At 36.5% G+C, this 144,179-nt stretch overlaps 9 protein-coding genes and 1 pseudogene across 14 annotated transcripts; 8 read left to right on the plus strand and 2 right to left on the minus strand.

Annotated features, from left to right (window-relative positions):
* Nucleotides 1-1,136: 1,136 nt before the first annotated feature.
* Nucleotides 1,137-3,186, plus strand: eslec (eosinophil lineage-specific marker). The gene is made up of 6 exons (XM_079422053.1): nt 1,137-1,341; nt 1,432-1,504; nt 1,680-1,780; nt 2,141-2,275; nt 2,589-2,700; nt 2,881-3,186. Exons 1-6 carry the CDS (start codon nt 1,276-1,278, stop codon nt 2,958-2,960), a joined length of 567 nt encoding a protein of 188 aa, XP_079278179.1. The 5' UTR covers nt 1,137-1,275; the 3' UTR covers nt 2,961-3,186.
* A 2,438-nt stretch (nt 3,187-5,624) lies between these two features.
* On the plus strand, nt 5,625-21,206 carry LOC306873029 (tripartite motif-containing protein 2-like). Of its 2 annotated transcripts, XM_079422021.1 has the most exons (13): nt 5,635-5,783; nt 10,972-11,124; nt 11,481-11,528; nt 11,967-12,127; nt 13,415-13,566; nt 13,940-14,120; nt 15,140-15,902; nt 17,134-17,237; nt 17,322-17,489; nt 17,605-17,773; nt 17,928-17,998; nt 18,144-18,284; nt 18,652-21,206. In XM_079422021.1, exons 3-13 carry the CDS (start codon nt 11,489-11,491, stop codon nt 18,802-18,804), a joined length of 2,103 nt encoding a protein of 700 aa, XP_079278147.1. In that variant the 5' UTR covers nt 5,635-5,783; nt 10,972-11,124; nt 11,481-11,488; the 3' UTR covers nt 18,805-21,206. The 2 variants fall into 2 exon arrangements, with proteins under 2 accessions (XP_079278148.1, XP_079278147.1); XM_079422022.1 differs by lacking the exon at nt 11,481-11,528 and having other exon boundaries at nt 5,625-5,783.
* On the minus strand, nt 21,004-31,657 carry LOC306873037 (RING finger protein 175-like). 3 transcript variants are annotated; one of them, XM_079422034.1, is made up of 9 exons: nt 30,337-30,495; nt 28,054-28,091; nt 27,487-27,628; nt 27,239-27,393; nt 26,045-26,152; nt 25,599-25,719; nt 23,353-23,486; nt 23,016-23,117; nt 21,004-22,064 (listed from the first exon to the last, which is right to left on the minus strand). In XM_079422034.1, the coding sequence occupies exons 1-9, from the start codon at nt 30,355-30,357 to the stop codon at nt 21,944-21,946; spliced, it is 942 nt and encodes a 313-aa protein (XP_079278160.1). In that variant the 5' UTR covers nt 30,358-30,495; the 3' UTR covers nt 21,004-21,943. The 3 variants fall into 3 exon arrangements, with proteins under 3 accessions (XP_079278160.1, XP_079278162.1, XP_079278161.1); XM_079422036.1 differs by lacking the exon at nt 30,337-30,495 and adding an exon at nt 31,616-31,657 and having other exon boundaries at nt 21,824-22,064; XM_079422035.1 differs by lacking the exon at nt 30,337-30,495 and adding an exon at nt 31,506-31,641 and having other exon boundaries at nt 21,824-22,064.
* A 3,554-nt stretch (nt 31,658-35,211) lies between these two features.
* LOC306873052 (fibrinogen beta chain-like) lies at nt 35,212-39,287 on the plus strand (annotated as a pseudogene). The gene is made up of 7 exons (XR_013785834.1): nt 35,212-35,340; nt 35,562-35,766; nt 36,105-36,288; nt 36,574-36,915; nt 37,791-37,913; nt 38,303-38,588; nt 38,703-39,287. The product of XR_013785834.1 is annotated as a fibrinogen beta chain-like (transcript).
* Nucleotides 39,288-41,851: 2,564 nt separating this feature from the next.
* Nucleotides 41,852-45,054, minus strand: LOC306873028 (fibrinogen alpha chain-like). Its single transcript, XM_079422020.1, has 6 exons — nt 44,900-45,054; nt 44,667-44,777; nt 44,357-44,540; nt 44,086-44,231; nt 42,968-43,877; nt 41,852-42,694 (listed from the first exon to the last, which is right to left on the minus strand). Exons 1-6 carry the CDS (start codon nt 44,951-44,953, stop codon nt 41,997-41,999), a joined length of 2,103 nt encoding a protein of 700 aa, XP_079278146.1. The 5' UTR covers nt 44,954-45,054; the 3' UTR covers nt 41,852-41,996.
* Nucleotides 45,055-46,544: 1,490 nt separating this feature from the next.
* LOC306873030 (uncharacterized protein) lies at nt 46,545-64,119 on the plus strand. Of its 2 annotated transcripts, XM_079422024.1 has the most exons (21): nt 46,545-46,917; nt 47,708-47,808; nt 47,987-48,053; nt 48,737-48,867; nt 49,691-49,779; nt 49,896-49,995; nt 52,292-52,335; nt 52,809-52,886; nt 53,879-54,075; nt 54,584-54,648; nt 54,782-54,888; nt 55,118-55,220; nt 55,335-55,434; nt 55,565-55,604; nt 57,937-57,988; nt 58,304-58,424; nt 61,508-61,591; nt 62,105-62,228; nt 62,716-62,806; nt 63,152-63,254; nt 63,998-64,119. In XM_079422024.1, exons 1-20 carry the CDS (start codon nt 46,665-46,667, stop codon nt 63,224-63,226), a joined length of 2,022 nt encoding a protein of 673 aa, XP_079278150.1. In that variant the 5' UTR covers nt 46,545-46,664; the 3' UTR covers nt 63,227-63,254; nt 63,998-64,119. The 2 variants fall into 2 exon arrangements, with proteins under 2 accessions (XP_079278150.1, XP_079278149.1); XM_079422023.1 differs by lacking the exon at nt 63,998-64,119 and having other exon boundaries at nt 63,152-63,726.
* A 2,375-nt stretch (nt 64,120-66,494) lies between these two features.
* Nucleotides 66,495-68,665, plus strand: LOC306873046 (lecithin retinol acyltransferase-like). Its single transcript, XM_079422048.1, has 2 exons — nt 66,495-67,068; nt 68,144-68,665. The coding sequence occupies exons 1-2, from the start codon at nt 66,541-66,543 to the stop codon at nt 68,294-68,296; spliced, it is 681 nt and encodes a 226-aa protein (XP_079278174.1). The 5' UTR covers nt 66,495-66,540; the 3' UTR covers nt 68,297-68,665.
* Nucleotides 68,666-69,242: 577 nt separating this feature from the next.
* LOC306873047 (lecithin retinol acyltransferase-like) lies at nt 69,243-71,792 on the plus strand. Its single transcript, XM_079422049.1, has 2 exons — nt 69,243-69,842; nt 71,256-71,792. Exons 1-2 carry the CDS (start codon nt 69,336-69,338, stop codon nt 71,409-71,411), a joined length of 663 nt encoding a protein of 220 aa, XP_079278175.1. The 5' UTR covers nt 69,243-69,335; the 3' UTR covers nt 71,412-71,792.
* A 150-nt stretch (nt 71,793-71,942) lies between these two features.
* Nucleotides 71,943-79,097, plus strand: LOC306873034 (putative RNA-binding protein 46). The gene is made up of 6 exons (XM_079422030.1): nt 71,943-72,064; nt 72,585-72,739; nt 73,540-73,877; nt 74,069-74,198; nt 75,273-76,073; nt 76,556-79,097. Exons 2-6 carry the CDS (start codon nt 72,607-72,609, stop codon nt 76,747-76,749), a joined length of 1,596 nt encoding a protein of 531 aa, XP_079278156.1. The 5' UTR covers nt 71,943-72,064; nt 72,585-72,606; the 3' UTR covers nt 76,750-79,097.
* A 48,201-nt stretch (nt 79,098-127,298) lies between these two features.
* LOC306873035 (neuropeptide Y receptor type 2-like) lies at nt 127,299-135,702 on the plus strand. The gene is made up of 5 exons (XM_079422031.1): nt 127,299-127,535; nt 130,135-130,828; nt 131,302-131,458; nt 132,457-132,787; nt 132,959-135,702. The coding sequence occupies exons 2-4, from the start codon at nt 130,194-130,196 to the stop codon at nt 132,784-132,786; spliced, it is 1,122 nt and encodes a 373-aa protein (XP_079278157.1). The 5' UTR covers nt 127,299-127,535; nt 130,135-130,193; the 3' UTR covers nt 132,787; nt 132,959-135,702.
* The last annotated feature ends 8,477 nt before the right edge of the window (nt 135,703-144,179 follow it).

Below are 144,179 nucleotides of genomic sequence, written 5' to 3' on the forward strand. Positions count from 1 at the left end.
AGTTTCAAGTACTCCATATGCGTCTATGGCTGGGGACTACTTTCAGGCGCTGCGTAATATCATTGCGCCTGCTGCACCCATGGTACGGCAGCAAAATTCCTTGATTATATTTTTGATATTATTTTTTATGCTATTTAAGGTAACGTAGCCCTATAATATGAAATGTATATGTACATGTTATATTACCAATCCAGTCAGCATCAATGCTCCCTGTTGTGCAATGGATTGTAGAATGGATTTGTGCCAAAAAACAACAAAAATGGTTGCAACTTCTATTTCATCACAAATTTAATTAACTGATATTCACCCTGTTGTTTTTGAGGTTGTGAAACACCCTCTTAACTTGTAATAAACGAAACTTTGCTAACATGTTTCAAGTTCACATATAGTCCTGGGTGTGTCTTAAAGATAATGGTGAAAATGCAAAATCATCATGATATTTTAACTTTTAAACTTTGCAAATGTTGTAATATTTCCTCCTTTTCTTGCAGCCTCTGTACTATAAATGTACTCAATTAACGTATGGCTACTTTTTCAATAATTCATACATATAACTTACCCAGACTTAATTATATATAAAAAATAGATATTATTTTCATATTTTTAGTGGTGGAGAATGTGAAGAAATTTATTTCTTCAATAATTAACTAGAGTGAAATGACTTATCATATGCAAAAAATGTAAAAGCTTTGACATTTCTACTGTTATCTAAAAGTTCAATGCCTTTGAATTCAAATCCATGTTTTATGGGCTGTTGTGGTTACTATCATACAAAACATTATTATGGCTGTGAGATCCTGAGCCAACTTTAACACTCATTATTAATATGACTGAACATTTGAATCTTTCAAATGCACAATATTATTAAATATTATTTAGTTAAAATATCTAGTTGATTAGAAATAAGCTGATCAACATATTTCAGTACAAAAGCATTTTTTTTCTATGTTGCACATAGACATTTCACATCACATTTCAGCAGGTAAAATGAAAACCTCACTGTTTTATTTGCCATTAAATTGGTGACCATCTTGTAAAATATGATATCCGATCAGATAAATTGGTATTTACATGTTAAAATGAAAACCTACAGCTTCAGTTAGTCAAATAAGAATATTGCACTGAAATTCAAATGCAACACAATAACAACATAAATGAGGATGTTAAGGATCGGGTCTTGTTAACCAAATAAGGACTGATAGATTAACAGAAGTTTTCATTGGTGTTGAACCAGATTTTGTGACTGAGCAACTGGGTATAAGTGAAGCTGATTTCATGCAATGGCCAGATAAATACACCACGGGGTATTACAGCTTGCTTAGTCGAATTTTGATTCACTTGGTATGACATTTGTATTTCCATTCATAGTGTTTTAAAACATGTTAATGCTTTTATTCATTACATTATTTATAATAATGTTGATATTAATAGGATTTTGTCAGAATGTGGATTTCTGCAGCATTCCTTCTTTTTGCATTGACTGTAAATGGAGTCAAGTCTGAAGGTAAATGAACAAAATAGACTGAGTTCATCTAATTTTTTATTATTATTTTTCTGTATCTCTTTAAACTGCAGATGATTATGAGGTTTGCAATTTCTGCTTTTTTGATGAACATTCTTACATTCTGTTCATATCGGTAAGGACTAATACGTTGTTTTAACTCAATCTTTTTTTGTAGGTTCTTTCAACATTGGTCGAAAATGCCCCACTGGCTGGGAGAAATTTGGAACACAATGTTTTAAATTTTTCAGTGACTTGAAACCATGGGCTGAGGCAGAGGTAAGTTTGTGTTCTCTGTAGATGCTACATGACCAGGAGCATGTCATAACGTACTTAACCATGCATTTAACACTATTGTAAAGCTAAAAATATAGACAGGTTCAAGTTGTAAAGAAAAAAAAAAAACCTTGTGTTTATGTTCATTTCATTCTTGAATTCTACAAAAATTGTTTAGTTTTTACATGGTCAAGGGTGTTTTGTTTTATAAAGTTTCCAAGTGTTTAATGATCAAACAAAATCCTGTCTGTTTGCTATGCCATGCATTTGTCAAAGATTATGAAAGATTCAAGAATTTCAGCCTTTTTCAGACTTCATTATGAATTAATTGCATTACACCTAAATAACTCTTTATCCTCACAGAAACAATGCTTGAACCTCGGAGGAAACCTTGCATCTGTCCACAATGAACTCACTCAAAGTTTCCTAAAGACCTTTCTGAAAAAACATGCTAATAGCAACTCCCGAACCTGGATTGGTGCTCATGATGCAACTAAGGTAACTGATTTTTCATTTCCATTAATATAAATCCAACCAGTGTCAGATTAATGTAAAACAAAGTATAAGTGAAAATTAACAGTAAATGTTGTTGAAAGTAAATATTGTTGTCTTTTGTCAGATGTATTGCTTGTGCATTTTCACATTTTGTAAAAACTGGTTTGCACTGCCCCAACAAACACCAGTAGAAGTTTCACAATCAAAATGAAGTTTAATTTATACTTAACCGAGTTAGATAAAAGGTAAATAAAATGAGAAGCATCAACAGGTGGAAACAGCAACACGTTCAGTAATGTCAATGTAATGCTCTTAGAATTATGTCTGGCTTTGGAGTGATGGATCAAAGTTTGAGTACAGTAACTGGCATACTGGTGAGCCAAATAATGGAGGAGGAAATGAAAATTGCGTGGAGATGAACTACGGAGGTAATATATGCATGTTGTCCATATATTTAAAGCTATTTAACAACATTTTTATTTAGCATAAAACATGTAAAGGTTTCAAACCTTGCACGTTTTGTTACACATTTATACTTATGGCTTCCTGTTTGCACCAAAGCATATTTGACAATTAATTTCCTGAAAAACATAACTGAATTTCCACAGATGAGCAACGCTGGAATGATGCACACTGTGATAGTTTTCTCAGTTTCATCTGTTACAGAACGGCTAGAATCGATTTCTAATCCTAATTTTGATTGCTAAAATAATATCTCATGTCTGTCCATCACAGATGTCTAAAGTCTCCAAATTTCTGATTAACAGACATGCTTTGATTTTGAATTTTAATGTCAATCTTTGCAAAAATAAAAGGAAATAAACTTTAAGATGTGAATGTACATCTGTTTTTATTTGTTGCCCTGAATCACTCTCTTTCTGAGTTTTAAAGAAATCATGTTTTTAATCCTGCTGAAAAAATAAAAATAAAAATCTAAAACCTATGATGGTTGGCTGGTCTCAGTTGACCAAAACCCCTTTAAAACCAGCTTGCAAACACCAGCTAAAACCAGTCAGCCAGTAGTTTTTGTTTTGTTTTTTTCTCAGCAGGGACATGTAGGTATCTGGTGTTTTTAATATGCTTTGTAGCATTATATTTAAGCGAGCCATAATTTCCACTATCAAATATGTAAAATGTGAAAAACTATTAAGCATGTAATTTCGATTATATGTGTTTTAAGGGATAAAGTGACTGCAGGGGGTCTTTAATGAACAAAACAAACCTCGATGGTGTAGTTACGACATCTACCAGGACAGGGTACGTCTAACCTGCCAGTACTGTCTGACTTGACCAGTCGAACCTTGAATGACTCCTTGATATTGACTTTAATATCTTATCTCAGGGGTCTCAGAGCTACTTTTAAAACAATGAATGTGGCTGAGAGCTACCCATAGTATACAATACTTAAATTTCTTAAATAGCGTATCGAACCAAACTGTTATAGCCTACATGGTAGTGTTAAAATGTGCTGGAAATGTTCAAAAAGTAGGTACTGATACACACTGAAATCATTTTACCAAGTTTTATGCTGAAACCCAACAAATAAAATTAGCAGCACTATTTAACATTGAAATAAAAACATTAAAAACAATTGGCAGATTTTAAATAACAAAAAAATATTCATAACATGTTATACTGACATGTAGCCTACTATATGTTTAAAAAAGTATTTAACAAACAAAAAAAGACTTATAAAATGATAAACCTCACATTTCAGCCATTTAAGCCTTTAAATCAGTCAATTAATGAGCTGTTTAAGGGGGAATTAATTTTTTATTGTTTTTAACAGTGTTTTGAGTTCTTCTTCTGAAATGTAGCACTGCATCTTGGCCAGGTCACTTCTGTAAAAGAGTTTTACCTAAAGGGGGAAAAAATCAGCCTTTTTATGAAAAGGATGAGTCAGCATGCTAAATGATATTTTATTTGTTCCTTAAACAGTTCTACATAATATGCATTCTAAAACTCTGAACACTTCAGATAACATGATAGACTATTTTCCATCCACCGGTTAAGATTTTCAACAAATATTTGGTCCGATATTCACATAGGTTTGAACAAAAAAGGTGTAATGAAAATGTACATCCACTGTCTGGCAGCAGGTGGCGCTTAAGTAACAGCAGAAATAGAGCTGCTTTCACACAAAAAAATGCAGCCTACTCTGCGATTTGCACCTGCTTGAGACTCTATTGAACGGGATAATTGGTAATTTTTATAATTTGATAATTTATAATTTTCATTGGTGGTGGTGGTGGGGGCTCTATATTAGCTCACTCTGATTGGATGAAAAGTACGTCTTGGCGAGCTAACTCCAATCAGAACACCAGCTCATGAGCGACGTGTTGAAGACCCCTGACTTAGCTAAGCTAAATAAATCATTAGGATTGTGAAGGATGGTTTAGAAGTAAATCAGAATTTGTCACTGGTTGTTTTATACTGCAGTGCTTACTAAGCTCAGTGTCTTATTGTTCATGCTGTGAATGATCAAACAAAATCAGATTAAAGGTCTTAACATCATGCACTGTTATGCACATTATGTGTGTTTTTGTGACCTCAGAATCTTTTGTTTAGTTTTATTCACTTGGGTGTGTGTTTTTGTGTGTGTATCTGCATTGTGCCTTGTCCAGCAGTTGTAATAACACTGGGATGTGTTCAGTGCGAGTACCAGGCTGTCCCACTCATATCTTCCAACTTGGACAGCATTCAAAAGTGCCTCAATGCTCTCTTTGGTTTGACTGGAAAAATCAAATGTGTTTACCAAGACACTGTCAACAAGTATGCCACTACCAAAACATATTCGGTCAAAAACTGAATTACCACAATTACAAAAATTGAACTACCATTTTAATTTCTACTTATATCTAATTATATCTACTTATCATTCATGCAAACAGGCAATACGTGATTTTCCTGTCTTCCATGCATTGGATTTTAAATACTTTGCTCTACATTTAACTTAAATAAAATTAAAAGTTAAATATATTTTTTTCAAATATTTTATATAGAAATGGGAATAAATATTGTCTACTTGTATCATCAAATCCCCTGAAGATACAAAATTTTAAAGAATACATTTAATTGAAACACATTATAATACATTCTTTTCACCAAATAATTAAATAATAATAATAATAATAATAAACGTTGTTGTCTGCTTTGAATACCAGAGGGTTAATCGTCTTTTTGGTGTGAGAGGAGGCAGACACAGAAAGAATAAATAAAAATCAAGGTAGAGGGAGAGCACGGAGATTATTTGCTTCAGTCGGTCATGGCTTCCTGTCCTGTGATTGGCTACTGAGTGGCAGCCCGCGCCTGGCTCCTCCCCTACGGTATGCTGGTATGAGTTGCTTATGTCGCTGTAGAGCAGAGAGAGGGGGAGTGAACAGAAACGAAACGAGACTGTGCAAAACAGCCCCCACCCCTCCTCTACGGGAAATGGGTCTCAGGCTGATGAGTAAGGCAAGAAGCTCCTGTAGCGCTGGTGCATCTGAAGCTACGCAGCGATGGATGAAAGGTAAGACCCAAAATACAGACAGATACATAGAGAACAGCACAGAAAGGGAGGCTGGTTGTTTAGCAATCAGGGAATAATGCAGCAGCATCTGCGATACACCAACGCACCATGTTTCCATGGGAAGCAAGAACGGGGGTGGGGTGGAGTGGAGGAGAGGAGATGGATGCTCACATATACACTGTGATGGAAGATAGTACTGTTGCGTTCGCAGGCTTGTTTCTTTAGATGAAGTGGTTTTGGTGCATGTAATGCATGAAGTCTGAACTTAACCTTCACTGTTCTATTGAAGACAGCATATGACTCATGCAATATCAGGTATTTTTTAGAATGAAAGTGAATGTTGCATCTTTCTGATAGGCCTCATGTACAGCAAAACTGCTATTTATTTATTTAGCTCTGCATCAAACCTAATAGTCTGTTGATTTCATTTGTCAGGCCTTCACGTATGCTTAAATTTTTTTTGCTGGTAGCTTCTAATCAACTGAATTAGCATGATACCAATATGCTGTGCTCTTTGACCTAAATACAATGAATCTGACAAAAAAAAAATCCAATTCAAATCAATTTGTCTTTGCACTGAAATTTGCTTCACAATCTGTAATACATATTATTTTGTAATGGCATACTTACTTAGAAACATACAGTAAATAAAGTAGAAATATGCCGTATGTGTGTGTGTGTGTATATATATATATATATATATATATATATATACTTTACACTATATACTTTATTCTATACACACATATATATATATATATATATATATATATATATATACACACACATACATATATATATGTATGTATGTATGTGTATATATATATATATATATATATATGTGTATAGAATAAAGTATATAGTGTAAAGTATATAGAAATATATATATATATAGAGAGAGAGAGAGAGAATATATTTATTTAAAATTGATATGCTGTGAAATATATCATGCTTATACAAATTAATCAGTTTTATGTGTATGAAATTATGCTTCTGACTCTTAGAAAAGTAAAGTTTCAATATGTGATTGAAGTAGGAAGCACTCTCTATAATTAGGGAACACTGAGATTTTTGTTTTAAGCAATAGAGGCACAAATCCAATTTGTAGATAGAATGTTAGATAAACTATTTCCTAAAATTACCTTTCTAGACAATATTGCTCTGTCTGTGTATAGATAGATAGATACATATTTTAATTTATTGTTTAATGTTTTTGCGGAAGCGCAGACCAGGGTTTTAAACTGTGTAATGGAAGTGCATGCTCTTCATGTCAGCTACTGCTCTGCAGCCAGGCTGATTGCATCACTTTTCCCTTTTCCAAGAGTAGGAACCATTTCTTAAAATGTACAGTCTCCTTGTCAGAGACTGGTTCTTGTTCATAGTCTTCTTTGGCAGCTTCAGTGCTGTTTGGCAGAACCAGGATACAAAGCATGGATCAGAGAACACGTTTCGACATTTGGGCACCTTCAGCATAAACACTGTATCTGTCTGAGGGCATTTGGCTTTTCTTCTGGAGGCTTTTTTGTTTTTTTTATATGACCACATAAGAACTGATGGCCTTCCTACATTGTTCTTTAAGACTTACTGCAGTGAACCAGTTTCCTGCTGCAGTAGTTCATGTAAATTATCCTCCTTTTTCAGGATGTTTCATCTAAGTGAATCAACCCACCAGCAAATCAATACAAAAGTATAGTGGTGGACCTCTTCCTACCTTTACAATCTTCAGATGAAAGCAAACTGACAGTGAAGTGGGTGTTTCTTAATTATACTTCCAGGCATTTTCCCAATCCTAGGTCATTTGTTTTCACATTTAAGTGATTCCAGACCAGGATGCAGTATTGGAATTGTAATTAAATACCATCTCGGAGCGTTGTGACTTTTTTTTTTTCATTCATAATCTTTAATCTTAATCTGTTACCCTTATAATCTTTAATGAAAAACATTAATTTACCCTCCCCCTCATCACAACGTCTCTTCTATGATGACGTGTACATGCACTGGCATGAGCAAACAATCCAGTCAATTTCAATTTACTATTTCATGCTGACTTCAAATAAAAGTTTGTTGTTTGTCAAATTAATTTTCATCCAGGCCAAGATTTCCATAACTATAATTAGAGTTATGAAAAGAGTTGATGAAAAGATGATAGTTACTGCTAAATGAATACATGTAAATGTAAGTTACTCAATCATTAAATTGAAAAGAAATTATAAAAAAAAGCCTATCAAAATAAAATGCATACTAAATCAATATTTTAAGTTGTTTTGCTGACAAAAAGTTTGGGAATCACAGTTATAATCAAAATAGCAGTTTTGCTTATTGTTTGTAGCAATGGCAGCTACCTGGCTAATCGGCTAGCAGTATTTTAAGCTTGCAAGTTATTAAGTTAGCAGTGTGCTAAGATAGCTGACTAATCAAAGTTAAGATAATAAGATAAATGGTTAGTAGACTAAATAGCTAGTTTGCTAAATGGTTAGCTTGATAGTATTTTTAAAGGATTCTCAGGTTGACTATCTACGTTTTCTGAAAGTTTAGCACCTATATTCACTGACCACTATTTTTGAGGCCTAATTTTATACCGAAATTTTCTTTTTCTTTTCTTTTTTTTTTATTTATAGATTTGCAACGTAATGCTGGCTGTGAAAGCTCATGGTTATGACAGGTTAGTGCTTGTGCCATCATGAGAATGACATGTCCTATTTGTTCTGCGAGCAGACAGGAAAACTATCGGGTGCTTTTGGATCTTCTGTCCAGAATGCATGAGTGGTTTTACCCTGGGGAGATTCTGCTTCAGTAACTCTAAATAGTCCTTCACAAAATCGCTTGCTTGCCTTTGCCAGGATCCTTATGGTTAACGTTCCTTGTCCTGTGTCATTATGATCTCTGAGATGGAAAGAGGGGCTCTGGTTCTAACACTGAGAGCTTTTTGTGATAGAAATGGCATTGTCTGAAGAGTAATGACATATGGCTGCTCAATATTCCATCTCCTTGTATTACATCATTCATCAGTTCCCCCGTGACCTCATTCCCATTCAAGTTTAAATTCCCAAGTAACTTACTTTATCAGTATTCATGAGTAGTTGTGCGTTTCTAATAATTTTCTAGTGATTATGTGGGGTTCTATCACAACATATTACTTCCTTTGAATATGAGTGCTTGTAGTTACAGATTCAAAGGTCAGAAAACAAAGTTTTGACCCTATTTCAGTTTACTTTTCAATGAAAACTAAAAACGTTGTGGGAAATAAATGACTGGACCAGCTGTAATCCAAAGCAAATAGAGTCATTATTGTAATGTTTAGTCGTTTAATCATGTTCTGCCTAAATTTTCATTAGTCTGAGTGCTTTTAATCCATTCACATGACAACATGGGAAACATCCATTTATTTCAGTCAAAATTCACTCTGTTTTTACAGTGGGCATGAATGGAAGCTGTTAAAGGATTAGTTCACTTCCAGTATGAACATTTCCTTATAATTTACTCACCCCCAAGTCATCCAAGATGTTCATGTCTTTCTTTCTTCAGTCGCAAAGAAATTAAGTTTTTTTGAAGAAAACATTCCAGGATTTTTCTCCATATAATGGACTTCAATGGTGGCCAATGGTTTGAAGGTCCAAATTGCTGTTTCAATGCAGCTTCAAAGGCCTCTACACGATCCCAGCCGAGGAATAAGGGTCTTATCTAGCAAAACCAACATTAATTTTCTCCAAAAAATTCTAATTTATGCAATCCATGTGTGTCTTCACACATGGAAAGGTCACGCATGGTTAGTTCTTCGTCTGTGTACTTTGGTTCAAAAAGGAGGGTAGGGTGAAAAACTCCATCTCATTTTCTCCTCCAACTACAAAATCATCCGACATCATTGTTTTACCCTTTTTTTGTAAAGGGCGTTTGACTTTCTTTGCACGTTCGCTTTATAAACACTGAGTTGGTACTTCCGCCTACGTCACGCGTGACCTTTCCAACATGACTATGTAATGCGTGAAGTCAAGCTATTGTGTAAGACAAGCCTTTGTGGTTAAAAAGTATATAAATTGTATTTTTTCTTAGAAAATGACAGATCATTTCGCTAGATAAAACCCTTATTCCTCGGCTGGGATCATATAGAGCCCTTTGAAGCTGCACTTAAACTGAAATTTGGACCTTCAGTTCGCTGATCCCCGTTGAAGCCCACTATATGGAGAAAAATCCTGGAATGTTTTCCTCAAAAACCTTAATTTATTTTCAACTGAAGAAAGAGAGACCCCATCTGTTGGGAAAATACACATCTGAAATCAGTACCAAAGATCACGGTAAACCTCAAAAAAAAAAAAAAAGAGAAAGGACTTGTGTGTTTGTTCTCTGCCCTGTGTCTGGGTCAGAATATTACAGATTTCTGTAAATTATTAATTAAGTTAATGTGGTGAAGAGTAGTATTTCATTATATTTAAACTTACATATTTAATTCTTCACAGCAGCTGGACTAGATAACAACAAAGTGACAGTGAACAAAGTGAACTTCACACACATTTTTAACACTGTGCTCATATTTTGTGATGGATTGTGGTATTATACACTACTGTTTAAAAGTTTGGGGTTGGTAAGATTTTTGATTCCTTTGATTGAAGTTTCTTAAGGCTGTATTTATTTGATGGAAAATGAAAAAATGTATGAAAAATTATTAGAATTTAAAATAACCATTTTCTGTATATATATTGAAATCTAGTTTATTCCTGTGATGTCAAAGCTCAACTTTCAACATCATTACTCCAGTCTTCAATGATGCTCAGGAAACATTTCTTATTATTATCACAGTTGAAGACATAAAAAGCATCCTGTTAAAATGTGTTCAGAAATACTTCAGCTTTGAGACTGTGCTCATTAACGTGCTTTAAGAACATAAATTGCAGAATGAGAAAATATTTATGTGACTGCAGCACTTGTGATTTGCCAATTTAGGTTACCATAGTAACCTGTAGGTCTCTGTCAGTTTGGTGTAACCCAGTGAGATTATTTTTAACTCTCATTCAAGTTTCATGTAAATTCATTTACCATGGTATCATGGCAATACCATGTGTTTTTGGACACATACAGATACATGGTTGTGTATCTTATTTTTCCTGCTTTTCTACATTCTACAGGATTTTTGTGAGTATGTTTTTCAGTGTTTATGTGTGCGTTTTCATCTCTGATCCCTCTTTTTCCATAGGGCCCAGTGTCAATTGAGGGGAGACTGTAATTGGCCCCTGCAACCTGTGGTCTGTTTGTGTCTCCAGTGGATCACATTCTTCCCTTAATATCCCTGCATTATATAAGAATACACACATTTATATGCACAACGCCTGAGCTTCATCTCTCTAAGGTGAGAGAACTTCTATGCTATGAAGTCTTACGTTAGGCCAGATTTCTTCATCTGTTATATGCTTATGTTAAATACTTAACCTGACTTCCACTAACTTTGTGACTTTTATGCTGTATTTCTTATGGAAAATATTCCCAGTAGTGCAAAATGGCAAATTGGTTTCCCCTTTTTCCCGTGTCTGTATTTAATATTAGCATCATTTTCCTGTGTCTTTGCAGATATTAATATTATAATGGTTTCTGTTTAAATTGGTATCGAGACACTAGGAAACTAATGGAACATATTTTGGCATGATTTTTTGAAATTAACATCAGTCTTAGATGTTCAGTACTGTTTCTCCACCTTTTTTGGCATAGGCTTCACTATGGAAGCCCGTTTCCACCACAGAGTAAAAAATATGAAAGGTAATATAGCTTAAAATATGAAGTAAAATCACACTTGTGAAATATAGTCACAGTTATGAAACTTAAAGCAACTGTATGTACGTTTTACCTTTAAATATCAATTTCAAAATTAATTTAATGCTACACTGACTTCTAAGGAGAATGATTTCTGTTTCTTTCTCATGCTCCCCCCAAACTGTCTTTTCTGAGAGTATGTAAGTTTGGTAAACGGGTATGAAATTCCACAAAAAGGATGATTTCTTTACGGCAGCAACAAATGCACATGTACAGCCATCCATGCAACTATGGGGCTTCAAAGTCGCAAAAACACAGAAAACAACATACAGTTGCTTTTAAAGTTTAAATTGATAATAATCAATCAAACTACTTTCCTCAAAAATAATGTACTATTAAAACTCTCAGTTAAGGATGCCCCATATCGTTTTTACCCTGTTTTAGGTTTGTGCTTTCTGCATCCTTGTATTGTGGGTGCAGTTACATCTTCCAACCGCATGGAGACGCAGCAGGCTTCTCCTGACAGCAGCAGTGAGGAATGTACTGTACTAGAGGCTCTGCCTGGCAAGGGAACAGCGTTAATTTGCTCTCAACACAAAGGAAAAGTGAGACCTATTTTAATACATTCACATAAACACACACTCACCATAAAATGATTGCACAGATGGGTGAAATATCTATCACAGGCAGTGTTTTCCCATGAGCATAAGCTTTCTGTCCCAGAAAAACAAGTGTACCCTGATCTCAGCTGGTTCCTCTATAGATCTCATAAGTCGAATATAAAATGAAGCTAATAGGTTAGGGAACAGTTAGGATGACTGTTCCTACAGAAAGTATTTCTCACAATTTTTATAATGTTTTTTAATTGCTTATTATATTATATTATGTCTTGTAGCACCTGAAATGCATCCTACTTAGTCCCAGAAAAGATAATGAGCTTATTTTCAAGCATCACAAGTTGACTACAAGACAAAGGTATCTTGAAGGAGGGATCAATGAAAAGGCCATCACAGTAAATAGAATAGTAATATATTAATAGTGGTTCACTCATATGGCCTTTTTCAGCAACCAATTCTGATTCAGATAACATGCAGTAGCCTTATTTAAGCAATATCATATTGAAATAGTTCCAAAAGATGCCTCCACTGTGCATGTTTTTGTACAGCATATGTATTATAATATACAGGGAAAAAAAATAAAAAATTGCTGCATCTGAAATCGAATGCTTCCCTACTGTATATTATGCAAAAAACTGTATGGCAAAAGTAGTACGTCCGAATTCACAGTAGGCGAAAAATACCAGATTCTGAAGCACGCATTACTTCCCCATGAAGCCACCGGAGAGGATTTGTGAATCGCAGGGAAGTGGCACAGCTGACAATGACAACATTGTGAATGTAGTATTTCCTAATTATTCTTTTTATTTTTTTTCATATAACCTTTTGCATTCGTGAAGTAGGTTCAAATTTAAATGTCGTACCTACTCCGACAGTATGCAATTTTGGCTGCACCGATTTACTTTACATAATGGGGAATTTTAATAGAAATGATTTTAGAAAAAAAAGATAGAATAGATAAGAAGTATAGAAATATATTTAGAAAACAATGTAAAAGAAAGATTTCGAATATAATTTTTTTTATAGAAATAATTTTTGTAACAATTTAAATGGAACATAGAAGAGAGAACGAAATGTGTTTACAAAAAAAATACATTTTTACAAATTTGCAAAAGCTATTTTAACAGTTTTCAGAATTGTTTTAATATAAATAAATTTAGTAAAAAATATTTAAATGGGCAATAAAAAAAAAACACATTTTACAAAATAGAAAATCTATTGAAATGTTTTTGTACATTTTAAAATTTCTCTGTTATTTTTCTGTGCTGTATTCAGGAGTCTGCATTGTACTGTTTGGCCTGTGAGAATTCAGTATGTGAGGACTGTGTGAATGGAGAACATGCTGAGCACCCCACTGATTCACTGGAAAATATAGTGGACCAACAGCTAGCGGCATTGCAGGACAGAGTGGATTCAGCCAAGAACAGGTGCTCCCATGATGCACATCATGTCATTCTCAGTACTGTAAAATAAATAGGCTTACAAATAAGAAGGCCCACATAGAATATACATACAAGTGTCACCTCTTGTGACATTTTCATCTGCCAGTAAGATCAGTTTTGCCACACATTTTACCATTTTTAAATCCATTCTACAGATTTGGCCTTACCATCAGTACAGAAAAAAGAACAAGTCTGCAGATTACATGTACGCCTCAGACTAAGAAAAAAAATCTCTCTCCTAATTGCTTAATTCATTAAGTGATTGCTTAATGATTTAGTGTTTATGTCTTCAATAATGGTAGATGGATGAATAGACAGATGAATGCATGTTTAACGGACCTGTTTATCTAACTCGCAGGCTTCCTCAGATAAGAGAGGCGGTTCAGAGTTTGAGAGATATTCTGCAGCAGTTGAACTCTCAGCGGAGCTCCATAGAGGAAGACATCCACTCCTCCTTCAGCGAGCTCTACAAAACCCTCGATACACGCAAGAGCGTCTTGCTCATGGAGCTGGAAGTCACTTATGGACTGAAGCAGAAGGTATGTGCACAGAAGATTCAACTCACAATCGATGATACATGATACAATAATAAGCTTTAAAATACATGATCACAAAAATATTGGCACGCACAAATTAGTCTGATATTAGATTAAATATGCATACTTTTTGGTATTTAATAAATTAACTATATATATATTTCACATGTATTTAGTATACGCTACCTTTCAAACGATTGGGGTCTGTAAATTTTTTTTATGTTTTGAAATACGTCTCTTATGCTCATTAAGGCTTAGTGTTATTAGTATCATTGATATATTATAGCTTTTGTTAATATTTTGAATTAGATTTTATTTAATATTTTTGTTTTAATTTTCATTTTAATTAGTTTTAGTAATTTCTAATTGTTTTATTATTTTTATTAGTGTTTTTTAAATGTCTATATAGCTTTTATTGAGTTTTAGTTTATTTTTATTTTTAATTATTTTAGTACTTTTGTACAACCTAAACTAAACAAAATTCAAAGCTGTTGTTTTGGCAACTAGCTGTAAATAATATACATTTTAGTTTTTTTATATATTTTATTTCACATCAGTTAATGCTTATTTTCCAGTAATGAATTTGAATTGAAATAATTAATCTAAAATAATGAATTTGTTTTGGTTTTAGTTTCAGTTAATGATAATAACCCTGTCAAGGCTGCATTTATTTGATCAAAAATACAGTAAAAACTGTAATATTGTGATTATGTTTTCTATTTAAATGTTCTTATATGCTGTTTTTTTTTTTTTTATTATTATTATTTTGAAAATTATTTTGTGAGAACCTTTTTTCAGGATTCTTTGATGATAAAAGTTTAAACTTCTTTAAAAAAAAACAAACAAAACAAAACCCAAATGTTTACGTTATGTATATTTTTTTTTAAATTAACATTTATAAAAAAATATATTAGCATGTTAACTGAATAAAAATAAATAAAATAAAGATAAAACTTGGGAATTTTAATTAAGCTGCTAATCTTTTGAAACATTGCTCATGCTTAATTTTGTGTATCCTAAAGGCATTGCAGGCTCAGTTGGACACTCTTCTGCAGGAGGAAGCTGCAATCAACTATAACTGCAGTCTGACCGGTGAAGCCCTGGACGGGGAAAACAAGGCTGTCATACTGCAGACCCATAAAGACGTAGGAGAGAGACTCAGTGACCTGGCCAGCCAGGGCCTTCCTCTTCAGCCTGAGGAAAATGACCAGCTGGATCTCATGATGGAGATCGAAGGACTTCGCAAGTCCATCCACAACCTGGGGACTATCGTCACCACCAATGCCGTGGCCAGTCAGACCGAGGTGTCGGGGGAGGGTCTGGAACAGTGCGTCGTGGGCCATCCTGCAACTGTTATCATAACCACAAAGGACAAGTCTGGAGGACTGTGTAAGACGGGTAACGCTATCATCTCAGCTGAAGTCTGCACGCCGGATGGCAGCGTTGCAGACGGCGAAATTGTGGACCATAAAAATGGAACATATGAATTCCAATACACGGTGAAGAAAGAGGGAAATTTTAGTCTAGCGCTTAGACTTTATGATCAGCATATTAAAGGAAGCCCCTTCCAGTTAAAGGTCACCAGCTCTCCGGATGATTCTCCAACCACCACCACCACAGCCAATGCTGCATCCACGGGTTCCAGCGATGGTGGGGCGCGGAAACGAAGCGCTAAGTCCCCGGGGAGCCGAAGCCGACAGAAGGGCGTCAGACGGGGAGGAAGCTTGTTCAGCACCCCAAAAAAGAGAGTGAACCCGATCGAGGATGACCTCATTTTTAGAATAGGTACATGTAGTGAAAGACTAATGAATGTGGTTTAATAAATCATGAGCTGCTTTTTCCCTGATGAAAATGCCAAAAGCCTCACTAGTTTTGCTGCCTCTTCCATCTAGACTTGCACCAAACCATTGTCATATTACATTTACATTTAGTCATTTAGCAGACGCTTTTATCTAAAGCGACTTACAAATGAGTATCATTGATATAGCTTTTGGTAATAATAGTGTTTCTTTCTAAATATGAAGAGTTCCCATGCAAAAGCCATCTTGGTCAAAAATGAGATAATGATACTGAGTGAATGCTCTCCAAACATAGTATATGTTCATCAAATATTTTCACTTCAAATGCGCTAAATCCCAGCCTCAAACCATTCAGAAGTACCAGTACTTCCATAGAAACCTATATATAGTAGCCAGAAAGAAATGCTAATTTTAAAGAAAAACGTCAGCTGTACTTAGAGGCTTTTGTATCTGAACTATTCATATGTCTTTTTAAATGTATTAGTTTTAGTTAAGGTAATTTCAGTTGTTTTAGTACTACATTAAACTAAATGAAAATGAGAAATGTTGCAACTAACTGAAATATTGAAAGGTTTTTTATATATTTTATTTCAGTTAAAGTTTGTCAAATAACTTTTTTTCTTTAACAATTATAACCCTTTCACAGGTTTGGGGTTGGTAAGATTTTTTTTTATTTGATATATATACAAAAATACAGTAAAAACAGTAAAATTGCTAATTGGGTGGTGGTGATGGCGCAGTGGATAAGACACATGCCTTTGGTGTGAGAGACCTGGGTTCGAATCCACTGTGAGACACCAATGTGTCCCTGAGCAAGACATTTAACCCCTAGTTGCTCCAGAGGCGTGCGACCTCTGACATATATAGCAATTGTAAGTCGCTTTGGATAAAAGTGTCAGCTAAATGAATAAATGTAAATATTATTACGATTTACAGTAACTGTTTTCTATTTGCATATATTTTAAACTTTTGAACAGTAGTATAACTACCATAAACCAGCCTAGACCAACATGGAAATGCATATTAACATGCATATTTGTACCTCAGCTAAAACATATAATAACCCTGAATAAATCCAGAAGAACATCTTTAGGTTGCATGACCTAAAATAAAATAAATCCCTAGCATAACCACTTAGCAACACTCTTGAAGCTTCACAAAATACTTCAGATGTTCTTCATCTCAAGTCTTTTAAACAACATCTGTTTGTTTTATAGGAACAAAGGGGAGGAATAAAGGAGAGTTCACTAACCTCCAAGGAGTAGCAGCTTGTTCAGAAGGAAAAATCTTAATTGCAGACAGTAACAATCAGTGCGTGCAGGTAAGAACCCCCCTGTCATGCAAACTGAATACAGTATATCTTCATGCAGAATCTGATAACTGAACCCAATCCTTTGTTGATCAGATATTTTCAAATGCGGGAGAGTTTCAGAGCCGGTTCGGAGTGCGTGGCCGTTCACCGGGGCAGCTGCAGCGGCCCACTGGAGTAGCTGTGCATCCAAACGGGGACATCATCATTGCCGACTATGACAATAAGTGGGTTAGCATCTTCTCTAGTGAGGGCAAATACAAGGTCAGTTATATTTAGTTACTACTCACAAGCAAATTTCAGAATTAGTGTGCAACTGCTTCATTACGAATTGAAAATAAACTTTATTTTTATTAACAATATTCTGACTTTTCTGAAGGCTAAGCTGGGCTCAGGAAGGCTGATGGGCCCAAAAGGTGTATCTGTGGATCAGAACGGTCACGTTATCGTTGTGGACAACAAGGCCTGTACGGTTTTCATCTTCCATCCCAGCGGGAAACTCGTCACTAAGTTTGGTAGCAGGGGAAACGGTGACAGACAGTTTGCAGGTAGGTACAGGTCTATAGCATCTGATGAAGGGCTGCAGACTGCACTGTAACATACAGATGCCAATGATATAAAACATTTGAGTTGATACAATTATGTGATCTAATCATTCATTGGTTCTGTATGAATTTAACCTAGCCCTTCCTTTCCGTATAGGCCCACACTTTGCAGCAGTCAACAACAACAATGAAATAATCATCACAGACTTTCATAACCACTCTGTTAAGGTAAGTTTTCTAACCATGTCATCACAAATATTTCCATGGTGTTACATGAACAATAGTGTGTATTTTTTATCTTTTATTCCTAATGTATAATATTCTGTAATCTTTCTAATGTCCCTATATATTATTACTCTAAACTCTCTAATAGGTATTTAAAGCAGATGGAGAATTCTTGCTGAAATTTGGCTCAAATGGCGAAGGGAACGGACAGTTCAATGCTCCCACGGGGGTTGCTGTGGATGTCAATGGGAACATTATTGTGGCAGACTGGGGAAACAGTCGAATACAAGTAATGAGTCCTTGTGAAGTCTGGTATTAACTTAGACAGACAGACAGACAGTTTCTGTCTAGAAAGGGTTTGTCAATCAGGATTCTTTGATGTATAGGCATTTTAAAAAAACAGCATTTTATTAGAAACAGAAATCTTCTGTAACATTCTTTACTGTCAATTTACTGATGGTTTAATGAATCCTGCTGAAGAGAAGTATTCAGTTCTTTCAAAAAGAAAAATCTTACTGAGCTTAAACTTTTTGAACAGTAGTATATAGTTGTCTCTACACATTTAAACTGTGTATTTTAACATGATATATATATATATGCAAACTTACAACCCAGAACATTATAAAATGTACTTCAGGAATCATTCTCATTCTCAGGTGTTTGACGGAAGTGGATCGTTCCTGTCCTACATCAATACAGCGGCAGACCCTCTCTACGGGCCACAGGGTCTCGCTCTGACCTCAGATGGCCATGTTGTGGTGGCTGATTCTGGGAACCACTGCTTTAAAGTGTACCGCTACCTGCAATGACTTCAGAGAGACTGATCTAAGACGGAAAGAGAATCAAAGTCATACTGTATGTGTCCAAATCTTGCACTTAATGTAATGTAATGGTATTCTTCCTCAGTGGTTTTCACATATTTTTGTATTTGTTACTATTGTCGGATGACCTTCTAAGACTACAGCTTGTAAACACTGTTTATGGGATGCCTTGGAATGCCTTTGCCAAACCTCCACACTCTACACTGTGGAAATACTGAGACATCAGAATGCATTGGTGAGTGAACTACTACCTAAGCTGAAACTCTGCTCCTGTGTGCTGCATGTGTGGACCATGCATGCGCCACCAACGTTTGGACACATCCAACCCCCATCTGACTTCTAGGATGCTGTTAGAACACTAACTCAACACTTTTATGAAACTTTTGATAGGGATATGTTATAGAGATACTCGTATCTCTACATCCAAGAGAGCAGACAGCGATATCTCACGTCTTTAAGCTTTAGCATTCCCTCCTTGACCTGTTCGTATCTTACAGTTGACTAATAAACTAATGGTCAAAAGTTTGGAATAACTATGATTTCTTTAATGTAATAAAGTATTTTAAGCTCATCAAGGCTGCATTCATGTGATCAAAGATACCGTAAAACAGTGTGAATATTATTACAGTTTAAAATAACTGTTTTCTATTTAAATATATTTAAAAATATAATTTATTCCTGTTATGGTAAAACTGAATTTTCAGCATCATCACTCCAGCCTTCAGCGTCACATGATCCTACAGAAATAATTCTGATTTGCTGCTCAAGAAACATTTCTTAACATTAACAAGGTTGAACAATTGTGCTGCTTAATAATTTAGTGGAAACCAAGATACACTACTAATCAAAACTTTGAGATAAGGAAGATTAAAAGAAAAGAAAATCATTCTTTTATTCAGCAAGGATGCATTCGGTTATTTAAAAGTGACAGTAAAGACTTTTTAAAATATTACAAAAGATTTCTATTTCAATTAAATGCTGTTAATCAAGGAATCCTCAAATAAGTGTATCAAAGTTTCCACGAACATACAATAATTCCACAACAGCAATAATAGTTTTCAACATTGCTAATAATAAGAACCATTATTAATAACTGAGCACCACATCAGCATATTAGATTGATTTCAGAAGGTGATTTCAATGTGATTTCCGTGAAAGAATGATTTCTTGATGTGACACTGAAGACAACTAATGATGCTGAAAATTCAGCTTTGCCATCACGGGAATAAATTAAATTTAAAAATATATTCAAATGGAAAACAGTTATTTTAAATTGTAATAATATTTAACTTTATCAAATATATGCAACATTGGTGATCATAAAAGACTTGACAACACTCAATAACATTTAAAAATAAATAAAAAATAATCCAAATTATTCGAAGTTTTTGACTGGTAGTGCTGGCCTGATTATAGTTTCACAAACTCTGATCATATTCCACTTGTGTCTGTTTAATTCATAATTTTCAGTCCAATCAGTGCAACTGCAATAAGCAAAATTACAGTGTGATATTGAAACATCACCAATAACATTTGAATTATTTGTTGTGTGTAATGACATACTGTGTGTACGTGTGTAAGAGACTAACAGTAGATTACACAACGCACTGTTGCCTTGCATACTTAGAATGAAACTAGCAGCATTAAGGTTCTTTATTTAGAAAATATTAGGTCTCTCTATTTTCCTTACAATTACTATTAAAAACTGGAAATATCTATATATTTGTGCATTTATCGTAAATAATGTTTCAAAGAAAAGATGTTTGGGTTTCAATTGCAAACGTAGTTAAACGCCAAACATTTTCAAAGAACTGATTTTGATTTGTCGATCATTCTCTTGTGTATCCCAGGATTCTTAGAGGCATGATTCACATACTGTAGTAGTAATGATGTCATACAAATTCAATCAAAACTGAATGGCAATAGTATTTCATCATCATTACAATGCAAAGGTCATTTTGTGTTCTTGCTTTTATATTCAAATTCCAGAATGTGTTTATTTTGTTTTGGTACAGTTAGTCTGTACTATAAATTGTTTTCATATGCATAATGTGCCGATTTGCTTTATTTTCTGTATATAAGGATTGTATGTAAAGAATGTTTTGTATGCTCATCAGAAAATAATTTTACTTGAATGTTATTGTTTTATGTCTGTACAAAAAAGATCAGCCTTAACATTTACATCTTGCAACACTTATGATTGTTTTCACTTTATTGATAAATTGTTTCAGTGGAATATTTTATTTGATTTAGTTTATCTAGTTGATGTGTGGCTGTTTACGACTTCGGACAATAATCCTGCTTGGACTGTGTTGATTTTGTTTATTAATATCGCCATCACGTCATATCATTATCATGCTAACCTACAACACATTAAAAAGTGACTTTGGAAAAGCTTGTTGTCATGTATTGTATTAATTAGTATAAATGTAAATGCTTTTTGTTTTGCAACAATTTTATATTGTAACTTTAAAACACATGATCAGAAATCATTGCAATATGCTGATTTGCTACTTAAACATTACTTATCATCAATGTGATGTTTAATATATTTGTATAACTAGTGAGATATTTCAGTTTGCTATCAAGTCAAATCTAAATTCAGCCTAAAATTTGAAAATAAATAACACAAACCCAAAGTTCTTCATTTTTTGCCAGCTTTTTCTACTCATGACAGACAAAAATATTTTCCACAGAGCGGGTCACTTCCTGGGTTTTTACAATTTGGCCAGCTCAACATAAAACGAAACAAAAAAATACCGATTTGGCGAGCACTCCTCATCATTTTACCCTAATGAAAACATAACCACTTAATATCCATACCAACATAAAATACACCACAACAATGCTAAACTGTTAAACAGACAGAGAGACAAAATGAGGCACAGTTTTGATTAGGAGTGATAGACAGCAGCTTTAGAGGGGCTTCTGTATGTCTCTGATGTATCAGCGTAGGTCACTTCTGAGAGAGTTGTGTGTGTCTGAATGAGTATGTTTCTAATAAATTAAAATGTAAAAGCGGCTGTTTTATTTATATTATAAAGTGTACAATTTGTCAAATTTACAAATAAATATTCAAAATGTCAACACATGCACAGTTTTAAACTGAGTCAAATACTGTAGCGGTTTATTCAAGTCCAAGTGAAAAATTTATTCCGTGCACGACTCCAATTATGATGGGTTGCCAGGCGACCAGGTACCTCAACCAATCCAAAAGTTGTCCATATAAAACATGCGTTCTCTCCCAGCTGATGTTCAGATTCAAGGCGTAAATAATACAAACAGCAATCTGATAACATTTCAAAACATTCTCAGTATATATCTATAAGTGTGTGTGTGAGAACACCAGGGGTTTTTCCCCAGATAATATTTCAAATTTTTTTCTTTAAAGTTTAGAAACAGGGTAACTTGCAAGGCAATCTTCATATTATGGGGTCCTTCACATTAAAATGTTTAAAACCCAAGATATACATATATTATTCATAAGTAATTAATGGTTTTAAGAAATAACTTTACTCAGCAAGGATGCTGTTAATTGATCAAAATATATTAAAAAAAAATATTGAAAACATGTATTACAGTTTCCACAAAAGTATTAAGCAGAACCAGCATTTTCAACATTAATATAATAAATTAGATATTAAAATTAGTGCTGTCAAATGATTAATCGCGATTTATTGCATCCAAAATAAAGGTTTTTGTTTATGTAGTATGTGTGTATGTACTGTGTATATTTAAGTATATATATAAATACACACACCTATAAAGTTGAGAAAAATGTTACATTTATATAAATATATTTATATGTAATATAAATGTTATGAATATAAATATATACATGTAAATATTTTCAAAATATATGTATGTGTGTATTTATATATACTTAATAAATATACACAGTACACACATCTATTATGTAAACAAAAACCTATATTTTGGATGCATTAATTAAAATACAACACAATGCAATAGAAAACATTTATCTTAAATTGTAATAACATTTCATAATATTACTGTTTTACTGTGTTTTTGACCAAATAAATACAGCCTTCGTGAGCATAAAAAAAAAAAAAAAAATTTTTAAATCTTACCGACCCCAAATGTTTGGATGGCAGTGTAGGTGTTCTGGAAACCCAGTAATTATTTAACTGAATGTCTTGCATGTAAATTATGACCAATTGAACAAAATTCAAGGATACGGGTTATTCATCATCCTTTTGAGGTCCACCTTCTCATTGCAGTATGGACACGTCTGCTTTTTTCCCACGATGCACCAGCCACGAATACAGAATTCATGAAATCTGTTAATCATAGGTAGTTAAGAATAAACAGAATAATTGGACTAATTTTACAAACTAACAATTGCTTACAGAAACTTCTACCTGCTTCCCCATACAATAAACAGAAAGTCATTTAAAAAAAATCAAGTCAAACACATCAATTAAATTAGCTAAGCAATTCCATATAACAATAACAACTTCTTGTTTCCTGTTAAGAAAAACATAACAGACGAGGTTTAGGGGAAATGAAGGATACATGTGGTTACAGGAGAGCTGGTAGGTGTCCTCAATGACGCCTTCCTCATCTACATCCACAAAAATCTTCTGACCACACACGGCACACACATCATTACTGAGGTTTCGGGATGGCATACCACCCATGTTATAATACTGAAGAAGGCAGACAGAAAATAAACATTTACAAGAACTTAATTTTTTTATCTTTATATATACACACCCACAAAAGTTATGCAGAATGTTTTGTTCATCAGAACAGATTTTCTGAAATTTAGCTTTACATCACTTGCAGTGAATGGGTGCCATCAGAATGAGAATTCAAAGGATGCTAAATTTCTCCAAATCTGTTCCCATGAACAAACAAACTCGTCTACATCTTGGATGGTCTGAGGGCTTAGGGGAAGTTGTGGCCTAATGGTTAGAGAGTCAGACTCGTAATCCAAAGGTTGCGGGTTCGAGTCTTGGGCCGGCAGGGTTTGTAGGTGGGGGGAGTGAATGTCCAGCGCTCTCTCCACCCTCAATACCACGACTGAGGTGCCTTGAGCAAGGCACCGAACCCCCAACTGCTCCCCGGGCGCCGCAACATAAATGGCTGCCCACTGCTCCGGGTGTGTGTTCACAGTGTGTGTTCACTGCTGTGTGTGTGCACGTTGGATGGTTTAAATGCAGAGCACAAATTCCGAGTATGGGTCACCATACTTGGCAGTATGTCACTTCACTTCACTTCACTTCACTTCACTTAAAGGTGCCATAGAATGAAAAACTGTCTTTACCCTGGCATATTTAAATAATAACAGTTCTGTACATGGAAATGACATACAGTGAGCCTCAAACACCATAGTTTCCTCCTTCATATGTAAATCTCGTGATTAAAAAAGACCACTGAAAAACAGGCGAATCAGAACATAACACCGACTGTGACGCAACAGTCGGGATCACTACGCCCCCAACATTTGCATAAACCCACCCTTGTTCTAAGCCGGCCGAACCATCAGAAGCTCTGCAGGTATTGTAAATAAACAAGCGCGGACAACAGCGAAAATAACAAAATAAATGTTATGTTCCAGGCCGTGCAGGGGGTGTGAAGTGCAGGGATGGGTTGGTGTCTGTATTCAGAAAGGTACAGAAAGCAAATAACGCGAGCCACTAAAGGGACATGGTTAGCTCCTTGCTAGCGGTAGCCTGTTACAGTACATACGATTTCACTCTCAGTAAGGAGAGATGAGGATGATGGCGAATGACTTACAGATCCTGAGCACCACTGACAAGCATCTGATCTTGTGAAATGTGTGGTAAGTACTGTTGCTCCATAATGTAAACATAGTTTGTGTGATCGCGTCTCTTGAAAGTGAAACTATAACGCGATCGATGGATCGTTCAAAAGCAGTTTCAATGCCTCGCATATTAATAACGGCTCCCTGATGCCCGCGTTTTATAATACAGTATAATTACCCGACGATATAACTGCGAGAGAAAGTATTTAAATATATATTTTCCTCCCTGTGCTTCCTTCTTGCTGATGAGCCGTACTGTGAAACAGCCAATCAGAGCAGAGCTCAACATTGAGCAGCACTGTGAAACAGCCAATCAGAGCAGAGCTCATTATTATTCATGACCCTGCCAAATAAGCCAATAACAGACCGTTTCATTCTAGGGAGAAATCCTAGGGTTGTAAATGGACATGTAAAATCGTTTCTGGAGATTTTTTGCCCTTACCTAAGCCACATACCTTCTGTGTAGATATCAGAGAACAATTTAAAAATACTGTATCAATGCATTCTATGTATGAAGGATTGACACCTAAAGGTTGAACTAAGTATTGCAGTCCAAATACAAAATATTGGAAAGGGTTTTTTTTCACCCGGCCCCTCCTCCTCAGACTTGACCCACACACGTCTTGCCAGATTAATGACACCAACAGGAACGAGAGCACATGATGATGAATGACATGAAATACGCTGTGTTTTCTGCCAACTGGCAACCTGGGGGCCGAAATACGGACTGGCAGTGGGCGGGTTTCACAAACTAAAACAAACACAGACATTCCGGGCCGGAACGCACATTTTCAAAGGAGAATAACTTGACTGCAGCATTGTTTTTCAGATAAACAAGTATGTTAACTTAGCATGTTTCTTAAATATCTGCAAACATATTATGGTATTTTTATGCTTTAGTGGAGTCAAAAACTTACATACAGCACCTTTTAGAATTATATTAATATGAGAATGTTTGGATGTTGTCATATAAAGTGATACATATATTTACCCCTATTGTGGATGCCATGTAGTCTGAGCAGATTTCAGCAAAGTCACGTCCCATTACCCCATAGTACAGACCGTAGAAAAGCATAATCACACCCACATCCATTGAGTCCTCTGCTTTAATTCTGAAGAACAGGGAAAGAATAAAGAACAGGGTTGAGGACCTGGGGTCTGTACAATTGTTCTTTAAACAATCAATGCACATCCTCTGAAACATACGTTATACCAGAAGTATAAATCTATTTCTTTTCAGACTTGCAATGTTACCAAGGGAGTAATTCCTTCCAATTAGCATGCCATTGTGTCAGCATTACCATGGAAACTACTGCCTCACTAACTCAGACGCAGCCAAATTCTGTTTAGGATTTTAGAATCAGAATAAAGGCACCGTTTCACTTCTAAGCAAATACGTCAAACAGCATGTTTCCGATGTCAGTCAAGTTCACACACCTGAAAAAAACGTTGAATCCAAACATGGTAAACATGATGGCAAGATATCCAATCACACCCACAGCGTAGCTCAGCTTGTAAATGAGGAGGAACCACTTATACACCATCCTGCAGAAGTGAAATAGGCTTTATTTTAGAATGTATGCTATTTAACACTGCTAATGCAACACATTCGGCAAGGGGCCTTACACATCTTATAATGCACTCATAAAACTAACCTACACATGTGCTGTTTTTATATGCTTCAGTTATATTTAAAGCTTTAAAACTTTTTTGAAGGCCCCCCTATTGTCCAAGACAATATAGTATTTAAAGCCTACACACCAGTAAAAGCCTATGAAAGATATTTTTGGTATTTCTGCTAATGACAAAGCTGTTTGTTTTCAAAATTCTTGCTGATATATTTAATGAATTAAACTTGTTCATTCCGGAACTGTATTTTTCTTCAATTAAAATAATAGTTATTGAAGGACAAAATTAAGTTTTTGATTTTTGTTTTCAGATTTTGATGTATGTATTTAATTTAGATCAGTGTAAGATTATTTTAATGGATTAAAAATAATTTATTCATTTAAATACTAAGTTGTTTATTCATTGATATATTTAATTCTGCGGAAAGTTTTCTAAAGCCCCCTGGTTGAGAACCCATGCTTTAAAGGAAAAAACAAACGAAACAAAAACGAAAATTCAATATTGAAAGAATCATCAAGTTTGCTAATTTCGGTCAAAATCAAAACTTTCTTTATGCTGTAGAACACAAAAGAAGGCATTTCTAAGAATGTTAAGGCGATTGTACACTGAGTCCGAATTCGTCATCCGAAATTTTCGCACATTGAAAAATAAATACGACCTCAAAGTGTGTCAATCACATTTACACACTGCCTCCGAAACTTTCGTCCGTCATAAAAAAATTAAGACCAGGTTCGATTTTCTGCGTTTTCGCATCGGTAGCAAGCATTTTGATAGGAAAGGATAACGAATACGAAACCCCCCCACAGAAAAACGCATACGAAAATTTCGGACTCAGTGTGCAAGGTCAAACCAAAGATGACTTTTATGGTGGACATTTGCTCTTTTTAGCTTGTTCACGTTTGATACAATACAATACAGAGCGTTTTAGGACAACATATAGGTGAGGAAATGCTGACAGAATTGCAACTTTCTCTCAAAAAACTAAGCATTTCCGTGCATTACCGTGGCGTTCTGCAGGAAAGCGGCTTGCGTGTGGCTCTGAATATGACATAGCTGGTGATGACAGAGAACATGCCCCATGTGGACAGGAAGCGCCACCAGTAAAGCTTAATGGTAAAGTAAAGAGGAACCACCCACATCTGCAATAGTGTGACCATCTACAAGAGAAACAACATCAAAAATATTCATTAACTTCTTTATATTAAAGCATAGTGATGTTAAGAGTCCTAAATGTATAATATGGCACTCACATTGTAGGATCTGCAATGTCTTAGTTTCCACTGAACCAGGACAATCTGTGCGACCACCAGCGTGGCAATGAGAATCAGAACCATCTCGGCATGCATGGCCTCATGACCTCTGTGCTTCACATGCAACCTCTCGTGCTGCATCCTGGAGTTACACACACGCAAGTGTAGACAAAAGTCAGAAACAGTCAGAGAATGTTTATGCCATGAAATCAAAGCTAAAACAGAGATAAACAATCTCAAATGCACAAATCGAGAAGCTAATGATACAGAAAAACAGGCCAGGAAATTGTGAAAAAGCTGTTCATTTTGCAGGATCATACATGAGGCCAGACCTACCGAGGCCACCTGCAAGACACTGACAGTGTTCATTTATAATAATGACACACATATGCTCTAGAAACTATTTTTATACAGAAGGTGACAATCAAAAGGTACTAAAAAGACAGGTTGTGACAGTTTGGAAAAGCTGAACACCCTTCTACAAACCACTTTTACCTTTCTAAACATCTAAAAAAACATTATTATATGCAACAATCACATAAAAAGTTTGATCATGAGAGTACTTACTTCCAAGTTTCTCTGTGGGACATTTTTAAAGGATCGTCCTGTGAAGACAAAGAAAATTAACAACCCACATGCAATTATTTTACATTTATTTTGCTTGTAGTTTGTATGACCATATGTGACCATGGACCAAAAAAAACAGTCATAAGGGTCACTTTTTTTAAATTAAGATTTACATATCATCTTAAAACTGAATAAATAAGCTTCCCAATGATGTGTGGTTTGTTAGGACTGTACAATATTCGGCCAAGATACAACTTTTGAAAATCTGGAATCTGAGGGTGCAAAAAAAAATCTAAATATTGAGAAAATCGCCTTTAAAGTTGTCAAAATGAAGTCCTTATAAATGCATATTACTAATCAAAAATTAAGTTTTGATATATTTACAGTAAGAAACTGACAAAATATCTTCATAGAACATGATCTTTACTTAATATCCTAATGATTTTTGGCATAAAAGAAAAATGGAAAATTCTGACCCATATTGCTGGCTATTGCTACAAATATACCCATGCTACTTAAGATTGGTTTTGTGCTCCAGTGTCACATATAAGGTTATATGTTATACAAACCCTTCAGGTTTTTACAAAACTTCTGATCTGGATTTATTTTGTCATCCCAACACATATTGATTTCCCATGGAAAACGGTCATTATTGACCACTACTGACCAGTCAGAATCCAGTTTTCCAGTGAGTCCCATAATTGAGTGCAGCTGGGTCCAACAAGTAAAAATTCTATTCATTTTCTCAATTGAAGAACAGATTTTAATGACGACTCATAAGACATTCAAACCAGACCTACTTTGAGCTATGAGGTTGTTAATGCTGTCAAACACAAAAGACAACATTATTTTCATAATTTTATCAAAATTAGTTTTGTTGATGCCATCAGCATGTTATTTCAACTTAATGTAATTATTTTTAACAGTACTCTCCTGGTGATAAACTACATTACCCATAATCCTGCAGGGAAATGACCAATCAGACGATCCAGACAAGCAAATCACACCAGAAAAACACTCCTATGAAGTACTGCGAGTCAATTTCCCTATGCTACTACTACTTAAATATTTAAAACAGGCATATTTTGCAATAAACCTTTGTTTGCAATAAAATAATATATACCTTTGAATCTTTAAATCAAACATTTTATATTACATTTAGTCATTTAGCAGATGCTTTTATACAAAACGACTTACAAATGAGGACAATGGAAGCAATCAAAATATGTAATCAACAATATGCAAGTCATATGACAAGTCTCAGCCTAACACAATACACATAGCAAGGTTTTTTTTATTATATAATAAATAAAAAGAAAACAGATAGAATAGAAAAAGAATAGAGCAAGCTAGTGGGATGGAGGCCTTTTTATATTTATCTGTCTTTTTAATTATGCCATTTGCAATATTTTATGGGGCTTGTACATTTTTGTCTTGATTTTCAAATGTTTTTACATAAAATCAAATTTTGTTATGATGCGATTCACCTCGCAGCTGGTTGGTTGTAACTCCTAAAAGAAGGCCTTATGTAAAATTCTTATGGGAAAAATGAATGGGAGAAAGCAGTTCAGGAGATGTATTTTTTATTATTACTACGAAACTATTTAAGTGAACTACAAAAAGAAAGGGGTGATTAAACAAGGTGGATATCCCTTATACATTTATGCACATTTGAGCCTATAACCCTGCTGACATCTTCCTTATGTCACAAGAGTGTGAGATAAACATGGCCATGCTTGTCCTCTCATTGAAGCTTCAGCTAGAAGAGAGCTTGTGTGGCCCTTTATACAGGAGGATATCTTTCAAACTTGTCATACACAGTATATATGAAAAAGGTCAGATATGCATTTATTCATAAATAAATATGCACATACAATTGCATTGCATTGCCCAAAGATTCACATTTAATAAAACAGACAGGCTATGCTTTTCTAATTACTATATCACCCAGATCACCCCATATGTTATGATAGTAATCTGCAAATACAAGTATTGTATTTGCAGTGTTCCTGCCACGTTAAAAGGCGTTTTACTTGTAGCCAGCTTTCACAACAAACTAAACTAAACTAAACTAAAGTAGCCGTCCTCATTATAATCAACGGATCTGTCTATCTGTGTGTCGATTAAAGAGCGGTGTAAACAGACTAACTGTTAGTTCATTATTATAATGGCAGCATACTAGCTAACGTTTGCTGCTATTACATAGACCACAAAATTAGGGCCAAACATCAAATGTTTTAATTGTCTCGGGACTGTCTATCGATAAAATACTGAATCGAGTACCTGGGGTTGCAAGCCAGCCATTATTAATATCGGTCATCTATTAATGGCTCTGTTTCTACCGGCAGGTCGTGTTTCATCGCTACCTGATTCGTGAACGAATCATTCTCGTGAGTCAAATCTTTTCAATGAATCTTTTTAAACTGTCCATGGCATAGACATAATCTCTATTATGTCTATGGTCCATGGGACTAAAAAAGGTTCACTTGCAAATCAGAAAGGGTCCGAGCGGTTTTCGAGTCATTAACCAGCCGACTGATTTATATAAACTCGACTCGAGCCGAGAACTAATGAGTCCCTTTGAATGAGTCACGTTATGACGTGAAAGAATCATTGAATCGTCTTTACTCGGATCTTTGAAGTGAACAGTTCAAAAGAACCGACGGATTTCCTGTAATGTGTTCATGACGGTCTGTTGGCACGCGTCTGCGCAGGAGCAGCACTCACTCACATCTACACAGGCTACACTGATACAATGTCAGTAGATTTCTATTTCTGTTTTTCACAGAATTAAATAGCTGCTGACATACATTCAATTAGGCTACAGTTTGAGATCCAACATTTTAAAAAAACGAATCCAACACAAATCAAAAGTTAATTTATTATTAGTAATTCAGTAAGATCTGACTGAGAATTAATTACAGGTAAACCCTGTAAACTTGGCATAAATAATACTGAGATATTATGTTTTTGGAAACGTTTTTTTAACGTTATTACAAAATATAATAAACAATATATATATATATTTTTTTAAAGTTTGCATATGCAAAAATGTTTATATGGCCAAAAAATTAGATGAAATCACTGTTTTGAAATATTACTAACAATACAAAAGTTATTCTTACATACTTTAAAAAAAAGATTTCACAGCAAAAAGACATATGCACTAAACAGTCAGTATGTCAGATGACAAAATGCATGTAGTAGATTATGTACAACAGGTTTTTATGAAAATATTGATAATGTTGATAATTTAGAGGCCTTAGAATTTTCCATATTAAATATGGTAGGTTTTACAGGGTAAATACAAAGCTATAATTTTACAATGATAGGTGTGTAATATATCTGTTTCTGTTTAGTTTCCTTTCTGCCCATATTTGGTTTTTCCTGTTTTAGTTCATGACCCAGTTTTGTTAATTAGTTATATTCATCACCTGTGTTCTATTAATTACCTTGTTTCCTCGTTTGTTCCACTCCCTTTATAAGTCCTCAGTTCTCCCTCTGTGTTTGTCGGATCTTAAGTTGTAAATGGTTTGATGTGTGTTGATGCTATTAAATTTACCTTTTTGTTATCCTTTGTGTGGGCGCCGATTACTACAACCACCGACCGTGACAGAAGATCCGACCGCAAAAGAAAACGAGATCACCGCTCGGGATGATCGAGCTGGTTCCCGTAGTTTGCGGGGGCTCACGCCGCCGTTCGCGGCTCGCCCCTGCTCGTGCTGCGTGGGATGTCAGGCTGCCTGGCGCGGCTTACGGAGGCCACCCGTTTTGGGGAGAACGGGTCGCCATTCGCCGCTCGCCCTTACCCCCCGCCCAAGAGAAATTCGCTCCGCCTGAGACGGCGATGAATGTTCCGCCCGCGGCGAAGAGGATTCCGCCGCGAAGGGCGATGAACGTTGCGCCGTCCGCGACGAAGAGGATTCCGCCGTACACGGCGATGAATGTTCCGCCCACGGCGAGGAGGATTCCGCTGCAAGGGGCGATGAACGTTGCGCCGTCCGCGCTGGAGAGGACCCCGCCGCCTATAACGGTTCACCCTGAACCACCGAGGAAGGAAAAGCAGGTGCCGGTAGGGATTTTAATTGAGTTTGAGGGCATGACATTCCCTCCAGTGCCTGATCCTCGCCAGTGCCATCCAGTGCCTGCTCCTCGCCAGTGCCATCCAGTGCCTGCTCCTCGCCAGTGCCATCCAGTACCTGCTCCTCGCCGGCGCCCTCCAGTGCCAGCTCCTCGCCAGTGCCTTCCTGTGCCTGCTCCTCGTCTGAGCCCACCAATTCCGGCACCTCGCAAGTGCCCACCTGAGTTCCCGCTGGTCCCGTCCAGCCGTCCTGAGTTCCCGCTGGTCCCGTCCAGCCGTCCTGAGTTCCCGCTGGTCCCGTCCAGCCGTCCTGAGTTCCCGCTGGTCCCGTCCAGCCGTCCTGAGTTCCCGCTGGTCCCGTCCAGCCGTCCTGAGTTCCCGCTGGTCCCGTCCAGCCGTCCTGAGTTCCCGCTGGTCCCGTCCAGCCGTCCTGAGTTCCCGCTGGTCCCGTCCAGCCGTCCTGAGTTCCCGCTGGTCCCGTCCAGCCCACCTGAGTTCCCGCTGGTCCCGTCCAGCCCACCTGAGTTCCCGCTGGTCCCGTCCAGCCCACCTGAGTTCCCGCTGGTCCCGTCCAGCCCACCTGAGTTCCCGCTGGTCCCGTCCAGCCCACCTGAGTTCCCGCTGGTCCCGTCCAGCCCACCTGAGTTCCCGCTGGTCCCGTCCAGCCCACCTGAGTTCCCGCTGGTCCCGTCCAGCCCACCTGAGTTCCCGCTGGTCCCGTCCAGCCCACCTGAGTTCCCGCTGGTCCCGTCCAGCCCACCTGAGTTCCCGCTGGTCCCGTCCAGCCCACCTGAGTTCCCGCTGGTCCCGTCCAGCCCACCTGAGTTCCCGCTGGTCCCGTCCAGCCCACCTGAGTTCCCGCTGGTCCCGTCCAGCCCCGCGCCTCCAGAGCGCCCTCTAATGTCCGCGCTACAAGAGCGCCCCTTTGAATCTGCGCTGCAAGAGCGCCCTCAAGTGTCCGCGCTGCAAGAGCGCCCTCAAGTGTCCGCGCTGCAAGAGCGCCCTCAAGAGTCCGCGCTGCAAGAGCGCCCTCCTGCGTCTCCGCTGGTCCCGTCCAGCTCTCCTTCGTCTCCGCTGGTTCTATCCAGCTTCGCGCCTCCCGTGCGCCCTCAAGTGTCTGCGCTGCAAGAGCGCCCTCAAGTGTCTGCGCTGCAAGAGCGCCCTCAAGTGTCTGCGCTGCAAGAGCGCCCTCAGGAGTCCGCGCTGCAAGAGCGCCCTCCTGCATCTACGCTGGTCCCGTCCAGCGCTCCTTCGTCTCCGCTGGTTCTATCCAGCTCCGCGCCTCCCGTGCGCCCTCAAGTGCCCGCTCCTCCAGAGCGCCCTCAAGTGCCCGCTCCTCCAGAGCGCCCTCTAGTGCCCGCTCCTCCAGAGCGCCCCCAGGAGTCCGCCCCTCCAGAGCGCCCCCAAGAGTCCGTTCCTCCAGAGCGCCCTCAAGAACCCTCTCCTCCAATGTGGCCCCCAGAGGGGAACTTTCCCAAAGAAATTTTGGGGGGGGGCCATATAGTCTCAGTCTGTGTGGCCAGGCCAAGGGCCAAGGCCACGGAGCACCCCGATCCGCCAAGGCCGCCCAAGGACCCCGATCCGCCAAGGCCGCCCGAGGACCCCGATCCGCCAAGGCCACCCAAGGACCCAGATCCATCATGGCCTCCCGAGGACCCCGATCCACCATGGCCGTCCGAGGATCCCGATCCGCCAAGACCGCCCGAGGCTCCGGATCCACCATGGCCTCCCGAATCTCCAGGCCTGCCATGGCCTCCCAAGGCTCCGGATCCGCCATGGTCTCCCGAATCTCCAGTCCTGCCATGGCCTCCCAAGGCTCCGGATCCGCCATGGTCTCCCGAATCCCCAGTCCTGCCATGGCCTCCCAAGGCTCCAGATCCGCCATGGCCTCCCGAATCTCCAGTCCTGCCATGGTCTCCCAAGGCTCCTGATCCGTCCTGGAGGCTCCCCTGTCCTATCCTGGTCCTGCTCCAGCCTCCAGGACGCCCGCCCCCCCTCCCCGATGTTACTGTTACGGTGCGGGACGCACCTTCCGGGAGGGGGAGATACTGTAATATATCTGTTTCTGTTTAGTTTCCTTTCTGCCCATATTTGGTTTTTCCTGTTTTAGTTCATGACCCAGTTTTGTTAATTAGTTATATTCATCACCTGTGTTCTATTAATTACCTTGTTTCCTCGTTTGTTCCACTCCCTTTATAAGTCCTCAGTTCTCCCTCTGTGTTTGTCGGATCTTAAGTTGTAAATGGTTTGATGTGTGTTGATGCTATTAAATTTACCTTTTTGTTATCCTTTGTGTGGGCGCCGATTACTACAACCACCGACCGTGACAAGGTGAGAGTGATTGAGAGCATTAGTGTTTTAATATAAATATTTCACAACACATTGAGTACAAAGTGTCTGTTTGTCATAGTCATGTCTGTTAACTCTGAGTCAAAGATATCAGTGGTTGAAGATATGGCACAATAGATCACACTGGCCAAACAAACAGCAACAGTTTACTTGCTGAGTAATGCAAATTTAACAGAACATCGACAGAGTGTTTCTCAATTGGTCATCCTTTTGTGCTTAATGTTAATCTCAACATCAAAACCTTAACTGTGCTTCATGGAATTAGGAATTAATCATTGTACTAAAAATGCAATTTTTTTAACACAATTTTCACCAGAGCACTGGAATTCTTTTCTTTATTCATAAATGTATTTATTTATTCTTCTGTTAGCAGCAGCAGTGGCAATTTAATTCAAATGCTGCCAGAAGTCAGGATGTCTGTTCCAAAATCTTAAAAAATTACATTCAGTATTAACAGCCATAGATAATATACAGACAGTTTATTGGTATAATTTGTTTGTTATATTGAAATATGCATTTTAATAGACATATACATTGATTGCTTCATGATTATTTCTCATTGCTTTGTTCATATCATTTCTTCATTTCCCAAAAATGATGCCGACCCTGAGCTGATTATCAAAAGCGACATCTCAAGAATTAAAGATTAACCAACACTGCAGTCCCTCCTGTTCCAGTGCGGGGGCTCATCTGGTATAAATTCTGGGAGAGCAGCACTGAATTATCTACAGCTGAAACCCTCACACTTTTACTGGAACTGAAGTGTGAGCTCCACAAAAATGAAGCTTCGCTTTTTACTTTGCCTGTGTATTGTAGGAGCTCTTGCACAGAACGACTATGATGAAGAGGATGGAGCGGTAAATAGTATTTATTATAATATTGTCTATAATTATATTTTTACTTTTTGATAATATAATGTTTACTGTTTGCTTTTTTTTCCCCACTTTTTTCCTTTAGGAAGACAAAAAAGATGTAAGTCTTTATATATATGACCTCAAATCATTTGAATATTTTCAAACAATTTCATTAAAAAATGTGGTAATGTAACATTTTGAATTGGATTTTGTATTGCTTTTAGCCTAAAGAAATCCTAGATCCCAGGGGTCATCGTCCCGTCAGTAGAGGTCGTGAGACGTACTCCTCAGGCCCAGCTGCCCCACCCCCCCATCAGTGGAGGAAGCCGTTACCGGGGAAGACCAACTGCAGCACCAGTGGGAAAACTTGTGCAGGAGAAGGAAGAGCCGCAAGATGCTGGTGGATGTACCCACATGTCTGAGAAAATGGTCAGAGTGCCAAAGTGTTTTGATTTTACTTGTGCAATATGTGTTTAGATGGGAAACATAACTTATACAGGAATTAATTTCTGATATTTTAAAATTAGATGACAAATATTGTAAGTGTGGCAAAGAGGAAATCTTAATAACAATATAGAACTAAAAATCAATGACATAACTAAATGTTCAATATTGGGGAGAACAAATGTTCAGCATTAATAATCTCACACTGAAAACCCACTTTGTCAACCATTAATCTGAATATTGGTGTTTGGTGGTTACGGCACTAATTCAAGTTCATTAATTCAACACAATTCAAATTAGTTTTTTTTTTTCTCTCTCTTCAGGGTGTGTTGTGTCCCACAGGTTGTGATCTAAAGAAAACCATCCAGAAGCAAGAACGTAACGTGAGGCCAACTGTAGATCAGCTGAAAAGATCTGTGGATGAGCTGACCCAGTCCACCAATTCTGTCTATGGCTACGTCTTGGATATGACCACAGAAGTAGCACAAAGACAAAGAGTCAACGAGGGTAACTATACTTCCTAAGAGAGCATAGAAACTTTTGTAGATCTGCAGGTAATAGTCTATCAGACAAGAATAATCCTTGATTAGTGTTCCTATAGCTCAACTGGTAATGCTGAGGACATGGGTTTGATTCCCAGGAACTATATAATCTAATCAAATATATACATTGAGTAAGTCAATAAGATAAAAAAAAGATCTGCAAAAAAATGAATAGCTGTAGCCTTTGTCAACCCATTTTTCGTTAATTAGACATTCTGAATTATTAAACACTGTTTGTGTTCGTTCATAGGCAATGGTTTGCTGGTTGGTCAGTACACAGACAGCCTAGAGACCCAGCATGCTTATATTAAGGACGCTGTGGACATCACCTTCCCCCAGAACATCAAAATCCTGCAGGGTGTGCTTGACAAGATCCGGGATAAGATTCAGCGTTTGGAGAAAGCCATCACTACTCAGAGGGCCAAGTGCCAAGTGCCTTGTAAAGTCAGCTGCCCGATTCCTGTGGTTTCCGGCAAGGAGTGCGAAGAGATCATTCGCAAAGGAGGAGAGGAATCTCAGATGTACCTCGTACGGCCTGATCCACTCAGCATGCCTTACAAGGTCTTCTGCGATCAGGCGAGTAATAAAGGAGGTATGTCCACTTTTGTCCTTTAAACAAACCCCTAACCCTAACGTAACTCAGGATCTCAAAATCATGTGGCCTGTTGAGGAAAGTTATGAGAAACATCCAATTTAGGCTTTTCTGCAAAGTGATACTACGTTTTGTGATACTTTCAAATTGAAATGTCCAGTGAGTGGCACTGAAAGTGCATTTAGTTTTATCCAAAACAGATGAATGTGAATCTGGCACCATTTTTTTTTCATTGGCAGTTGTATGTGCTGCAGTTAATACATGAAATGTCCACTGAAAAAAATAATAGAGCAACTACAAAAAACCCTACCCTAAACCTAGCCAAAAATGCCATCAAAAACTAATGTAAGATAAAAAGCTAATTTGCTGAAGCAACATTTTAGCTAGATTCTACAAGTCTTCGAGCTCTTTTGTTGCACCTCATGTTTCTCAAGACTCATACCCGAGTGCTCCACACTCACAAGTGCAGTGCTGTACCGGGTGAGCTACCAAGCAAGTTTACTGATGTAAACAGCAAGTTTTTTTTTGTCAGAAAAGCCATATGTGATTGCAAACTAATTAACATCATCAATAAATCATAAATCATCAATCATGCTTTGAGGTCAAGTTTTTTGAGGTCGTAAAATAGTATTATACAAGGAACCTTGCACAAATAACTCTCTGTTAATCGATAATCTGCCCTGTAATCATAATTTGTGTGAAAAGCAATAGAAGTTATTGGTGTTTTACTGCCAGTAGTGTTTATTTCAGTCAGAAACTACAGTTAATTGTATGTATAGGTATGTTTTTAGAATTTTGGAGCAAAAATGTGTGTAGTAGAGGCACATTTTACCATTGACGCAACCATCATTAAAAACTTCTCTACTATTCCAAAGGTTGGGTGCTCATCCAGAACCGTATGGATGGCAGTGTTGATTTTGGCAGGCGTTGGGATGACTACCGAAGAGGCTTTGGAAACATTGCATTTGATGTGGGCAAAGGCCACTGCCAGACTCCTGGTGAGCTACAGCTAACAAATGATGTGTGGTGATTCTGCATTTGGGAGTTTTACTGATGTAACCTGAAGTATCTAGACAAGAACTTAAAATGTAGCCTAGTAGTGCATATTATGTGGTTAAACCCTGCAAAAAAGACAAATATATGTTGTGTTTTGGATGCTGGTGTGCTGATTTCCTCAACTAGGCTTCTTAACAAGCTACAACAAGCTTCCATGGTCAACCAGTATTACCAGAAATCTGGTGAACAGCATTTATATAAAGACCCACCAGCACCAAACCAGTATAATCCAGCCTAGACCAGCATAGAAGTTTTAAAAGCTGGTCTTTTCAGCAGGGTCTCAATCTGCTCAAATTCAATTCTCTAATGTACTTGTTGTGGACTGTTTTAGGGGAGTACTGGTTGGGCAACGACCGTATTAGTCAGCTTACAAAGATGGGTCCCACTGAGCTTCTGGTTGAAATGGAAGACTGGTCCGGTTCAAAGGTCTATGCTCAGTATGAGCAGTTCACTGTGCAGGGTGAAGCCACAAACTACATCCTAGCAGCTGGTCGTTACTCAGGAACAGCTGGAAACACATTCTTGGATGGTGCAACAGAACTGCTTGGAGAGAACCGTACCATGACCATTCATAACGGCATGATGTTCAGCACCTACGACAGAGATAATGACAAATGGTGCGTATGGTCCTAAGAGTCTGTCCTAATGGTGGCCAAATTGAAAACTGCATGGATAAGTTGTGCAGTATCTAATATGTTATTTCTCTTTGCAATTGTTTGCATCTCAAACAGGATACCTGGAGATCCTTCTAAGCAGTGTTCAAGAGAAGATGGAGGAGGATGGTGGTACAACCGATGCCACTCTTGTAATCCTAATGGGCGGTACTACTGGGGAGGATCTTATACAAAATATATGGCCAAGCATGGGACAGATGATGGCATTGTTTGGATGAACTGGAAGGGCTCGTGGTATTCGCTCAAATCTATCAGCATGAAGATCAGACCTTTCTTCAAACAATAGAAAACTTCAAGTAAATTGAAATGAGATGCAGTAGATTTGTCCATTCTTGAGCTCATTCCCATTCAGTAGCATTCATTTCGTTTAGGCTTTTTTGAGAATAGGAGGATAATAAAACCTGAACCTAAACATTTCAAGAGACACTGTTCATATATGCAAAAAAAGTGTGAATTAACTTGAAAAATTTGAAACTGTGTTATTGAAAATGTATTTAAAAAAAACATAGGGATAAAATGCAAAACGATGTAAAACAAGATGTAACACAAGGACTGTAACAAGGATTGTAAGGAATGTAACACAATCTGCCTACTTCTCATTAAAGGTCACCTATAAAAAAATTAAACGTCTTTTTTTATTTATGCAATGTTTTCTTTTTTGGGAGCATTTGGGCACTTTTGGGGACTTCATGATTGTGTCTGACCTTGTCAGCTTTTAGTAAATATACTTTCTTAAAACACTTTTCACATCTCTCACAAGTTTATATACATGCATCACAGAAGAATTCTTCTTTGTCATGAAAATTTTCAGCACATTTCAAATTGTGCTTCCATTCTCAAGAAAATGACATTTGTAAAAATAAATAAATAAATAAAATTAATTTGTATTTGCATTTGTAGCTATATTGTATACATCCTAAACAATTAAATAATAATTTCATATTTAATTTTACAAAATTATATCTTGGTTGGAATTGACACCAATAAAAATGTTCTGCTCACAGGTGATATTTACCTTGATTTTTCTTGGTAAACAAGTATACTAAAAAAAAAAACTTTATTGAGGGCAGAATAGTTTGTTGTGGTGGAAACAGTGTAGTTTTAATGTGAACTTCATATATTTAACTAAAAAAAAATATATATATTATTAAAATCATTCCCTGACACATGGAAGTAGCCAAAGATACATCTAAACATAAATATTCATAACCATATTCATATTAAAATTTCAGATAATAAGATAATAATATTTATTTGACACTTACTACATAGTTTTACAAAAATGTTTTTCACAGTTTTTAGATATTTTATTGAGGTATTTAATACATTGTGTGTGAAATGGCATTTGTACAGTCTCTCATACACATTTCCGTCTGCATTGCAAGTAAGACAGAGCCTATGTTTTTTGTTGTTGTTTTTTTACACTTTTTACTGCTGTAAAAATAGTGATATTTGTATCTTCTAACACTATACATGAACTATTTCACGTAAGTTAAATGTACACTGAAAAAAAGAGAAACTGAATCTGTAAACATGATGTTGGCAAAATAAATGGCACAGCGGTCAAATAAATATGTATTAAATGGATAAAAAACAAAGTCACAAGAAATAAGTACAGCATTTGTCAGTATATTACTCATATATTACTAAACCATACAGAATGTCAGACAAAAATAATCATATTTCTAATCTAGGCATAAATCTGATTAAATATCTTCTAGGAGTTCATCTAAAATCACCTGATGCTGCTCAATGTCTTCAAACTTTGTAAGCAGCTCAGTGCGAACAATGGGAATTTTCCGGTAAGAGGGGGACACACTAGGCCGATCAACAGACTGAAGTTTTAGTTTTTTGTTTTTGGAGAATGATTTTTGCATCTTTGAGATAATGCTGAACTGCTCCATTTTGTTTTCCATAGCTTTGAAGGCTTCGTTATCAACGGCATGGTCAAAGGTTTGCTTGCATGATCCTTTGCACGCACGGATTTTGATGTCAATGTCCACCTTCACTCCAAAAATTAAACAAAAACAACTCTGTATCAGGACAAAAGTTACATTTCAACTTCAAGCAAATAATGAAATCCCTGACTCAAACGTTTTGGCAGAACATCTGATCAAATATATTGATTATGTGAACCTGAATTTACTGACTTTCCAGTCAATAAAATAAACAACAGTGGTTCTCGACCAAGGGGCTATAATAAGCTTCTAATGATGCAGAAAATACAGTTTTCAGAGATATTTAGTCATGCTATTTAGGGGGCTTCAAATACTGACTTTGAAGAAGGTTAAGAGCCAATAATAAAAAGTATTTTGGCACATGCAATGATTTCACTTACCTCAATTCGACGGATTTCATTTATCTGATCGCAGATCAACGGATGATGTAAGTCTTTTGCAAGTTCTGCAGACCTCTTGTGCAGGAATGTTAAGTTTCTGTGAAGGTCTTCAGCAAACTTAGCATATCTGATCTCCTATGGAATAAGTTTAATAATTTAAATTAATAGTTTAATTTAATTAAATTTTATTTTCCTGTGCTAGAATTAATCATTATGTTTTCTTATATAATTATTATATTTATCAGTGAATGTAATTTTTTATTATTATTTTACTTACTAGTTTATTTAAAACCACTTTTTGGAAGACAAGTGATCTCTTCTCATCAGAGCACAAAGGGTATGTTGGCCGTGCTGGACAGTGTCCAAATCTGGTGTAACCATAGTGATTATGTTGTACACTATCAGTAAGAAAATGTACAAAAATTGTACTTAAAGGTATAACAGCTTGTCATTGGCACAATATACTACCTTATTTACTCTAAAGGTGCATATTCGTACCTCGGTGATATGTACTCTCAAGGTACAACTATGAGCCTTTTGGGGCCAAATAAGGTAGAACAAGCTGTTGTACCCCTAAAGGTATGTTTTTTGCACTTTTTTTCTGAGACAGACTAAAATTTATTAAAAAGTTAAAGAAAGCAAAATGATCTAAGCACAATTTTTTTTTTGGTGGTTATGAATTAGCTGTAGGATCCCAGACAACAACATAGTTTTGGCCCAGATCCAACCCACGTCTGGCCCGTCTGAAATCCATGCAGGCCAGATGTGGGCCGGACCTGGGCCGACACTGCTTGCTGTCTGGGATGTCTATTTCCAGAAAATTATTTTGAAAGCAGATACTTTTAAATAAAAACACACACTACAAAACTTGAAGTGAACACATTTTTATTGGAAACATGTGGTAAGCTGGTTGTGTGAAAGTGTACATGGCAACATGACGTCTTCACATTATGACAAGCAGATCATTCAAAACAATGGCTATCTGTCCTTTTCCCCATCCCCTCTTTTCATTTTTAGACAGGTCTGATCTTCATTCTCACTACTTTGAGGGAGTAATCAGCTGGTTTGAAAGGCAGCCACACGACACCATTCTCAATCTCATAAGGGACTGTGGTGCCAGGGTCGTACTGGCCTCCTTTATAGTAAATCCCATTAAGGTTGGCCGACTGGCAGTTATTGTACCACCACCCTCCACCATATATCTCCGCACAGTTCTCCTCCCACTTATCGCTGTCCCTATCAAAGGTGCTAAACTTCATGCCAGCATGTGAAAGGAAGGATCCGAGGTTAGGCTGACCTTGCACTAATGCATCACCTGCATCACCCACGTAATCCGACACGGTCAGTGGAAAGCCCTCGGCCTCCGAGCCAACTCTAACGCTGTACTCGGCATAGGCCTCGTTCCCATCCCAGTCCTGCAGCTCCACTCTCAGAAGACTCTCTTTCTGAGTGAGAAGGTGTAGGAATTTGTTGCCAATCCAGATCTCGCCCTTACCCTGCTGGTCTAACTGGCCAAAACCATTTCGATACTCCTTCCAAGTGCGATTGAAGTTAACAGACCCATACTCCCTCTGCTGAACTAGAGCCCAGCCTCCCAACCCAGTGCCCTGGTCACAGTAAACCTCTACTACCTCCTCTGACCCAGCCAGCTTTATTTTGAACAGTCCGCTCTGACCGCCATTCGCATGCTTCTGCAGGATTTCAGCGCAATCTGAAAGAAGATTACACACCTGCTGATTAGAGCAAAGCTGCATTCGTTCCAGAGATCCATATGATTCATTTCAGAACTAATTACGTGGATTTGTTTCTGGATGAGCAATTAAATGTGACATGTTATTGGAAATTACTTGGATATTAGTTCAGTCCATTACACCACGTTTCCAAGAAGATCTAACAAACTCTTGCTAGTGTTATCAAGAAGATTACGTTTGCTAATGGTTCACTTGTGTATGCTGCTTGAGTTAAGAGTTTCACTCTTGTGTACCTCCACCAACAAAGCCAGCCTTGCGTTCGTCGCGTGATTTCACGCTTCGTGCGTGGATGTCTGGTAGATCCTCTTCCACGTCGCCATGAATAAACGCCCCAAGGTCATCCCCAAAAATTGGGTCGCTAGAGAGTGTGGTCTTCGAGTAACTCTTGCTTCCATCTGACACGACTGTTTTCGTGGAGGATGACGATGAGGATGACGATGAGGATGATGATGACGATAACCTTTGCTTATCAGTGCCAAAACCTGTGAAGAAACCTCCATCGAACTCACCTAGGCCGTCGGTGCCGTGAGAGAGAGAAGTAATGGGTTTTTCATTCCCCTTGCTCACAGTTATTCTGACTCCGTCACGGTTCAGATCTTTCCCTTCTTTGGCTGCCGTCAAAAACTCTGTATCTGAAATTCCCATTTTTTCTAAATCTTCACACCCGGGACCGCTAGCTGAAACCTCAATCTTCTCCACGGGGCCATCTTTGGTGTGTGTTACCACCTTGCGCACTGACTTGGTGCACTGCTTGACGGTGGAGGTGGAGGTGGAGATATGTGATGTAGAGGATGAAGTTGAGCCTGTACCTGATGTGGGGAACTTGCTAACAGTGGCGGCAGATTCGGCAGTGGAACCCTCCACCTCCAGAGTAAGCTGCATCTGACCCACATCTCCAAAGAGGAGCTGCTTCTGCTCGGCTTTGCCCGTTCCGCTCTTATATATGGAGGGTAACACCACGTCCTTCAACGGCCTGCTCTTCATGATTCCCAGAGAACTAACGGTCTGCACGCTCTGCACACGCAAAGTGTTGAGATGGTCCATTTGCTTGTCCAGAGCCGCATAGCTCTCCCTGTCCACTGAGAACTCACTGTAGCTGGCGCAAGAGCCCTTACATGTACGTAGTTTGATGTCAATGTCAACCTGCGTCAAGAGGTAATATTGTGAGAAAGTGCTTCAATAGTAAGTTATGTCACGAAATCAATGTAGTGAAAAATTAATTGTGACTTATGCAATTAAGGCTAAAATAATTTTCAACTTTCCCTTATACTTATCTTTTTTATTTTTATTTTGAAAGAGCTATCATAAATTTCAGAATTTTAATAAATTTTTATACAAATATTTTGCTCACCTCAAGTCGCTGAATTACAACAACTTGATCTTTGACCTGCGACCTCAGAGTGTTCAGTAACCGGAGCTGACGATCAATTTTAATCTTGATATCAGTAATCCTCTGTCTCAGCTGTTCGGCCAAGGTGGCGTACCTGTTATCATTACCTGAAAGAAAGGAGGAAACGTTCTATAGTGTCTTACATCTGTGAACTTCCACAAATTAACTTTATGCTTGGCATGAATAATCAAAATTTCCAAAAATCAAAGATTGAATCGAAGCAATTTCTTACCAGAGCTAGAGGTCAGTCGCTCTCTTAGGTAAGTGTAAGTGTTTTTGGTCACTTGATCAGTGGAGCGATACAGTTTCCGGCCCTCATCCAGAAGACGACGAATCTTCTCAATCTTCTTGAGGATATCGTGGTCAGCTTTGTCCATGAGGCCTTGAACTCGGCAGCCAGATGGACATTTGCTTCCCTGAAGAATTTAAATGGGCATTTGCTATCTTTAGTCAACTGGTTGGTAGGCATTACTACATTTTCAGTGCTTAATGAAAACCTTGACTCAATATTTATGACTTAATAAAGAAATAATGGCACGTACCCAGTCGTCATCTGTACACATAGGCCATTCTTTTGTCTTACAGGTGTCTTGTGCCTTGTAGCCGTGTTCAATAGGACGCGCACCTCTAGGGTTCACAACTGTGTCGTCTGACTGAAAAATAAAATAAATAAATATTTAATTAGTGGTAATTCTTTAAGAATTCAAATGGGTTCAAGTAAAGATTGAATAAAGGAAATATATTGTTTGTTAGTGATTAATGATAAGAGACTCACCAAGGCAGAGGACACGACCACGAACAGGCAGAGGAGTGAATGTGTGAGCTTCATCTCTGGCCTCTCAGTGCAGAATACAGACTGTCACTGCTCGCACATCCCATATGAACCTTTCTGATTGATCAACAGATTGACTCACTATTGACCATGGACACTCAGTCCCCAGCCCCCGCCGTCTGGAACACAGTATAGAGTTTGGACAAAAAAAAACCTAAAAACGGAGATGGAGAGAGAGAGATACAAATTACACAACTTCCAACCGTTATCAGCTGGTTTACGGGAATGACAACCTATGTGCTTGTACAAGAACTAGCACTGCAGTATGAGATTTGACTTTCCTTATGAAGCTAAGAGAATAATAGTGGAATATATCTTCATAGCTCATTATTGTATCATTGAAAAAAAAATAATTGGGGAGTTTGGGGATTGGAGAAAGATTTTTTTGAAACTAATACTTCTGGGTGCATAAAATTGATCAAAAGTAAAAGTAAAACAATACATTTAAATAAATGCTGTTCTTTTGAAACTTTCAGTTTAAATCAAAGAATGCTAACATTTATGACGGTTTTCACATTAATATTAAACAGCACAACTGTTTTTAACATTATTAATAATAATAAGTGTTTATTGAGCAGCAAATCGATATTTTAAACTGTAAAAATATTTCATAATATTACTGATTTGACTGTATTTGTGATCAAATAAATATAGCATTGGTGAGCATTAGAGATGTCTTTCAAAAACATTTTACTGAATAGGTGTTTATTATAGGACAGCAGATTGTTTAACATTTGAACTTTATTTTGCCCTTAGGGATGTGGATAAATCACTGGTTAAGCACAGATTCATTACATTGCATTTGTGCAAACAGGTTGAATCATTATTATAGTCTATGATTTGCAAATTCAAATCAACAATTTGCAAGAAAGATGCACAGGAAGAGGTGGGAGTTTGCGCCCATGAGGATCATTTCTGGGACTGTCTTTTCAGTTACACAACCAGCGTTTGTTTTAAGTTGTTTTATGTGCACATAACTCACATTGCACAATACAGATCAGATCACATCTCTTCTGTTAATGAAAGAAAGCTCAGCACTGATGCTCTTCATCACTATGCTTTGTGTACATTTACAATAAAATCAAAAGTAGATAAAGCAGATGTAAGGCTACAATGACGAAATTATGATTTTGGAAGAATAACAATTTTGGCTGCCAAACTTTAATCCAAGCTACCAAAATAATATATATAGATACCACCATTACTTTAGCAATGGCTAGCACCTTTGAACAGCCATAATCCTAAAGTGACATTTTCCTCTTACTATATATAGCCTTATAAACTATAATCCCAGACCTTTATGAATACTTTCAGATATTGTTTTATATCACTTGTAATATAGGCAAATATAATTTCTAATTAAACCTTTTAACGTGGTAAATATGGTGATAAATTTCATTTAGTATAAATGACAACTTTTCACCTAACCATACATACGTAAGTTAGTGAACAAACAAATATATTTTAATTATATATTTTTTTCAAATAAACAATTTCAGCTATTCTAATAGAATAATCTGTGGTGCATTAAATGCTGGGATTGTCATTTAGCCGTTAGTAGGAACCATGATAACACGACTTTGTCTTTACACGGATGAGATTGTTTGTGGTACGAGATTGTACTTTTGACTATCCAGTTTTGTAGTAGCCAAAGTGCACAACAGGCTGTTCACAGAAAGTTAAAAAATAAATTAATTCAACAAGAAACATGCAGAATCTCGCGCGCATATCCGGGAGTTTGCATCGACTGACCGTGAGAGTTTGTTCAGCCTCACCGCTGCCTTTCTGCAGGAATAATGTGTTATACTCACACAGTTTCAGTGAATGTGCAGCTGCTGTCAGATGTTTTAAAAGAGGCTCGCGTTACAGAAGCAGTGCCAGACATTGCGCCTCCTCATCAGCATATAAAACTGTTCGTGTCGGGTGTGCGTCAGGGTTTTGGGGTGATACTGCAACGTCAGGTATTTGAATAAAATTACTTTATATGATTTGACATTGACTATAAGTGATTATTCCTATGCATAACAGTTCTTGACTGACAAACGAACTATAAGCCTTTCAATGTGTAGTTCTTTAAATGACCACTAGATGTCACCAAAGCATAAAGTCACGCCTTTTCACTATTTCTAACCTCTCTGACCCCACAAATATTTGGAGTCTTAAAAACCACATTTGTTGTGTGAATGTGGTTGTGGCTAGAAGGGATACAGCTCCGACCGGAAATGAACAATGACATTAATTTTCTACCTATTAGATTGTGTTTTATTAACGTCTACACCTACCCCAACCCTAAACCTACCCCTTACAATAATGAAAAAATAGTAATTATTGTTGTACAGTGTGACAAAAATGTCTCTGTATTGATCTGCGCATGCCCAGTAGCGCCATACGTATCCCTTCTAGCCTTTACCTGTGAATGTCACAACATTCGATAAAAACACATCAAATGACACTAGAAATTTCTCCCAACTGCTCTTAAGCTCATTTTAGTGGATGTTTGTTCATAAAACATGTTGTACATTTAACATTTACTTTAAACGGCTATGTTTTGTCCTAAAAAGCTAATTGTGAAATATTTTGCTTGGGAAAGTATGCTAATGGAATAAATGCCACTTGATTTGATAATTAGTTTTTTATTCAGTCATACATTTCAAATTGTGGCTTACATGACCAATTGTTTGGGTCAGTATATATCTTGATGAAATTGTGTAAAAAATAACAATCGAACCTTGCAAAATCTCTTCCATGCAGTTCCTCAGCTCATATATGGTGGGAAATTGGATTTCCTTGTATTTGATTATCTGTCTGAAATCACCATGTCTCTGCTCTCAGCAGCCAAGGCTAAAGCACCTGTAAGATATTCCTCCATCCTAAACATTACCTTAAAGAGTTATTTATACCTGCTTTTGTAATAATAATGATAATAAATTCAGGGTGATTCTGTGATATTTAAACCTATTTTTGACTTTTAATTATATGCTTATTATAATATACACTTGGATTGACTCTAAGAATGTTCTTTTCTTTCAGAATATGGGATATGCTCCTGATTTTGTCCTTTCCCTTTCTCCATTTATTAAAGATATCAGCAAAAAAGGTAAACCTTAAAGTAATGATATAAGACTGTGACTCTTTTATGCAGACACATTTTATTGAGTAATGTTTAAATATTAAGTAATGTTTTTTCTAGGCTGTTTTATGTAATCTAATCTAACCTAATATAATATAATATAATTAGTGCTGTCAAACAATTAATTGCGATTAATCACATCCAAAATAAAAGTTTTTATTTACATAATATATGTATGTGTACTGTGTTTATTTATTATGTATATATAAATACGCACACATTCAGTATATATTTTGAAAATATTTACATTTATATACATTAACATGTTTATATTATTATATTATATATATTTAATATATAAACATACCATATTTTTCTTAAATGTATACATGCATGTGTTGTATTTATATATACATAATAAATATAGGCCCTACATAGCCTATGAAAACAAAAACTTTTATTTTGGATGTGATTAATCACGATTAATCGTTTGACAGCACTAAATATAATATAATATAATTTCATATAATTATTACGTTTTACAAGTACATTTTTCATTGCAGTATTTTATGGAGACACATTTTCTATTTTGCTTTTAATCCCTATATTTTATGGAAATATTATTAGATTTAGATTTTTTTTAATATCGTGAATCATGTTCATCGTCAGTCATTTCAGACACATTGAAGATGTGCTGTTGTGTCCTGCAGGTATTCGTGTGGTCAGTAACGCTGGAGGTGTCAATCCTCTTGCCTGTGGAGCGGCTCTAAAGGAAGTAGTTAAAAAGGCGGGACTTGACTTGAAGGTAGCCGTGGTGACTGGTGATGACCTGATGCCACAGGTAACTGAACTCAATTTATCATGTAATTCATGGGCATTTACTTGTCTCATGGGAGCTGACATGTTGACATCACATGACCAGGTGAATACTACTCATTTCATCTCAGTAAATAACCACCCTCTTACTGGACACTTTCACTTTTACTTTTAAGATTATTTAGCATGATGCTGCAGCCACATCACTAGGTGTCAGTGTAATCCAAGATGAAAATCATATCAGATACATACAGCACAACAAACAAAAAACTTGAATATTTATTGTCTTAGCATCTGAATTCAGTGCATATTGACCGATAGTTACTAAAGTTTTACAATATAAATACTACTATGCTAATTCTACTGTTCACATTAAATTTATCAAAATTGACAGTAAAGACATTTATAAAGGTTTCTATTTCAAATGAATTCAGTTTTTTTTTTACTTTCTATTCATCAAAAAATAAAGAAATAAAATTCTGAAAAATAAAATGTATCAAAGTTTCCACAAGAATATTAAGCAGCACAACTGTTTTCAAGATTTATAATAATAATAAATGTTTTTTCAGCACCAAATCAGTATATTAGTATGATTTCTGATGGATCATGTGACTGAATACTAGAGTATTGATGCAGAAAATTTAGCTTTGCGGGTAGTCTATAGTTAATAGTTCGATACTACTTTTTTGCAGTAATTGTTAGGGGTTTGTTCAAATTCCTAAACTAGGTATGAGTGATAGTAGCAGTGATGACTAGCCATAGCACTCATTATAGTATATCCTTACTGGGAAATGTTCAGACAGTGTTGAAATCTTCCATGTGATCTTCTGGTTTGTTGTGTATCCTAGAAAGACTCTTTGACTGAACTCAGGATGACTGATTCAGAGGGAAAGAAACCACTTCCAAAGACCGTCCACAGCATGAATGCGTATTTGGGGTATGAACTACAAGTTAATTACAGCGTGTCATTGGTTCAGTCTGTTATTCATGCCTGGAGGCGGACTGGTGGTTTGAGCATATGAGATTCAGCTTTCTTGTGTCTGTATGTCACAGCGCCCTCCCTATTAAACGGTGCCTGGACCTCGGGGCTGATATTGTAGTAACGGGACGTTGCGTGGACAGCGCTGTGGTTCTTGGACCGCTGATGCATTCAGTACGGTTTGTCACGCAAGAACTTTCTTTCTCTTGTGCAACAGCTGTTGTGCCTCATTCCTCCTCTGTGATGATGTGTTGGTAATTTTAACCTCCTTCATCGGCACAAAACAAAAAACAGAAGCAAGTAACGCACCAGCAGCATGTCTTTTAAGAAAGACCCAAGTTTACTTTAGCTTATAAAGGGAGATTTATAGACTTAATCCAAGAGGAAATTTACATTCAAATTCAAATCAGCTACCTTCGTTTTCTTGTTAAGTCTCTGTTGTTGCGATGGTTTTTAATAGTATTTCTGTATGTATATTTGTATATATATATATTTGTGCATATATATTTGATTTGTGTGTATGTGTGTGTATATGTGGAGATCAAAGTGGCGATCACACAGTGGAGATCAAAATTAGAAAACAAATTATAAACATTTTTCAGAAATAATATAATCTTCATTGTTAAAAATTTGAAGGAATTTCAGTTGGCTATACCATGTTAGTAGAACAGTGTTTTAACCAAGACACTTCAACAAAAACCCTTTATTTTGTGGAAAACACAGTGATCAAATCTGATGTACTCTTGGTCCACTCTCTTTCCTCAGTTTGGTGACTGTAGTGGGTTTCTTAGCCATAACTTTGTCACCAAAGATTTTCCAGAGATTTTCAATTGAATTTAGATCAGGACTCTGGCCCGGGCCTTTTCATTATTTCAGTGTTCTCAGCCTCAAGGAACTGCTTTACTCGTTTTGCAGTGTGACGGCAGAATTCTCCTGCATTAAAATTGCAGGCTGATTGGGAGATGAACTCAGTGAAGGAACTACATGTTGCTGCAGGAGGTTCTGATAAACATTTGCATTCACTCCACTCACACATGTAGCTGCATAAGAGGGCCCAGCTCCTGCTGTAGAAAACATCCTCCACACCATGACACTTCCTCCTCCACCTTTCACTGACTTAGAGAGAGATCATTACCCTGTTCAGTGAAGAACTGGCAAGCAATTCCAGCTGCAGTGTTGAACCGATATCCCACTGAGAGCCTCCACATTATCCTGTCCTCTCCTGCATTTGTCTTTTATGGATGACCAGCCTTTTTGGGGGACTTGAAGGAGTTAGTGACATTGTAAAGGTGCAATATTCTGGAAATTACAGATTTGGAATGACCAACTTCTCTTGCTACAGTATGGCTGCTATCGGCCTTCATCTGAACAACCTGCTGTCGGAGGGTTTCAGTCACTTTAGAACGGCTCACCTTCTTGCAAAGTCAGTGAAAATGGGAAAGTTAGGCTGCCAGTTAAATAGGGTTTGTCAAATAATTAAGGATCCAGGTGCCAGATTAACACCAATAACTGGGAGGTATCTGAAAGTGTTCTCTATTTTTGATCAGTGTTCTTTTTCAAATATCTCATTTTTATACTGTGTGTCAAGATATATAACTAACTCATGAAATATGCACTTTTACTCCTGTTAGCATAACTTCAAATAGGAGTAAGTGAAATTTAGGAAATTGTTGGTTGCTCTATAATTTTGATCTCCACTGTATATATATATATATATATATATATATATATATATATATACACACACGCATTTATCAAAAACATAAAATGTGTGAGTGTATGTGTATTTACATATATATATATGTGTGTGTGTGTGTGTGTGTGTGTGTGTACAGTGGTGGCCACGTCTCCAAGACGCTTGAAGAGACCTACCTGCAAAGCTACCTGAAAAACTATGCGCAAGTGCACCTAGGGCAAATCTGCTTTAAACGCAAAGGATGGTCACACTAAATATTGATTCAATTTAGTTAGAAGTTAATTGATTAAGAAAATCTATTTATGACATTATTTTTGACAGCATCCTCATTTTACAGCATTTTTACACAAGTGGCTAAAACTTTTAACAGTACTGTAGCTTTGCAGGTAGTTTCTTCAAGTCTGTCTCAGTTTCTTCATGTGATTCCAGACAGACTGGATGATGATCAGATCAGATCTCTGTGTGGAGCCCTGCCTGTTGTCAGACTCCTTGTGCAAACAAAAATCTCACTGGATTATTACAATTAATGGCAAAATGAATGTTTAGAAATGTTAACTGATATTTCCTTCTGGCACACTACAGCAAAAGACAGAAATAACTGACCATTTTTTAGCTGTTCTACTAATTTTGGCCACCATTGTATATACACACATACTGTATATACACACACTTTATTGCTTACAAAATAAATCTAGTGAATGTTTAAATCATTTATATAACTTTATTCAATGTGAAAAAAAGTATTATAACATTTTTGTTTGCTTTTTTGGACAGTTTGCATGGGACTGCAAAAACTATGACCTGTTGGCTGCTGGAAGGTACTGTAAACTCTATGAGCTCTTGAAACGTATGCACACACACACACACACACACACAAAGTGGGGACATTCCATAGGTGTAATGGTTTTTATACTTTACAAACTGAATGTGTTGTTGCCCTGCACCAACCTTACACCTAAACTTAGCCCTCACAGGAAATTGTGCATTTTTACGTTCTCAAAAAAAAAAAACTCACTTTGTATGATTTATAAGCGTTTTGAAGTCCTCATAAGTCACCTTATCCTTGTAATACCTGTGTCATACCCATGTCATTATACAAATTGATTACGAAAACGCGCACACACACACACACACACACACTGGTGCAATGTATCAGACAAGTTTGTCTGCTGAAAACACAGATCAGCTGAGGATTCAGCATAAGAATATTTGTGGTTAACCACATTTATGTTGTTCTGTTCCTGTTTTGATTGCTGTGAAATTTCATTAAGCTGATTTTTTTCTGTTGCAGCCTTGCTGGTCATCTGATTGAGTGTGGCGCACAGGCCACAGGAGGGATTTTCACAGACTGGCATATGGTTCCTGACTGGTAAACACTTAAAATCTGATATATTCATGACACATTTCACACACACACACACACATATATATGGTGCAAAACTGATTTTTTTTAGCATCATTACTTCAGTCTTCAGTTTGTTCTTGTGAAGTGTGGGGACATTCGATAGGTGTAATGGTTTTTATACTGTGCAACTGTATTTTCTATCGCCCTACACCTAAACCTACCCCTTATAGGAAACTTTGTGTATTTTTACTTTCTCAGAAAAACTCACTCAAGCCTTTGAAATATGAGTACTTGGCAAAATGTCCTCATAAGTCACCTTCTCCTTGTAATACCTATGTCATACCCTTGTCATTATACAAATGTGTGTCCTCATATGTCATTAAAACACACACACACACACACACATATATATATATATATATATATATATATATATATATATACACATATGGTGCAAAACCGAATTTTTTTAGCATCATTACTTCAGTCTTCAGTGTCAGATGATCCTTCAGAAATCGTTTGCTGCTCAAGAAACTTTTCTTATTATTATCAATGCTGAAAACAGTTTTGCTGCTTAATATTTTATCCTAAATTGTGATGTTTTTTTCAGGGTTCTTTGATGAACAGAAACTTCAAAAGAACATATTTATTTAAAACATTTTTAAACGATTATTTATAAATACTTTAATTTAAATATTTCATTGTTTTAATTCACAGTAATGAAAATGTATTATTGTGTTTATGTGCTTAATTGTCATGAAAATAATGTGCAAAAATCCTAATGGTCTTGAAAATAGGCTTCCTTCTCTTTAAGCAAGTGTTGAAATCTGTGTCATATTTCACCCCAAAATCAAATTAATCAGAAACCATCTGATGACACAGACATTTTCTTGACTTCTTGACACTTTAGATGTCTTGTATCCTTGAGTCTAAGATCACTTCTTTTTCTCTTCTTTGTTTTACTTTTACTTAATTGACTTCATATACATTCTTGCCTTATTTCATTTGATTTTCAGGGATAACATGGGCTTCCCAGTGGTGGAATGTTCTGCTGATGGTTCATTTACACTGTCCAAACCTCCAGAAACTGGTGGGCTGGTTTCATTTGGAACAGTGGCAGAGCAATTAGTGTATGAGATCGGAGACCCACAGCGTTACCTCCTGCCTGATGTCACATGTGACTTTTCCAATGTCACCATTACTGAGATACCAGGTCAGTCGACTTTTACTGGATTGTACATGTATGATTATTTCTGATATTCATGCGGTGGCATATTTATAGATATAATAATAGTAATATCTTCAAAATTGTGGAGAGATAACTTTAAGCAAGCCAAAGCTGTTTGATGACATTACTTATCTCCAGTAGAAAGTCCTCATGCAGTGATCAGATGGTTGCTTGTTTATTATCTCTAAATGTCTGACTCAGAGACGCAGCCCATTGACTTTACACCAGTTGTCTAGTCTGGCTACCTAATAGCTGGTTCTAGCTATCTGCTAAAACCTTTGCAACCTCTTTCATTTAACTAATGTTATTTTCTTTGTCACAAAACAAATGTTTTCTTTGTCCCCTAAACTTCCATCTCATTGTCTGTGTAATCAATAAGCTAATGTATGTACACTAGCTTGATTTGATCTGAAGTAAAACTGTTGAACATTCAAAACTCTCGGGCAAAGCTAATACCTTATAAATTCTCTGACTGGGCTTTATATGTATTTAGATGTGGATGGTGGAGCAGTGAAAGTAGATGGTGCCAAAGGATCACCTCCGTCAGCTGACTACAAGGTTGGCCAACATTTGGTTGATTTAAGTCAGTCATTTCAATTTAAGTTTAATTGTCCTTTTTTATGCAGTAATCGCAAATGAATAAATCAGCTGCTTTTGAAAATGGTTATTGTTTATATTTTGTCGTCTTAAGGTTTGTGCCACATATATGGATGGGTTCAGGGCAATGGCAGTTTGTCCTGTTGGTGGTCCGAGAGCTGTGGAAAAATCCAGAAGAACAGCAGAAAGCATTATTAAAAGGTCTGAGTGATTTTATAGGTGAAATAGTTGATATGTAATTTGTTGTTTTGAAAACAACACATTTTTGCCATTGGAATCAGCAATACAAGTTTGTATAAGGTCGATTACAATAACTAAGATTAAATATTCTAAATAAAGGTTGTTAAATACAGTGTTTAAAAAGTATTTCAACCCCACTAGAGCTTTAATGGCTACTAAAATTGTGCTATATTGTGAAATGTATCTGTAGGACCCAGCGAATTTTCAAACAGCTGGGTTTGGAGGACTATGCTGAAGTCAACATTCAAGTTCTGGGTGCTGAGGACACATATGGACCACATGCGGTCGATACAGTAGGCTGTCTGTTTCTGTTTTGTGTTGAAAATTGCATTTAACAATTAGTAATCTGTCCGTGCACAATTAGAACAAATAACCTGTAGCTTTTGAGACTGTTCTTTATTGTGCAGAGTCCTCGTGAGGCTGTGGTTTGGATGGCCGTCCATCACAAGCAGAAGAAAGCGTTGGAGTTTTTTTCCAGAGAGGTGGCACCAGCGGGAACAGGCATGGGTGAGCAAAAACCTCAACTCAGTTTTGTCCTACTCTGTTTCCAAACCACTTAAGTTAAGCTCCTCGTTCATTTAAAGCCAAAGACCATTTGAACAACTTAGGCCAATGTATAATTTCTTTCTTTCTTCAGCTCCAGGACTCACAGCTATTGTGGGAGGGCGACCAAGAATGTAAGTGTTAGTTAGCAGTTCTTTGAGTACAAAAACAGTTTAAACTTCACATAAAAGTGTACCACCAAATGATGCATGTCGGTCAAAGGCGAAAAGGGGTTTTCAAGCATCAAAACAACAAGAGCTTTATTTTGTCTTCATACATTAGAATGTGTCCTGTTTATTTTCATTTATTTTTTTGAAGGAACAAATAATGACTATCATACATTTTTACCAAGACTTTCAGTGTAACAGTAGTTTATTTACCAAAAAACCATGGCAGGCATATTTCGAGCATGAATCATTGATGATGACATTCAAAGTCTGTATTTAAGGATCATAGTGCAGCCCACAAAATCAAGTTAATTGTAATTTTAAATCTTTGCAGATCTTTGCCACTATACTTCAGACTACACACGTGATCAGAATTGTTGGTACCCTTGGTAAATATGATCAAAGGCTGTGGAAATAAATCTGCATTGTTAACCCTTTTGATGTATTATTTAAAAAAAATCACAAAAATCTAACCATTCAATGGAGAATAAGAATTTAAAATGGGGGGAAATATCATTATGAAATAAATGTTTTTCTCTTATACACATTGGATACAATTAACGGTACCCTTTTATTCAATACTTTTTGAAACCTCCATTTGCCAAAATGGTATAGGAGTTTTCTCCTGTAATGCCTGATGAGGTTAGAGAACACCTGACAAGAGATCAGAGACCATTCCTTCATCCAGAATCACTCCAGACCCTTTAGATTCCCAGCTCCATGTTGGTGCTTCTCTTCAGTTCACCTCACTCATTTTCTGTAGGGTTCAGGTCAGGGAACTGAAATGGTCTTAGCAGTAGCTAAAAAAAGCACCCATTTTTGTGTTGTTTTTAAGGTTTGTTTATGGATTATTGTACGGTTGGAAGATCCAAACATGGCCCATTGTAAGATTTCTAACAGAGTCAGTCACTTATTGATTTTTTATCTGTTGGTATTTGATAGAATCCATGATGCCATGTGTCTAAACAAGATGTCCAGGACCTCCAGCAGAAATATAGGCCCACAACATTAAATAGACAGCAGTATATTTCATTGTACACATGGGGTACTTTTGTGTTCACCAAACCCATCTTGAGTGTTTGCTGCTAAAAAGCTCATTTTTTAGTTTCATCTGACCATAGAAGCCAGTCCCATTTGAAGTTCTAGTCGTGTCTGATAACTGAACACGATGGAGATTATTTTTTGGTGAAAGCATTTTCTTTTCTTGATTTTTTTTTCTTGAAACCCTCCCAAACAACATGTGGTGATACAGGAGCTGTTTGTTTTTTCTGACCCCGAAAATCAACCTTTTTCTGCAATTCTCCAGCTGTGGTCCTTGGAGAGTCTTTGGACACTCAAACTCTCCTCCTCACCGTGCATTAGGACGATATAGACACACGTCCTCTTCCAGGCAGTTTCGTAACATTTTATGTTGATTGGAAATTCTTAATTATTGCACTGATGGTGGAAATGGGAATTTTTACTGTGCTCTAGCTCTTTTCTTAAAGCCACTTCACTAATTTGTGAAGCTCAATTATCTTTTTCTGCACGTCAGAAATATATTCTTTGGTTTTTCTCATTGTGGTGGGTGATTAATTTGGAATTAGTTTAAATTAATTAGTTTTCCCTCCTATTTATATTTCTGTGAAACAGGAAGCCATGGCTGGATAATTTCATGTTCATAATCGCGCTGATGTGCTCAAAATTAGTATAAATGGGAATATACTTCAGATATATTTTACTCATAAGAATTTCTAGAGGTACCAGTAATTGTGTCCAAAATGTATTTTAGAAAAAAAAAAACATTTATTTCATAAAGATATCCCCCCCCCCCATTTTAAATTCTTACCCTCCATTGAAAGGTTAGATTTTTGTGATTTTTTTAAAAAAATTGATAAAAAGGATTAATAATGCACATTTATTTTCACAGCCTTCTTTGATCATATTTACCAAGGGTACCAACAATTCTGACCACGTGTGCTAGGTTTTACCTATTTATCATCAGTAAGTTTTTAATGATTTAAAATATTTAAAAATTTAGTATGATCACCTTTTCTTTTATATATTTTAATAAGTACAGATCAGAATAAGTAGGATGTTTCATTTTTACATAGATATATATTTTACACTGAATGATTTTGTGCATTATTTCACCCATTTTTTTTTTTTTGAAACATTAAAGAAGACACTTTACTTGCTTTAAATATTCTTTCTATGTATATAAAATCACTTTTGTAAATTTAATTTAATGTGGACACCAGAATGGGACATATCATGTTTGGCCCATGTGTATTATTTAATATAAATTTTCTCTTTCTAGATCAACAGTGCTGAAACCTTTCTTTTTCCTGCACCCCAAAGCAGATCTGGAGGTATTGCTATTATTATTTTTTATGAGCGCTACGATAAAACCATATTTTATGAATATGGTAATACAGTGTCATAGCACGTGGTGAAATCATGTAAACTGACTCACATTTCTTATTGAGATGAATGAAAAAAAGTGGCCTGATTATCCTGAATTCACGCTTTATCAAAGTCCATCACTGTATACAACAAAATCTAAAAATTCATTAACTTAACAGGTCACTCTAAGTGAATTGGAGAGAATATGGAAATAGCCCAATTAAAGTATTCATGTGGATCATTGAATGAATGAATGAATGGGCCTTAATTGGTGTTTTCAGGTGCACATTCATGTGAATGGGGAGCTTATGGAGACACACAGAGAGGCAGTATCAGAGCCTTCATTAGCTGAAGGACAAGACCCCTCCCTCCACTCAGAGGAACACAGCCCAACACCCACAGGTACCCTGACAATTGTATGTAGACTACAAAATGTGTCAAAGTGTTCATGGAATACATAGGAAACTTAGTAGGGTAAAAAATTAATACTTTTATTCAGCAAAGATGCATTGATTAAATTGATCAAAAATGACAGTAAAGATATTTATAATGATAGAAAAGATTTCTATTTCAAATAAATGCTGCTGCTATTTAACTTTCTATTCATCAGAGAATCCTGAAAAAAGTATTGTGGTTGCCACAGAAATATAAAGCATTGACAATATTAAAAAACGTTTCTTGAGCACAAAATCAGCATATTAGAGCATGTGGCACTGCTGAAAATTTTGCTTTGCCATTACAGGAATAAATTGCATTTGAAAATATATTAAGTTATTTAAATTGTAATATTTCACAATATTGCTTTTTTTCACTATATTTTGGATCATACTGTATAAATGCAGCTTTGATAAGCATAGGGAACTTGTTTCAAAAACATTAGACAGTAGTGTACACAAGCATGTGGTCACCTTTAAGTTGAAACCTTGTATGAAGACAAAAAATAGGTTGTCTAAGCACAATGAAAAATGGTGGCAGCCCTGACTGTCAAGCTTCAGAAGCATGCACCACTTTAAAATTTAATGACAATAAATAATCCCTTGTAAAAAAAATAAATAACGTTCCCATTCATTTACATTGTAGCCAATGAATCCTACAGAAATTAGATTTCGGTAACACTTTAGCACAGGGACCAATTCTCACTATTAACTTGCTTATTAGCATGCCTATTTTTAATATGACAATATTCTACATTCCTAATCCTACCCAATGCCTAAACTTAATAACTACCTTACTAACTATTAATAAGCAAAAAATTAGGAGTTTATTGAGGCAAAAGTCGTAATAAATGGTTTGATAATACATTTACATTTAGTCATTTAGCAGATGTTTTTATCCAAAGCAACTGACATATGAGGACAATAGAAGCAATCAAAACCAACAAAAGAGCAATAAAAGGCAAGTGCTAAGACAAGTCTCGGTTAGCCCAATGCAGTAGCAAGCTTTTTTTTATATACATACATATGTATATATATATATATATATATATATATATATATATATATATATATATATATATACACACACACACACACACACACACACACACATGCACAAAGACAACAAGTGGGTAGAATAGCAGTCACAAAACATAGCGAGAATTGAACCTTAAAATAAAGTGTGACCTACATTTCTTACTTAATTCTATAGTACTTTGTTCAAAAAAATTTGACAAGGATAATATTGAATTTCTTTCCTTTCAAAGATGAGTTGTTCTCTTTTTCACAGAGAATATTTCATGCTTTGTACACTTTCCAGCGCTAATTTTTCCCAGATCAGCACGTAATGTGATTTTATGAATGTCAGACACTTTTGTGTATCAAAACAATTTTTTCCACACAGAGACAATCATTCAATGTTTGATATGACCTTCTTCAAGGTAGAGGTGGATGGAATATTTGAGCAACAAATTCAGCTGAGAGAACTGGGCTTAAGCCTTGTTTTAAGGCCCAATGTGATTGTTCTACCAAGAGGTGCTTTTATAAGTTGCCTTGCACTGGAATCCAAGGCTGCTTGTTTTCCCAGAGTCCTTTGCTTTAGGTTCTCTCAAAGGCACAACCTTTGTAGTGTACTGGCAGTGTTTGCTCAAGTCTTTTTTATCTATCTGCCACTTCTCAGTTGCACTAAACAAGCAGCTAAACCCTTTAAAAAATCAGGGACATCCTTTCATCGGATCTAGTGTTTGAACGCACGCAAGCGCGGACTGTTACGCACACACTCACATTCATTCACAAATACTTAAGGGCCATGCACGCAAACACAGGAGGTCTTAAATACAAATGAACACAATACAAAGCAACTCTGCACTTTTTCTTTTCACTCTGTTTCACTTTACTTCCCTCTCAAATCTGCACAGACACAAACAGACAGAAGAACCTGGAGCCACGGTCATTAGAGCATCACAGAGGGCTGATTGTAAGAGAGGCTTCTAATGTTTCCGCAGTCCAAGGGCTTTTTCTGAGACAGAAAAACTGATTATATGCAATGTAGCTAGTGATAACCAGATAAAAATTAGATTGACAGTGAGCTGTGTTGAACTTCAAATGAACAGAGCATCACTATTATTATTGGTAGTTCACCAAAAAATTACATTCTTTCAAAATTTACTCACTATCATGTGGTTCTAAACTCGTATGGCTTTCTTTTTTCTGTGGAACATGAAAACACTCATTTTGAAGAATGTTCGTGCTGCAATAAAGGTGCTTAACACCAAAAGCTCCAAAAAAGCACTATATTTTAGACAATAAGACAATAAGCAACCTTCAACACACCCTAAGAACTGCATTGCAACACCCTGGTAACTCCTAAAACACACTAGTGTCATGGTAGCTTCTTTCATTTTTTTTCAGTAAAACATACACCACTGGTTAAAACTTTGGGGTCAGTAAGACTTTTTAATGTTTTTAAAAGAGGTCTCTTGTGCTCACCAAGGCTGCATTTATTTGATCAAAAATACAGTAAAACAGCAGTGTTGCAAAATATCATTACAATTTAATGATATTTTAAATTTTTGTTTTCTATTTTAATATATCTATTTAAAAATTTAATTTAATCCTGTGCTGCCAAAATTTAATTTTCAGCAGCAATATTGAAAACAGTTGTGCTGCTAAATATTTTTGTTGAAACCGTGATACCATGTTTTTTTCAGAATCTTTCGGTGCATAGAAAATTCAGCAGAACAGCATTTATTTAAAATAAAATTGAATTATAAATGTCTCTACTGTCATTTTTTAAAATCATTTTAATGCATCCTTGCTGAATAAAAGCATACATTTCTATTAAAACCTTACTGACCCTAAACCTTTGCATGATAGTGAAAATGCTTATTTTTATTTGCTTATTCCAATTTAAATGATCAACTCGATCAAGCAGTCTGTAAGTTGACTGAGAGCAAAACTCTCTTTGAATAGGTTCAGATACTTGCTGTTAGTTCTACCTGCCAACTGCTGAATTTAATTACGCTGAGAACAAAATTGTCTCTCTCTCAGATCTGCCCTCTGGCCCGCATACCTTCAGACTGGAGGAGATAGCATACACGCGCAGTGGAGACAAAGGGGACTCCTCAAACATCGGTAAGTGTCTTCCCATGTGCTTTCACACGCAGTGAATATTTCAACGATGAGACAATTTGCTTACTGCATGTCAGTGTCATAACAAAAAAGCCATTTTGGCAGTAAATGCTGGGAAAAAACTGGGTCAGACCATGTTCACAACACTCTCTTGTGATGTGGCAACCTGCTCTAGTCTTAACTTCATCTGGACGGGTGGTTATGTGTTGCCCACAGTAGACTGGCAGTCTCTGTGTTTTTCAAATTAAACTACTGAAATATCAATAGGTCAAATCTATCTATCTATCTATCTATCTATCTATCTATCTATCTATCTATCTATCTATCTATCTATCTATCTAGCTATCTATCTAGCTATCTATCTAGCTATCTAGCTATCTATCGTTCCATCGATCCATCTATTATTCAGCATGATGGTATGAATCAAATATTAATGGTAGATGTCCCACATTTCTCAATGAATCAGTCTGTTGATCCATATGTCTTTAAATCTATGTGTGTAACTTCTGTTTTTAGGGGTTATTGCCAGACATCCACTGTATTTCCCCTACCTGAAAAAGTGTTTAACTGCTGAAGTTGTAGAGCAGTATTTCCAACATTTGATCAGAAAGGATCAGACTGATCTACCCTCCGTCATACGGTAAGAATAAAAAAATGTACTAGTAGACAATGTCCAGTGGTGAAAGATGTTAATGGTTTAATAAAAAAAAGCAAAGAGGTCCAATCTTGAAAAAAATATCATCATAAAACACATACTTTCTTAGTAGCTTACTTTTAAGAAAATCATTGCTAGATAAAGTCTTAAGCTCTACAGAAGTGAAAGTCACCCAAAATAAACATTGTAACACCTTTATATTTAGCTACTCCACATCTGTAGCCTGTGTGGCTTTTTAAAGACCTGCGTGTTTGTTTGAGGGAGAGAGAGCGCATGGATGCAAGCCTCTTGTTTTATGGGTTGGGGAAAACTCCTTTGGTGCCACTAATGAGGACCACCTCATGCTGAGGACCGACATGTCTAGGTGCCTGTCTGCGTGAGAGTGTGGTGTGAGCTAATGCACAGATGTGTGAAAACCAGGAGGTGATCTCAATTAAAATAATGTATTTCACATGTTTGTGGTGGCTTCCAGGTACGAACTGCCCGGCATTCATGGTCTGAACTTCATTCTTCCAAACTCACTTGGAGGGGGAGGGGTGGCATCACTGCGCAGCGACCCTCAGGTAATACATACACACATATTCATTCATACAGACTTGCATGAGCGTAGACACAGTCACTTCAGTGTGGGTCATTTTGAAGGTAAAAAAAACGATAATAAAACTAGGGTAAACACCTAAGTAATTTTAATGATTAAAAACATGCAGTCAAGGTACTCAGGGTACAAAGTTAAGACTTCTTACAAAAACATTTAAAAATTTTACCGACCCCAAATTTTGAATGATAGCATTAAAATTAACATTTAGAAAAAGACCTTTGAAATTTACCAGATATTTAAATCCCTCACAACATAGTTTTATGTCATGTTTTTAGTATTACTAAAAATGTGTTATTGTGTGTTTCTGCAGGGAAAAGCCTACGGACAAATGCTACTTGACTACAAACTGAGAGGCCTTCCTGATTTGAAATCACTGGTCGATTAAAATAGGAGAAGGACTGAATGATGTCAGGGTGTGTTCAGACTTTTCAGACATGTAAAAGTGCTATAAATAGATAATGTCAGTAATGTTTGAAAATGCCCAGATGGATTATATTATGAACTTTGCATGATGTAAACAGTGTGTTCCGTTTTAGTTTACGTCTACTAACAGTTCCCAAACTGTTCAAGCTATTCCAATGAATTAAAATGTGAACTTTTGTAACTTATATAATGGTGCCTTTTATCAGTTTTTACATTTTATTATGTAATTAACACTCATATGAAAAATTAGTAGTACGAATGAGCATTAAAAAATAGTATTTTATCAGAGAAAACTAAATAAAGAGCTAATTGAAGCTGAATGTCAGTTTTGGTGGGTTGTTGTTGTACATGCAAGCACTTTGATATGTAGTGAGGACATTAGAGAACGACGTCCTTTACTAGTTGTGTTGAGTTGGCCACGTCTAATAGGCGACGGCAAAACAATAAACCCTTGAAGTCCAGAGGCACAGCGTCCTCTCATTACCTCTGACCCCTATCGACACAGGAAGTCAGAGAGCAAAAGGTTTTTCCTCTTCTGATGACTGTGTTTATGTTTACTGTTGAGGATACATGTGTGTATTCTAAGAAAGAAGAAGAATTAGTTGTAATGCTGCAGGGAACAAAAGTACTTGATGATCAGTGAAGTAATGTTTTGAATGATGGTCGAAAATGTTCCAAACTCAACTACCTCATGCATTTTATTCACCGTGACGTTAACACATTCTTTTATCAGGTTTTGACCCGCATTAGCATGTGCTAACAGCATGACCTCAGCGGCGCAGAGTGATCAATGGCAAGTGGAAGGCGAGACGTGAAGAATCAGAATCAGAATCAGAATGAGCTTTATTGGCCAGGTATGTTTACACATACAAGGAATTTGTTGTAGTGACAGAAGCTCCACAGTGCAACAGAAAGACATCAACAGGACAGGACACAGATAATAAAAGAATAATATACAAATATCCAAATAGGCAATGTACAAAGCAGTAAAAACACAATATATAATATAGACAACTATGTAAAAGTTGTCTGAAGAGTTGTATGAAGAGTTCATTTGTCAACGGCCGACAGACAGATCCAGCAGTTCCTCATTGTGTGCATGCAGAGCTTCTTGGCTTCATCTCAATGCACCAGAGTGTCATTCACAACAAACACATATACGCTGACATAAACCGAAATCACTCTCTCTCAAAACTCGCACATTTTTCACAAGCGCATTCAGCTGTCACACACAGACGCTGGGATGCTTGGGGACAAAACAGGGAAGGAAGATAAATGGCTTGTCATTTATCACCCGGTATCTTTCAGCGCTCCACTGCTGTTCAAACAAGCAACAGCCTCGAGAGAGAACCGAATAATCACTAATCACTCAACATTCAGCTTTTGCCCTCACTGGGACACCTTTGTTACCACTGTGACACTGATTTCTCCTCCTGTCCATCATCGCTCTCCCACTAAACTGAACCACAGGGGGAGGGCGGCTTTTTGGGGCAGCTTTAATCCTTTGCTTTATCTCTTGAGTTAAGACTGTTTTGCATTGTTTTGCAAACACTTTACCACTTAAAGTCCTCTAAAGCTCAATGTGGGTTTTATAAACTTTGCATTATGGATTGTATGGAGCTGGAGTATTTGCAAGACAATCAGTTGTTTTCATTCCATTGACACACTCTGAGTTAAGACCATTAGTGCTATTGGTATTCATTAGTAGTGCCGCTGAACTCGTGGTGAATTCAGCCCATTTCTGTTTTGGAAATGTGATGGCTGTATTTCTGGGGACTTTTAATAAAGTGCTGAAATGTGCCGTGTCTGCACGTCCTGCAAACTGGTCTGTTGGTAAAATGAGCTCTTGTTTGGTGCGGTCGGGGTGAATGTATTGAGGACTTTAATTATTGCCACATGGCACGAACCAGCTCTCAACTTCAAACCACCGTTAGCCAAATGTTCTGCTCTCACTTTTTCCACATTCATCTACCCTGCATGTACATACATCAGAGAAAGTCCAGACACCCCTGGAGCTATGAGACCTTCGGTTTAACTAGTTTAGTTGTTCGTTTTCCAGCAATAGCCCTATGAATAAAATAAACAGATTTGCAGAACTAAGTATGAGTTCAGAAATATATTATTAAAAGATAAGTCAATAAACAAATTACACAAATATAAAAAGGTTGTAAATAAAAATATTTTTGTATCAATTATTGAATTATTAATTATATTGTTGGAGTAGGTTTTAAATAATATAATTTCAGTCTTTCTACTTGAAAATTTCATGTTAATTTAATTTATTGGTACTTTCCATTTCTTTGTAATTATTTGTAAAATTTACTAGCAATTTCTGAGTGAAAATTGTTTGGGTAAATGTGGGTAAGTTTTCATTCATACAATACACAATACTCCAATTGCGAGAATGCTTGGAGTGTGTTTTTAATCAACTATTTTTTTTTAACACTGCTGTATTTACCAGAGCTTTTGTTTAAAAATAAAACAGTATAAGCATTACAGAATAGCATATTGCATGGCATATTAAAATGCTATGCATTTTCATTTATTTAATAGATTTATTTGATACATACATTCTAAAATAAAAGTAAAATGTTTAAAATAAAAATTTAATACAAATTTTATTTATACAGAAATAAATACTATACTAAATACATATTTTTACATATCAGCTGGAAAAAGTGTAGACTGGAGCCTTAGCTTAATTTACCTTCCTTTTTTTCATAATAAGCATCACTTCCACTCCTAAATGTAATCTATACAAAAAAAAAAAAAACATTTCAGGCTATGTGTCTAAATTATAGGTTATATTTTACCGTATACGATTAGGTAACATACTGTTATTGTGCATTATTATATTATTTTCTTATGCCTTAAACAACATATACAGAACAATACAACAGACAATATAAAGCCAGGGAAATAAAGGAGAAAAAATAAAGAAATAAAATAGAAATACAATCAAAAACATGAAATATTTTGAAGACAGAACACAAAGGGACAGTTTTGATTGCCTTTCTATTAGTGCTTCTTTGAATAGTACAAAAATAGCTTCCCAGTTCTTTATAAAACACTGTGAAACAGGGTTTTCTGTTCGAAAATGTACACTTATGAATGTGAACCCATTATTAGCCTATATTCTTTTTCTTCTCTGTTGTTTGCATTTTTTTGCATCAGCAGCGGCCAGTAGTCTTTCCGCCAGCGCCGTGACGTCACGAGGGACCGCTGCTTCTTAGAATAAAAAGAAGCAGGGAAGTGACTCCTGAGCAGCACTGCAAAATGTTAGATTCTCTTGCATTGCTTTTGGAGAAAACCTTTCTTCTTGCACATTTTAACTTTTTCAGCCCAACTGCATCTAAGCAAGAAAGATGCGCAAAGCGCCGCGAGGACAGCGCTTATTTCCAGCGCGGGGATCTGCTGGAGGTTCCTCGCACTTTGTTCACTCACTTTGGCATTTATCTCGGTGACAACAGAGTCGCGCACCTTATGCCTGACATACTGCCGGTTCTGACGAGCAACAGATCTCAGATCCAGAAAGTTGTGACGAACATGAGATTGCTCCTCGGTGTGCTCTACAAATACGCCTCTATACGGGTCGACACGGTGGAGGATTTTGCCTACGGATCTCCTATTTTGCTCAACACAATGGATACTACCCTGAGAAGACAGCCTCTGGCCGCTGAGGAGGTCGCCAGGAGAGCTGAAAAACTTATCGGTCATTTTCCCTACAGTCTTCTGTGGAATAACTGCGAACATTTCGTCACGTTGTGCCGCTACGGGACAGCGGTCAGTCTGCAGACAGAGCAGGTAACTCTTAAACGACCCGTGCATACTCCAGATTGTTGATTGAAAGTGAATCATTAAATGTGACCAATTTATTGGCTTTCTGCTTTGGATGTTACGCACAGATATACATTAGCAAGATTCGTATAAAAATAGGTGTAGCCAGATTAATTTAAAGTTTGCACAGGGACGATTGCAAAAAGTTTTCGCACAAACGTAATTTAAATTAGTATAATAAGTTAATAATTAATATAAATTATAGATCTATAGCTTAAATAAAAAAGGAGATTGTTAAAAACGAAAAAGAATGTTCTTAGAAATGTGTTTAAAACTAAAAGAAAAACATACAAAAATATTATTTTTCAAAATGTCGAAAATATTATTATCTTATGTTATCATTTATTTATTTATTTTATTTAACTATTACGACCCCCCCCCCCCCCCACACACACACACACACACATTTTTTTTTAGGTTTATTACCGTATTATTGTCCATTTGACTTCAACAAAATATGCCTTTTTTATATAAAAGTTTAAAATAAGTTTTTTTTAATTGGGTCTAATTATAGCGTAGGCAGTCCTGAGGATCTAAAAGAGTCTTCTCTGTTGTCACGTGACAACAAAATGGCTTCCTGCATTTTTGTTTTCGCCACCGAGTTTAAATTTGGCGAATTAACGTTTTTAATAATATTATCACAGCTACCATCTATTGTTTACATTACAAACACAAATGTACAAACGAATGTCTGTAGGCTATATATATAATACATAGGCCTATATATTATATTTTCAGCTCTTTTTGTATAAAGTGCTACTAAAAGTTACTACTGAAACCTCCCTAAAATGATTTATGGGTGTTCCCCTTTCCACCTCTCTTTAATTTCTTACTCCCATCTCCAGTGACAACGTATTTTTTCGGAAAGCTTCGTAGCTTTTCGGAAAATCTGGGTAATTTTAGCGCAAAAAAGGAACAGAATATTTTAGTGGCAAGTGGGTTTGGAGAGATACGCGCCCAGAAAAACACAGCGAATGACAGATTGTTTTTTGTTTGTTTTAGCGCTCTGAATCTCATCTGTTCCATCTCTTTCCCTCAACAGTTCTGTGAAAGTTTAAAATCAGTAATTCGGGACCAGAGGAGTGTTCTTCTGACCACTTTCATCGGAATACTTTCCATGTTTTTTCTTGGAATAGCGCCGTCCACCGCACTTCCAACCTTTATCATTCCTTTCATCCTGTGGATGGCTGGATAACAGACACATATGAACTATTTAACCTATCAAAAGTTTGTATTTTTGGCTTTATTATAGAATTGCTAACTTAATCTTTTTCATTGTTTTACCGTCATATAGCCTATTAACATTTTACTTTGTTGTACATTTTTATGACACCCTTTTTTTTAAAACATACTGTACAGTTTTAGCAAGTAAATAAATGTAAATTCATATGACAAAATGACGTTTTATATTGCTTTTGCCTAATTATAGCACAAATACAGGCTAAAATAGAATTTAATTTCTTTTTTAATTTCACAGGGTTCCATGAAGAACCTTTAACATCAATGGAACCAGTTATTTAGATTATTAAAATGTTCTTCAGACTATAAGAACAAAATCTTTCTTAAAAAAAAAAAAAAAACTGTTCACTGAAAGGTTCTTTGAGGAACCCAAAATGGTTCTTCTATGGCACCGCTGTGAAACCCCCTTTTGGAACTTTATTTTTATGTCCACATGAATAAAACTTTTTAATTAATATTAATTAATTAAAAAAAATTATAATTCATATCTATATTTGTTTATGTTGTCAGTTGTTTACCAAAGACAATAAATATTATTGATATTTATTATATATAAATATATAATTAACTCTTTTTTTTTTCAATGTTAACAAGTAGTTTTTAAAAATGTTAATTTACTGTATGTCTGATCAGGCATAAGAGTTGATTTTATTTAAATTAGAATCTTGAAAAGTTCTCTAATATCTATAATTAATGTATAATTAATTTGAAGGAATTATATATCGTCATTGCTGCAACATTTGTTCATTATACAATGATCATTGCCTTTCTTTGTTACATAAGTAGAAAATGTTAGGTAATTTAATCCACAAAGGGCGAGAAAGTCATTGGGTAACTATGAATTGTTTGTTTCATTAGGCATGTGATGTACTTATTATGGAGTTTTTTTTTTCTGAAAATAGCTCTGGGTTTATAATCCTCAAGCCCCTCCTTAGTCTGCCTCAAGATAAAGCCAGCAGGTGCCAGAGCATCTAGAAACTCACCACATCTCCAGGATGTTTCCGCTACAGTTCCTCTACAACTTCTTTTACATCGCTGTGGTCACAGACTTTGAAGAAAAGAAGAAGAAAGCAGTCCAGTATGACATCTCCATGTACAAAAGAGGAGATCTGCTAGAGGTCCCTCGAACTCTCTTTACGCATTTCGGAATCTATCTGGGGAACAACCGCGTGGCTCATCTCATTCCTGATATCCTGCCCGTCTTGACCACCGATGAGAAGGCCATTGAGAAAATGGTGACTAACAACCGGCTGATTTTGGGTGTGATAGCAAAAAAAGCAAGTGTCCGGGTGGACTCCTTGGAGGACTTTGCGTATGGAGCAGAAATTCTGGTCAACCACATGGACAAGGTGTGCAGTCGGTCTCCATTCGAGGGTGAGGAGGTGGCTCGGAGAGCCGAGAAGCTCTTGGGCTCCGTGGTTTACAGTCTGCTGTGGTACAACTGCGAACATTATGTCATGTACTGCAGATATGGCACCAGCATGAGCTTTCAGACCTACCAGGTGAGATTTTTCAGCAGAGAAAGGGAGCAAAATCAGCAGTCTGTGATTATATCCAAAATAAATATGCTTACAAACAATAAATAAATGAATCAAAGAAGTTATCGAAATGATTTTCCTGAAATAATTAATCTGAAGCTCTTTGGTACTTGCAAATATCTTTCAATATTATCAACAACTTTAATATTCTGTACTAAATTACACGTTCTTAGGTTGCTTTTGTTAGACAAAAACAGCTAAGGACTAAGGGAAGTAGTCTTAAAATTCATTAAGCATCGATAGTTCTTTGCTACTTTCAATCAGTTAATACATGACATGATCGAGGATACATTTTCAGCAACATTGCATTGACTATTTATCTTGACATTTGGATGAAAATGATTAATTTGCATTGTAATGCTGACCAGCTATTGCTGGTGAACTAGGTTAAGGATGTGAGGCAATAGCAATAATTCCTTTTCAAATGGGATTACACGCAAAAATCAGGTTAAGAAATGTACTGCGATTGAGAAATAAACCGCTTTTATGTAAGGCTGGTGAATAACTGTGCTGGTTGAAGTACAGCAAAAGTGAACTGGAATAAATTAGTTTGGAAAAATCTAATATATCTGTTTATATAGTGTAGACTCAGGTCTATGTATTAAAGCTGTTTAAACCACAAAAGGTTCAGTTCACAAACAGGTCAAACAAAAACCTCTATGAGCTGGTATCAGTATTTAAGTTAATATGTTAATTAAACAATGTTCATTTAATGTTTTGAAATAAATAAAGTCACTGTATAACGACCATCACGAGGAAGAGGACAGACAGGACATCACACATGTGTTTAAATTATATGATCGTTGACCTTTGTGGTGTTTTATTCATTTATATTTTTATTCAGTTGCTCCAGTTGGTTTTGAGCAAGAATGTTAATCTGCAGATTCCAGGGAACAGGCTGTAATCTCTTTGAAACTCTTTCAAAACACACACACACACACACATCTCATCTCGCTTTCTTTTTTCAGTCTAAATAATGGTGGTATTCTAATAGCATGTATGATAAAACTAACCACTCTCCAGCTGTGGTCGAAACATGATTTTGCCACAAAAATCTAAAATATAGGCTCATCAAAGGACAACTATTCTGTTTTTATTTTGTTAGACTGTCCAAATGATCTGTTTTCCATTAAATTAAAATTAACCATGGAAATCAAGAAATCTGCGGTATACTTTCGAAAAATTGTGCATTTATACATTTGGGAAAATTCCACCAATGCAGCACCAAAGAAACTTTACTGTCACCTAGTGTTAAAAAAGACTTAAGCTCCCCAGCTGACCTTTCTCATTTTTATCTTTATACTTTTTAGAAAGATTCTTCAGAATGCAAATGCAAAATTCTAACGTTGTATTTCTTTCTTGTTTTCTCCTCAACAGTTCTGCAAAGTCGTGCGCAAGATTGTGTGCAGCAAAACAAGTTCTCTTTTAAGCTTTCTGTTATGCTTGTTCATCGTGATTTATATGGGGTCTGTGTCTATCTTTGGGATTTTACCCACGCTTATCATCCCCTTCACTATTTGGATGGCGTCCTGAATTATTTTAATTTTTTTTATTTTGTTCATCAATGAGTTCAAAATAGTGGTTTATTACCCTGGGACACCTATTGGGCCATTGTAAAAAAATAAAATAAAATAGATTAAAAAAGCATTTAAGAATAGGATCTTTCCAGTACTGTCATGCTAAGATACATCAGATACTTTATTTTCTTACTGTTTGTTGTGAAGTAAAATAATGCCATATCAATATTAAAGAAAATGTATATTTTTGTCTGTATAAATGTATATGTGTGAAAGCTAATGATTATCATGTACTGTACAATACTCAAAGGTTCTTTAAATAATTCCATAGACCATATATTTTGTAAAAGCATGGTTTTTCAGTCAGTCTAAAAATAAATAAATAAAAATGCCAGATAACATTTTTGTTCTCTCTTCTCACTGGACAATGCACAAGTTAAAAGTGAAAAAAAGAAGAAAATAAAAATCATAATTTTGATGACTATTTCCATGCACATGTAAAGTGCGGATTAAATGAAGCCCTTCAGCGGAAACGCTCTGATTGGTTGAAACTCGACGGTCAGGTAAATAGTGTTTGACGGAACAACATCGAACCGTCGATTATCGAGTGTCACACAAAGTTATCTCCATATTTTACGTTTCTTAATACATTTATTGAGAGGCCCAAAGGTAAGAGAAGCGGTTTAAATGCATTCATATCAGTTTGGAGATTAGGTTTTTCTTTTTCACGAGAGTTGAGAGAAGTGTCTCACACATTAACTTAAATTACTTAGATTATAATATTCGTCTCACGCAGCTTGGTATATAAAATATATTCGACTAAAAACACTTGGTTGGGTCGACTTTACAGTTTCCCGCTATTTTAAATGGGTTGGCTGTTCTTCTGTCGTCGAATGTGACGAACGTTTTTAATTCAATATCTTGACAGATTTTTGTCACGACTATCGACGTTTTTATAAAATAGTGATTAATTTAATAAGTTATTGTTATTTTTATAGGTACATATACATTAAATGCGTATAAGACCGTATATTTTGTTACTTGGCAGCTCGATAGTTGTGATGCTAGTTAATTGTGTTTGCTAGCTGAGCTGCACCTAACGTCATTTTAAGTAACGTTATCCAATAAATAAAAGGCCTCAAGTGTGATACATTTAAGAGAAACCTGACACAAAGGCTTTCTTTGGTAGCACTGTGTTTTCTGAAGTGGTTATGGACGAAGGCAGCACTGATAATAGCAAGATGGACAGCTCTAAAGAAGCTGCTCTTCTGGCCCTGATGGACAGGACAGGCTACAGCATGGTTCAGGAAAACGGACAGAGAAAGTTTGGTGGTCCACCTCCAGGTAAACTAGGAAATCTTACTGTACATTTAATCATATTAGCTAGATTCTGTGTAATATGTTTATATTCACGTTCATAATGTAACGTAAATATTTGTATGTACAAATAACAACGTACACACACACACACACACACACACACACACACAATAGTATAAATGTATATAAAAATAACACAATGTGCGCAAACTCACACATGCATATATGTATGTATATGTAATAAACAAAACACGTTTTTCATTATGGCTGACATGGGCAAGGAAAATAATAAAAAGTGGATAATTCACCACAAAAAAAAAAAAAAGTCATTTACTTTGAGACATGAGTGTAAATGATGACAGAATTTTCATTTTTGGGTGAACTTTGCCTGCAACCAGTAGCTAAAGAGCTATTTAGGTATTATTTTAGGGTACTTTTGTTGATAAATTAGCCTTTCTAAAATCTCTGAATCCTAAATGTTTACAGCTGTCTGCAAACTCACAATGAGCTTTTTCATATCCCTTTTTCATGATATCCCTTTTCACAATCCAACCAATTTAAGATAGAATAGATAGAATCAAACGTCAGACCCTTTTCTTGCATAATACAATTACATTATGGTAGTAAAATGACCTGCAAATGCAATTTCATATTGAATCTACAGTTTACTGTTAGATTAATTTATAAGTATTGAAAGTTTGTAAAGCTGTAAAACATTACTGTAATAAAAATGTGTACATTCATGCTAAGTATAGTACAAACCTTATTTTTTTTACATAGCAAGATAGTGCTGTTCATAATAATTAACTAAATTAATTTCTTAGGTTGGGAGGGCCCTCCTCCTCCAAGAGGTTGTGAGGTGTTTGTGGGTAAAATCCCAAGAGACATGTATGAAGACGAGCTGGTACCTGTATTTGAGCGGGCCGGTCGCATCTACGAGTTCCGTCTGATGATGGAGTTTAGCGGGGAGAACCGTGGCTACGCCTTCGTCATGTACACCACCCGAGAGGGAGCCCAACGAGCTATTCAGCTCCTGGACAACTACGAAATCCGCCCTGGGAAGTTCATAGGGGTATGTGTGAGTCTGGACAACTGTCGCCTTTTTATAGGCTCCATCCCGAAAGACAAGAAAAAGGAGGAGATCCAAGAAGAAATGATGAAGGTCAGAATATGACACAACTGCACACATTAGAAACTACACAGAACTAAAACAATATGAAAGACATTGCGTGACACCATCAAGTGAACAAAAAATTGCCAAAGACATTTTTTTAATATATTACAGAAACCATAATAAAACAGTCAGTTATGAAATAATATCTAGTTGCTTTTGTATTGCAATTCTAAATACAGGTTACTGAAGGGGTCGTGGATGTGATTGTGTATCCCAGTGCAGTGGACAGGATGAAGAATCGTGGCTTTGCCTTTGTTGAGTATGAATCCCACAAAGCAGCTGCCATGGCTCGCAGGAAACTCATACCAGGTGCAAAAGCACAACATTTAAAAATATTTATTTGTGTTTTTTGATATGCCACGCATCACTGTTTTATTGCTTATATTTTAAGGCTGTATTTATCAAAGCACTGAAAAAAGGATAATAGTTTCCACAAAAATATTTATTTGTGTTTTTTGATATGCCATGCATCACTATTTTATTGCTTATATTTTAAGGGTGTATTTATCAAAGCACTGAAAACCTGTAACATTTCTTTGCAAAATGTTTTAATGTATTTTATTATTTTTATTAATTCACTAATGGCAATATACTCGTAGGCATACCATGTATAGGGTGACCACCTGGCAATAGATCTGTTGTGAGACAGCAGATGTGATTTTGTGGGACAATGCGGGACATGTATGAGACAGACACATTTACTACAGTTATGCTATGTAAATACTGATTTACATCCGTTGTCATATTTGCTTATTTGATGAGGTCCGCATGTCCTTTGTGCGAAAACTAGACTGCAAAAAGAATAAATAAAAAGCTTTCTTAAAAAGACAAAAGAGAGTATGTACGTTCTCTTAATATGACAATTAAAAATCAACGGACTGATGAAAATGCGGGACATTTTCTCAATATGCGACGTGTGGGACAAGGGGTGAAAATGCTGTGAGGTAGGCCTACAACGCAAAGCTGGACAGGTGGTCACCCTAACCATGTATCAACTCACAAACACCCTGCAATTCCCTCACGAACCACCACGGGTTCGCGAACCCCAATTTGGGAAAAATTATAGATTATAGAAGTAAAACAAGTTATCTTTGCTGGGAAATCCATTGACAATTTCATCTCTGCACATGCTACCCATTTCCATTGTATATCTGGTGTTTCTGTTTTTTTTTTTAACTTAACGTACAATAATTTTACCCCTTTTTCTTCTGAACAGAAAACACATTTACTGAATTCTCTAGAAAGCAAACAAGCAGCACTATTTATGCTTGTTTTTTAGGGAAAATCTATGAGGGCCTGACAATGACATATAAACATTGCACCTGTTACAAGTTTTCATAAATATGCAACTTGCTGTGTGTCAATGTCAACTTAATGTTTCAGGAACATTTCAACTGTGGGGTCACACCATTCAAGTTGACTGGGCCGAACCAGAAAAGGAATTAGATGAGGAAACCATGCAGCGAGTGCGAGTCCTCTATGTTCGTAATCTCATGCTGAGCACCACAGAGGAGACACTTCGCTCTGAGTTCTCGTGCCTGCAGCCTGGCTCTGTGGAACGTGTTAAGAAGCTGACAGATTATGCCTTCATCCACTTCTATAACCGTGAGGATGCCCTAAACGCTCTTGAGTCCATGAATGGGAAAGTTATTGATGGTTCGGCCATTGAGGTGACTCTTGCCAAGCCTGTCAGTAAAGATGGGAACAAAAGATCCGGATCGCGGAGTAGCTATGGTGGAGTGGCACCTGCTGGAAATTACGGTGATTCCAACTTCTTGTTCCAGAGCAGAGATGATGTGACCATTGGCTTGGGAACTGGAGCAATAAGTGATGGTTTAAACACGCGCCCCCTTAACCTCCCGCCTCATTTGGGCAGCCCGTATGCAGTAGATCGCTGTGTGTATCCGTTCCTACCCGGATCCACTTTGGTCCCGGTCAGCCTGAACACCCTGAAGCCCAGCCAGTTGAGCTCAGCTGTATCATTGCTTGATTACTACTGCCACAAGAATGACTGGTCTCTGCCAGAGTATCATCTCTACTCCCTAGCCGGACAAGAGGGAAAAATGCTGCTCATCTACAAAGTGGTCATCAACAGCACCAGGAGCAGCTTCATGCCTGATAAAGCCTGCACCATACTGGAGGACGCCAAGGAGCTTGCTGCTCAGAATGCGCTCTGGAACCTGGGTTAGTTTATCTCAGTTGCTCTCTGGTTTCTGTAGTTTTCATTTCTGTAAAGCATTTAAAGGAATACTGGGTTACACACAACTTGAAATTATGAGTGCACTGATATTAAAATTATGTCAAATGCATACAGTTTTTACAGAAATTACTTTTATGTTCTGGCTTATAATGGATAAAGGAATAACACTTATCTTACAATAGAAAATGGTTATTTAATTTCTAATAATATTTCACAATATTTCTGTTTTACGGTATAAAATAATATGAATAAATGAAGCCTTTGTGAGTGTAAGGGGCTTCCTTTAAAATGTCCTTTAAAAAGTCTTACTGAAAAAGTCTCTAATATTGTTCAATAGCAATATGTTGTGCATCACTGCTTGAAATGTAAGTGGAGCTTCACATTTCTGCTTTTAGACCTTTGGGTATGATTGGAACTGTAAACCCTTTTTTTACTATGTGTGTTTGTGTGTGTTTTCATGTAACAGATTGCTCTATCAGTTCCCCTGGCTCCCCTGTGAATGTTTCACCTCCTGCACCTTCTGGCTCTGGTTTCCTGTCCTTTGGATGTAGGTCTCTGCCTTACCCAGCATACCCCATGGCCTCCATCTCACCTCCCCTGTCCATCTCCTGCTCTTCTGCCCAAAGACTCTTCATCCCCAACCAGTCATCCTACCTGTAGTCAAGTCATTCAGTATCTGTGAACTCTCTTTACTTACAATGTGTTTCTTAAATGTTCATATGAAACGTTTTTATTGTTTCACTGACTTTTTGTTTAGTGCTGTTTCAGTTGAATGACTAGCAGCAGTGGCAGGATTTTTCCTCCATTCACATACTTTCCATTCAAGCCACTGTTGTTGTTTCTTTACCTGAGTATTTTGTGTATTCTGTTTGGGTGTTTATTTCCCTTTTTAAGAAGTAAGTTATTTACTTGTGTTAAATACACAGTGTTTGAGTAGAAACAAAAGACATAAACTGTTACGCTATTAAAACGGATACATATTCTTAATTAATAATGCAATAGTGGGTAGGTGATGTTGCACGTTCAACTTTGTGTTACATTTCCCTGGCAGATTAAATCTCATAATTCCATTTTGATTGTTTATTTTTTATGCATTTAAAAAGGACATTTTAATAATGCTATAACAATGCTCAGATATTATAACCACAATTACACTTTATTTTAAGGTGTCCTTGTCATTGTTATACTTTTAAGTAGGGGTGTGCCTGACTAAGGATTTTCATAGTCGAATCAGAATTTTCGAATCTTGCAGATGTTCGACTGATAGTCGAATCATATGTTTGGGGGCGTGGTCAAAATACATTACCAAGAGTCGAGTCAGACACAGTCATAATTACTGACATTAACACACAGGGAAAATGTGTAATGGACGACTCGCAGATACAAGCGAGGTAAATAATGTTTTATGTTTTGATTAAAAGATAGTTAACATTAAACGTCAGCCAAACCCTAAGAGTTATGTATATGACAGTTATTAATGTTCTGCATTTCTGTTTTGAGCTGCGCGTGCTTGACCAGTAGAATGAAGCTTTTATATCTCATATAAAATACGCTTCGTTATTTATACACCATAATGTTTTAGGCTATCTGCTCAAAATGCCCCGAATGCATAAGTCAACGTGTCTGCGCGGCTCTGAATGAACTCCTTTTGCGGACGTGTTCTTCAATAACGTGCAGAAACATGGCAGATAAACTCTAAAACTTCACAGCGTTTTATTATAATAGTGTTCTCGTTGTAATGTTATGTATATGAAAGTCCCAGTCATAATTATTAATATTCTGCATTCATTGTTGTTTGTCCTGCTGAAGAGATAATCACCCTATACTGCAATGAAGCGCTTTACTGCAGCATAACTCAAGTTGTACCCTACCTGATCGAAAAAATCCAGTCTTTCACATGCCTGTGTCAATTTGAGTCTTGTTAAAGATTTAAATCCCTGCTGCCAAGATCCTCTGTCAGTCACAGATTATGGAAAGTGAAACTTAAATCTATAGGGGTGGTTGGATTTATTCACGCAGGTTAAAATATTTATTTGAAGTTTCTTTCTTTTTTAATAGGCTGTATATTAACTTATTGGGAGAAAACTGGTAACTCATAAATGTGAACTCAAAGATTTCAGCACCCCCCATTTAGCCAAAATGGCATGATCACAACACCTGTGAATATTCGACTGAGATTGGGAGTCGAATCAGGCTCTTCCTATCGAAGCATAGAATCGTCGACTATTCGGGGTCACCCCTACATTTAAGTAATGTTAATTAACTACTAGAAGTAACTACTACTTATATGGTTAGGGTTAGGATTAGGGGTTGTTTTAGGGTTGCTTGCATGTAATTATGCATAATTTATTGTTATTATAATAGTAAATACATTTAACGTTTAACAAGGCAATCTTAAAATAAAGTGTTACCATAACCACTTAGTCAAACATATCATCTCATTAAGTTAGACTATTAAAATTGCACTTTTGATTTGTTATTTTGAGATAGATGGCAACATGAATGCAGTGTCATGCAAAAGCAAAACTCTTCCATTATCTCAACATGTCTGCCTTCATGATGCTACATGCTCAATGTAAGAAGTTTTTTTATTAGGCTTTTATAATTTTAAATATTTTTTAACATTTCATTGTGTTATACTTTTATGTACTTTTATGCAAGACATTTTAAGTGTATTTAACAATTATTTATGACACAGATATTATTAAATTATGACAATTTAACCAAATAAATATTCAAACAGTATAAAATAATAAATAATACATCTTTATTAATCTGCGAGGGCAATTAGGTTTTGAGAATGCAAAATTAATTTCTGATATTAGGATACAGGCAAAATCAATATATGGCTATGTTTGCATATTTTGCATTTAAGTAAGTATATCCAATGACTTAGGGGAAAAAAAGGTCAAATTCAAGTGTGCAAATTATATACACGTGATTAGAATTGTTGGTACCCATGGTAAATATGATCAACTAAGGTTGAAAATAAATCTGCATTGTTAATCCTTTCGATCTTTTATTTAAAAAAAAAATCACAAAAATCTAACCTTTTATTGGAGAATAAGAATTTAAAATGGGAAATATCATTATGAAATAAATGTTTTTCTCTAATACACATTGGACACAATTAAACAGTACCCTTTTGATTCAATACTTTTTGAAACCTCCATTTGCCAAAATAACAGCTCTGAGTGTTCTCCTATAATGCCTGATGAGGTTAGAGAACACCTGACAAGAGATCAGAGACCATTCCTTCATCCAGAATCACTCCAGATTCTTCAGATTCCCAGCTCCATGACGGTGCTTTTCCTCTTCAGTTCACCTCGCTCATTTTCTACAGGGTTCAAGTCAGAGGACTGGAATGGCCTTAGCAGAAGCTTGGTTTTGTGCTCAGTGACCCATTTTTGTGTTGTTTTTAAGGTTTGTTTTTGTGGAAGATCCAAACATGGCCCACTATAAGCTTTCTGACAGAGTCAGTCACTTATTATTTTTTATCTGTTGGTATTTGATAGAATCAGGACCTCCAGCAGAAATATAGGCCCACAACATTAATAATACAGCCTTATATTTCATTGTACACATGGGGTACTTTTATACTTTGTATACATGGGGTACATGGGGTTTACCAGACCCATCTTGAGTGTTTGCTGCTAAAAAGCTTTTTTTTTTTTTGTTACATCTGACCATAGAAGCCAGTCCCATTTGAAGTTCCAGTCGTGTCTGATAACTGAATCCTTGGAGAGTATTGCACTCAAACTCTCCTTCTCACCGCATTAGGACGATATAGACACACGTCCTCTTCCAGGCAGTTTCATAACATTTTCTGTTGATTGGAAATTCTTAATTATTGCCCTGATGGTGGAAATGGGAATTTTCACTGCGCTAGCTCTTTTCTTAAAGTCACTTTCTAATTTGTGAAGCTCAATTATATTGTGCTGCACATCAGAAATATATTCTTTAGTTTTTCTCGTGATGGATGATTAAGGGAATTTGGCCTTTGTTTTCCCTCCTATTTATATTTCTGTGAAACAGGAAGCCATGGCTGGACAATTTCATGATCATAATCAGAATCTGATGATTGACAGTGTCAAAAGCAGCAGAAAGATCCAGCAGAATGAGGACTGACGATTTGGAATCAGCCTTTGCAGTTCCCAGGGTTTCAGTGACTGAGAGTAGCGCAGTCTCTGTTGAATGGCCACTCCTGAAACCTGACTATTTAGCATCCAGTTTGTTGTACTGTGAAAGAAACCGCGAGAGCTGGTTGAAGACAACTCGTTTGAGTGTTTTCCCTACGAATGGAAGGAGAGAGACAGGTCTGTAGTTATCTAAAAGAGAAGCGTTTAATGTAGGTTTTTTGATCAGTGGGGTTACCCGAGCCTGCTTGAATGCTGTGGGGAAGATGCCTGTGAGGAGAGATGTGTTGATAATGTGTGTGAGTGCCGGTAAGAGTGTAGGAGAGATTGTTTGGAGAAGGTGTGAGGGGATTGGGTCGAGAGGACATGTTGTAGGATGGCTGGAGAGGAGAAGTTTGGATACTTCTGCCTCGGTGAGGGGACAGAAGGAGAAGATGGGAGTTAGAGCAGTGGATGTGGTTGATGGGAGGTCCTGTGGGGTTGAGAACTGGTTACTGATTGTTCTAGTTTTGTCTGTGAAAAAAGAGGCAAAGTCGTCAGCGGTTATCAAAGTGCTGGGAGGTGGAGGAGGGGGACAGAGGAGAGAATTAAATGTTCTGAAGAGATTACGCATGTCTGGAGCGCTGGTGATCTTGTTGTGGAAATGTGAGGATTTGGCAGTGTGGACTTCAGTAGAGAAAGATGAAAGCAAAGACTGATACCTACTCAGGTCCGACGGATTGTTTGATTTGCGCCATTTTCTCTCTGCCACTCTGAGTTTGGTCCGATTCTCACGAAGAACATCGGATAACCAGGGGTTAGAGGGAGCAGCCCGTGCTGGCCTGGAGGAGAGAGGACAGATGTCGTCTAGACAAGAGGTTAAGGTAGAGCATAAAGTGTCAGTGGCTGCATTTACATCCAGAGAAGAGAAATGGGTAGGCGAGGGAAGAGAGGAGGATACTACAGAGGAAAGAAGGGAGGGGTAAAGGGAGCGTAGGTTGCGTCTGAAAGTAACCGGTAAGGGAGATGGTGGCACCTGGGTAGCAAAATGTAAAGTAAATGTAATGAAGAAATGGTCAGAGATATGTAGTGGTTGTACCAGAATGTTATCTGTAGAACAATTGCGTGTGTAAATTAAGTCGAGTTGGTTAACTGATTTGTGCGTGCTAGTAGTGGTGAGGCGTTTGAGATCAAATGAAGCTAGGAGTGACTGGAAGTCTGTAGCATAAGGCCTGTCTAGGTGAATGTTGAAATCGCCGAAGACTAAGAGTGTAGTGCCATCCTCCATGAAAGAGGACAGCAGTCCGTCCAGCTCATCTAGGAAGGTTGGTGGTATTTGACCCGGTGGACGATAGATTACCACAATCTGGAGTCTTATAGGAGCTGTCACAGTAACGGCATGCGATTCAAATGAGTTGAGATTGCCTAGAGGAGAGTGGGTAGAGTACTTCCAATTGTTAGAAATGAGCAAACCAGTGCCCCCACCCCGGCCAACTTGCCTAGGGGTGTGAGAGAAAGAGAAAGATAAATACTTCACAGATATTTTACTCATAAGAATTTCTAAGGGTACCAATAATTGTGTCCAACGTGTATTTGAGAAAAACATTTATTTCACAATGAGATTCTCCCCTATTTTCAATTATTTTAGTTCAATGAAAGGTTAGATTTTTGTGACTTAATATAGATCAAAAGGATTAATAATGCATGTTTATTTTCACAGCCTTCTTTGATCATATTTACCAAGGGTACCACCAATTCTGACCACATGTGTAAATAACTTATAAAGGTTGTGTAAATTGTAGTATAACAATTTAGTATAATTGTGTCAAGCTCTTGGGTTGACTCTGTGCTGTCCACTCCTTAGTTGTTTTTCAGTAATTGGATAGCCTCTGCTATGCTCCAATTTTAGATCACCTTAGTCAGGAATTTTAAAGAAGTAGCTTAAATTGGTTCTAGAAATGCCGTCTGTCGTGCTGTGCTGGGCCTTTCTCCCAGGCTTGCTGTTAACAGAATGAGCTGAAGCATACGTAGTAGGACCACTCCAGTGATTTTTGATGAGATTTTTGAAGCACTGAAAGCGGTTTATGTTCATAGCAGTGAGAGATGTTAACCAGTATGGAGGATGAAATGGAGAAACACACAATGCTCTAAAAATAGGAGCTGTTGAAGGTTTGTTTTTAGTGTACCAAATGAGATGTTTCTTCACAAAGTATAGCTATTAGTGTACTGTTTGTTTGTTTTTCTATCCATTTATTATACAGGAGAGTGAAGAGAGAAAGGAAAGTGGTGGGATCTGGAAGAGTGGACTCAACCTGAACCTTCATAGCAGAAATTGTGAATTTAGTTGAGTGTGCATTTGCAATATTTAATCATAATTGGATTTTACTTCAGTCTTACAGAGAATGTGTAGTACATATTCCCTTAACATTACTATTTGAATCCTCAGCCTCTGTTTTTATTGATGCCCATAAAGGGCCAGAGGGACTGGCATCCATGAAATGCACCAGAGAAGCAGATGTTTGAAGAAGCTCAGGGGACATCTTTGACTTCAAATCAGACACGTGGCTACAAGTCTTCCAAAAAAAAAATTTCAGTCCACTTGGGACAACATTGATTTATTAAAGCATTTTTATTATTTCCCTTTTAGGAAAGACAGAACAGAGTTTGTCTAACAAAAATAGCACCTTGTTTCATCATTACTTCTTTTCGGATGGTCCTCATTCTCGTCATCAGGTGTATAGTAACAGTGCAATAGGTGCTTTTTGTGAAGCTTCACAAAAGTTGTGATTTAAATAGGCTAAGAGTACAGGCACTAAAACTGATAGTCTAGTGATTACTTTTTCGCAGCTGTTAACTTTGTAGATTAACCTGTCCGCTCTGGGACAAGTGCTTTCAGCTCAGGAGCTCTTTTTAGCATTTCAGACTGTGAGACACTTCACCTGTTTGGCATTACTGTGGCACTCATTTACATCACATATACTTCATTTGATTCAAAGGAAGTACTCCAGCTTTGAAAATACTGAAGGGAACACAGTGAAGGAGGGCTTTTTAACACAACGTCTTCAGAAAGCCTACAGTAACCTTGGAAACCACAACCAAAAGCTGTGTTGCCAGAGAAATAAAACATTTTATCCCTTCTCAAAAGATGAGGGCAACCAGTTTACTGGAAGGAAATCTTTGCCCGCACCGGTGATGTTTAGGATTAACTGAGAATTATGATGTATTTAAGACTTATTTCGGTCTACCAAAAATGGTCTCTTGCAAAAAATATCCTATACAAACATACAGGAAAAACTCTTATGCAACTTTCCCTTGCAGGTGATATCTTTAAAAGCTCATTATCATTTTATTGCATTTGCTATTTGAACAAATATTCAATATTTCTTGAACCCTTTTATTTGAAAGTGGGACCCGAACCCATGCAGACCTGAGAAATGCCTTAAATGTACTACCCGGACCCGACCATTATTCGAAAGTTGGACCCGAACCCGGCTGGGAAGACATCTGGGTCTCAGGTCCTCTGTGAAGACCTCTACTTCAAAGGGCTCTAAAATTGGCTTTTTCTAAACAAAAAATAACAACTTTATTCAACAATTCTTCTATGTCACCCTGGCACCATTTTTGAGACTTTTCTGATAAAACTGTTACACTTGTGTCCACTTATCATCTTTTAGCTAATATGATGTTTGTCGAAGACCTATTTAAGTAAATCTTGAGGATGAACTGCTGTACAGTGCTTAGATGCTGCAAACCCCAATATGAGCATTCTAAATGAATTATGTTTGTCCCAAAAAAAAAGCATTACTGGCTTAGGAAATATTTCACTGTGGATCATGGGACTATAAAAGTACTATCTTTATCACTAGGAGGCAGTGCAACACTGTGGCTCCAAAAAGGTCCAGTTCCACAATTCAGTTCAATAGGTTTTATGCTGTTCATAAATGTGGAGATCTGTTCATTACAGTCCCTCTTCTTTAGTACTTCACATATATAATGTTTTACTCCATGATCATATATCATTTTGATTCCAATTACATTGTGCACTTTATGTGATTAAGAATGAATGATAAGGTGGGTAGTTGTCTGAATGCATCTTTGTGTAGCTCTTTGCTTGTGGTTTCATCATAAAGTGAGTGGCAGAAGTCATGTGTTGGTAATACTGTTACAAAAGAAAAGACTAGCCTCCTACAAAATGATCTGTACAGGTCTTTACCTGTACTATACAGTCCTGTCAAGTTAAAGCAAGAAAAATTAATATACATTCATTTCATATTTCAGCAGGATCTTAGTGCTTACATTTTTAAGATTCTTTTTCTGGTTAGGGATGAAGCTATTTGTGCAATGAGAGTGGCCAAAGCAATGCATCATTTTAAGAGCTAGTTGCCAAGCGGTTTAAATTAGGAGTAAATCTAAAGTCGAAGGCCTCTCAGTTCTTGGTTATGTGTTATAGATACAGTCCAATAAAACAAGCACACACAGATACACACAAACATGCACTCTCGTGCATGAAAAATGGAGAAGTTAGACAGATGAGGTCAAGCAGCAGTCTCAAGGTGCTGCAAGAATGGGTTTATGTGGCAGAGCCCATATGTCAGAAGGAAGACGAGGAAAAATGAAATAAATTCCTATAAATAAATAGCCTCATGAAATCTGTACACACGGGACACATTGTTACTTATGAGGGTATCAAAAGATAGTGGGCCCCACAGGATAAAATGATCCCAGAATATTTTTTCTCAGCCTTGATATATCTAAGACTGGATTGTGACTGACGGCATGCAGAACAACTGATTGTTCTGCATGAAAAAAAAAAAATGTTTTTCTCCTTGTCAGCGAGCTCTTAAATGTATAACAATGAAATTTTTAAATGAAATTCGAGCTCAAATCGGAAATATAAATGCTACGGATCACTGATCCTGGATCAGTAAGTGCCGCCACAGACACTAAAGCTCGTAACGCTCCTCAAACTGTCAGTCAAACCTCATTACTCCTCCCGCCTCTCTCGTCAATGAGGTGCAAGTCTGAAGATAAATAAAAAACTGTTGGTTGAACAAGTACAGGGGTTTCTTTACTCAAAAATAAATAAATAAAAGCTTTGTATTTGAATTTGATTTTGGTGAAATGTTTATATTAGTATCTAGTGACACATGCAACGATGCAAATCTGTAGGCCTATACATCTATATGGTAACACTACACAATACGATTTCATTCATGTTAGCTAATGTGTTATCTTACATGAGCATACAATGTATAAAATACATTCATTACAGTATTACATTAAAATACATTTATTACAGTATTTATTAATCTTTGTTAATGTTAGTTAATGAAAATACAGTCGTTCATTGGTAGTTCATGTCACAGTGCATTAACAAATGTTAAGAAACGACTTTTGATTTTAATAATGCATTAGTAAATGTTGAAATTAACATTAAGATAAATGCTGCAGAAGTATGTTCATTCATGTTAACTACACTAGTTAACTAATGTTAATTAATGGACCTTATTGTGAAGTGTTACCATTTATATAAATGTATCTGTATACAGTAAAGCCACAATAGCAACTACAATTGGAGGTTTCCGGCCAACAGCAAAAATTTATTTAGCCTATGTCACAATTTGAGGTCAATCCGGCCCTGTATTTGATACTGATTATGTTGCCATTGGTTTGGAACAGTTGCTGAATAAACAATTATACTGAACATGCCTGTCTATCTGCTTGACTGACAGTTTTATTGATCACTGAGAGAGCATTGACTTGGTATGATGTTGGTTCAATAGATTTTTTTTGTTTTTTTAAATAGCTTAGATGTAGTAAACTACTTTTGCCATGTTGCTGTAGCTTGCTACATTTCCCAAGGCTGTAGCTTTAGTGTAATGAAGCTTCATTTAAAGAAGAGTAACTGTTAGCTTTGTTCACCACATTTTCCAAGTAGCTTGCCCAACATTGGCAATAGCGTGCATTGTAGACAATAGACCATGCAAGAGGAGTACAGTCAAAGCAATGCAAATATGCATGCATTTAATATATGAGGACTGTAGAGAGCAAAACAAAGCCTAGTTTAGGGAATTTAGAAATCTCAACCAGGACACGTATGGGAAGAGGAGGACATATGGTCATCCAACTTCTAGAATATTGAGATTATCATTGTGAAATATGGGGCATGAAGTTGTTAAATTGCAAACACAGAGTAGATGTTAACCAGCCATTTGCACAAATGAAAGTAAACGCCCACTTCTGTGATTGGCTATATTCATTGGATCGTATCCATGGCCTCTTGTAAAGCATGTTGTGTGTTTTGATACTCGAGATGGCTGTGATAGAGCAGTATGTTTGAGCCTGAGTCAGGCAGAAGAAATTGAAACAACTAACCACATGGATTGCAATAGCCTGTTTCAGCGTGATAACACTTTTCCATATTCTGGTCTGATGCAAGATGTACGGTGACATATGAACTGTTGTTGATAACATAACAGCCAATATAATTAAAGGAATAGTTCACCCAAAAATGAAAATTCTGCCAGTATTACTCATTAATTACCCTTATGTTGTTCCAAACCTGTAAGACCTTCAGAACACAAATTAAGATATTTTTGATGAAATCCAAGAGCTTTCTAACCTCCATAGACAGCAAGGGTACTACCATGATCAAGGCACAGAAACGTGAACATTGTTAAAATAGTCCATGTGACATCAGTGGTTCAACTGTAATTTGACGAAGCTAAGAGGATACTTTTTGTGCCCAAAGAAAACAAAATAACGATTTTATTCAACAATTCTTCTCCTCCGAGAGTCTGCGTCACCCTGGTGCCATTTTGGAGAGTATCATGACACATATACGTGCTCCTCTCTGAACGTAAACAAGGCACAGCGCATGCGTGTTCTACATCAGCAGCACCATGCACATGCAGTTCAAAGCATGCGCATATGTCGCGATACTCTCAAAAATGGTGCCAGGATGACATAGAAGAATTGTTGAATAAAGTTGTTATTTTTTGTTTAGAAAAAGCCAATTTTAGAGCCCTTTTTGAAGTAGAGGTCTTCACGGAGGACCTGAGACCCGGATGTCTTCCCAGCCTGGTTCGGGTCCAACTTTCGAATAATGGTCGGGTCCGCGTCGGGTCCGAGTAGTACATTTAAGGTATTTCTCGCGTCTGCACAGGTTTGGGTCCCACTTTCAAATAAAATATGGGTCTGGGTCAGTTCCGTGCAGCACATTTACGGGTGTCTTCGGTATTGGGTATGAATTGGACCCGTGAAGACCTCTACTTTGAAGCTGTATTGAAACTACTTTCAAATCGTTGGCCACCATTGAAGTCCACTATATGGACAAAAATCTTGTAATATTTTCCTCAAAAATCTTAATTTCTTTGAAGAAAGAAAGACATGAACATCTTGGATGACATGGGTGTGAGTAAATAATCAGGAATTTCTTTTTTTCTGGAAGTGAACATACTTTAATTGACAGAATTTTCATTTTGGGGTGAACCATCCCTTTAAGGTAATTTTATGTAATTTTAAAATATTTATCTCAACACTCTAAAAAAATGGTGCTATATAGCACTAAAAGTGGTTCTTTGGCTCGTAGTCATTGGGGATCCACTTTTGGTGCTGTATAGCACCAAATCTTGGTGCTTCAGTGGTTCTTATGTGGTTCTTCACCGGTTATTTGGCATGACTGAGGAGCTATATAGCACCGCTACCATATACAGAACCTGTTAAGCCCCTTTAAAGTTTAGCACCATTTTTATTGAAGAAATACAATGGAATATGGCACCTCTTATAGTTCTACACAGCACCATTTGACAAAGGTGCTGTGTAGCATCTTTAAAGATATGGTGCTATATAGCACCAATTTTTTTTAGAGTGAAGTTTCTGATCTGTGTATCTACAAATTTTACTAGCAACACTCAAGCAATATGCTTGGTGTCTTAATAATCTTAAATGCTTGTGGGAATATCAATAACATTTTGATTCTCCATTTCATGACCCCTTTAAAATGATAAACATTCTATGTAGTCCTTCAGTTAAGACAAGGTCATATAAAGTGCATAATAAATATAGTTGTTGATGGAGTATAGCATTTTACACTGCAGGACACTTCTCTCACACTGCAGGACATTTCAAGCTTTTATGCTGTTTTGAGAAATTGCTGCTAACATTTAGCCTTTCAATTTCCACAGAAATCTTCTTATGTTTTTGTTTATTGCGGTTCATGATGAATACTGTCACGACACAAGCAATTTGCTTAAAAACAAAACACAATTTGAATGGATTGTTATATTTTTATAGACAAAGCTTTCCAGGCAAATTATGAACATTTAAGACAAACAAAAATGATTGGCCCCCTTTTTTTAGATTAAAATTACATGGCAAGTCAACTGCCCACACATAAGTCTGGCTAATTATAAAAGCCACTTGAGAAACCTAGATAACCATTCGCCTTTCTGGGAATTTCATAAGCATGCTGGGAACGTATCTCTCATTTAGGCTTTATGTTCTTGGCTCTGACCGGCACTTTGCACCTGCTGCTTGACTGTGAAATACTGTTCGCCAAAGGTCAATATGTAGCCAGATGTCAAATAGGCCACCTCCTGTGACAGATGATGACGAACTTTCCCAACCTCTGTGCTCACGCACAAGCCAATCTGGTGAACAGCGGGAGCTATAGTCACATATCTAGTAGCAGACCTTAATCATCTGGACAAGAGCACTGTAATCTAGCTGTCTAGCCTCATTGCAATGATATAGTTTGACCTTTGGCCATTGTGAGCTAGAATATTGACACAGGAGACACCTATTCTATATATTAGATTCCCTGTGCTCTTTACGCTCAGAGGGTCATTTTCAATTTATGTTCATTTGTGCCAGACTTTAATTATAAAATATAATGCACAGCTACTTTACGGTTTGACATATTGCTTTATTGGACATTAATCAGGTGAAATGAGACTGGGTTATACCTGTGCTATATGAATATTGATAGCACAGCACATCCTTTCATTCTTTTTTTTACATTTCTCTATCAATCTTTTGCTCTCACTTTCTTGTATAGCTCCATGATTCACCACCTTGTCTTTTATATTTGATCGGAGCTGCTGAATAAAGCTAGATGTTATATAATGTGATGTTTTAGTCACAAAGGCAGCGTTATTAAGATAAAATGTGTATTTTAAACAACTTTAGCTGAATCGGTTAGTATTGGAGTCCACTGTTCAGTAACTGAAACTGAAAATTATTTGGCTGATCAGCCTCTGTCAATGAAAAGAGACAACGTGTTCCTGACAGTACAATGATTGAGAAAGATAGCTTGAAGAAAGGTGTGATATTACTTTTCTAAGCAATTTGGCTTGCGATTTTCACCTGATGGGCAATAGATCTCCCATTAAATACCTATAGACTTACAGGAGAAACCTGAGCCATATCTAGGGACAAGAACATCACACAGCAAAGAATTAATGCATAGTTTTGCTTTGTTTTCCAGTAGAAACAGAGACATTTACGTGAGAAGCAGAATTGTGGAACATATTAAGCCTTATTTTCAGAAAATATGTCTTGAATCAAGTTTATTTTTCTCACCCACTTTTTTTCCCCCTGGTTTTAAGCATAAATTAAGTTTTTACCCCTTTAACAGGAAATAAATGTAAATACATATGCATACACACACACACACACACACACACACAAATGACTAAAACTTCAACTAAAATTAAAACAGAGAATATATAAATGAACGCTAAAATGTAATTTAAAATAGTAACATACAATCTATATAAGTTAAAATAACAACATAACTATGTACTGTACTGTTTTTTTTTGGTTTCCACTGTTATAATGAGAAAGAGAAGAAAATTTGTGCACCTGTCTTTTAAACATACAATCCCTCCATTGCTTTTCAAAATAAGGTGTCCTATAATAAGACTTTTTTATTTTTTATTATTAGATGTTTGCTTAAAATGGACAAAACAAACATGCCAAAGAGAATAAGAAAAAATCCTATCACCTCTGAGACTTGACCTGACCCCAAAAGTACTTGGGGCATCCTGGTGGTGACCTTTAAGCAGCAATTTCTTCAGAAAATTAAAGATTCTTTTTTTGTTTAATGTTCAAACACTGTTGCCCATTTGTGCTCCTGTTTATCATGATCAAATACTGGAAGCCAACAAAAGAATCTAAAAAAGCATGTCAAGAAACAGCTGGGTGAAATGGGGTCATGAAAACATTTAACACACCGCTTGGCGTGCCACGCTGAAAGCAAAGAAAAAGCAAATAACTACAGGGGAGAGTAGGATGACTAAATCTGCCCTCATTTCAGTTTCAATCAAGCACTTTATTAGCAGGCAGATGGAAGTGAATAAATCTCAGCGTTTGGTCTGCAGCATATTTAAATATTACAATACAACAAGCTATAAACCATTCAGCAGCACAATGAAACATAATTGACTTATTAGAGACGGCCTACAAAGCTTTTGCAAGGAAAAGATAGCAATTTTCATGAGAATTACTGAAATACCTCTATGGGTTTTACTATTTAACACCCAAACCCTCCTGAGATTTATGCTCAGCTCAGACTAAATCCCTGACGTGCCGCTGACGTTGAAACCTAAATCCCTGGTATTTGTCATCGTTCATAGCTAAAAGTGCTGTGGACAGTTCAAGGCCCAGTGTGAAGTGGAAATAGCAGGGGAGCTCTTGAGCTCAGTGGACTAATGATGTTCATCTGTCCTTGCTGCTAAAAGCTGTTTCAAAAGATAAAATGAAGTGCTATGTGCCCAAGTCCTCTATTAGAGACTCTCTTTGTCTCTTTACTTTTTCTCTCAGTTTCAGCACTCAACCTTTAGGGTTTAAATGCTGTTATCAAAACTTGTATCACTTTCCCTTTCAAAGGTACTTTTTTAAAAGCTATGCATAAAATGCTGACAGATCGATATCACTAAAATCACTCCTGCCTCTTTGACAGTCCTAAAGAAAAAAGGGAAAAAAAGACATCAGCCTGTAATTATTTTGGGCAATCAGAAATGCCCTCTGACTGTCAATAATTTTTTTGCCTTCAGGTTCATTGAAAAGTCTTTGGAGTTAGCAGAACAGAGCTTTTGAGGGCTTATCTGTGCTGTTTTTTATTCATGTAGGCTCACATTAAAACACACATTGGGCCTCATTCATGAAACATGAGCAGAATAAACTGTGTAAATCATTCTCAAATGCATTCAAATGGAAATGGTTGCATTTGTTATGGAAATGTAATTTATTGCAAAAATTATATATGAATGGTTTTATGAACAATTTGCAAAGAAATTTTCACGAATGAGGCCCTTTGAATTTATACAAAATGTTATTTTCAATATTTCCAATGTCAAAAATCACCTCTGAAAAATGTATCAGCACTGAGGGCATAAGTAAAAAAACCTGTATAAACATAACCAGTGCAATGTTAAATTCAAGATGTTGTCACAGTTTTGAAAATCTTTCAGTGGCTTTGTTAATTAGTAGCCTGTTTCCTTTCATCTCTGTTGAATTTGCAGATCTCATATTGTTTTTTTATATTATATACTGATTTGGTTTTCACTGTTTCTCAGACTCTTGCAAACTGCAGCACTAATTAACAAACATCGTCTGGGACATTTAATCCCATAAAAGACTAGTAGAGTTCACTAGAGTTCATATTAAACCTGCGGGCAATGTGAGCGATTTTAATGTAAGTATGGTGTTCAGAAAGTGTTGTACTCCTCTGAAATGGTTCCAGCACTTTGCTTTTGTGTGTGGATTTGTATGCCTGGTTGCAGTTGTATTTTAATCCTTTAAGTGTTTATTGATGGTAAGGAGGCACTTGTGTGTGTTTGGATCATTTAAATGCTTCAAGAAAATGTAGAAATGTCGCACTGTGATCCACATAACATGATTTTTTTAATGAGTGCTTTAGTATTGTCTGTTTCATAACAATGGTTGTTTTATCCTCTGTTGATGTCTCTGAAAGTTTAAAGATCTTAACATTAGTTGTTCTTGCATAAGTGAATAACATTGACATTTTCTGTTGTTTCTTCCTGTTCAACTTACAGAGCAGGGTTTTGCAGAATTGATTCCATTTCAGTTTTTGAAGGAACTGGAATTGGAATGACAGCAGACACAATTAACTGTTTAACAATAACCTATAATAAACATTTAACCTAATTTTTAGACTCTATAATTGAAGACATAAGGAGAAATTAGAGCATAAAAGTCATTTAATAAAATTAATGAAACATAAAATGAATACAAATGCATATAATAATTGATCAAATTAAATATAAATTATCCAGTTTTTCTGAAAATAGCTCATATTTTGTGTGCATGATAATGTTTACAAATACTGAAAATTTAAATATATTATTAAAACCACACATCACAGTCATTAGAATTTCATTCCATTTTAATATTGCTTCTTTAAATTTTATTACAAATTATTTTATATAATTCTGCACCCTCTTTGCTGCCTCAGTTCAAATTCAAGTTTATTAACTGAATTAAAATTCAAAAGGCATATCGGTTCAATTCAGAATCATGCCAAGGTCATGGATTTGATTCCCAGGGTACAAACAAACAAAAAAACATTTTTTTCTTTCAATTCATGTAAACTCACATTTAAATACACAGTTGGCCTCATTCATGAAACATGAGCAGAGCAAACTAAGCAAATCGTTATCAAATCCATTCAAATGGAAATTGTTGCATTTGTTATGGAAATGAAATGTATTTCAAAAATTATATAACAGTGGTTCCATGAACAGTTTGCACAGACATTTGCTGCTTGTGTTTCATGAATGAGGCCCTTTGCACTAATATATTTTCACTCAGGTATATCTGTGAACAGAAAACGTAGCAATATAGGGCAAATAAGGCAGGCAATTGCCTAGGGCCCTGCATTTTAAGGGCTGATCATTTAAATAATCAGAAATGTTAATATTAACGGGGTGCCTATTTACACTAAGTGCAAATAGCCCACCTTGTTGGCAGAGGCTACATATACTAACTCCGCCCACCATTGTCTGGTTGGGATAGACAAAATTACAAAAGACACACATTGGCCACATACACACTACAAGTTTCAGGAGTGACAACTGCATTTAAATGCGGGAGTGAGTCCCTTAAATTATTGTTCCATGTGTGTACGGAACAGCAGTCACTCCCGCATTTGTTACCATAGCAACATTTTGGCTTCTTGCAGGAGTAAAGAAGAATTTAGCCGTTTGGTATCTGCCATTTTTTGGCTAAAGACTCTTTTTCTCCGTTGATTTTAACTGAACTACCGCTGATATGTTTTGTTTCTGCTTGGAAGGCTGCTTTAGAGAGCGCTGTCTTGCAGTGTTGCCATGTCCTCATAATTACAAGCGATTTTAGGCATGTTGTTTGGTCTTAGCTCATAAAGCTAGGCACTTTATGGAGTTAGTAAAGTGGTCTGTTGCAGATATGAGATATAAGATTTTTTTTTTTTGGTGTTATAATTTGGGTGTTTTTGTGCTTGTCCTTGTTTGTTGTTTTTCTTTCTGTGAAGATCTGGCGATACTGACACTTTACCGCAGGGCTCATGAGCACAGCTAGCCCCGTGCTAAGTTAAGACTTCTTTCACTGTTATTTTCTTGCATCTCACATACAGATGAAGACACTGATGCACGTTCAAATGCGTCATTAACAACTAGTTGTGCAGTTCGGTTCCATACACACTGTGTAGAATTTCTGTTAATGTGGTTGTGGAATGCGGTTGTGACTCCCTTATTTTAGTGAATTATGTGTGTACAGAATGCGATTAAGGAGTAAAAGGTGAACTGACAACCGAATTTAGCTGTAGTGTGTACGTGGCCAATAAAACAGAAGCGTAAGCCTTAAGGATCTAACTTTTTGGTGAAAACTTTTGATGAAATTGACTCAAGTTCAAATCCACCTTTTGCTGAACTGATTCTTCTCTCTTCTCTCATCAAATATAAGATTGGAAACCTGTTTATTTTCAAAAAAATAAAATAAAGAAATATTCGAAAAGTGTAAATTAAGTATCTCACGGATATTTAATAAGAAAGTGTTTATCGGTTTGGGTTGGGGTAGATGTAGGGAGGTCTTTATTGTCCCAATAAGGCTGCATCCATTTAATAATTTTAATAAATATGATAATTTACACTCATTATGTTACTATACTGTTTTATAATGTACCACAATACTAAGCTGCAAATGTCTGCCTCTATTTGCATATAAATAGTATAAACTATTTACACTTGATTACAAAATAATTGTGGAATTTTTATTAATAATTAATAACATTAAATATTAATCATACAGAGTTTCTGAAAATACCTTATATTTTATGTGCATGATACATTTATGAATAATTCATACTAAAAATCAATTAAATAGATTATTAAAAACCACACTTACATCATAGAGTCATTGGAATTTCATTCTTCAGTCCAAATTCAAGTTCATCAACTGAATTGAAATTGAAAAGGCATACTCAGTTCAATTCTGAATCATGCCAAGGTTATGGATTTGATTCCCAGGGAACAAACAGACAGATAAAATTCATAGCTCGAATGCACATGAAACACTATCATATAATAAATGATTAATTGAAAATGCACATGTAATTTCTTTTTTCTTTCTTTCTTTTTCTTCTTTCTTTCTTTCTTTCTTTCTTGCTTTCTTGCTTTCTTTCTTTCTTTCTTTCTTTCTTTCTTTCTTTCTTTCTTTCTTATATTCCTTCCATTTCTGCATTGAAAAGAGGAAAATGCCTTAGGTCGGTCATGATTTTTTAACACCCATTCTCGCCGCCTCAGCTGCAGGTGCCATTGTAATGACGGTCTTTGAAATCTCTACACCACACTAGTGAGAGGAGGTGTGATGTTCAGCTGGTTGCTATGGTTCTCCTCTCATGCCAGTGAGATCACAGAGGCTAATGGAACACATTTCCTAACATTTAGGAGTGAACATATCTGGGTCATTTCATCCCCCTCACTTCCTATAGGAAACAAGCTAACAAACAAGCCGAGCGCTATAAATGTGCATCAGCCTGTGTGTGATATCTGCATTGTCTGCAGCACCTTACAATCTGATGCGCAGGCAATCACGTGTGGGGTACTGCGATAATTTCACGAATGTCAGAGAAATGAGAGGTTAGATCGCCACATGTGGCACAGCATTTGCCTGTTCATGTGCACTTTTGTGAAAAACACTCAAGCATGTACTATGTAATCTTTCTACATTATCTCCAAGATATATTCGGCTTGTTTCATAATGCATGTTGAAATGTGTTTGAAGTGGGAAAGAAGAATTCAGTGAGGGCTTTTGTGCGTGATAAATGAACTTGAATTAAGAGGTAAGGAGCTTTTGTTGTTGTTTTGTTCTCCTTTTTCATTTAGCATCCCTGGGTCTCGCTGTACTTGGGTGTTAAGGTTGTTTATTGAGTTCATAGCTCATTTTGCTGCAACATGTTCATCTGGTCCTTACAACCTTCATCAGTTCATCTTGTAAATTGTTCAGGCTGTTTTGATGCCGTACCATTTCAAGTGATTTTTATGATGCTGTCATGACTTATGCTGTTGTAATGGGTTTTTAAAGACTCCCTGTTCAGAGGAAACAGATGTTTCAGTGGGCATGGAACCAAGTTAGGCCTAAATCATGTGCATTTTTTGATTTAAAACGATTTATGAGGTGATGCGTTTGACTTTGTGAGAGTGGAGTGATATAAAAGGTCATAGTCATACGATCAGATTTATTTTTCTGTGTGCATGTGAGTATGTGTGTTGTCTTTAAAGAGATCATATCATAAAAAAATCTAATTTTCTTTTATTTTGAAGTTAAACTGTTCGAAGACATGCATTTAAAGATCTTTCCTTCCCAGTCAAAAAGATAATTTATCATTAAATAAGCTATTAAAATGGGTTGTTCTGTAATCTCTTACATTCTGCAGGATGAATGCATTAACATGACAACCGCATTTATGCATACAATTCCTATTCTGAAACTTCTGCATATTAATGGAGAATTTAGGATGGATACTATTTTCTAAACACACTCCTAAACTGAAGCCTTAAGATGTATTTCAATTGCATAAAAAATTAGTTCAAATGGATTACAGATGTAACATAAACTGAATGTAATACATATTTGTCAGTCATGCATAAATGAAATAAGATGTAATAGATAAATCTTCCATTTACCCCAAAATATTTTTAAGGTACTAGATAAAAAAAGACTATTGCTGTTTTGTGTAAGAGTAGGTTGTGGGGAAAGCATACTAAATGTGTTTATTGCTACAAGTATTATAAATGAGTGAATGAGTGTCATTTATATTTGACAAGGTCCCTGATCAGTTTTTGAAGCACATTTAAGATTTGTAATGTAAATGAAACTGTTGAATTTGAGAGAAGATTCTGCAGAATGAATGAAAATATATTAAGCAGAGAGTACTATGTTTTAAAAGTATCCAAATATTTAATAAATAAACCAAGGAAGGGAATGTTTAGAACTTTGCCAGTGATGCTGATCTGATTCTCCAGAAATCTGCTAAATATTCTGCAAGTGCAAATTCGATATGAGCTTGGCTATTAATAAGCACTGTTAAAGCTAAATAAGAACTACTGTGGCTCAAACACAATCACAACCAATCAGGAATTATTTGATGTTTAATGAACAGTTATGAAGAGTGGGATTTTGGACCAATGAGCACACAGTGGGCGGGGCTATGCAGTGCTGCAGAAATAGAAACCTAGCAAGCAACAAAACACCCAGTATCTCATTACTTGTCACAGCTGGTTAGGGGAAGAAAAAAATACATATTTACATGGAAGTTCAAAGAATAGCTGGACAATGGTCATGCAAATCTGAATTGTGACTTTAAGTTCAAAGAAATGATGACTAACATTGTAAATCAAAAATTGTTAAAAAAAGTGACATGACCGCTTTATTGTTGCACCTGATTACTCAACCTTGTTTGTTTTCCTTTGTCAGTTGTTTTCTCCCCTTCTTTGGCTTCTTTCATTCCACATTTCCTGCTATCCAGGGACTGGTTATCTCTTGTGTCTCGCTCTCATGTAAGCATTGGAGCACAAACCTTCCTCCTGCCTCGGCTCTGCTCGTCCACATTACTTTTTCACAGCTTGTCATTTCTCATTGCTGGTCACCATGACCTTCAGAGTAAATGCTCAGTGTTCAGATTTGTACCTTGTCTGTCTCCCATTCTCTGCCTTTTTTTTCATGTATCTTTAAGTCCGACCTGTATATTGAGGATTGATGTCTGTTGTTCTGTTCCTTTAGTCACTGACTCTCTTTCTATTGAATAACTGGATCACGCTCCTGCAGCATGTAAAGACTTTATCATCTCTGATGCCCTTTTTCCCTATGAATATCCATCCACATTCCCTGTTATTTCTTCTCATCTGCCTGTGAGTGAGAATGCATTGCTGTCGACCACTTGAGAAGCGTGCAGACGGCTAACAGCTGGTATCATGTTTATTTTAGTCCTGTTTGTTGAGACTGTCCATCTAATGACCGTTAGAATGACTGTAATGGCTTCAAATTAGATCTGATAAGAGTGATGATGGGGTTGATGGAACTGCAAATTTACCTCTGACAGCTTATGATGGTTGAGAGCTGTGTAAAACCTGACAGAGATGAAATAATTATGACTATTACTGGAATGTTATTTAAGTGGAGCAGAGACAGAAGCTGTCTTTTTTTAAAAAGAGAACATCTTTAATTTCCTTTGTGTTTCTGCCTTTCTTGCCCTGTTTTTCTAAACTGTGTTGAAATGGTGGTGCTTTTGAAGTATATATTTGAACTTCCATTTCTCTGGAAAAACAGCAGAAGGGAATATTTTCAGCAGATGGTGTGCCGTGATGTTATGGAAACCTTGAGTGGTCGATCAAGACTGTCCTATTGTCCTTTTCCCCTACAAAATCAAAAGAAAAAAGACACTACATTTGCTTACAGAAAGTGAAACCTATTTTTCAGACCATTAGGATTTTTGCATTGTGACAAATACTTGTTCTTATTACTGTAATGCAATGAATTTGTCCTGTTTGGACAAACTTTATTCACACTATTGTTATTAAAATAAGCATAATTTAAATTTAGTACAACAAATAGTACCATTATGCATTCTTAAAATGTCTCTGCAAATGTTTCCTTGGCAACTGACTGAAATAAAATAAGTTAAAGTTCTAAAATAAATTAATAAATTAATTAAAAATAAATTAAAGCCAAATAGAATTTAAAAAATCAAAAACAAAAGCTAATAGTAAGTACATAACCAACTGACTAAAACGTTATAGTTAAAATGAACTAAAAAGAAAAACTAATTCAAAATATTAATAAATACTGTAATTCTCACACTTTGGTGATTAATAAAAAGAACGAAAAAGAAGATGATCAAGTCAAATAATCTTTAATTAATCCACAAGAGGGTAAATCCACAGCAGGCAGGCAGGTGACAAACGTAGGGAACATTCACAACGTTAACACTGGACGAACTGGACAAATTTAACAGACTAGAACTTAAATAGAGAGGCACATAAGGATAATTAACCAGTAACAGCTGAACATAATGACAAAATCAAAAGGGAGACAGAAACTAGGTCACACAGGGAAGACTAAAGCCCTATTCGGACGGTAATTGTTTCTCGGGGTCGTAAGTGATTTTCACCATTTACAGGGGGTAGTTGGAGATTTTAATGCCGTTCAAATCCAAGATGTTGGTGTTTTTCTCTCACCACCCCCGTAAAAATCCTCAGCCAAATTACCTACTGTTTTTTGACAAACACCAAGGTCGTGTAGTAATTTAATTGCCATCCGAATCCACATCTCTGAGTTTATGAGAAAAAAATTGATTCAAAATTTAGTGTTTAAACCCTTTTTGAGTACTCCCGAACACCGTAATGTTGTACTTCGGTGTAATTTGCAGACATATTTATATCTGAAATGCTGGAAAGTATTTAAAAGAACAATACTTCATAATTGCTTCACCACAGTGAGTGAGAGCAGAAAGAGAAGAAAAGCACATCAACATTCGAAATGTGTCTTTATTATGTCTGCAGCAGGTATGCAATACAATTTTAAAATGTGTATTATAAACATATATATCGCGTATAATTATATACAAGTATAGCACATCTATTTTCCTAGTTTTAAACAGATTTAAATAATCAAATAATAAATAGTATTATATATTATAAAATATGCTTGGAATAATAATACATTTTACAAAAGTATTTTTAAATGCATTTTACACAATAATAAGAATGCATTTGTAAATAAAATTATTTTTATAAATAAAATTATTTTTATTTACAGCAGACAATCCTCCACTGTGAATAAATCACCATCCGAATCCATGCGTTTTATCACTGAGGTGATATGTAAATGTATTTTTGCAGACATCCATATGAGAAACAATTACCATCCGAATCGGGCTTAAGACAATAATAATGACAAGACTGTGACAATGGTGTGACAGATCTCCCCCTTCCGGAGGGTGCAACCTTGTGCTGTAAAGACAAAGTGAGGGACAGACAGGGACTTAGGAGGAGGACAAAAGGAGTGGAGAAGGGATGGGAACAGGGGATGACGAAGGGCTGGCAGGAAGGCAGGCGGACAACACTGGTGGAGGTTCGGGCAGAGGACAGACTTCCCGGAGGAGGACGACAGACAAGGAGACGATGGAGAGAGGAGCCATGGAGGAAGAAGGGCTTATGACTCCAGGGGGCCAACCGATGGTGTTGGAGCAGGTGGAAGCAGAGCATGAGGCAGAGATGGAGAGCTGATGAGCCAGGGCGATGAGGAGGATCCAGATGGCCAAGGTGGAACAGATGGCGACCGAGGAGGAGTTAGGGATCCAGAAGGCCGCGGTGGAGCCGGAGCGACAGAGGACCAAGGTGGGGACGGAGGGATGAGGCGCAGCCGGAGGAGTGGAGTCCCGAGGTGGCGGCTGGTCAACGACTGACCAAGGCGGAGCCGGAGGGACGAGGGAGCCCGGCGGAGCCGGTGGACTGACTGGCCACGGTGGAGAGGAGGGAGCTAGGAGTCATGATGGAGCCGCTGGGTTGACGGCCCGAGGCGGAGTCCAGGACTCAGAGGCCAGAGGCGGAGACAAGGGATCCTCCAGCCACGACGCCGGTGGAGACTGGCAGACCTGCGGCAATTCCACCACATGGATGGTGGGCTGAGGGTGAGCAGAGGGGCTGACAGGAAGCAGCAGTGGCGGAGCCGAAGCAGGGAAGACAGGAAGATGATGGCGGGTGAAGACAAGGCATATCTACATAAATATCAAAGTCCTCGGAGCACAACCTCAGCGCACCCCTAGAAGTGGTGCAGTGGGCGGGGCTTTCCTCCGTGCCCTCGCTCTTGCTCTCTGTCAGCGGTGGGCTCGAACTGTGGCTCCGCGTATCAGGGTGGTGGTGGGCTGGGCTCTGCCCAGGTGAAAAACAAGTGTACTTCCATAATGTACTTAAAATGCTCTATTTTTGCGCACTAATTTTGTACTTAATATATTAAAAATGATCCTTTAGTGCTTCTTAAGATAAACTTAAGGTCATCGAAGTGTACTCAACTGTGCTTTTTTGAGACACCATGAATATGAACTAAAATGCGCTTTTAACATACTATCTTTGTATTTAAAAATGTATTTAGTTACCACTTTTAGTACACTTGAACCCATCTTTCATTCACTAGTACACTCAAGTGTACAACAAGTGGTGGTAGTTTTATAAACTCATTTATAAAAATATAAATTTATAAACTCGTTTATAAAAATACCCGTGTACGTGTGGACATGGCCTAACACTGGACGAAGACAAACTGAACAGACTAGAACTTAAATAGGAAGGCACATGAGGATAATTAACTAGACACAGCTGAACATAATGACGAAATCAAAGCACACAGGGAAGACTAAAGGTCATTGCACACTGAAGGTCCTTGCACACTGAAAGTCTGACATTTTCATATGCATTTTTTTCCAGTTTTTTTTTTCATATTCGTCATCCTTTCCTATCAAAATGCTTGCTACGGATGCAAAAAAATCGAACCTCATCTGAATTTTTTATGATGGACGAAAGTTTCGGAGGCAGTGTGTAAACGTGATTGACACAACGTGAGGTTGTATTTATTTTTTAACGTGCAAAAAATTAGGACGACAATTTCGGACTCAGTGTGCAATGACCTTAAGACAATAATAATGACACAGACTGTGACAATGGTGTGACAGTAATAATATAAATAAAACAAATATGTATGTCCTCATTTAATGTGACTGCATGAACAAAAGCAACCAGTACATCCTTCAAAATTTCTCCTTTTGTGTTAAGAAAGTCCATGTGACCATGGACCACAAAACCAGTCATAAGGGTACAATTTTTAAAATTGAAATTTATACATCAGCTGAATTAATAAGCTGAACAAATAAGCTTCCCATTGATGTATGGATTGCTAGGATAGGACAATATTTGGCTGAGATACAACTATTTGAAAATCTGGAATATGAGGGTGAAAAAAAAAAATTAATACTGAGAAAATCGCCTTTAAAGTTGTCCAAATGAATATCTTAGCAATGCATATTACTACTCAAAAATTAAGTTTTGATATATTTACGGTAGGAAATTTTAAAAATATCTTCATGGAACATGATCTTTACTTAATATCTTAATGATTTTTGGCATAAAATAAAAATCGATAATTTTGACCCATACAATATATTTTATACCTGTGCTATTCATGACTGGTTTTGTTGTCCAGGGTCACATATGGTTTTGGAGTGACATATAAGTGAATACATTTTTATTGTATATTTTTTCCATTTTTGGAGTGAACCATTCCTTTTACCATTTGAAATATTAATATGCATATCAAAACATTTTTTAACTTGCATAATATGTTCTGTCACCCTCACTGCAACATATGTTAAGAGTTTTTACATTCCACATCAAGTCTTTAAAATTCAAGATTTGTCTAGATGCTAAGTTCAACATCAGGCTCATAATTTATAAATGTGCCAACTAAATGTCCTAAAACAACCCTTGTCCTCTGTCTGTGTTGTTTGTCTACTGAAGCACATGATCTGAATTTCTGTGTACTGTATTGGACAGTTTGACAGTAGGGTTCCTTGCACAATTCCTTTTGTATTCTTGGTAAGTTGTATTGTCTGATGGTGCATGAGCTCAGACTTGGGAAATTTACATATTTAGGTAGGTTTAGGTTTGTTCATTCTAGCTGATGTTTTGCCTGATGATGTCAGTGATATTCATTACAGTTAATAATTTACAGGCACATGTAAGCATTTATATTGAGAAACCAACAGTGTAATGGCAGTTCTTTACTGAGAGCAATGCATTGGTTACATTACACACATTTTCACTCTAACGTTTTAATTTTTCAGTCTGCAATTGTGATATTCATTCGAAACTACATTCAAATGTACTGATCCTTATCCAAAATCCATTCAAATTTAACATTGTGCTAACATTGTGCTATTTTGTATATTGGGGTACAAAATAGGGTAATTAGGATATATACATAATGGGGTAAAAATGGCCTTTTTTAAACCAGATACCGAAGCAGTATTTTGTTCTCAGGTGAATGAAGCTATAGAAACACTGGACCCCAATGATTGCCATTCTAGTGACAAAAAACGCAGACACATTTTTCAAAATGCCTTTTGTTTTTTCACTGAAGAAATTAAGTCATACAGGTTTGGAATGACATGAGGATGAGTAAATGATGACACAATCTACACTCTTAAATGCCATTTGAGTTCATGTGTATTCAAATGTGGCATATATTCAAAAAGAACAGTGTCTTCAAAATATCCCCTTAAGTCATTGGTGAGGGTAAGTAAATTAAGTCAAAATAATTGTTTGTGTTTACTTTTTTTTCAGTAACTTAATATGACATTTCAATAATATATGCAAGACGTTTGTCAAGTGTTTGGAAAAAACTGTCCCTGTTGTACTTGTGGAAAGTTTGTTGCAGTTTGAATAAGACCAGACATAGACATCTACAGGGAAATAGATTTTTGGCTTTAGTTGAAAAGTCTCTTCATTGCTATTGATTGCTTGACTGTGATGCTCAGTAACTAAAGTGCAGGTCAATCAGCACACTCTCTGTGGACCTGCACTGTACACCTTCTTCCATTAGTATTCATACAGGCCAATGGGCTGCTAATCTATAAGGCCTCCAATATCTACCCACTGGGATAGTTGTATAATTACATGGCATTAATATTCATAACACAAGCCAAAGGAGATGCATCTCTGAAGACTGTGCTTTACTGAGGTTATCTCAGGTGTAGAAACATGCTGCAACTTGTATTCATACAAAACCTCAAAAAGCATTATGGATTCAGTTGATTTAAATTGGGGTCAACATGCTGTTCTACAAACCAAAGACATACAATAGCAAAATAGTTAGCAGTCAATGCAAAAATTTAAAAGAAAATATGACTACTTTGATTGTATTTGGAGTTTTGCTAATGCAAGCCGCTGTCCTTTGGGACCTGGTGATTCCGGTTATTGGCGCTCTCTCATTTCCTCATACATATGTGGGCGTCGGACAAATTGAATAAATAATGCTGAAATGAAAGATAAAACACTGCTTGTCCCCTTCGGTCCATTTCCTTTTATGCAAGGTGCATCGTATTGTGTATTGTGCTCACGCCTGAGAAAGTTCTTTCTAATAAGACCAGACAACCTGCTGAAATATCTTCGTCTCATAACACAAAAGCATATGCACCGTTGTTTATCTAATGGTCGGCCTTGTATTATGACAGATTCAGCTACCACTCAGAAATAAATTTGATTATATTTAAAATAGCCTGTGTAAATTGTTTTAAAATGCAGCTAAAACAAATATTGAAATAATTATGTTCACAGAAGCTGCATTTATTTGATTAAATATACAGTAAAAACAGCAGTTATTAATATTATTGCAATACAGTAAAAAAATATTATTTTCTATTTTAATATATTTTAACAAATTATTTATTTCTGTGATGGCAAAGCTGAATTTTCAGCATCATTACTCCAGTCTTCAGTGTCACATGATCCTTCAGAAATCATTCTAATATGCTATTTATACCAACACAAACTATTATTGCTGTCCCTTCAAGGTTTGTGCACAATGTTTTGTGAACAATTTTAGCAAAATGCAATTTTCTTTTCTTTGCAGAAAATAAAGTGGGTTACTTTGCCAGATCTATCCCAAGAGGCTTGATTACATTCACACCCGAGTCTCCTGTCCCAGTGGAGTGTGCAGACTGAGCCCCAGTGCACATGTGTGTAGAAAACTAAAGCCTTTGCTGTCTGCCCAGGGAACGCAAGACACTGCAATTCTAATCTGGCTGTGATGTAGAAAGTAGGGCACTCAAGAAATAGTACTTGCTTTAACCCTGATAGAGAAAAGGGACACTAGTGCTATACTCACATTAAGATCTTTAAGAAGCTACTGTGATGTTTAGGAAATAAAGTTATCAAAACAAGTCAAACTAAAAAGTTTAATGTTTAATGAAATAGCCTATTGTTGTGCATTGTTAATGAATATTAAAGGAGTAGTTCACCCAAAAATTTAAATTTGCTGAAAATGTACTTACCTCAGGCCATCCAAGATGTAGTTGATTTTGTTTCTTCATCAGAACAGAAACAAAATTTATCATTACATCACTTGCTCACCAATGGGTCCTCTGCAGTGAATGGATCATCATCATCATCCACAAGTAATGCACACCAGTCTAGTCCAACAATTAACATCTTGTAAAGTGAAAAGCCACTTGTTTTTAATGAAGAAATCCATTATTATTGTACCTCAAACAAAATCCTCTGTCTATATTATTGCTGTCTCAAGTGAAAATGCTGTCTTTTGTGAATCAGGAGAGAAATATGCACAGATCAAACACAGTTTACAAGCAAAAACTGTTCTAAACTAATTTGTTGCTGTATTTTGATGTGAGAGTGCAGGAGATGGATGGTGAGAATTTTTTTTTTTAATCGTCACATACACAATTATACAGAGTATAACCAGCAGTGAAATGTAAGTGGATGGTCCTTTTCACTGGAGGAAGTGTTATTATGGACTAATGTAGGCCTGGCAGACATGTTCACAAGTCTCTGAGGTCCAAGTCAAGTCTCAAGTCTTTGAAGTCAAGTGTAGGTCAAGTCTCAAGTCTTTAAAGTGGAGTCCAAGTCAAGTCTTAAGTCTTTGAGGTGGAGTCCAAGTCACGTCTCAAGTCTTTGTTCTAATTATTAGCAACAGTTCAGCTAGATATTGAGGCTAAATCAGTTTTGAAATACTGATTTCGCAATACGATTTTCTCAACAACAACAAAAAAAACCTTTAACAAAATGTAAGACAAATTAGAAATGAAAAGGTGTCCATTTATTAATTGTCAGATAAAATGCTGCACATTTAAAAATTGAAATATGTCAAACAACAAAACTAAATTTTAAAACAAACCACAATTAATCAAATGAATTACACAAATGAAATAAATCTCATATAAACAAACAGTGCACAATTTTCCACACCACAATCTGTCAAGCACATCATACCAGCAAACATACACTCGTTCACATCCTTCTCTTCACTCTCTGAGGCAGAAGTCTCCAAACGCATCCTTTCTAATCATCTTACCGCTTGATCCTATTCCATCTCATCTCCCTCAAGCCATTTGTCCTGCAGTTGTACCTGTGCTCATTCACATCAACACACCCCTTCGCACTGGTGTTTTTCCTCAGCATTTAGACAGGTTCGTATAACCCCACTACTTAAGAAACCCACCCTTAACCCATCTCTTTTAGAGAACTACAAACTACGGCTTCATTTCTTCCTTTCATTGCAAAAACACTTGAACGAGCTGTGTTCAATCAAGTCTGCCTTTCTCACACAGAACATCCTCCTTAACAGCAACCAGTCTGGTTTCAGAAGTGGACATTCAACCGAGACTGCCTTGCTCTCAGTTGTTGAAGCTCTTAGACTGGCAAGAGTGAATTCCAAATCTTTAATACTTATCTTGCTGGATCTGTCCGCTGCTTTTGACAAGGTTAACCACCAGATCCTCCTGTCAACCCTATCGGCAAAGGGCATCTCAGGAACCGCACTCAAATGGTTTGAGTCTTACCTCTCAGTTAGGTCCTTCAAGGTATCTTGGAGAGTTGAGGTGTCCATGTCGCAACATCTAACTATTGGGGTGCCTCAGGGCTCAGTTCTTGTACCGCTTCTCTTCTCTGTCTACATGGCATCACTGTCATTCAGAAACATGGCTTTTCATATCACTGCTATGCTGATGGCACTCAGCTCTACCTTTCATTCCATCCTGATGATCCAACGATAGCTTCTTGCATCTCAGCTTGTCTAACAGACATTTCTTGCTGGATGAAGGACCATCACCTTCAACTCAACCTTGCCAAAACAGAACTGCTTGTGGTTCCAGCAAACCAATCGTTTCATCACAATTTCACCATCCAATTAGGCACATCAACCATAACTCCTTCAAAAACAGCCAGAAACCTTGGAGTTGTGATTGATGATCAGGTGACTTTCTCAGACCATATTGCTAAAACTGCCCGGTCCTGCAGATTTGCTTTATTCAGATTTGCTTTATTGCTTTATTTCCTTCAAAACTCCTTGTTCAAGCTCTTGTTCTGTCCAGGCTGGACTATTGCAATGCTCTCTTGGCAGGTCTTCCAGCCAGTTCTATTAAACCTTTACAATTAATCCAGAATGCGGCAGCAAGATTAATTGCCGAAAGAATGCAAGTCACACCTCTGTTTATCAATTTGCACTGGCTACCAATAGCTGCTTGCATTAAATTCAAGGCACTGATGTTTGCACTGCACCCCTTTACCTAAATTTATTACTTCAGACTTATCTGCCCTCTTGAAGCTTGTGTTCTGCAAGTGAACGTTGCTTTATTGTGCCATCCCAAAGAGGCACAAAATCACTTTCATGGACTTTTAAATTAAATGTTCCCTGCTGGTGGAATGACCTTCCCAACTCAATCCGAGCAGCTGAATCCTTAGCCATCTTCAAGAATCGGCTAAAAACACATCTCTTCCATCTTTATTTGACCCTCTATTCTAATTCTATTCTTAAAAAAAAAAACTTGCCCCTTTTAGACTTGCACTCTATTCATTTACTAACTGCTTTTAACCTGAAAACAATAACAACAACAACAAAACACTAACACTTGCTTCTCTATTCTATTTGTATTCTATCTATCTATCTATTTCTTTTCTTTTTATTTATTATACAATTATTTATTATACAATTAAGCAAAAAAGGCCCCTAACGCTAGCTTGCTTCATTCTTTTTCTATTCTATCTGTTTTATTTTTATTTATTATATAGTTAAAAAAAACCTTGCTATGCGTATATTAAGATAACTGAGACTTGTTAGCACTTGCGTATCATTGCTCTTTTGTTGATTTTGATTGCTTCCATTGTTCTCATTTGTAAGTCGTAAATGTAGTAAATGTAAATGTAATTGATGGACTGGATTGGTGTGGATTATTTGTGGATTACTGTGATGTTTTTATCAGTTGTTTATACTCTCATTCTGACAGAGACTGCAGAGGATCCATTGGTGAGCAAGTGGTGTAAATATCTCCTAAATAAAACTCATCTACATCTTGGATGGCCTGAGAGTGAATACATTTAAGCAGATGTAAAATTTTGGGTGAGCTATATTTCTTTAAGAAAGATGCATAGGCTGAGTAAGGGGTTTTCAACAATTTTTGATACCCTTTACCTTCTTTATGTGTTTGATGGACCAAGTAGAGCTTATAGAGCTTATTTTAAATATTATAAATCAAATTATTTATATGCTGTCACATTAACTAAACATTTCCTGCTGACTAAGTTATTATTCTTTTCAATAACTTAGCCTCAGGCTCATATTTCTCACATGCAGAGGATAAGTGTATGGAATTTAAATGATACAAACCTTGACATGTGGTGATCTGACACCTCCAAGTATAAGTCCCTGGTTCCCTGGTGTTGTTGTTAACATTTATTTGTCACTTTGAAGCGGTATCTTAGGTCTGTTTGTTTGATAGGAATATTGTTCCAGTGCTAGCAAGGATCCATTTCCAGGAACATGTTTCACATTTGTCTGGGGAATATGTAGTGTACAAATGTGGAAAGAAGCATCATGTTTTTGTATTTTGTACCCAGCTTTATGGGGAACCCATTAGTCATTCTGTTGATAGCAAATCAATTGGAAGCATGTTTTAAAACCACACTAAGAAAAGTTTACTACAAAGACAAAAATGGAAATGTTGCTCTATGGCTTCACCATTTTATACTATTTAGCACTCTTTTAGGTTTTTTTCTTAAAACTGTCATTTCTTCTTTGCCTGTGAGATTTTTGGAGCTGTTCTTAATACTCATGTTCTGTAATATATTTGAGCAGACAACAAAGTGACTCCTCAAGAGCTATCATTATAATTGTCGTCATCTCTCTATTTTACTCTCTCTCACTCTCATTTACTTCCACCATAATGAGAAAAGAAATGAAGTCTCAAGACAAATTCATCTCTGATAATGTCCCAGAACCATTAGAGGGAAGAAACGTCCACTTTAGGATCACATGATATAATATAGAAGCCAAAATTGGAGGAAGAATGAGTGCACATGACTATAAAAGCTCAATAAGGTTCTCAGTACAATGAATAGTGATGTTTTTAATGTCTCTTAAGGATTCTTTTGGTTTGCATTGCTGTTGCATTGTATTTGAATTATAGAAATATTTGCTATTAATGTTTAGAGAAACTAGGAACATTTTACGATACATAAATGTAAAAAGGCTTATGCAGTGTTCAAAGTTTATCTACATTCTTAGTTCAAATGGACATGCTTGCACCATCAGTTATAAAAATGTCAAATATGCAGTGTGTAGACGTATTTCGGGTGCCCTTCTCACCTTGCTGCTGCTAGATATCATGCAAAATAGATGACTTCTTTAAATTTAATTAGAAAACAAAATGCATTGAGTAATGTGCATAATTTGAAGATGAACTACTGTGACTGATTGTTTATTTTACAGTTTGCTCAGTCACAGTCACTTCTCTCTGTTTTTTCACTAGGTAAATAAAAAAAAAGCTTGTGCCCAAATATTAAAGACCATTATGAATCAGTCGAAGGGTAAACTCAAAGTAATTATTTGAAATGAAATACAGTTACTAGAGCTGAATTATATTAGATTTGATTGTTATAATTACACTGAGCCACTCAGAGAAAAAAAAAAAAAAACCTTTCTCTTATCAATGCAGTGTATATGTCACAAATAGAGCCGGAAACAACAGGTAAGTAACACAATGGAATATTTATTGACTTGAATGCGGATAGTGAGGAGCAGGTGAGTATCTTGTGATTTGTCTCGATCTGGAGATCTGTGCGAGAGCTGATATCCTTATCATTCACAGGGGAGTGGAATCCGTCGACGCTGGAGTAACAGGAGTCCTGGAACATACGCTGGAGATTCTATGAGGCCCGTAAACACAGGTAAGTGCATACAGAGTCAGGTACCGTTCACTATGGTGAACCATAGATCAGACAATGAGTGTCAGAGAGAGTGTGGAGTTTATAGGAGTGCTGATGAGGGTCCGCAGGTGCAGGTAATCAAAACTCTGGTGATTGCTGATGACGGCAGTGATTGTGGCTGTGACTCTCTGACAGTATAACCATGTCAGAATTTATAATGTATAGTTGGTGTAATACCATTACAGAGACAGAGAGAGAGAGAGAGAGAGAGAGAGAGAGAGAGAGAGAGAGAGAGAGAGAGAGAGAGAGAGAGAGAGAGAATTTAATTTTAAAAGCTACTTTAACACAATTTGAACAACAAATCATACAATCCTTAATTAAAATCCACACAAAACACCAAGTATATTATTCAATACATCTAGGGAGAAATAAATCATCATAACAGTTCACAAAACATGTTCTTTAAAACCTTCTTAATTATTCATTAATTTATAAAACATAAATTCATGTCTTATTCTAGCTTTAATTAAATTTCTGAAAGTGCCCTTAACATCATTTCCTTCCTTCCCTTTTACTTTTTTCTTCTAATTAGAACAGTTGATGTCTTTGCTTGACCAACAATAAAATTGAATAAACACCCCTTTTTTTGTTCTTTCCAATATTTAAAACCATAAATAAAACCAACATTAAAAAATACCTTGAAGGTTTAAAAAAATAGAGGATTCAATCTACTACAATACAAAAAACAATGGAATATTGTTTCGCTATTTTCACAGAAAGGGCACTTACTTTCAACAAACTGATTAGTAATGCTTATGAATGCATTCACAGCAATGGTTCCATGTAATAATTTCCATTGCAAGTCTTCAGTAATTTTGGCCAATGATGGTTTATACAATATCCTCCATTCAGGTTTACAATTCTCATCAACCCCAAATTGTGATTTCCAATGAATATCTGTTTTACTCTTGAGCTTATATTTGTTCAACACTTGTTTGTCGTATATTTGTTCAACACTCATCTCAAAGTTTTTTCCCCAAAACTGAGCATATTTTCAAACTCTTTGCTCTCATCTCATTATGCAATGGAGAGAGAGAAAGATAACTGTTTTCTGAAAATGTGGGCCTTTTGAATATGACTGAATATAAAGCAGGTATGATTCAACCAAGCATAGTTTAAACAAAAATTATTTTCAAACTTTTTTTTAAAATTCTGTTATTTTACAGGTGCATCTCAAAAAATTTGAATATCGTGAAATAGTAAATTTTTTCGTAACATTTCAAAAAGTGAAACTTTTATATATTCTTGATTAATTACATGTAAAGTGAAATATTTCATAAGTTTTTTGTGTTTTAATTTTGATGATTAGAACTTACAGCTCATGAAAGTCAAAAATCCAGTATCTCAAAATATTAGAATATGTCCTAAGATCAATCACAAAGGACTTGCAAAACAGAAAAGTTCAAATTCTTTAAAGTATATTCATTCATGCACTCAATAGTTGGTTAGGGCTCCTTAAGCACAAACTCCAGCATCAGTGAGGAATGGCATGGAAGTGATGAGCCTGTGGCACTGCTGAGGCACTATTGAGTCTTCAGCTCGTCTGGATTGTTGGATCGACTGTTTCTCATCTTTCTCTTGAAAATATCCCATAGATTCCAAATGGGGTTCAGGTCAAGCAGATGGAAGCATAAAGTGCTCCAAAATCTCCTGGTAGACAGCTGCATTGACTTTGGACTTGATAAAACACAATGCACCAACACCAGCAAATGTCACGGCACCCCAAATCATCACTGACTTTGGAAACTTCACACTGGACTTCAAGCAGCTTGGATTCTGTGTCTCTCCAGTCTTCCTCCAGACCTTGATTTCAAAGGAAATGCAAAATTTACTTTTATCTGAAAAGAGGACTCTGGACCACTTAGCAACAGTCCAGTTCTTTTTCTCCTTAGCCCAGGTAAGATACTTCTGACGTTGCTTCTGTTTCAGAAGTGGCTTGGTAGCCATTTTCCTGAAGACGTCTGAGCATGGTGCTTGATGCACTGACTCCAGCTTCCTTGTGAAGTTCTCCTCGGTGTTTGAATCGGCTTTGCTTAACAGTATTCTCAAGCTTGCAGTCATCCCTGTTGCTTGTGCACCTTTTCCTGCCCAATTTCTTCGTTCCAATCAACTTTGCATTTAATATGATTTGATACAGCACTCTGTGAACAGCCACACCTTTCAGTAATGACCTTCTGTGACTTACCCTCTTTGTGGAGGGTGCCAATAATTGTCTTCTGGACCATTGCCAAGTCAGCAGTTTTCCCCATTATTGTGGCTTCAAAGAACAAGAGATACCTGGAATTTATACTGTAGGGATGGTAATTTAATGAAATGTAAATATTGTAATATTTTGAGATACTGGATTTTTGACTTTCATGGGAAAAAAAAAAAAAAAAAAAAAAAAAAAAAAAAAAAACTTTTGAAATGTTTTACTTTACATGTGATGAATCTAGAATATATAAAAGTTTCACAAATAAGTTACAAAAAAAACCAACCTTTTTCACGATATTCAAATTTTTTGAGATGCAGTTGTTGTTACAGGTGCTATGGTAGATAAGCACACGATGAAGGAAGAGTTCAAATAAAAGTATTTTTAATAATAAGCCACAGGTGAAATTCAGGAGCACAGGGTAGCATAATACAAACGATAGCAGACAAGGGAATAGGGGAGAACACAGACTTTAAATACTAAACACAATCAAGGAGGAACAGAAATCAGGTGTGGAACCAATTAATCAAAAACCATGGAAACAAACTAGGCAGGATGACGAAGACATAACTAAACTAAAACAGATCGTGACCGTGACACTTGTATACTATTATGCAGCTGTTGATCAAACAGATGGCCACCACATTGAGGCACAGAGCCATTACTATATATTATGAATGACATTTTACCATGTTGATATTTAAAAATACATAATTCCATTTTCCTTTTTTTTGCAATTTTTCTGAAATAACTACAATAAGCTTTTTTTATTACAGGCTCACATTGTGACAAATAGACAAAAGTACCAATACACAGAAAACTTGGAATATAATTATATTAGAATTAAAAATGTTGTGTGTATTTGTTATTTCAGCTAACAGATGGGGTTACTCAGGATTGGAAAGAGCTGTGTTAATATTGTGTTCAACAGAGAAAATTACATTGTACAGGTTTGGAACATGAGTGTGAGCTAAAAATGGCAATTTTCATTTTTGGGTCAACTATCCCTTTAATTCCTCATCCACTTGATTTGTACATTAGGGGATCTAGTATTCAATTCAAGTAACTCATTGAGTTATTTTTTTTTCACCGAATTTTCACAGACCGTTGTCTTGTTCATCTTTGGAGAGTTTGTCTCCAGTGATTGACTATTAGCGGTCAGAAGTCAATGAAATGTTTGTGTAGTGGTCCTATCTCCTGCAGTGTAATTATCCCAGGGTTAAGAGAGAGAAGCATTGAACAGGGGCGTCTTACTGAAGTTACTGACTGCTCTGGTGTCATGGTGATAGACAACCCCTTTGAACCACGTTAAGGGAGATGAGAGGTCTTAAAATTAGACATGTAAGACCAGACTATCTTACGGAGGAGACCACATACAGAGACACACAGGTCTTGAATGACACAAGCACATACTGTACATCAAGTTCAAAACCATATTTTATGCAAGCGAACGTGGGCGTGAGGCTGAGATATTTTTGCTGTTCTGCTATCTTTCAAAACAGACAATTACGTGCTGAATGACGTGGATTTGCTCTTATGCTGTATATTTTTCTCCTGCTAATATATGCGCTTTCTTATACAGCCACATCCACATATAGATACTCATTGTTGAAAGCTGAAAGGTCTGTCAAAATGCCTTTTCGTGACTTTTATGATATGTGATCTAAAAACCATTCTGCCTCAGCCTTTCGAACACTTTGAATACTTTCATGGCACCATTTTCTTTTGATAGCTTCAGAAAGTTTGGCAGAAGGAAGTAGTATGTCTCAGCTCATGGTTTTCAAATGTAACAAAATGTCATTTTTGTATTCATGCTGGTGTTGATTTAATGATTAAAAAAGTCAAATGGTTAACAACTTACAGTAAAAACTAAGGGCCAGTTTTACTAACAGCTTGCGCCAGCGCAAACCATCTTTTGGCGTTAAAATTGTACTGTCAGGTTCTACTAAAGACGTGCTGTGATGAATTACAACCTGAAGTCCGGAAATGTTGGGACGTTTTTTAAATTTGAATAAAATGAAAACTAAAAGACTTTCAAATCACATGAGCCAATATTTTATTCACAATAGGACATAGATAAAATAACAAATGTTTAACCTGAGAAATTTTACACTTTTTTCCACTAAATGAGCTCATTTCAAATTTGATGCCTGCTACAGGTCTCAAAAAAGTTGTCACGGTGGCAACGAAGGGCTGAAAAAGCAAGACATTTTGAAAAGATTCAGCTGGGAGAATATCTAGCAACTAATTAAGTTAATTGACATCAGGTCTGTAACATGATTAGCTATAAAAGAGATGTCTTAGAGAGAAAAGATGGGCAATTGAAAAAAGTTATTTTAAACAAGTGCTGATATTTTAAACTTTCAAAAAAAATAAAAAAAATATTTTTTTCAAAAATATTAAGCAGCATTTTTCTAACTGTTTCCAACATTGATAATAATATGACATACTACTTGACCACCAGATGTATATTATTGTTATTATATTATTATTGTTATTATTACTATTATTTTCTATCAATTAATGTAGCATTGGTGAACACAGAACCTTCTTTCAGAAACGTGAAGAAAAAAATCTTAGCAAACCCAAATTTCTGAATGGTAATGGACGTGACTTAATTGTAATCATTAACAATTCTGAGTCATGAATATCATTTTTACCATTTAATCATCTAAACTAACCTTTATCATAATGATATATCATGATTTCCTACGTATACTTTCCGGTGCTACATTTTGTTCTCAGAAAATAAGTGCCATATCACTGATTTTAAGGGTATTAGTGTTTGATGCACATTTATTTTTGCAGTGACCTGAAGCTTTTGTAGAACAAGGCTTCCCCTTATGAAAAAGTAGGACATTAAACTATAATCCATATCAGTGAAAACTCGTAATGTTCTCCATCTCCCCATCATCTTGTATCATTTTCTCATCTAAATTTTGTCCCAAAAACACAAACCCATGCATTCTGTGAGGCTCTGATAGACGCTCACAGACAGAATTATAACATCATCATGATTTTAGATTTTTTCCTGCTTAGATGTCAACCACTCAGATATAGACTCTCAGCAGAGGAGAATATAATCTCTTCTCAATAGCTGTCACATTTTAAGCATGTCCTTTTCCCAGATCCCTCTGGGTTTTTTAGATTGTGTGACTCTGAGGCCTTTGGGGAGGCAGGGAACAGGGCTTGGGGTCTCTAGTCATTCTAAACCTGAAAACATATTAAAGAATCCATGCCATTTGCTGCAAAGGGATCTGAAATCTCTTGCCTGTTTGGCATTAAAGAGGCTATACCATGGATTTTCTTTATAATTTTAATATGTTCCATGAGGTTCACTTATATACTTAAATGTTTTTTACACACACACACACACACACACACACACAAAAGTCATATATTCGCAATCATATTAAGTTTTCAGCACTCATTCTGAAACATTGTCTGAAATGATCTGTTTTAGGAGGCATCTCCCTTAAGGCTTGCAGCCACTGTTGTGATAATGCAATTATATATAAACCAGTTGCATAGAAAAAAGTATCAATGGCGCCAGTGTCGCTTGGCAGTAAGTGTTTTGAAAACATTGTCCATATAAAACCATCATTTACATTAAGCATTATGAAATTGTTTACTTATGCTTTGTGATGTAACTGCTGTCTGATCCAATCCAGTAGGCTGCTTCATCGTTTAACAAAAGCTTCTTTGAGAAGTCTACATTACAGCCTCATTTACAAAACAAACTGCCATAAAATTCTGTGAACAAACATAACCCTCCATTGTGATCTGGGACTTCATTCAAAAATAAGAAAACATTGACTTGTTCTTGATACTTATGTACGTACATCTGAACCAGTACAGACTGTACTTTTCCATTTGTCCTGTTGTCGGGAGTTGCTCAAGCATGTGGAGTACATCAGAAACTGAACAGGCATCTGTACTGTATAGACTGCATCAGTGATTATAATGGGTTCTATTTGCTTTTGACACAATAATCATTGTAGACAGCCATAAAGCCAATGAACACCAGTGGGTGGAGCCTATGGTGCAATTATGTAAAACCATTTTTAATAGTCATATGCAAATGTATTTATGTCACAAAATCTACAACATCCAGACAAGTTACCAGTTAAGTAATGTTATGATGTTATGTCATTATGTAAAGCTGTTTGCTTTTGTCAATTAATACTTTATTTCGGTGCCTCAATCTAATCTAATCAAAGTAGTCAATCTAGTCAAATAGTCTACTTTTAATGTTTTATTTACATTTATCACCAGCAGGACAAAACAAATGTTTCAGCTCAAGGCCTTTTTCTGTGCATTTTTGTGAGTGTGGATCATGATTTCATATAATAAGATGTTATGTTATGAAATGATATGACAAATGATATGAAATATTAAGAGTAATTGGGGCAGTGTCAGGGAGTCAGTCACCGCAGTCACTACAGTCATCAGCACCGGCACACACCAGATCGCAATCACCTGTTCTGATCACCTGCACCTGCTGTCTCCAATCAAGTCACCTATATCTGCACACTCTCCACTCTCAACTTACCAGACTCTATACTCTACTCACTTGTGCTTACTTACCCCTAGATTCTCTGACAAACCTCCTACATTGCACTCCTCTGTTCCTGGTCCCTGATCTCCCATGAACCTGCAAGGACATCACCTCTCAGTATTCAGCTAAGACCCGTTGGACTGTTCATTGTGCGTGCTGCTCACCTGCCGTTGCTCCTCACAATCTCTATCTCCCTTCCTGTCAATAAACCTCTGTGTTATATCACTTACCTCTGTGTCCCTTGCCTGTGTTGTGACAGGCCGATGATTTGCCTTGATCTTTCTTTTCTTTATCTTTTTTTTCCCTTGTTTTCTTTTGTAAGGTGGTGCTTACAGTATCAAATAGTTAAAGATATGTACAGAATATCTATAGAATTTCTCTCATGCTTCGGAGCAAATTCTTTAGGACTTTAATGGAATCCTTTTGCTGATTCTTAGACTATTTAAAACACGTTATTTAAAATAAAGCAGAACTGAATGAATAATAGTGTGGTTGTAGTGGAAAATATCAATTTGTGGTGAAAAAAAAAAATCTATTTATTGATAGAACGTTGGAATGATCGCTTTCAGTCAGTCTGAACTAAAAAGACAGGACTGATCAAGAGTAATTGAATAGAGACAAAATGGAGTGAGTAACAGTAAAATGCACCAATTTTAACCCCCTCAGGAGAATTGAAGCTCATTTCATTAAACTGAAGCTACAGTGAACACAAGAGTTCAAACACACAAGAATTGACTCTGATTGTTTTCCTCCCTTTTCACAAACACTCAGACAAATTGTATTGCAGCAGTTTTCTCTGATTACTTTCAAGAATCGATACTGCAACACCTATTGCAGAACATCTTTTTTTAAAGGATACTTAGCCATTTATTGCTTTGAAATTCAACTGTCTTGTGTTTTGCGAGAAATCGGATTAATTTAACTTGTTTTATAGTGCTTATTTATTTGCTAAAAGCAGGTTAAATGGAGGTTATCGAGTGGGATGTAGCTACTCTTAACAGCGAGATACCTCCGAGCCCATTACATGGAAACATTGGTGTGATGGGCTGGGAAGTACCTTCACTGCAGGAAATTCATCTGAAACTCGTATTCCTGGGTTCGCTACCCTAAATGTGTGTGTCTGAGGGTAAATGGTACACTAAAGAGAGGAAGACAAAGTGGCAGCCAAAACACTCGGACATTTGTATGCATCACTGGTTTTCTTTTACCGTACACCGGTGCAAATGCACTCAAAATCTCACAAATACAGGCAACAGAAGCAGCTGTAATCCCCTGCTGTTAGCCTTTGCATAACCCATGTAGCCATAATCCTGCAGAGCACTCAGTATTTTATGAGTGTGTGTATGTTTGCATGAAGTCGGCAGCGGGGATTGTTTTGGAAGCAATATGCAGTACAAAAAAGTGAGAAAATATGTATTGACCGCTCTATTTTTGCATTAGATGTGGCTCTCAGCAGTGGTTTACAGCTGTGTCAATGTCTTTTGCATTATTCATGATATGGTGTCTTGCAAATGTGTATTTGGTTTGTGTGTTTAGTGACCCTGAACTGGCCTTTGTCTGTTGTCCAGATGTTTGTCCGCAGCAAGTATGAACGGAGGATTTCAGTTTGCTTAACATTGGCATGTCATCAAAAAAACAAAACCATAAAAAAAAACATGGAAAGAAATGGATGAGATAGCAGCAGCTTGCAGGCTTAATAGTTTTCAAATAAAAGATAAAAACTTGACATTTGTGAATGTGTTTTGCATTCTAAGCTGTTGCTCTGGACTCAGACCTTGCCAGCTGCACCGCACACAAACAGTGGATTATGTCTAACGGGAACATTTAGCCTGGAGCATTGTATTATTTTGATGATGTTAAGAGGGAGGTTGCTGATGAGTTGGCCAACATAAAACACTTTAAAGATAATAAGGTCATAAACAGAAATCAAGATGTCACAGTGCAAATATGGCCATAAACTTTGAAGTACAGCAGGCATCAATATTATCTGTTCCTCAGACTGATGAGGAGAACTTTCTCAAAACCACAAGCTCCAATCTGAAGTGTTTGGCATGAAATTAGGGATGGACCGATATTAAAATTTTGGTCAATGCCAACAATCTGGTTTCTAAAATTAAAAATAATACACCAATATTTGTAATGCTACAAGTTAAATTTGGTATCAAAATGTAATTGCAAGTAGAGTTCTGTTAAATACAAAATATTTTTTAAGTCTCTCATGATCACCAAGTTTACATTAATCTAAATGTATTAAAAACAACAATATTGAACGTGAAAAATGTAATTACAACTTAAAACAACTATTTTCTTGTATAATATATTTAAAAATGTCATTTATTCCTGCAAAGCTGAATTCTCACCATCATTACTCCAGTCTTCAGTGTCACATGTTCTTTCAGAAACATTTTAATATGCTGAATTGCTGCATAAGAAATATATTATCCCTGTTAAAAACAGTTGCACTACTTCATATTTTTGTGGAAACAGCAATAATATATTTCAGGATTCTTAGATTAAAAAAAAAAAAAAAAAACTTTTAGAAAATATATTTTTTTCTTCTGTTAATCCGGTCAGTACCAATAAATGTAATGTAAAAAAATTCTAGTTTGGTTTTCACAGTTATCTCTGTGTAAAACAATCTTCTGGTCAAAGGGAACATATAACCACAAATCCTACTATCACTTTCCAGTGATTTCTTTTGTGTTATCCGTACAAGAGTTTGTGCTGCACTATTATTTGTTTGACCTACTACTTTGTTGTAGGCTTTTCTATTATTGTGGTATCATCTATTTTCCTCAAACGGCACATAAAAAAGGACATTGGATGACATTCTGGAAAGGTAGCAGAAGACACCACAGCTCAGAAAGCTGAAAGCAGCATTTCATCATTCTACACTAACTGTGTGTGTAAGTTTGACTAGCTTTTACAGTTATGTCAGTAGTGAGCTGTTTCTTCATTAGATGTGCCATAGTGTTGTTATTCTGTTTTTGACCTTTCTGCACTTTTATATTAACATTTGTTAGTTCCAATTCATGTTAATTGGAAGAAAAAGCCAAAATGTGTTAATGCAGGTCTAGTTTTCTACATGCATTTGTCTTTGAGTGACCTCTAGGGTTGTTCCTCCAGCTGTATTCTCTGCTGTGAAAGATAAGTGATCCATCAAACCAAACATCCAGATTTATCTCTGTTAATGAGTGCCAATGACTCATGCAGGACATGCAATAGGAAACCATAGAGCCAAATTAAGAGCAGCAGGCTGAGAAGAGATTTGTTATTTCTTTTAATCATTACATTAATCTGTTCATGATTGTTATTAGTTGGGCTTGTGTGCATACAAGAATATGCTCTTCACACTTATATATATTTTTTTATTTAGCAGATGCTTTTATCAAAAGCAATTCACCACAATTGAGGAATGAAACAATATTAGCTACAACACAAGCAGTCAAACAGTTAGACTAAATATGTTTCATAATGCTGAATTGCTTGTGTATATTTTATCTCCAAGATTGCTCTCTGTCATCTTTTTTTAGTTACAGTCTGGAGCGTTTTTATTGTCAGCAGTTCACATGAGAAAATTAAATAGGAGTGAATAGGAGTAAATAGGAAGAGACTGCGTATATGTAGCTTTTAAAAATAAATGCAGTACCATTAAAAAAACAACAACTAAGCAGTGGAAGGAATTCAACTGAATTAGTTGAACAGCAATGAAAAAAGTAAATTTAGCATATATGTGCCGATAGGTATGTATGCATGTTTTAGTTAGAACCTGTATGACTTTCTTTCTTCCATATAACTTACAAGGAGATGTTTAGTAGAATGTCCAAGCTGCTCTCTTCCATTCAGTGAAAATGGACAGTGACTAAGGTATAGTAAAAGTAGTTCATACAACTTGTGCACTGAATTTTATATCTTCTGAGGCCTTATGTCAGCTTTTTAAGAGAAAAAGATGAAAATGATTTATTGAAAATCTTGTTTTGACAGCTGTGGTCACTTTTATTGTATACAAAAGATATTGAACATTCTGCTATAAATAACTCCTTTTATTTTCCAGGAAAGAAAACAAAAAGTCATTCAGGGTTCAAAAGGAAGTAAGGCAATAGTGGCAAATTTCGTTTTGAGTAAACTATGTTTTCATTATGTGTGGGTTAAATTACAGCGTGGCTGAATGTTACCTACATTTACATTTATTCATTTAGCTGACGCTTTTATCCAAAGCGACTTACAATTGCTATATATGTCAGAGGTCACACGCCTCTGGAGCAACTAGGGGTTAAGTGTCTTGCTCAGGGACACATTGGTGTCTCACAGTGGATTCGAACCCAGGTCTCTCACACCAAAGGCATGTGTCTTATCCACTGCGCCATCACCACCCCAGATTGACATTCTACCTATGATTGACATTCAGTAACTAATTATGTTTTTGTGAAGTCGACTGAGCCGTTGGGCATTGGCCAGTCTCATTACTGTCACCAACCAAGTGCACTAATCTCAATCATTTTGATCTAAGCACTGCTTCTAGCACTCCCAGAGCAGTCTATCTGTTGGGTGAAGGAAATCCAGTTTGGAGCTTTGATTATTTTTTCAAGCTGTCTGGATACTAACACTCTTTCTCAGCACCCGCACTTTCCCTTCATCTGCTTCATTACCAACTTTGCTTTCTTAGAAAGGCTGCTGCCACTCCGTAGGGGACTAAACGCAGAAAATTTCCTTGATATTGATCTCAAAACTATTCATTTGTAAGCTGATGTACGCATTCCAGTCCACAGGGATTGTAGAATTTTATTCTAGAGAGACATTGTCTATCTTAATTTTTTTTTTTTAGGTATTTTTAATTTCTTAAAGGTAATGCGTGTCATTTTTTTCAATATTAAAATACTTTCACGGACAACTATAAGCCTCATTCACACAATACTGGCAATTCTGATGTTTTATGTCACTAATCACTGGTTGATCACCAGTAGCAATTTCTTATTCCGGTTTCCTGTACTGGTTGTTGATGTCAACTATTTTCCATTTTGAGACCAAAACAGATTTATGCCACCAAACCTGTCCAAACAAACATTTGTAAACAAACATTTGTAATTTGTAATTTAATTTCATCACAGTAGTGTGTGAATCACACCCTTCACTCTTTAAGTATATATAAGCTGCTGTTCTTTATTTATTGGTTTATTTTAAAGTAAAATTAAAGTAAATTTAAATTAAAGTAAAATAATAAAATTAAAGTAAAATAATAATTCTATTAATTTGACTAAAAGTGACAGTATATACATTTATAGTGTTACAAAAGGTTTCTGTTTCAAATAAATGCTGTTTTTTGAATTTTCTATTCATCAAAGAATCCTCAAAAAATGTATCATGGTGTCCATAAAAATATTAAGCAGCACAACTGTCTTGAATAATTATAATACATGTTTTAAGCACCAAATCAGCATATTAGATTGATTTCTGAAGGATAATGTGATACTGAAGACTCTAGTAATAATGCTGAAAATTCAGCTTTGCATCACAGAAATAAATGACATGTTAAAGCATGTTAAAAACAGAAAACATATATTTTAAACTGTTGTAATATTTCATAATATTACTGTTTTTACTTTATTTTTGAATATTCATTTTCACTTTTTTGTAACTCTTCATGTAACTCAAAGAGACAACATCTTTTCTAAATTTACATTTCATTAAAAATTTAAATTTTGTCTGTCGTGTTTATTTGTGCCTGCGCACTCATCCCACACTCCTGTCACGCCAGCAAGTCTGTCTGTCATTTAGATGGCACAAACATAACTGCCAATGCTTTGATATGAATCCACAAGAGGTCTAGAGTAATCACACACACTATGGCATGAACACAGAGTGTCTCCCAACAGACAGATAATAGGAATGTCATTGCATGTAGCTCATTTCAATTAAGTCATAACATCATTTTCTTTTGCTGTTCTTGATTCAACCCTGCACACTGCGTTCTGTTGGTTAGATTGACTGAAACTATCAGCTGTCAGGCGCAACTGCCGAATAAATTACTGTTGCACTCTGAGACTTTTTACAATTATTTTTGAACATATTGTCCAAAATGAAGGGTTTATGAATGTATTAATTAGCAGTGCTTGCTAAGGCGAGAAACACTATTATTTCTCATAGCTGTGGTTAGAGATTTTTCAAAACCCTTAATATGAACACTGTTTCCTAACCAGGCACAACTCAATAAAGTGACAAGCTATGTTATTACAATGATGTTCACAATTATGATAAACTCAGCCCAGGCTTATTGGAAAAACAAGCCTGTGGTGACATTTCTGCAAAATTATATTATACAAATGAAAGTTCTTTATTAGCTTCTATGGTTCCATGAAGAATCTTTAATATGAAGCCTTTCTACAAAAAGTTGTTTGTAGTGGGAAAAGGTAGTTTACAAGTAATGTATATGGTAAAAGTGTTAAATCATAAATTATTTGTGAATTGACAATATGTCCTGTAATCATAATTTGTGTGAACAGGAATATAAGTTATATTTTACTGACACTTATGTTCCTTTCGGCAGGAAACAGAATTTTTTTTTTTTATGTATAGGTACATTTTTTGAAATTTTGGTGGAGGCACTTTTTTCCATTGAACCTAGGATATACAGTATATATATACATTTATAGTGTTACAATATATATATATATATATATATATATATATACATATATATATATATATATTCAGATTTATTTATTCATTCATTTTAGTACATTTATATTTAAGGGAAAAGAACAACAGCAAAAACTGACCAGAATGTTGTTTACTAAGTGGATTCTCTCTGGATTAAAACTTTCTTTTGTTGCTTGGTGATTCAGTCACATACAACACATGCTTATGTCATCTTTCCAGTGTTACACACACAAACACATGTGCGTTTGTGTTGCTAGTATGGGTCGCATCAGATGTGTCATTGCTCACACATGCTTGAACTCTGCTAACCTCCAAAAACACACACACAGACAGACAGACAGACAGACAGCGACACAGCCACGGTCATGTCAGAAGTTTTCTAGTCAGCAGGGTTTGAATAGATGGAGTTGAATGTAAGGGTACTCGATAATGCTTTTGATCAATTGACGTGAACACGGTCAAAGACTTTTTCCATTTTATTTTCAACCATTATAGCTACAGCTGTTATGTGCGAAAACTCAAGGATACTAAATAAAAAATTGCAGTCCCATTCTGAGTCATATTTTCCCTGTCCAGTGATATAGGAGAAAAACATGAGGATTTGTCACAAGCATATCAAAAATTATCACTCACTGTCATCATTCCCACCAAGTGAAATCTGTCACATAATTTAGCCAAACTGCCTCCCTTGAAATTTTGCGTTGTACACAGTTTTATCCTTTGGTCCAAAGTCCTTCTATTGCAGAATCTTCATATGTCCATCAGTATTTCATTACTCTCTGGAACTGAGCAATGCATCTTCTGTATACAGGTATACATCATGATAGTGGACTTGCTGTGCCAGCACATCTAAATGTCAAATGATGGATAGCTTCGCAATCTGCGAGTATAGAGGATATACAGTACATCCTTCCCAAATATAGTTGTATATTTATCTTGCGCTCCTTCATCTGTACTTGCAAGGGAGAGAGAGAGAGAGAGAGAGAGGTGGGCTGGAAGTAGCTGGGCTCCAGGCTTTTTTTCTGAACTCGTACAAAGGGCAAATGAGGAGAAGCAGAGAGAGTGGGACTAACACACAGAGATCAGATAAAAGGTCAAACTATAAACGCACCATAAAAGTGGTCTATATGACTTGTGTACTATATTACAAGTCTTCTGAAGTCAGATGACAGCTTTATGTGAGGAAAATGTTGAAAATTTAAGTTACTATTCACTGATTATCTTTAGCACTGCAGTTTTCAAATCAAATATGACTTCAGAAAACTGAATATAATGCACATATCGGACAAATATAAAGGTCATATGGACTAGGCTACATTTATGGTGTCCCCCTGCCCCTTTTTGGAGTTTGACAGAAAAGTAGGAACAATGAAAAAAAAAAAATGGCAGCGGCTATTTGCACTAAGTGTAAATAGCAATTAGATGCTATTCACTAAGTGAAAATAGCATATTTTCTTAGCGATAGCGGATATTTACACGAAGTGAAAATAGCAGTATTTTTTTAAGCAATATGGTATTTACACTAAGTGCAAATGGCTATAGATTCTATTTACACTATGTTTAAATAGCAGGATTTTCTGCTATTTATACTACTTTTTGCAAATAGTGGCAATTATCTGTATTGTATTACATTATAAAACAGTATGCAATAATAACGTATTGAGTGTAAATTATCATTTTAATTCAAATTAAATTAAATGGATGCCACCTTATTTGTACAATAAAGCCTTCCCTATGCGTACCCTAACCCTAACCGATACTTTATTTCTACTTTTTGGTTATTTCCTTAATTTTTATTGAAAATAAATACCTTTATGATGTGATATGAGATTTGAAAAAAGGAGAAAATTTTTTTTGGCAAAAGGCAAGTTTCAACCCGGGGTCGATCGCGTCAAGAAGATCACGGCACACAACTGTTGATTCATAGCCATTTTTTGTTATGTTGACTAACCTAATCACACGTTAGTGGGCGGAGTTAGTGTAAATAGCCTCTGCCAACAAGGCGGGCTATTTGCACTTAGTGTAAATAGACACTCCGAAAAAGACTATTTAAAGACTATTTTTATGTATTCCACAGAAAATAGTAACATTGGTTTGTAACAAAATGAGGGTCAAATTTTTGCACTATTTTAATATACTGTTTGTATTTCTCTCTCTCTCTATATATATATATATGTATACACACACACACACACACACAGTCAACCCAAAATTTATTCAGACACCTTCAAAATTTCTCACATTATCACGGTTTATTCGCTATAATTTAGAAAATGGTAAAAAATATGACACAAATTCATAGTTAAACTGTGTCAGAACAAATTAATCTGGATAATGTCAAATAACTTTGATAGAAATGTAATGAATTAGGCTGAATAGCTGTCAGCTATTAAATTTAAGTACACAATTAGATAAAACCAATTCAGGTCAACCAATTACCAAGCAATGCTTAATTTTGTTCAGTCTGTGGTGTAAAAAGGTCGCATTAGCAATTAAATAAAAAACACTTAAGCAAAACATGGTCAGGTCAAATTGTCTGAATCATTTTTGATCCCAATTTTTTTCAGTTTTACACTGTATGATGATTTTGGGTGTAATATGTCATAGTTTACTTTATCTTGCTATCCTCACTAACATAAATGAACTATATTGTCCTGCACCCACTAGTAAAAAAACAATATCAAAAATTATATCTGGTGTTTGAATAATTTTTAGTTTGACTGTATATTGACACCAGAATATCTAGTGTTATAAAAGTGACATCAGCATAAACACCAACATTTTAGGCAGAAATGCATTAGTATGCGAATCATTTTAGGCCAAACATAAAGGATAAAACCTTATTTTGAAAGGACTGCAACTACTAGCAACGACTGCAGCGATGAGAGGAATTGGAGAGCAGCTCAGTTTTGTGAAAGGCTGTGCAAAAGGCCAGTCTGATCTCCATCATTAAACCCACATAATATATCACAGCCAAACTCTCATAGACAGCTTTTACCCTGCCGCTCGGTTAATATATTAAAAACACACATTTTCTAAGATGAAAGCACATAAACATGGCAAAACACACACACATACACTATATATGCCAATATATATCACACAGCTGTATGCCCTCGGCCAACTGTGAGCCTGTTGCTGCATAAACTACAAACTCACTCAAATATGCATATGGAGCACACACTTTCTTGAGGCACAGACACACACACATAATAAGGTATGATATTAAATTAAACAAAACTGGTATTTTTAAAAAATAATTTAATACATAATCTGCCTGTTTTTGCTTTTTAGGATATACATCAAATTAGGAGTAGATATGATTTATCGGTATGACAGCAGTTTACAAAAATTCATTTCGGCAGAAAATTAATGTGATCTCTCATGACAAGAAAGTTCAGCATGCATCAATAGTTAGCTGTATTCAGCATAATTAGTACAAACACAGTGTGATGGACAGACTTTATTAGCCGTAACCACGCCATTAGAGTTACTGTTTCTAACTTGAGGGGTTCATCTGTTAGTTACAACAAACACGAGAGGCTCAGTCACAAAAGTGAAAGCATGCATTTTATTGACTCCCTCACACTGTTGTGTTTGTCCACTTATTTAAGAGCTGTGTACATAAATAGGTATATATTTGAATATGCAAAAGGATGTATGCAAATACCATTGTATGCTGCTTGAACAAAGGGAGATTTACAAATGTTTCACACTGACTGGGTTATAAGAGTAGTTAATCCAAAAATTATGAATCTTTTGGTTACCCTTTCCAAACGATTTGATTTTCAAAACAAGATATTTTGAAGAAAAAAGCTTACATGCATATTAGTGACCATAATACATCAAGCTTTAAAAAAAAAAAAAAATATATATATATATATATATAGAAAGAGAGAGATTGAATAACGCACCAAACATATTGAAGGTAACATAGGAGATATCAAATCATTATTTTGACCAGGAAATAAATACAATGAATAAAATGTTGTTTTAATGTTGTTTTCCTTTAGCCAACAGATATGACGGTTTTTGAATGGTGCATGCATAAGTTATGCACGCTTTATGGTTTTTGTTTTATTAAGCCTAACTCTCCCTCTGAACTTGTGGGTTTGGCTTGTGTGGATGGATGTAATTCAGTCGCGAGCGTCAGAGACGGTTGAGCTCCACAGCCCACCTCAACTAAACCTCAACCTTTCCTTCAGGAAAACATATTGATTGAAAGGAAACAGAAGAACATGTACTTGTTTATTGTATGTCAATTTATAAATATAGCTATATAACATTTCTAAAGATCTCTGTTTAACTGATGGTGATGTATCCTAAGGCGCACGACGCATTGTTGGAGACGGCGACGTGAAAACGCTACCTGGGAATCGGTAAGTCATTCTAATATAGTTCATTTTAAGTCCAAACCCACATTTCCATAATTCCTCTGAAAATGGCATTAATAATACAGGCTACGATCTTTTATACGCCTCTCAGTTTCTTCGTTTAATTGGTGCGCCTCGTGCGCTCCTTCACGGACCATTGCGCCGTCAGTGTCCGTGAACTGGGAAGTGTGCCATGAAGTTTCCACGGACTCCAGTGTGTGTTTATGTCTCATAGTGATAATGGTTTCGCCATGTACACCTATTCGTCTCTCAGAAAAAGACGATGGAGTGTGCTCGAGCGCAGGCAAGCCGTGCGTAACGAGTTCTTAACGCGCAGAGTAGCCTACATTTTACCTTAATGAAAGTGACCTGACAAGTTACCTCAGAAGAAGTCGATACGCCTTCTTTCACTGGTGGAAATTAAACAATATGGTCTCGCCAAGATGTTCTCTGACAGACTCTCTCTGAAAAGATATAAAATATTTATACTTTGGAATGGAGAGCCGTACAATCCGGTAGCCCCTTGTAAGATATGCATGTGAATTGGAAATAGACTAATATTTAATGTATTTGCATTAATATATGGTGAGGTTACAAATTATTTTATATACAGGTCCTTTTCAAAAAATTAACATATTGTGATAAAGTTCATTATTTTCTGTAATGTACTGATAAACATTAGACTTTCATATATTTTAGATTCATTACAACACAACTGAAGTAGTTCAAGCCTTTTATTGTTTTAATATTGATGATTTTGGCATACAGCTCATGAAAACCCAAAATTCCTATCTCAAAAAATTAGCATATTTCATCCGACCAATAAAAGAAAAGTGTTTTTAATACAAAAAAAGTCAACCTTCAAATAATTATGTTCAGTTATGCACTCAATACTTGGTCGGGAATCCTTTTGCAGAAATGACTGCTTCAATGCGGCGTGGCATGGAGGCAATCAGCCTGTGGCACTGCTGAGGTGTTATGGAGGCCCAGGATGCTTCGATAGCGGCCTTAAGCTCATCCAGAGTGTTGGGTCTTGCGTCTCTCAACTTTCTCTTCACAATATCCCACAGATTCTCTATGGGGTTCAGGTCAGGAGAGTTGGCAGGCCAATTGAGCACAGTAATACCATGGTCAGTAAACCATTTACCAGTGGTTTTGGCACTGTGAGCAGGTGCCAGGTCGTGCTGAAAAATGAAATCTTCATCTCCATAAAGCTTTTCAGCAGATGGAAGCATGAAGTGCTCCAAAATCTCCTGATAGCTAGCTGCATTGACCCTGCCCTTGATAAAACACAGTGGACCAACACCAGCATCACTGACTGTGGGTACTTGACACTGGACTTCAGGCATTTTGGCATTTCCCTCTCCTCAGTCTTCCTCCAGACTCTGGCACCTTGATTTCCGAATGACATGCAAATTTTGCTTTCATCCGAAAAAAGTACTTTGGACCACTGAGCAACAGTCCAGTGCTGCTTCTCTGTAGCCCAGGTCAGGCGCTTCTGCCGCTGTTTCTGGTTCAAAAGTGGCTTGACCTGGGGAATGCGGCACCTGTAGCCCATTTCCTGCACACGCCTGTACACGGTGGCTCTGGATGTTTCTACTCCAGACTCAGTCCACTGCTTCCGCAGGTCCCCCAAGGTCTGGAATCGGTCCTTCTCCACAATCTTCCTCAGGGTCCGGTCACCTCTTCTCGTTGTGCTGCGTTTTCTGCCACACTTTTTCCTTCCCACAGACTTCCCACTGAGGTGCCTTGATACAGCACTCTGGGAACAGCCTATTCGTTCAGAAATTTCTTTCTGTGTCTTACCCTCTTGCTTGAGGGTGTCAATGATGGCCTTCTGGACAGCAGTCAGGTCGGCAGTCTTACCCATGATTGCGGTTTTGAGTAATGAACCAGGCTGGGAGTTTTTAAAAGCCTCAGGAATCTTTTGCAGGTGTTTAGAGTTAATTAGTTGATTCAGATGATTAGGTTAATAGCTCGTTTAGAGAACCTTTTCATGATATGCTAATTTTTTGAGATAGGAATTTTGGGTTTTCATGAGCTGTATGCCAAAATCATCAATATTAAAACAATAAAAGGCTTGAACTACTTCAGTTGTGTTGTAATGAATCTAAAATATATGAAAGTCTAATGTTTATCAGTACATTACAGAAAATAATGAACTTTATCACAATATGCTAATTTTTTTAAAAGGACCTGTATTTTTAAAAAGCTTTACTTATAATTATTAAAGGAAATATTTCCAGAAAAACCGATCTTTATAGTTCTTTAAGTCTGATAATAAACGGTATCAGTTTCATGATATACAGTCCAAACTGTTCCCTCTGTGTGATGCATGTCCATTGCATTCTTTTATGAATTTTGTTGTTATCTATCTATCTATCTATCTATCTATCTATCTATCTATCTATCTATCTATCTATCTATCTATCTATCTATCTATCTATCTATCTATCTATCTATCTATCTATCTATCTATCTATCTATCTATCTATCTATCTATCTATCTATCTATCTATCTATCTATCCGTCTGTCTGTCTGTCTGTCTGTCTGTTTTCTTATATTGATCAGATTCATAATGTCAAATCAACTCTGTGTTTTCAGGTGGTCAAACCTAAGTGCAGCTTGGCCTTTCTCTAAAATCTGACATGGCCATATGATAAATGGATTCCCTCAGCTTAATCAATGGCTCCTCTGGGAGCAAAGAGCTGGCCATCGGAGAGGATTCATCCGACGTGACTCTGAATCATCCGCTGTTAGAGCTGGGAGACAGCACCAAGTTTCTTGGGGTGCAGGTGGTCTTGATCTTGGCATACTCTACCATCATCCTTTTGGGCGTTGTGGGGAACTCCCTGGTGATTTATGTGGTTTACAAATTTAAGACACTCCGTACCGTTACCAACTTCTTCATTGCAAACCTAGCCGTGGCCGATCTGCTCGTCAACACGTTGTGTCTCCCGTTCACGCTGGCTTACACTCTCCTCAGGGAATGGAAGTTCGGACAAGTGCTTTGTTTCACTCTGCCATACGCTCAAGGTCTCGCCGTCCACGTTTCTACAATTACATTAAACGTAATTGCATTGGATCGGCATAGATGCATCGTTTATCACCTAGACACTCGAATGTCAAAGGACACCTGCTTTCTGGTCATTGCCATCACCTGGGTGGTAAGCGCTGTTCTGGCAAGCCCACTGGCCATATTCAGGGAGTATGGAATCGTCGATCTTTCTCCAGATAACTCCATTGAGGTTTGTGGAGAGAAGTGGCCTGACAGTAGTACAGACAGCACTCTATACTCGTGAGTACCAGACATGCATATTTTAATGAACTGCATTATTACGGTTTCCTCAGGCCCTCAAGGAGACACAAATGTATGCTGTGTTCATTTATCAAATGTCACTGTCTTCCAATTGCACTGAAAGCGCAAAGATCTGTATATTTTATGAATATACTAATTTATGAAGATTAAATGTTGATATTTATGTAAACAGATATCATCTATATTTTGACAAACTTCTGAAACCTTTTCAAAGATGTTGATTACTGTGAATGATTTAGATTTAGATTCAATTTAGATTATTATTACAATCTATTTTCATCTTTGAAAGCTTGTTTGTTCTGTAACAGATAAATTACAGCTAAAATGAGTCATAGCTTGTTTAATTTTGGAGCAAGATTGCATGTTTTGCATGAATGAAAGCATCTTTAACAATGACACAATGACACTCTTCAGCTGCACTTATGCCAATGATGACTGTTTTCTTTCTTCAGAATCTCCACGCTGCTGCTGCAATATGTGTTGCCTCTGGCAATCATCTCTTTTGCCTACATCCGCATCTGGAGTAAACTCCGCAATCACGTCAGCCCAGTTGGTCGCAGCGACAGGCATCAGCGCCGCCGCAAGACCACCAAGATGTTGGTTACCATGGTGTGTATAGTTCCCAGCTTTCCTAATATTATATCGAAGTGTTCCTGTATCTTCATATTATTATAGGCGTTCACATGTAGACAGCAAAAAGCCTGATAATGAAAACTATGACTAACATCTAGTGGTTGAACAAAATGGGTTTTTATAATGCTCTCAATGCAAGTAAAAACAGTAATATTGTGAAATGTTATTATAATATAAAAAAAAACATTTTCTATTTGAATATATTTTAGAGTGTAATTTATTCCTGTGATGCAAAGCTAAATTTTGACTCCTTCAGAAATCAATCTAATATGCGGACATTATCAGTGTTGAAAACAATTATAGCATTTGTTTCAGGATTCTTTGATAAATAGATTATTCAAAAGAGCATTTATTGAAACAGAATTCAAAAGTCTTTACTGTCGCTTTTTATCAATTTAATGCATCTTTACATAATAAAAGTGTTAATAACCTCCTGAAAATAGCTTACTGAACTTTTGGAAGGTACACACACACACACATGGTTGATAGATAGATAGATAGATAGATAGATAGATAGATAGATAGATAGATAGATAGATAGATAGATAGATAGATAGATAGATAGATAGATAGATAGATAGATAGATAGATAGATAGATAGATAGATAGATAGATAGATAGATAGATAGATAGAACTTAAAACCTGGACTTTTACAGTTGATACTTCTGATATTCACATCAAGGACTTTGCACATTTTTATTTTGTGTGTACTTTCTATTTTTTTTTTATTGTTTAGTGCCAGGACTGCTAGAACAGCATGCATCTTTCCCAAGAGCATTTCCACATAAGAAGCAGTCTTCTGTAACCCAAATATTTTAGAGCTATTTTCTCCGCAGTTATTTTGAAAGATGTTATAGTTGCCAATAATATAAACAGAGAACTAGACCAGAATGTAGATCAGGCTTTAATTGCAGCTTGACCAGTACTGATGCAGCATGTGTGCAGATGTAACATCTCATCGTGTCTGTCGCAGGTTGTGGTGTTTGCAGTCAGCTGGTTGCCTTTCCACGCCTTCCAGCTCGCCATTGACATTGACCACAACGTGTTGGACATGAAGGACTTCAGGCTTCTTTACACTGTTTTCCACATTGTGGCCATGTGTTCAACGTTTGCCAACCCACTGGTGTATGGTTGGATGAACCGGAACTACCGCAGCGCCTTTGTTGCGGTCTTCAGTTGCAAGGAACAGCTTGATTCGTTGCACGCTGAGGGCCAGGCTGCCACAGCGGTTCGCAGCAAACCCAAAAAGGCTTTAGAAGCCCAAGATATAGTGACGACACATCTCAGTGCAACAGATGTCTGAGGTGATCTACCTATCTATCTATCTATCTATCTATCTATCTATCTATCTATCTATCTATCTATCTATCTATCTATCTATCTATCTATCTATCTATCTATCTATCTATCTATCTATCTATCTATCTATCTATCTATCTATCTAAATTGCCCTTCTATTTGTTTTTATTGTTTAGGTGAGCTTACTGAAAGGAATCCTAATGGCAGTTCAAAACTATGGACGATTTATCGTAGCAGGATCTTCCTGGTGATTTGTGTGGTTTCCAAATTTAAGACACTTCATACCATCACCGATTTCTTCATGGCACACCTTGCCATGTTCGCTCTGCTTGTCATCAGGGTGTGTCTCCCATCTATGCTGGCATACACTCTACTGTGGGAAAGGAGTTTGGAAGTGCTTTGTTTTACTCTCAAGGTCTTGCTGTCTATGTCCCTGTGTTAAATGAAATTGTTCTGGTGGCAACTTCAGAACAATTTGACCTAGCTAAATTCTATTTTGTGAACTCAGTGCAATAAAAGAGCACAGACAAGTGGGGCTTTTCATGTTTGGAAGATCTTCTCATTATCTTCATCAATTCATCATCTTCAGCAAGATTTAAAAGTTGGCTGTATATACTCATACTTGAAGCAGGAACATTTTCACAAATATTTCTGGATCTTGCTGTGCAAAATGCCTCTCCATCTGTAGGAAAGATGACTGTATACAGTTTTGTTTATCTTAGAAGAAGGTTCTTCATTGTGAAAAAGTTTCAGATGTTACCATATGACAAATTTGTGCTCTCTAATCTTTAAGCAGCCATCATCTCAAATGGCTCTGGAAAATGTTAACAGCAAATTGCTTCTCCTTTCATCTGAAAGTAATTTGCACAGAGGAACAGTGTGGCGGCACTCCTTCAAACTAACAACAGCATGAAGACAGGAAGGTGTTTCTATCCCTGCGGTATGAATGTTTCAACACAAAGATCTGTATTATCTCCTCCATTAAACCTTGTGGGATGTTCTGTCAGTCCAATACTTTGAAAATATTATGAATGTGTCTAATCTAAAATATATAACATTATCATCGACAGGACTTGACCGATCAAAGTGGATCGTTCACTTGCTGTGGTTCACTTTTTAGAAACTTAAGCCTAGTAATGGGTTGGCATGTGCAAATATGACAACATAGATGTGTACGTGAAAAAAATAAAAATAAAAAACAGTAATGTAAATGTGCTTTCTACTGTATATTGTTGTCATCTGTAAAGCTGTCACATTTGCAATCACCATGCCAGATGAATGTAATTTCAAGAAAAATCAATATTCGTTTATGTAAGAAAAATACCTGACACACATGATGTATATATATATATATATCACACAGAGTAATTCATCTGCCTTTAAAAATGTTACTTGTAGAATTACAGCCAACACATTAGAGGTGTATGATGTCATATCAACATGAAAACATCCTCTTATTCCCCCATGTTCTCCAATTTCCTGAAGGAAAATCGAACACAAAGCTGCTAAAGCGATGACTCACATAAGTTATGGGTTTGCTGATGTATTTCTATTGAGATGGAAAGTATATGCCTGTCCACTGTAGAACTAAATGACTCCTTTTAACCTAAATTGTCTGCAGGAAATGAGAATGCCACGTTTAATTAATACTATGGGCTTCTGTGTGGATCCTACTTGAATTTAGGATGAGAATTGAGAGTTATTTGTAAAATATAACTGCATTCAACTGTGATAGTGTTGATTTTTGTTAAATGATTATTCTGGATTCAATACATGTTCTCTCTTGCAATAGAGAATCATTTTGACCAGATCTTCAGCATATAAAAACAAACAATAATACATTAATGATGGAAGTCTAAAAGGCATTATATGTCATAAATGTTGAAAATCACTATGTATAATCTTATGAAAATCATGTAAAAGCCATTAACATGATATGTACCAGAAGGGACTGTTTATATTAAGAGTCACTCATAGGAATTACATCTGTAATGCATAACCAGCAATTCATCTGCCGAGAAAAATAGTTCCATTGCTAGGATACAAATTTTTGTACTAAAGTGCTTTAAAGAACATTAAACTTGCATTTGCACCCCTTTGAAATTACATTAAAGTGCATTTGTTTATTGCAACAAGCAATTTGTCCACTACACAGAATGCAAAATCTGAGCAAGATTTTTGACCAAGAAGAGTTCACAGTGGGCAGAGCTGACGGCATGACACCAGCATGATTGTTTTATTTGTTTCGAAATGATTGTCTGTGGCAACAGCCTGCAGATACTGAAACTTGTTTTGAACGCAGAACTTTTCATAACAAGGGAAAGACGCGCAAGTCAGAATGCCAAGTAGTCAAGTGGTGCCTAATTATTTAGTTGATTTTTATTTTATTTTCCACATGCAGCACAAACACATAGCCAACAAAATCACCAGTCCAGTTTTTCTTCAGGGATCTCAGTTCACACATCAAAATGTGTTTGTCTGTGTGAGGGAGTTACAAAAACAGCCACTAGCATTGATCAGCCAGCCCTCTTTAAAGTTTTTAATTATTACATTTACATGAATGCTTTTACCTGGCACATTCTGAGAAAACACTGAAAACAGATTTTTACTCTGCAAACCATTTACAATATAACATACAGTACTTATGAACATGTATATTTGTGGATCTGTTTTTTGTGAAATGTTATACTTGTTTGTATTAACAGATGTGTTTACATTTAAAAACATTATGTACCAAAACTTTGGTTGATACCGACCAAATTGTGCTGTGATGCATTAAAATGATTTTTTATTGTATAATTCACATTTTATTTATATATATTTGCGATATAGAGGATGAAAGACGAAGATAATGGCTCAAAGGCTCTTTGTAATGAACTTATTTGAATTGAATCTCACAATAAAATTGAAGCTAGCTGTTTAATTATTGCTGATTGTCCTTATCTCAGGATTTTGTTTTCACACGGTGCTTCAGATGACAGTTCATGCCATTCTAATATACACAGACATCAAGAGATCCCTCTCTAAGCCCCTCTTCCGGCGATTTGCATGAAACAACGGCCTTGCAGAAACGAAATGATTTGATTCAGTGAAACGATAAATCCTAGCTGTCACTCTGAAGAGCATAGGTATGTTGACACACACCTACCCACTCACACATGCGCTTGCTGTCTTGCTGTCTCTATCCTTATTAGCTTTTGCACTTGTATTTCATCTGGTGATTGTACCTTGACTGATAAAAAAACCCAAAGCAAAAATGTATTTTCAAATAAACTATATGGCTCATCCATCATATATCCATATATCTATTTATGTCACTTACAATATGTGGATGATAGGCCTTTTTCTTTCACATTCATGGTTTTTTCACAGACAGTTTCCAAATTCAATCGTACTCCCTCCCTTTTGGATCCGAATTCGCAGTATGATTATGTCCTCAACGTGAGCATCTCAGTATGCTAGCTGCAGATGTTTACTACTGTAACTAGACAATGACTGAAGTGAAGTGACATGACATGTGGCCAAGTATGGTAGCCCATACTCTAAATTTGTGCTCTGCATTTAACCCATCCTAAGTGCACACACACAACAGTGAACACACACACACTGTGAACACACACCTGGAGCAGTGGGCAGCCATTTATGCTGTGGCGCCCGGGGAACAGACTGGAGGAGCAGGGGATGTTCGAGCTGTTTTAAATTAAGTATTTGTCCCTTCTTATTTATCACTTGAACTTTATACACACAGAACATCACTTGTTTCTGTCCACTGTATTTCAATGTTTTGCAAGGATTCAAACAATGTGAGCTGCTCTCCAAATGCAGTTTAGTCAGAGACAAGCAGCTATGCCTAGAAATAAATTAAAGGGATAGTTCACCCAAAAATGTTAATTTACTCACCTTCAGGCCTATCCAAGATATAGGTGACTTTTTTTCTTCATTGAAACAGTAAAGAATATTTTTAGCTGAATAAATGGCTCTAGGGGATTCATAAAATCCAAGTCAGAGGTCACCGTCGCTTTGAGTGTCAAAAAAAAAAAAACATATCAGAGAGCACAAAATGAATACCTGTGGCTCCTGGCAATTTATTGAGGTCTTATGAAGCAAAACGATCAGTCTGTGCAAGAAACTGAACATTATTTAAAATATTATTAACTGTAATCCATAGCCTCAGGCAGAGTGAACAGTCAAGTCAAGTCACCTTTATTTATATAACGCTTTTAAGAATACAGATTGTGTCAACTCCAGTTATTCCAGCAGTACACTGAACTGAGGAAACAGCTCCGAATCGGACCCAAGTAAAAATTTTTATGGTTTCTCATTGTTTATGTAAAAAGGTAAGTTGATTAATATACTTTAGACATGTAAAGTTTTACTCGTTTTACATCATTGTTGGGTGTGTTAATAATATATATACCAATATATATACCATATACATTATGTAATTGCGGGATTACATAAACTGGTGAATCAATTTATTGAAACAGATTCTCTGAAAGAATCAGTTTGTGGAAAAGAATCAGACTTCCTGGTTTGCCTGAGGCTATGGATTACAGGTAATATGTTGTAAAAAATGGTATTTGCATTTTATGAATCACCAAAGACCAAGGTTTTGACTAAAAAACTTACTATAAAGTTTTAATAATTGTTCTAATTTTATTTTATTTATATTTTTTTAAATATAAAATCTTATATCTTATTTTATTTTATAACTTTATTAATAATTGTTCTAATTCTATTTGAACTATTACGATGCAGATAAACAAAAGGAAAGGACAGGAACTTACTCGGAATTTGTGCTCTGCATTTAACCCATCTGAGTGCACACATATATCAGTGTGTAGAGAACAAACAAACACACACACACACACACCTGGAGCAGCTGCTGCGCCCGGGGAGCAGTTGGGGGTTCAGTGCCTTGCTCAAGGGTCTCACCTCAGTTGAGGGTGGAGAGAGTGCTGGACATTCACTGCCCCCTCCTACAATCCCTGCTGGACCTGAGACTCAAACCCACAACCTTTGGGTTACAAGTCCGACTCTCGATCCATTAGGCCACAAATGTCCCCAAAACATGAAGAGTATTGGTGCAATCAAATTTCAGAATATTATTTTTCCCATCTGACGAATGAATATCTGGGTGCAGGTAACACAGAGAAAGAGTACACATTGTTTATTTACATATACTACTAACATTGTAACGATACAAAGCTGGTTAGAGCAAACTTATCGTTTACGTTTCAGGCTGCTTTTTCACATCAACCTTGGAATTGAAAATAATGACAAGTCTCATTTTTGAACAAACTGTTCTATTATTATTGTTATGGAACTCTAGAGGGATAGCTGAATGTTGAAGGATGTATTTCTGTTACTTCTGCTGTTGTATATGGGAGAGCAGTGTGAACTTTCTTTAGACTTTCTCATTTTGTCTTTCACAGAAGGACTTGGAATGACAAATTGCAAAAGCTGATGCTTTATGAATACCCAATTTCTGAAGACCTTGTAACAGGGAGAAATAGTTTTGTCCCCTTCTCTGCTGGAAGGAGTTCTAATATAGAGTGATCAGTCTTATAGCATTTGCGGCTCAGATGAAAGGCTCAAAAAATTGTCCCCAGAATGGACAAAGTCTCTAAGAGGCAATGAATCACAGATAACAGCGTCCATGTCGTGACCTCCTTGAACCAAGCTTTCTCTCTCTCTTTATTTCTGTCATTTCACACACAGAAACATCTCCCAAGATCTCCACAGAATGGTAGTTGCTATTCAAATTTCATCAAATCAATATTGCTAAAGAATAGCCATTATTACATAGCTTGAATATGGTATGCAAGATGAAACTTAGTTGAACCAGAATTTGCTATGAATTCAGTGGTAAACTTGTTTGTACATTTGCACTTAAAACATAAAATAAATGCAGATGTTGAAAATAACTTGGAAAGCCATAAATTAAAACCGGGCTTGTCCTCAGTTGATAAACACAGACTGAGAATACTGACTGTGTATGTACACAAGCACTGAAAATAATCTAGCAGACATTTAGCAGAATTTAATCAGATATAACAGCTAACCTTTGAGTTGGAATTAATTAGTTATTGATTGTCAGTGAAATGATAAAAGACTGTTTGATTTTTGTTAGTCTTAATGAATGTTTTCAGCATCTGTGTTGTTCTGTTATAATTGCTATTACATTATGAGACTTGAATTTATAATGACCTATACTGCCAATTTATCACTTTCATTTAGTTAATTATTCCAGTTTAAATACATGGGAATTAGACATAATCAAATTAACTTGGCTTCGCCTTTGGTGGTTTAGCAGAATTTCTCTGCTGCTTCTCTGAAAGCTGGAAAGTGAACAGTTTTTATGAACAGACAGATTTAATAAAGACTGATAGATGTATTTAATCACGACTAAAGAATGATGAAATCAACAATGACTGGTGAATTAATTTAATTACTAAAGATTAATTTAGTATCTCTCCTCAATTCATATCTCATATAACAATAGGGGTTATATGAGCTTAGTTCAATTTCAAGATGTTTAAGAACCTCAGGCAAACCAGAAGCAAGAAAAAAAAAAAAACAACAGGAAATATCTAGTATTTACTGCAAACCCTTCCTTGTTTACCTTCATGACATGTTCCTGGATCAACATCCTTGTTGTGGCTTGAACAACGATTTTTTTCAACAGATTATTTCCTTCTGATTTATATGGCTGAGGTTAAGAATTGTGTTTGGATTTGTTCGACTGAAATATTGTTTCAGAACCAGCAGAAGATGTTAGAAGATCCAGACTGATTTGTTTCTGCCCAGTAAGACACCTTTTAAGGAAGCACACATTCTTTCATCTCTAAACAGCTGAATCACAAACTTAAAACAATTGTACTGTGGACACATGGTCTCCTTCACCATGAAATATGACGATTTCTCTCAGTTCTGTGGCGAGAACAAGAATCTGCCTGCGCAACCTCCAAAACAAAACCATTTTTTCCAAAACAGAGGTTTTATTTATATGCACAAAGGACATGGTGTACTCACTGTTTACAGCTGAAGATTCATCACAAGTAACAGATAAATCAGGGAGTCTGGCCCCACCAGACATTGATAGGCTGGAGGTCAGACAATCCACAAGCTATTACACACAGTTTTGTGTAATATATCCAGGCAAGGGAGGTGATCTACAACCACTGCAGAAGGCTGCAGAGGTTTGTAAATCAGCCTGCTGATAAAAATGACTACATAAACCGAAGCCATGAATTCGCCTCGCTTTACTCAAGTTGGGCATTTTCCTGGATCAACATCCTTGTTGGTTGTGAAACAGCATTCCCATCAACCAACAGGATTTTATAGTCAGGTTTACGGTTAGGTCTAATTTTAAGTGTAGGTTATAGTTAGGGTTAAGATACATATTGTACACAAAACTGCCTACTGCCTTTATTCAGATACTCTCTGAATACATTTTTTGAAGAAGTAATCACTTAATGACTATTAAAAAGTACATTCTATAAGTGCACATTATGAACAGACATACTGCATTTGTTATTGTAATGTGATCTACCAACTTCAATTTCATCTCTCCACTGCCATTCACAAATTATCTCCCATAGACTATAAGTGCTAAGTATAAATAAATAAGACAAGTAAGTAGTGTCCATTTAATGTCATCCAGGTACTTTCGGCTGTTGTTTTATGAACACTGTAAGAAATTAGCTGAAAAGGGAAATGTATATAAATAATTACAATTAATTATGCTTAATTACAATTATTTATATCAGCTGCAAGTAGTAACTGTAGCAGAATTAAATTGCCATTAACTCTAGAAAAGAAGTTAATGGCCACAGAAAATACTTTCTGTATTAGAGCATGTAGTAAGGATCAAAATCGTAAAGGGACATTATCTACAAGCAGAATCAGAAACTCATGTAGTTTGTGCACAAGAGTTTTATTAACTAAACACCAACACAAACTAGTCTAACGAACAAACAAACAAACATACATACACTCACATGTACAAAGGGGAGCTAAAGTGGATGAATGAAGCCAGAAACCAGAGAATGCAGATATGGAAAATCAACCCGGTCTCATCCCAAGTCGTCACATATTGACGCTTGGTTTTTGCGTCGCTTTTGACTGTGTTAGGAAAATGAGTCAGAACCACCTGAGTTAAAAACCATCAGTGCCCTTTTACAATGGGGTCTACCGCTTATACTAAACCTCTGTTTCATTTAGTTAAATGTACCATACCTGCATTGCCTTGGTCATGAGTGTCCGGATGCAGTCTCGGATGAAAGTTTTGATGGTTTGAAGGTTTGGTGGTGTTGGAGTTTTTCAAGTTCTTCCAGGTTTGAAGGGGGTGAACTCCAAAAGATGGTATTCTGGCTCGGTGGTGATTGAGAGAGCCAGAATAACATCATTTCAGTACAACACAAAATATAACACACAAATCCAGACTGCAGCCATACCCCCCACCCACCAACGCACCAGGCAGACCCACACTGTGCCGAGAAAAACAAGACACTGCAGTGGAGAAAAGTACAAAGTGCAATACCCAATCACAAGATAAATAAAAAATATACACAAATTCAAAATAAATTATACATCAAAAAGAAGAAACAATTCATTTAACAATGATTTAACAATGTCAAAAATAGCATTCCAGGTCTTCAACGGTTTTTCTTTGCTCCATGAATGAACTGTCATATGAGATGTAGAAACAATGTCAAGCAAAGATAAGCTCCATACACGTCTGGGCCCGTATTCATGAACAATCTTAGTGCTAAGAGTTGCTCCTAGTAACAAAATTCTAAGAAAATTCTTAGAAATGTGGGTGTTTCCTCTTAGAATGAAAGAAAAGATCCTAGTAAAGAAAAAAGTAATTCAGAAAGCATCTTAACCCTTAAAAGAGGTCTTAAGGTCCAAAATTGTTAGGAGTACGGATGAGGACGTTTAAGGGGCTTAAGAGTTTCTTTAGCAGCGGAGATTATGGACGATGAAGAGGGAGAAGAAATGTGTTGCACACAATGCATGACAGTGAGTTAATAAGACGCTACACACAGTGCAGGGATCATGTTTGTGACCGATCTTATTAAAGACATGCTAAGATCTCCGACACCACGCAGAAATGCCATAGCACCAGAAACACACACACACACACACATTATATATGTATATATATTCTTTATTTTTTATTTACCATGCTGTCATACTTAACGTATTTTATAGGAAATGAATAGCGACATAATAAGTGCTGTAACAGACCCAAATCATCACTGCTGCATAGTTGCATTTTTCCAGTTGCCAAATATGTTAATGAAGTGATTACGTCCATTTCTGGCACTATGGCATTTCTGCATGGTGTCGGAGATGTTAGCATGTCTTTACAGTTTTTCTCGATTGCTAAAACACTATAACCAGGCTTTTGAGCTAAAATTTCAAAACCATAACGCCATTTTTTAAAAAGCACACCCATTTTGCTGAACTATAAACACTATTTCCTGCTTTAACACATGAGTCAGATTTGGTGAACTGTTACTGCAAAACTCTACACACAAATCCCTACATTTCTCAGTGCTTACACCATGTGATAATTTAGAAAGCACTAGCATTCAATATTGTTCACTTAAATCTGCACAGTTTGAGCTCAATTAGCACACAATTACCCAAGTGGAAACACTAGGAGTCAAAATGTATCACACACCAATCAGAACCTTTGATGGATAGATAAAAGGGCCAAAGTCAGCTTACAGTGCTTCTCAGAGGCTTTGGAGCATTTCTCAGATCAGAAATGAAATTCTCAAAACTACTTGTTCAACCTCCACATCATCTAGTCACTTGTGCACACCATAAAAAGTTTCTCATTCTTTTGAACAAGTTGGGATGGCTTTGGTACATTCATGCAACTGATTATGTACATTTCTCTGTGGTTTCCTACATTATCAGTTGCTATTGTCATGTTGTTCAAGATGTATTATAGTTCTCTGTGCTATAGTCTTTCCCCTCAAAACCTCAAGTCATTAGTTCATCGTATAAGTCATTACAGTTTTTCTCGATTGTTTACACACATTTTCTGAAAGCATGCCTCATATTCTCAGAACTCTACACACAAATCCAAAAAAACACACACAATGGGCAAAACCCCTCAATTCTCCTGCAAAATGAAACTTTACATTCAAAACAATGTTATTTCTTCTCAAAGTGGTATTTTGTTTTCAAATGACACACACAAACCATCATATGAATAGACATTTATAAGAACCAGCTGAACACTGATGTGCTCAATGGAAAACACTACGATGAATGGAAAACACTTCTTCTCCATTCATCATAATGACTTAGGCCTTTTTTTTGGTTCAGTGTTACACTTACTACAGACAGTACATACATAAGTGTGTTGTAAAATATTTGAGAATATTGTTTTTATACTCAGAACACACAAATACACGGTACAATTTTATTTTATTTTTCCCGCAAAAACAATGTCAGTGTACATCCCATTCCCAACCAACACAAAGTTGCACATACACTACATACAAAACAACAGAATAATTTACTGTATACAGTTACAGTAAAAAAAAACTAAAAAAAAAAAACTATGCTGCATCCTCTCTTCTGTTGCGGTCTGGCCACAGCACCTCATCCACATCACAAGCAATGTTTTCCCTGGCCAAGCAGCGGGGGAAATATCGCCTAGCATGGCGATTCCAGCCATGAAAAGCATCAGCTGCTATATCTCCACATGCGTCCTCCATAGCTTGGAGAAGAGGTATACGCGTTTGTGGATTTCGGTCATACACTTTCCATCTCCAGGCAGAAAAACATTCCTCAATAGGATTGAGGAATGGAGAATATGGAGGGAGATAAACAACTAAAAAGCGTGGGTGGGCATGTTCATGATTTCAGTTTCCTGTTCAGGAGACAGAACGTGTTCCCGACCACCTTGTGTTGGTAATCTTTCAGTTCTGCCAAACAAATAGTAAAGTACTGTAAATACAAAGTAGGTATACATTTCCTAAATACTTGAAACATACTTTACAGTATTTGTACAGTCCTACAGAACAGTCCACAGACAATACTGTACTACTGTACTCATTGAGTACTGTATTGATATGCAGTACTGCAATTTTCTAGTGAGAGTAGATTTCGTACCTATTCTCATTTCGGAAAGTCCGGATGATGGATGCTACAGTGTACCTGCTCAAATTTGGCTGTACTCTTTGCCCAGCCTCCCTCATTGTTAGACCATGGTTGACCACATGATCAACCAAAGTGGCTCGGATCTCATCCTCGTCCTCGTCCCCGTCCTCCTCCTCTTATTCTCACTCCTCTGGCTCTGCCTCTGTTTCCAATGTTGGCATCCATTGCTCCAAAACAGAAGAGCTCACCTATTGCCCTTTTATGCTA

This window comes from Barbus barbus (assembly GCF_936440315.1).
Source record: "Barbus barbus genome assembly, chromosome: 7".
Taxonomy (NCBI): domain Eukaryota; kingdom Metazoa; phylum Chordata; class Actinopteri; order Cypriniformes; family Cyprinidae; genus Barbus; species Barbus barbus.

Coding starts and splice junctions, on each gene's coding strand:
- LOC306873029 (XM_079422021.1), top strand. CDS start 11,489: ATGGAAGCCCGTTTCCACCACAGAGTAAAAAATATGAAAG. Junction 13,567..13,939: donor GTGGATTCAGCCAAGAACAG/GTGCTCCCATGA, acceptor TCTAACTCGCAG/GCTTCCTCAGATAAGAGAGG. Junction 17,490..17,604: donor CTAGTGAGGGCAAATACAAG/GTCAGTTATATT, acceptor ACTTTTCTGAAG/GCTAAGCTGGGCTCAGGAAG.
- LOC306873034 (XM_079422030.1), top strand. CDS start 72,607: ATGGACGAAGGCAGCACTGATAATAGCAAGATGGACAGCTCTAAAGAA. Junction 72,740..73,539: donor GTTTGGTGGTCCACCTCCAG/GTAAACTAGGAA, acceptor TTAATTTCTTAG/GTTGGGAGGGCCCTCCTCCT. Junction 74,199..75,272: donor TCGCAGGAAACTCATACCAG/GTGCAAAAGCAC, acceptor TTAATGTTTCAG/GAACATTTCAACTGTGGGGT.
- eslec (XM_079422053.1), top strand. CDS start 1,276: ATGCAATGGCCAGATAAATACACCACGGGGTATTACAGCTTGCTTAGT. Junction 1,781..2,140: donor AACCATGGGCTGAGGCAGAG/GTAAGTTTGTGT, acceptor TTATCCTCACAG/AAACAATGCTTGAACCTCGG. Junction 2,701..2,880: donor CGTGGAGATGAACTACGGAG/GTAATATATGCA, acceptor GAATTTCCACAG/ATGAGCAACGCTGGAATGAT.
- LOC306873037 (XM_079422034.1), bottom strand. CDS start 30,357: ATGGCTGGCTTGCAACCCCAG. Junction 23,118..23,352: donor CAGCTCTCCTGTAACCACAT/GTATCCTTCATT, acceptor TATGATTAACAG/ATTTCATGAATTCTGTATTC. Junction 22,065..23,015: donor AAAAGGATGATGAATAACCC/GTATCCTTGAAT, acceptor TCTGAACATCAG/CTGGGAGAGAACGCATGTTT.
- LOC306873030 (XM_079422024.1), top strand. CDS start 46,665: ATGCAGAATCTCGCGCGCATATCCGGGAGTTTGCATCGACTGACCGTG. Junction 57,989..58,303: donor ACCCCAAAGCAGATCTGGAG/GTATTGCTATTA, acceptor TGGTGTTTTCAG/GTGCACATTCATGTGAATGG. Junction 62,229..62,715: donor GATCTACCCTCCGTCATACG/GTAAGAATAAAA, acceptor GGTGGCTTCCAG/GTACGAACTGCCCGGCATTC.
- LOC306873046 (XM_079422048.1), top strand. CDS start 66,541: ATGTTAGATTCTCTTGCATTGCTTTTGGAGAAAACCTTTCTTCTTGCA. Junction 67,069..68,143: donor TCAGTCTGCAGACAGAGCAG/GTAACTCTTAAA, acceptor TTCCCTCAACAG/TTCTGTGAAAGTTTAAAATC.
- LOC306873028 (XM_079422020.1), bottom strand. CDS start 44,953: ATGAAGCTCACACATTCACTCCTCTGCCTGTTCGTGGTCGTGTCCTCT. Junction 43,878..44,085: donor TTGTAATTCAGCGACTTGAG/GTGAGCAAAATA, acceptor CTCTTGACGCAG/GTTGACATTGACATCAAACT. Junction 42,695..42,967: donor GGCTGGCTTTGTTGGTGGAG/GTACACAAGAGT, acceptor ATCTTCTTTCAG/ATTGCGCTGAAATCCTGCAG.
- LOC306873035 (XM_079422031.1), top strand. CDS start 130,194: ATGGATTCCCTCAGCTTAATCAATGGCTCCTCTGGGAGCAAAGAGCTG. Junction 130,829..131,301: donor ACAGACAGCACTCTATACTC/GTGAGTACCAGA, acceptor TTCTTTCTTCAG/AATCTCCACGCTGCTGCTGC. Junction 131,459..132,456: donor CCAAGATGTTGGTTACCATG/GTGTGTATAGTT, acceptor TGTCTGTCGCAG/GTTGTGGTGTTTGCAGTCAG.
- LOC306873047 (XM_079422049.1), top strand. CDS start 69,336: ATGTTTCCGCTACAGTTCCTCTACAACTTCTTTTACATCGCTGTGGTC. Junction 69,843..71,255: donor TGAGCTTTCAGACCTACCAG/GTGAGATTTTTC, acceptor TCTCCTCAACAG/TTCTGCAAAGTCGTGCGCAA.